The sequence below is a fragment of the Thamnophis sirtalis genome, unplaced genomic scaffold (assembly GCF_051295495.1).
Source record: "Thamnophis sirtalis isolate CommonGarterSnake01/CBP01778 unplaced genomic scaffold, rThaSir2_p1.2 scaffold_11, whole genome shotgun sequence".
In the NCBI taxonomy this organism is placed as follows: Eukaryota; Metazoa; Chordata; class Lepidosauria; order Squamata; family Natricidae; genus Thamnophis; species Thamnophis sirtalis.
Window position 1 is genome coordinate 68,578,450 of NW_028261391.1, and position 144,179 is coordinate 68,722,628.

Here is a 144,179-nt window from a genome sequence, read left to right on the forward strand (position 1 = left end):
TTTAAATGATACACTTGACTTTAAACTGGACTGGTCATCTTAGCCCAATATCAAGACCCAATGCCAGGCTGAAAGAGTGCAGATAATCCATTTTTTTTCTATGCGCTGCACCACTGTTTAAACAACGTTTCCCAAACATAGAAGTTTGGAAACTGGCAGATAGTTTTCTAGGACTCTAGGTCAAGACATGGCTTCTTCAGAAGGAGATACATCTCTGCCTTCTTCATGGCTGCTGCTCTCAACTAGGGAGACATGAAAAATCTAGGTAATCGTTACTGCCCACACTCTTTGCAACTGTCAATGTTACAATGGTCCAAACTGCATGTGGCAAAAGACAATCTGGATAGATCCTATCTAGGATTCCCTCACACCAAGTTTTACTTCTCCCTCTCACTCTCTAGGCTGACCTCCCTCTCCCCTTGGAAGGCTCCAGTTGAGATTTCCTTCCAGCATCCTTGAAATCTAGTGAGAACCTCTTTAGCTCCTTCTGTGATCTCTTTACTGTTCCCCTTATTTACTTATACATTCTCTTTCCTCTGTTCTGCCTTCAGTTAATTACAAACTCTAATTTATAGCACCGCTTTATTCCTTTGCTTCTTATGGTAAACTCCTACCAGTTTGCACCAGTTTTGCTAATTTCCCCAACTTTACTGCAAACCCCTGGGTTGCAATAACAAAGGAAGTTGTGTTTTAAGAAGCTTACTTAGTGAAGAATTAATGTACAAAATTACTTCCTATATCTCGACACTGTATTTTAATACCTTGCTCAGCATACCCTTTTATTCTTTTTTTACCTGCAGCTACATCTTCCTAGTAATTCTGTTCTCGTTGACATTTCATGTTAGGCTTATTTCTGTTTAATCCATTGCCAAACCAGTTCAAAAGTTCTTAACGTGCAACACATAGTTATGGATGCTGGTGCTGGCTAATTAGTACTTTATTTACCTCCTACTGTGTTGTAGCAAGGCCATGCTGTTTAGGAACATCGAGAGTTGAAATCCAACACATCTGGAGGCACCAGATTGAAAAAGGCTGAGTGAATGTTTGAGAAATAATTGGCAATCTTTTTTACGTATTTCAACGAGACAGAAAGAAAACGCAGTGAGTTATCTGAAATCTGGAAGAATCTTGGAGGTCCATGCACTCCTAGGTATTATTTTTTTTCCCCTAGGTATTTTATTAAAATTTATAGGCCGCCCTTTTCCCTGAGGGGACTCAGGGCGGCTTACAACCATTAGGGAGGGGGTACAATACACAATAAACGATATAAAAACAAGATAAGTAGTAAAAACACAACATGCATTCTGCATTCAACACTCGGGTGGGGCAAATTAAAGACTTATCCCCAGGCCTGTTGGGAGAGCCAGGTCTTGAGGGCTGCGCGGAAGGCCTGGACGGTGGTGAGGGTGCGTATCTCGACGGGGAGATCGTTCCACAGGGTCGGAGCTGCAACAGAAAAGGCTCTCCTCCGTGTAGTCGCCAGTCGACATTGACTGGCGGATGGAATTCGGAGGAGGCCCAGTCTGTGCGATCTAATCGGTCGGAGGGAGGTGATCGGCAGAAGGCGGTCTCTCAAGTACAACACTCGGTGTTTTGCAGAAGTTTCCTAAACTGTTTAATGTACCTAACACATATTTTGAGGGGCTCCTCATGTAGCCAATATTTTCTTATCCCACAGACACAAGACTTAACTTGCATTCTCCTTGAAAGCCCCCATTCAGTTTAGGATAGTGGAACAATGTGTCTTTGATTATAACGCAAAGTTCATTCAAACCAATCATAAAATTCCTAGGATAATTTTATGATCGTCCGTGGGCTCATTCACATCAGTTTTCATTCCAAATCTTTACTGTAATGTTAATAAGAGAACCTGCTTTTCTCTGAGTTTTCATTATGCGTTAAATACTAGCACATTATGTCTTGGGCATTGCAGATTGGGTTTCTGATGTAGCTCACGAGTCTACTGAATGATTTCGTGAGAGGGTACGATAGGCAGCACTCTCCAATCTGTGCATCGTTGTAATGACTGCATATATTAATGGCATAAGGGTATCACCTAATTCAGTGTTCAATATAGTCCAATAATAATTCAGCTTGAATCCAACTCATCCAAAGGCTAACTATGTGCAGGATGTGGCTTTGACTTTAGCTTCTCTAGCAGATGTTCATCCCATATGTAGAGTTGGAAACTAAACAGGTCAGTGCCAAAATGTAAGACCCCTTCCCAGAACACTGCTGTCATCCTGCTTTTTGTGCTTAAAGGGTCCATTCTGCTATTGAGCCGAGGTGGCGCAGTGGTTAAATGCAGCACTGCAGGCTACTTCAGCTGACTGCAGTTCTGCAGTTCAGCGGTTCAAATCTCACCGTCTCAGGGTCGACTCAGCCTTCCATCCTTCCGAGGTGGGTAAAATGAGGACCCGGATTGTTGTTGGGGGCTGACTCTGTAAACCGCTTAGAGAGGGCTGAAAGCCCTATGAAGCGGTATATAAGTCTAACTGCTATTGCTATTGCTATTGAGAAAGTAGCTGATCTTGCTGATAATACTATTTGCTTGGGAGTGGGCCCTCATTCTTAATTACAGGACAGGGTCAGCTTGACCAAACCAGCTGAGTGGGGAAGTGCCTAGCTGAACTGCCTAGTGGGCGTGCTGAGATGCCACTCACACAGCCTGGTCCCCCTCCCCTGCTCCATTTGTATTTGTATTTGTATTTAGTTTATTTGTATGCCGCCCTTCTCCAGGAGGGACTCAGGGCGGCGAACAACTCAGGGGGGAAAGGGGACATAAACAACAGTACACATAATTAAAATACACAAGAGTTATACAGCCATACAAGTCGAGAGGGGAGGGGAACTCATCAACCCCAGGCGTGCCGGCACAGCCAGGTTTTGACGGCTTTCCGGAAGGCCTGGAGAGAGGTGAGGGTCTGGATCTCCGCGGGGAGTTCGTTCCAGAGGGCCGGAGCTGCCACAGAGAAGGCCCTCCCCCGGGTAGTAGCCAGGTGGCATTGGCTGGTGGACAGAACCCGGAGGAGGCCTAATCTGTGTGATCTAACGGGTCTATGGGAGGTAATTGGCAGCAGGCGGTCTCTCAAGCTCCATCCCGGCCGCCAAGCCACAAGGCATTGTGCAGCAGGCGGGGACTGCTGCCTTAGACAGCTACTTATGGATGGAATGCGCACTATTGGGCGATATGGAAATTTGGTTTGCTTTCATTTCAGGCAGCTTCCCGGGCTCCATAGAAGGCTGCTGAATATATTAAAACTATTCAGTGAATAAAATACTATCCACATAATGCGCCTAATGCTTAATACACTGCTTGTCTTGAGATTGCAACTGGGAACCCCAGATTTATTTTATACGTGGGTCATCTTTAAATATTTGCCTTTTTATAAAGGGCATGTCAGCAGAGAGAGGATAGGATCAAGCTGAAGAAAGCTAGCTCTGTAGGATGATTGTTAAACAGGCTTCATTTGCTCCGACTAAATCAGATGATCTCTTATGCATCTGTTTCCCCTTGTTTCCACCGCCCGCGCGACACTTGCTTTACACTAGCATTAACTGTCAAAATATTATTTAGCTGGCGGATACCTTCCAGAACAACTTTTTATTAATAAGAGATCAAAACTTGTTGTGATAATTGAATGTCTCTATAATCCCTCTATCACTGAATGGAAGATGCCGCTGTTTGGGCCACAGTGAAAAACTCACCTGGGTTTTTCCTCTGCCCCTAAGACCCTCTCCTCTCCCCTACATTATAATAAGATTTGATTTTCAGTACCACAGAGGAAGAGGAAATTTGCAATGGGTGCATACAATCACAGTAAGGCAATCGCATCTCTCTCTATTGCTGTCTTCTTTTAACCCCTGCAGGAATCACGTTAAATAAATATGCAGCATGCTGCATTGTCACAATAAGCTGGTGTACAATTATGAGGCCAAACCCCCCAAGGAAATCAACTTGAGACTTATTAATATCCAGACCTTACAGAAGACAACTGTCAGACAATTGGTCAACACAGGAGATAGTCTCTGTTAGAGACTGACTAACCCATTACGATCTTTATGGAGTGTCCTTTTGGGGGTCTAGATCTTCAAATATGAATTGGAAGACCCTTTCCTTTTATTAGTTGCTAAGCTCTTTATACTTTTACCATATTGCAGCTACGTTAGAAGTCTGGGCTTTATTGTCTTATGTTATTGAAAATCCAGATTCCCTCAGCCTTCTCCCTCAGGTCAAGATTTGTCTGCGAATACATTCTTCATTTCTCCATGTACGAAAGGCTGTCTGGAGAGAGGCTGAAAAAGATTATGACTGTAATATACTTAAATCCAATTTATTTGCCTGACTAGAAACTTCCACACTTCACAATTGCTTCCTACAGAAGATTTTGTACTTAATTCTTTCTTGGCAGTAAAGAGCAAGCTCGATTCAGCTCATCTGACAGGTATATACACAGCACACACATCATGGAAGGCGCTGAAAGAGACAGGCTGAAAACAATGAATTTGCACATTTGCCATTATGTGTTCACACTTTATTTTAATTTAGACATGATTAATTTGCTTCATAGAACCAGCTCTTTAAAGCTCCTGTGAAAAGCCAGCATGATAGAGAGAGGAATGTGGCTTTAAAAAAAAATAAAACAAAAAACAACAACAATTAGATGACCAGCAAGGAAAGGAATTTTGGAGAGAGGTAACAATTGTTTGCATTTCACCTCAATCCAACCTCTTTTTACTCTATTTTCTAATGCAATACTCAAGTTATTGCTGAATTTTCACTATGCCTCAAAGGAGTGCATCTATATCATCAGCATTACAGTGGAGAAATAGGGGGAAAGAATATTTTGAAAAGGATTAACCTGTCAAGAGCACTAGAACTCAAACTGGGCCTGTAGATCTTTCTGGAAGCAGTGGTCGGAACTTTACTTAATCTGGGTCTGCAGAGTTACTTGGATGTAAGCCACAAATCCCAGTGAAATCTGTATCCTACTGGATGGAAATTCCTCTTCTGAATATGAACAGCTGAGAACCACTCGACCTAATAGTTTTTTTTTGGTTCTTGTGATGCCTACTAAGTTCTTTGTTTAGTTCCAACCTACATTCTTGTACTATTCTTCTACTTTGTTTAGCAATAGCAGTTAGACTTATATACCGCTTCATAGGGCTTTCATCCCTCTCTAAGTGGTTTACAGAGTGAGCATATCACCCCCACAGTCTGGGTCCTCATTTTACCCACCTCGGAAGGATGGAAGGCTGAGTCAACCTTGAGCCGGTGAGATTTGAACCGCCGAACTGCAGATAGCAGTCAGCTGAAATGGCCTGCAGTACTGCACCCTAACCACTGCGCCACCTCGGCTCTTGTTTTCCTCTGCCAGAGCCTGTGGCCCTGATTTAGATGCATAAGTGTTACAGGTCAAGTGTTAGCAGAGGCCTTGTATCGAAGGGAATTTTCTGCAAGCTGTATTCTATTGTATTTGAACTTTGAATTAACTTTAGCTATCCTTATTTTGCAGAAATAAATTTTATGAAAACTATAGTATGGCATAGTGGTTAAGGTGTTTGAGTCAGATCTAAGAGACAAAGATTCAACGTTACCTACCGCTATGAGAAGCTGTATCTGTCACTCAACCCAACCTATAGCTGCCTTATCACTTTGCCTAACCCGCAGAGGGAATGGCTGGAAAAGACTGTTTATTTAGCACACGGTATATCATACATGGATTAGCGACCCTTTGGAACGACCTCCCCGTGGAGATTCGTACCCTCACCACCCTCCAGACCTTCCGCACAGCCCTCAAGATCTGGCTATCCCGCCAGGCCTGGGGTTAAAGATTGGGATCCGTCCCCACCCGAATGATGAATGAATGTTGCTTCTATTTTTAAGTATGTATTGTCTGTATATGTTATTACGTGTATCCCCTCCCTATAGGTTGTAAGCCGCCCTGAGTCCCCTCAGGGAAAAGGGCGGCCTATAAATAAAAGCAATCTAATCTAATCTAATCTAATCTAATTAGCAACATATACTAACAGTTCTTTTTCAGATTGGTAAAACACAATAAAATATAAATGTTAAAAAGATCATTGTTCAAATACCAAAGTCTAGGCCATCTAACCATTGAAGCAGGAAAAGGTAGTATTACATGTTTACTTCAGCTTCTGGGGGAAAAAAAGAGATATAAATCTAATAAATAAATAATAAATAACTTTCCTTACTTAGGAATAATATATCTGGATTGCAAACTCTTTGTTCCTGTCTCATGTATTGTATGTTACCTCTCTACTTCCAGGTTATATTAGTTTCCATACCTTTGTGGTTTGTTAGAAAATAAATTAGTACCAAGAGATGTAGAAAAATTAGATGACCATTTAATGGCAGATGACAGTCATCCAGACTTTTGCAACCAGATCTGACAGCTCTGTTTATTTAAAACTACATTGCAGCTAGTATTTCCTACCACAAGAAAAGAATTTAAACTCTCCAATTGTGTTTGTTTAAAAAAATATCTTTATACACAAGACTCCGCAATATTAATTGACCTAAATTCTTGAAGTAAAGTTTACTTGGAGGATCTGAGGTCTGAAGAATCGTACACTGATTCATTTCCCATTTGCCATGTTGGTTAAAAATAATATTATACTTACCTGAACTGCTTCAGATAGCTTTCTTTCAAGCTGCTGGTTCCAGAGCTAATAGAGATGACCAGGTGAAATCAGTGTCATCATGTCTTGTCTTAGCTGAGGTGGTGCAGTGGTTAGGGTGCAGTACTGCAGGCCACTTCAGCTGACTGCTATCTGCAGTTTGGCGGTTCAAATCTCACCGGCTCAGGGTTGACTCAGCCTTCCATCCTTCCGAGGTGGGTAAAATGAGGACCCGGATTGTTGTTGGGGGCAATATGCTGACTCTGTAAACCGCGTAGAGAGGGCTGAAAGCCCTATGAAGCGGTATATAAGTCTAACTGCTATTGCTATTGCTATTTTTGTTATAGTGGTGTAGATCCTTGTTTTGCAATCAATACAGAAGAACCATAATTCAGTGTGGTGTACATCTAATTTGCATGCGAAATGTTCTCGCATCACCCAGATAGAACTAGGAAAGATTCCAATCTCTGACTCCATGAAGCTCTGTTACTTAATTTAAACAAGATGAGCAAGATTACTCAATATAAGTAAGTTTTTTAAACACTTAAAAAAAAACACCTCACCTCTTCTCGTGCAATTTGCAGCAAAAGGGTTTATGACTGCTTTTTTTCACTTTCACAATGTAAGACAGGGAAAAAAAGCCCTGTTTAATTAAAAAAAAAAGATTTTCATTAATTTTTTTTTATACTATTAGCAACCTATGGTATTCATAAAGCCCCCTCTTGTGGTGACTGCATTATGTGACTCATGTAAAAACTAATGTTGGATGCTTAAAAGTTGCACTATTACTTTCCCTCCCCAAAGTCCTTTAACAAATATTTCCAATCTTCTTTGTATAAGTAATCTTATAAATCTTCTCAAGGGATTCTCAAGATCCTCCAAATCTTCTTAACGGGGCTGAAAATATCAGCTGATTTACAATATTCTATTAGGCCAAAAGAAACTTACTCCTGGATATATTCAGTAATAAATACCTAAGCCACAATACCAATTCGAAACGAGGAATGTTTAAATAATGCTGAAATATTCAAAATGACTGAAATCAGCATGGCTTTGAAAAGTGACCTATTTATCTTATCCCAGAAGAGAAAGAGTTGTGGCTCCTCCACCTTTTTGAACTATAAGGATCAGTGCGTTTCAAAAGGAGATTATTGCCTCGAGTCCACGCTTGGCGTAAACGGGATCCAGAGAATGATCAAAGTACCGAGATGGGGATTATAGCAACTCCTTGTGTTTAGCCAACGTTTCAGAATTTATGGACATCGGCCACATTTGCTAGGACTGTTGGAAATTGGGCCAAGACATTAGGCAGGAACTAGTTGCTTCCCTTTGGTTTAAAGATACTGGATGCGTTATTACATGAATGAGATTTCAAGCTTTCACAATGCTATTCCAAACAATCTGGAAAAAAATTGCTTGGAGTAAAAAGAGTGGATAAATGGGGTTTTAAGCACACAAACACCTCTGATATGAATGCGTGGATTATGTGCACAGCATAAAATGATTGAATTGGACCCCAACTCTAAGCTACAAATTAATAAATGATTAAGAAGCCTTAAGCAGCGCCAAACTATACATGTCAGTGATAACTGTGAATGATTTCAGTGAGTTCTACTCTTACACAAGCAAATCGCAAATTCTTCAATGACACATATGCCAATATTGAATCTATTTCTTCAATAGACGGTAATTGAAAATTCTTTTACATATCAAAGGATGAGTCCCTATATGGTAGCATACAATGCAAGAGAGAGGGAAACGGTCTGTTAGGATGGCTGCTTTTAAGCTCAGTAGAAACTTGAAAGCAAATCACACATATTTTAAGAAACATTTCTCAGACAAGTCATTGTTTCATTGCATTTCTATCCCACTGCAGTGAAAACAACTGTTGGTGAATGTGTGCATTTGTGTAGGCAGGCAGAGAGAGAAAAAGGACGTGCCATCAATATAAGTCAACTCTTAGTCTTTCAACAAGTGAATAGATAGATAGATAGATAGGTAGGTAGGTAGGTAGGTAGGTAGGTAGGTAGGTAGGTAGGTAGGTAGGTAGGTAGATAGATAGATAGATAGATAGATAGATAGATAGATAGATAGATAGATAGATAGATAGATAGATTAGATAGATAGATAGATAGATAGATAGATAGATAGATAGATAGATAGATAATCTAAATGAATATTAATTTACATATTGTTAACTCAAGTCAAAAACTTTTGCCATTTGTCTTCAAAATTAAAATAACAATAGAATAAAACTATTGTTAGAAATTTATTACACTGTTCTGATGTACAGTTCTTACAAAAATAATCTAAAAGGCATAGATTAGAATATCAATCAATACAGTAGACTCCTAGTATGCATTGCTCATCATTTGTAAAAACAAGACGGAATACTGTATAATGTAATGAATAGCCCTGGGTTTAAGAACTGCCAGTACCAACACTTCTCAAATCTGTTACTTCAACTGATGAGCTCTAAGGGGAACATTCCTGGAAGGAGAAGCATTGATTTGGTTATACAAAAAATGGAAATGTTGAACTGCTTTCTGTTTTTGCAATGCACAATGGCAATGAAATGGTTAGCATTTAATAGGAACCACAATAATATTGGTTGACTAGATAGGGCAGTGTTTCTCAACCTTGGCTACTTGAAGATGTCTGGACTTCAACTCCCGGAATTCCCCAGCCAGCGAATGCTGGCTGGGGAATTCCGGGAGTTGAAGTCCAGACATCTTCAAGTTGCCAAGGTTGAGAAACACTGAGATAGGGAGATGGCATTCTCTTTTTTATATATACATTGGTATTACTGCGACTAATTTACCTGCATGATCATGACTACTGGAATTAATTGTATATAGCACATTTGCATAAGTTTTATTTGGGGGACTGTAATAGTAGGTAATGATTCTTTCTGAGTATAAGTTATCAAGTGCAGAGATGCCTAATTAACCAAGAGGGTGCAAGCTGTAACATGTTGCTGTACATTATGAATTGTAGGATCCAAGCAATCTGTATGTACAGCTTGAAGGATAGGCCCCTGGGTGGTCTCTCCCTATCTGCTGATCCCATACCACTTCTTGGTATTCTCAGGGGTTCCATGAAATGAAGCAGTAAAGAGAACCCTGGAATAGAACTGGTGGAAAACAAGAAGTGACTGGACCAAAGTAGGAGCCCATTTTCAAGTCTGCTTTTGGCATATAGGAAGCAAAATATAATTACCTCTCTACCATTGCATTTGCAGAATGTTGACTAGCTACACTGCTTAAAATGTTGCACATTTTTGGGAGAAATAGCAATAGCAATAGCAGTTAGACTTATATACCGCTTCATAGGGCTTTCAGCCCTCTCTAAGCGGTTTACAGAGTCAGCATATTGCCCCCAACAACAATCCGGGTCCTCATTTCCCCCACCTCGGAAGGATGGAAGGCTGAGTCAACCTTGAGCCGGTGAGATTAGAACCGCCGAACTGCAGATAACAGTCAGCTGAAGTGGCCTGCAGTACTGCACCCTAACCACTGCATCAGGAAGGCTAATTGGTGTAAACGATTATTATATGGCTAAGCATTTAGTGGATAAAATCTGTCCCAAATGGAACCATTCAAGATCTAACAAAAATGGAGACTTATTGCTATTACTCCTTTTTGGGAAAAGTTTACTGAGAAAGTGGTAATACTGTAGTTACAGAGATCTCTGGAGACATGCATATAGGATGGGAATCACATATGCACAACTTGTATAAATTGGCTCTTTATAGGATTATGGTGCCCTGGAAACAACAAACTTGCTGTGTTGGATTGCCCTGGGCCTGGGCTCATAGCTCCTACTTAGGAACAGGATGAATTGGGACCAAGAGGGCTAGTGCACACTTTGGGATGCACTAATTCCTAGAACAGGATTGTCATTCATATCTTTCCTGCTAGATGGTACTGTTCATCTCTTCTCTCATTGCGCCGTCTAGAAACTTCAATTGGTGCAGAAGGTAGTTTATTTCTCTGGACTGTGTATTGTCTTGTCCAAGTCCCTCCTTAAAAATGTGTTCCATTCCTCCTATTACAGTACTTCCCCAAGATTGGTTTCTAAAGTCCTTTACAGGTAAAAACATGATCTTTCTACTGTCCCTTTGAGGATTAATAGCAATAGCAGTTAAACTTATATACCGCTTCATAGGGCTTCCAGCCCTCTCTAAGCGGTTTACAGAGTCGGCATATCGCCCCCAACAACAATCTGGGTCCTCATTTTACCCACCTCGGAAGGATGGAAGGCTGAGTCAACCTTGAGCCGGTGAGATTTGAACCGCTGAACTGCAGATAACAGTCAGCTGTAGTGGCCTTCAGTACTGCACCCTAACCACTGCGCCACCTCGGCTCGATTAATTGTTGTAAAGCAATGCTTTACAATTTTATAACTTTTAGCTTTATATTGTTAATTTTTTTTTCCAGTTATGCGATCTGCTTTTAATATTTAAACTCTGTAAATTGCCTGGAGTCCTGCTGGTTTCCGGAAGTCAGATAAACTTCATAAATAAATAAGGTGTCTATGAAGACTAAGTGTCTCTTTCTCCTCTCTTTCATATCCAGAAAGGAAGAAAAGAAAGCATTGTCCTTAGGAAAGGGACAGAAAATGCTTTAGTTTGTCCATTTGAACGTGTTGCCATGGGTTCATCCAAGCCATCTGGATTTTATTTTTATTTCTGGTTTTGTAAATTGATTTTATTGTACTACTATACTAGCTTAATTTGTTTAGATTTTCCCTCTTTTTCTTCCATCTTTCTTCAAGATTTGCTTTCAGATATTCCATGCATACTGCTTCTTTAACTGGAGACAATAGGGTGGCCTACAGTTCTGACCTTTTCTCAATGAAGTTCTGTCAAGCATACTTATCCACATACTACACTACACTACACTATACAACATAACATAATATAATGTAACATATAGCAATAGCAGTTAGACTTATATACCACTTCATAGGGCTTTCAGCCCTCTCTAAGCGGTTTATAGAGTCAGCATATCGCCCCCAACAACAATCCAGGTGCTCATTTTACCCACCTCGGAAGGATGGACGGCTGAGTCAACCCTGAGCCGGTGAGATTTGAACAGCCGAATTGCAGAACTGCAGTCAGCTGAAGTAGCCTGCAGTGCTGCATTTAACCACTGTGCCACCTCAGGAAAAATATATCATATTTTTCGGTGTATAAGACGTACTTCTCCCCCCACCCCCAAAGTGGGTAGAAATGTCTGTGTGTCTTATACAGCGAATGTTGCCGAAGACCCACCCACCCGCCGGCCCCCAACCTTTGGCCTCTGCCTTCCAGCGATTTGCCTCCTTGCAGCAAACAGTAAACAACCTGGTCAGCTTTAGCACAGCCTGATTTAGCACAAGCAGCTGATTGGCGATTGGATCTGCTTCCCGCCTATCAGCTGTTCCAGGCTGTGGGGATTGCCACCATACAACACCGGTGCCACCTATTGCCGCCTCCATGCGCCCAATTTCAGCCCCCATGCATCCCATTTTTGGCCTGTTGCATGCAGCAGGGATCCCCGCCGCCTATCCCCGCCGCCAAAAATGTGACACATGGACCAAAAATGAGGTGTGCGGAAGCAGTGATAGGCGGCAGAAGCAATGACGGTGATGGTGGTGATGGGTGGTGGCGATCCATGCAGTCTGGAATTGATAGGCGGTATTCTGGGAGGCAGATCCAACCTCCAATCAGCTGCTCATGCTAAATCAGGATGTGCTAAAGTTGGCAGTCTGTTTCCTTCTTGTTTTCCTCCCCAAAAGCTAGGTGTGTCTTGTAGCCCGGAGTGTCTTATAGTCCGAAAAATAAGGTATATACATTTTATATATAAAATGTTCCCTCACTTTATCCCCTTTATTTCCTTTCTTTCTCATTTTTTCACGTTCATATACAATATATAAACACTAAGATAGGCCTAGAACTGACAGGTTTCTGGTTTCTAGCCTGGGGCCTTAACCATTACCCCAAAATGGCTCCAAAACTATTCTTACAAACTTATTTTTAAGTGGACTTTATTTTTGAACTAGCTCTTCCATTAATATTTTATATGAATTCCTATCACCTTCGTCGATGTTGCTGAAGGGTATGGCTAAAAATTGGAGCAACTTTTGAAGTTATAGTGGCATTTCTATTATTTCAACAAAGTCCATGTTTCATATGTGTGGCATTTTATATGTTAAACCTACTAAACTGTTAAACCTCTGGTTGGGTTAATCAACCCATTTCTTTTGCACTCCTGTAAAAACATTGCAGGGAAAATATATGTAGAGGAAACACGACTACTGTAATTTTTAATATTTTTCATCAATTGCTGATGTCTGGTCAAGGGAAATATTACAAAATGGATTGGGCCACATCCAGGCACTAATCATACCTCACACAGAATACCATCAGAAGACGTCTACTTTATTAATTATAGCGGGGGAGTTTTGCAAGGGAAATTATGCACATTTCTGTAGCTTCCTGTATCCTGTTTGAACTGTTCTGGTTGGCTGATATGGGACCATGCTTGAACTTCATGCTGTTTGCACAATGTGCTAAATTTCCCATGGCATTATGTAGTATTAAGCTTTCTTCCCTCGGAAATACACTCATCTTTCCGTATATGATGTATAATCTTAACTTATTTGTGAAAGTATTAAGGGATCGTGCTTAAACTGGTACACTGGAACTTTTGGTATATTTTCAAACTATTTAGCTTAATTTTATTGATTTTTTTAAACAAATACTTCACTATGATTCTGTTATTTTAAGTCTGTTTCCTTGATTGGGTAAAACCTCATACAAAGGTTTGTATTTTGATCTGACTTCACAGGAGAAATTCAGTTTGGGAGGACACCACCTTGAGGTAAAACGAAAATCCAAAAGGATGACACTCTTAAATCACTGTTTACATCCTAATTCCTATCTAAGAAACACATGGGGACAAAAATGACCTGGGTTTTTTTTGAAGTAGAGTCATTGGCACCCAAGCATCTTCATAAGGTATTTGTATCAGTGAGTGATTAAAGCAGCACGATTCCAAGAGAACGTTGAAAAAAAATCAATTCCGCCATCGTTGCTTTTTCAGATAGGTCCCTGTTGTGACGCAGCAGAGGCTTGCTGTGAGTTGAGTCGGGATGCAGGAATAACAATGCAGCTGTTGCTCATTAGTGTCGTCTTCTGGAGATAAAAGGACTGATGGTGCCACGCCCTGGTTGCAGAAGTCAACGTTCGTTCGTGGTTCGTCGTTCATCGGTCATGGTTTGTTTGTGAGAGGCACTTGGATAAGTGATTTGCTTTCTGTAACCCTGATTCTAAGAAACACTTGGATAAGTGATTTGCTTTCTTTCTGTAAACCTAGTTTTGCTGTAATAGCTCTTTGTTTTTGCATTCTGCTGCGTAACCTTTTTGCCAGAGACTTTATTTATGTTTATTTTGGGCTCGCAGCCAGCGTGAGCCAGGACTGATAAAGTTATTTCCTTTTAAGTCTGTCTGACTGTCGTCTGTGAACGAGCGAAGAAGGGGGGGTCAGAACAGGTCAGGAAGATATTTTCCAGCTCTTGGTATGTCAGAACTCCTTGAAAATCCTGACTCTTCATAGTCACATCCAGGGCTACGATATGCCTGCTTCCGCAGCTCTTATTATTAGAAGGGAGTCAGATTGATTATGTGGCTGCCTCTGTGACCTATAGCCACAGGGGTGGATCTGAAATTTGCTATTGGATTAATGTTAAGGATAAGCACAATCCAACCAAAGTTAAAGTGCTCTCAACATAGCTCCAATAGTTGTCTTTTATATAGCTTGTTTCGATGGTGGGGGTGGGAAGATGCTGCCCAAACAGCCTACTGCCAATAGCATTTTAAGAATATATTTAACTGAATAATGTAATGCAATGTTTTGTGAGATGCCCTGCCTCCCAGTGGAATTCTGTGTACAATTTAAAGCACTGCTGATTACCAATGAAGACTTGCATTGCACAAGTCTAGTTTATTTGCACACCTGCCCAACTGGGTAGCCTTAAAAGTCCTGGCTTGTACCCCAGACAGTGAGAGTAGGCTGTTAATGGAACTTAATATGTATATATTAAGAGCCGAGGTGCGCAGTGGGTAGAGTGCAGTACTGCAGGCTACTTCAGCTGACTGTTATCTGCAGTTCAGCTGTTCAAATCTCACCGGCTCAAAGGTTGACTCAGCCTTCCATCCTTCTGAGGTGGGTGAAATGAGGACCCAGATTGTTGTTGGGGGCGATATGCTGACTCTGTAAACCGCTTAGAGAGGGCTGAAAGCCCTATGAAGCAGTATATAAATCTAACTGCTATTGCTATTGCTATATTTTTGATTGGGAGATGCCTTTTAGAGTCTTGAGTACTTTTTGGTACTTTTATGATGCTCTTTTTCTATACCTATAAATTTTTGTATTGTGAGTTTCCTAAAGATATTAAGGTAAACACGTGTGGCTATATACCTTCAACAAACAAACACCAGATAAATCAATAAATGTCCATTATTTTGGATTATCCCCAATGTTTTCCCCACATACTTTTTATAATTCTCTAGTTTTAAAGATATGGGAGTTCATCTACATTATTTTCAGGAAATTCATTTTTAAAACTATATTAATTTTTCTTTTAAAAAAAGCCTAAATAGAATATATTGGAATGCTAATAGAAGCATAAAATGTTATAACCCACTGATTTGATCATGTGACCATGGAGATATTGCAAGTGTGAAACATGGTCATAAGTCACTTTTTTCAGTATCGTTGTAATTTTGAATGGATGGTTGTAAATCGAGGACTACTTGTATATTCTGGCAGATTCTAGGCTACTCTTAATCTCTGTACCCTCCCCTTTAGTCTGGCACTGCACAGTTTCTTAATTTGGACTTCTGTCTAAAAGTACTACTTCCTTCCTGGGTAGTGGATCTGGGTACTTGAGAGACCGCCTACTGCCAATTACCTCCACTCGACCAATTAGATCCCATAGATTAGGCCTCCTCCGAGTTCCATCTGCCAGTCAATATCGACTGGCAACCACGCGGAGGAGAGCCTTCTCGGTGGCAGCTCCGACCCTCTGGAACGAACTCCCCGTGGAGATTCGTACCCTCACCACCCTCCAGACCTTCCGCACAGCCCTCAAAACCTGGCTATCCCGTCAGGCCTGGGGTTAAAGACCGTAACCCACCCGAATTGTATGAATGTTGTGCTTTTAATGATGTACTGTCTTATGTGTTAATCTGTTTGTTTTCCCCTCCTTCCGAATTGTAAGGCACCCTGAGTCCCCCCAGGGAAAAGGGCGGCATATAAATAAACTAAACTAAACTAAACTAAAGCTCTGTGCTGCAAATCCCCTTGGGCTGTTTCTTCAGGTGTACATTCTATCACACCTGTCCAATACAGTATAAGCCACGATGACATCTTGCCATCATAATAGCAATAGCAGTTAGACTTATATACCGCTTCATAGGGCTTTCAGCCCTCTCTAAGCGGTTTACAGAGTCAGCATATCGCCCCCCACAGTCTGGGTCCTCATTTCACCCACCTCGGAAGGATGGAAGGCTGAGTCAACCTTGAGCCTGGTAGGATTTGAACAGCCGAACTGCAGATAACAGTCAGCTGAAGTGGCCTGCAGTACTGCACCCTAACCACTGCGCCACCTCGGCTCTTATAAGATCATCATCCAATGGATGAGAATTATGTAATTTATGCCAGCTGTTCTGTGTCATCAGAACAGAAACAAAACATAGTTCAACATTGGCATTATTTATGGAACAATGTCACAAATGCGTGGCATCATATATGATCTTCAACTCCCTGCTGTAGATGGTCATGGCTCAGAGTAAAGAACCAGAACTTAGCTACTTACTATGTAGCGCAGAACCATTCTGAGTAGCATTTACCAGTGGATCCCAAACTATATTTGTAGTTGTATTTTCAAGCTATTTTAATATCAGTCCTCGCAATATACATGCGGCTATACATCATGGCTTGGAATATAATGACATTGCTAAAGGAATCAAATCACACTCCCTGCGCAAGAAAATCACTTGTGAGATTTTGGTTCTTTGGCTCTGTGAAATGCGGAATGCAAATTCTGTAGTCCCATTCTTAATCCCTACTTTGCTATCTTATCCTTGGAGCCCGATGCGCAGAAGGAGAGTTTGCCAAGCACATTTTCTTAGTAAATCTAATATGACTTTTTTTTTAATTTATGGTGACACCGATCATCCCTTCATACTTTTAAAGTTCTTATTCTATTTTAGCTGAAGAAGGCAGAATTGAAACTGCATAGCAAAGGCAGTATAAGCTTAATCAAATTGCATTATTATCTTTCTCCAGGAAATTCTTTTTACTAGACGTGTACATAATGTTTTATGACATACACCTGGTCCTTCCTCTTACGGCACAGGGAAATATCTCACTGATACCTATTCTCATGCTGTTTATCCCTCACAGTTACTTTGTGTTTACATCTGAGTGGAGGTGCCTCCAGCTTCATAAATCTGTATGCAGGAGTAGGGGCTCTCTTGCAGCCATTCATTTTAATTATGTGTGACATAAAAGGACCACCTACTGATGAGACAATACAGCTGTAAGATTTTCAAGGTTGCTACGGGGAATACTTCATAACTGAAGTATGTTCTCCCTAAGGAGTTATACTACCATTTGATTTAATTTTTAATTTTTACATTTTAATCAAAAATAGATCAAATGGTAGTGGTACCCCCTGGGAAGCATACTTCAGATATGAAGCTGTTCATGTTTCCTTTAAATATGTAAAGCTGCCATTTATGTATAACTCATGAATGATATCCTGTGTTGCAAGCAAATATCCATGCAGTAGTTGCTCTACCACTCCAGTAACAATGGTAGAAGTGCATACATGTATAGCCAGATTCAAAAAGGAAAGTAACATTACTAAAACATCCCAAGACATAATTCTATTCGGTATGAAATTAGCCCTAATTAAATACTGTATGCTTAGAGAAAGCTTGGAGTCATATTTCTAGTCTTTGTATAATACAGAAATCACATAACATTTTCCTCTAAACGAGAAAGAATGTTATATTTTTATTAATAAGTACCTAAATGCCTCTACATGCCTATAAGTGTTAAGTGCCTATAAATAAGGGGATTATAGGAGACTAGTCCAAATTCTTTTAATATTGCTTTGGATAGAAGGAAGGAATGAGGTAGTGAAGGACAGAAGAAAGGGAAGGAGGGGAAGGAAAGGAAGAATGTTGGCATCACAAATATGTTATAGAACCAGATAATCCTCTGACCTTTGAAATAAGTTGAACCCATGTATGAAAGGGAAGTATAAGTTAATGATAAATGAAAGATGCTGTATTTATCAGAAACTCATGTTAGAAGGAGTGAATTAGTGTCATCTAGATTGCTATGGGCACTTCACATAATAAACTGATAATAACAACTGGATAATATATAAATATGGTACTCATAATTCATAGGTTGGAATAATACGAAATTATTTTGTTACAAAATGCCACTTATGTTTGTGGAGTCATGCTAAAGTAAAGATGCTTGCTTGGAATGATGAAGTGAAAGGTATAATGGAAGAGAAAATGCATGACAGTTGTGACACAAACTTAAGTTGAGGAAAATGCATTGTGCAGTTGGTATATAGAGAAAATGAACAGTTGTAAAGAATTTGTTCAAGGAGAGCAAGAAATAGTTAAGTTTGAATAGGGCGCAGAAAATTCAGAGTGATCCAATGGAAATAAAAATAGAGTAGATTTGGAGTAGATAAAAAAAGTGAAGAAATCTTAAGACAAAGTTAAGTGGCAGTAAGGATAATAATGGAGAAATGAGAGGTGAAAAGTTAATATAAATAAATGCTGCAAATGTTAGTCATCAAAGAAAAATGTGGTGAGGCAGCAACTTCTGATGATATCACTGCAGGGCTGTTATCCTCGTTCCAACCCAAGACTTAGAGATGGAACAGAAATTGTTCTATTATTGAAACCTTTGCCCAGGTTCTTATCAGTCTACAGATGGGATGGAGTAATACTGGTATTTTGATTATATATGATGCCAGCTTCCTCATTTGACTTATTACTTTGGTAACTGACAATTTCAGGCTACTCTACATTTATCTGAGATATCCAACCTTACTTATTGGGACCAAGCAATGTTTCCTAAATCAAAGGTAATGGGCCAAAGAAGGCAGTGTGGTTATCATATTTTTTGGACTTGTAAGATGCACCTTAGGTTTTGGGGACGAAAATAAGAAAAAAAATATTCTGACTCTGCCTACCAGCATCCATGGTATTCATATGGCTAGCGTCCTGTCAGTGTGTGAGAGAGTTGAGGGCTGTTTGCAAACAAACAGTATTTGCTGAGTGAGCAACAAGGAAGGAGACGGAAGGACCTTGGGCGTAGTTTGTTCTGTACTAAACCTGCATGCTGTGCTGATATCTGAAACTAAAACTGAAAGTGAAACTTCTCTCCTCTGCTGAACTACCATATTGGAAAACCTGCTTTTGGTATTGTATATTTATTTAATGTGTTATACTATATATAAAGAGAAGTTATTGAATCCTGCTGGATCAGTTACTTGTGTATGCTTTCTGTATGCGATTGCTGCTGCAAACTCTTAACACATCCTTGCAGCAAATAGCGAACAGCCAGGTCAGCTTCAACATATTATTGCAGCCTGATTCAGCATGAGCCACTGATTGGTGGTGGATCAGCCTCCCGGAATACCCCCAATCAGCTGCCGGGATTGCCACAGACCATTGCCTCCTCCGTGCCTCGCGGTTTTGGCTACATTCAGTGTATAAGACGCACCCAAACTTTCAACCCACTTTTGTGGGGAAAGTGCGTCTTATACTCTGGAAATTATGGTGTTTATTTCACTCAAAAATAAATCCTGCTCTAGGTCAGTTAAATAGGCTCCCAGGTAAGTACATATAGGATCAGAGCCTTAAATTCTCCATGTTATAGTAGAATAGAATAGTTTGGTATCTATAATGGAAAAGTTAATTATGGAAAATTATGATAGGGGGTGAGTTATTTATATATGGAAAAGTACCAGGTGGCAGCTCTGAACAGAATTGGGACTGTACAGGCTCCTCCCCGGGCTCTCTATCAGGCTAATAATTTTTCAAGCCCTTTTCCTTGAATGTGATTCTGGTTCTTCTGCCTGACCTGGAAGAATAAACCAGTGAAATGGCTTCCCTGCAGAAGGTGTGCGCACTTCATCACTGGAGGCTTTTAAAAAGAGATTGGACGACCATTTATCTGAAATGGTATCTTCTGCTTGAGCAGGGAGTTGGACTAGAAGATCTCCAATGTCACTTCCAACTCTGTTGTTTTGTTATTTTGTTTTGCTATTATTATATAATCCGCTGTTGTGGCCCGACAGGAGCGGTTGGAGCTGTCACCAGACTCCGACAGTGAGGGGCCCTATGAGTCGGCCCTGGAGGATGTGGAGGACCCTGGACAGGGTTCCGACTCCAAGCAGGGCTCAGAGAGACTGGTTGGCCACCAGGTGACGCCTGAGCCTTGGATCAGTGGGGAGGAGACAAGAGAGAGCGATCCAGAAACCACCTGTGAGTTGTTCCAGGATGCATGCCATCAAAGGGCTACTTGGCGTCAAGTAATTATGCTCAGCTGATGGTCATTAAGCTCCTCTCCCAGACTATAAAAGAGACTGCTTGTGCCACGCCCTTCTTGCAGAAGTCAACATTTGGGACTAAAGAGAAACGAACTTGGCAGGCTGGATTGCTGCCAGAGTTTGTTTGCATTGCTGCCAAGGTTTCTCGGACTTGCTGCCAAAGTCCTTATCTGTTTGTTTATTTGACTTTTAGCCACCGAGAGTCTGGACTTGCTAATTAAAGGACATTCCATTTTACGCTTGTCTCGGCTTTCGTTACTGAACAGAGGAGGGGGTCAGAACAATCTGCTATAGTACAATACTTGAGATATTTGCTACCACATCTCCCGCATTCTACTGTGCTTATTTAAGTAATAGAGTCCTTGTTGATGTTTATCTATAAAAAGTAATCAGGCCTCATTTGAAACTAAAGTGAAAGTTACATCTGCCTGATTCATTTTTGTTGGGTATCTAATGTAGAATGTGTGATACTGTATGTTATAAAGTGCAACTATTTAATATTTGGGTATGATAAATAGGAGCTAAGGCACACCTGGTCACAAATGTGAGGTAGGGATACTACTTCAAAAGAGGAAAAAGACCACCAAGTTTGACCAAGCAAATTCAGACTATAGTAATGTAATGAATACTAAAAAGACAAAGTCTTAAATTCTGGGGGAAAAGAGCTTTGAGGTCAAACCACGAACTCCAGGGAGTCTTCTATAGGTCAATTGCTAAAGAAATAGGTTGTGGAATGCAGATTGAGAAAGTCTAGCAAGAAATTAAGAAAGGAAAACAAACTTGGAGAAGTCTTGAGAATCAAGCGGCCTGTAATGAAACTTGAGCTTTGAGTTTTGAACAGACCTCTTTGCAAGTAAGTTAGATTCAGAAATCTGCCTTTTTTAAAAACATTTCCCTGAAATGTTTGTTTTCTTTTTGAATAAATGCAAGTTGATGAATATATAATATCTATGTCTCTATTTTTCACATAGATGAATGAGTATATGCCAGGGGAGGAATGTTTACTCATTTTGGGGGGATCTTTCGTCCTACTGAGCCTTCCTGAGTGAATCCTCTCACGGTTTATATTTCACCAGAGTTCAAGAAGAAGCAGTTGGGGAATATGCAGACATCCTTGTTACACTTTAAAAGCTCCCATCCTTAATTTGGCATATGCTTTTGTGGATTACAACCCACAATGGATGCATGAAATGTTATCTCCCTATTAATGTGTGTACAGTCATCTCAAATGGGTGGGGAATGAAGGATGGAACAAGTAACATGACATCATAGTTCACCGACAAATGCGCGCTCGACAAGAGCGTGCCGACGAAACCGCGGGGAGAAAACCGTGAGTTCGAAATCACGCCGACGAATGAGCGCAGAAGCGCGCCGACAACAGCGCACCGACAGAAGCGTGCTCTAAACCTAACCCTAAACCAAACCCTTACCCTTACCTTAACCCTAATAGCGATTCTGTCGGCACTCTTTTGTCGGCGCGCCTTTGTGGGCACGCTGTCGACGTCGCGTTTTTATCACCGCGGTTTTGTCGGCGCATGACATAACATTGAACATAGTTTCCTTTACTTGTGCCTGACATCATGGCACCAGTACAAAAGGCCAGGGTTTACATCAAGAGGTTTCACCTTACGTCACTGCAATCTGTAGCAGATACTCACGCAGGAGGAGAAAGTGTCAAACTGGATTGCAAAATATACTATCTATGAGAATTACATCAGATCATAAATACATGAAAACATTTAAGGAACTGCGGTCTTTGTTCAAAATAAAACTAATGGATAACAGAAACATTTCGATATTAGTAATTTAAGCAACATGTGTAGTAGAACAGGAAGCCATCATCATGGGACAAACGTATGATAGCTTATATTTGAAATTTCATGTAAGAATTTTCCTATTAAGTCACTCTGTTTAATGATGAGCACTTTTCAAATGTGAAGAACGCCTAGTTCCCAATGAGACAACAAACTGGTCTATTCTATTTTATTTATTTCTGAGAAAATAAATGGAGAGCATGAAATACAATTTTCATGGGCAGGCTTGCAAGGTAAATTTTAGAAAGGTAAAATCAATTTTTATTACACATTAACAGATCTTTTAAAAACATAATTGTCAGCCTTAACAGCAAATATGCTATTTAATACTCCAGATTTTTTAAAAAAATATAATTTACCAAATACAAAGTTTTAAAGTTATGCAACAAAATGTAAATTGCTCTGTCAATTTCTTTGTTTTACATTCAGGAAAGTAGCATTCTTAGATTTTCGTCTACAAAAATATTACAATGTATCTATTTTTTAAATCTATTATAAAATGAAAAAGTGGTTATCATTTCTCAAAACAATTCCATAGTTATGATATTTTTGTCCAATTTGATACTTAGTTTGAGGGCAAAAAAACCCAAATGTTTATTCAATGTAAGGTTTAAAAGGTCTGATGTTCAATATAAAATTGTATTTCCCCACTGAATGCTTGCCAATATAAATATTCTAGGATCTCTTAGTTTAATAAAGTCTGAGTCCTTGAGTTACAAATGTAATGGAACCTGCCAATTAAATTCGTAACCCGAGGATTCGTTGGAGTGAATCACATAAAACGAACTTGATCACTCTGCTTTCGCAGGGAGTGCACACGACGTATCTCAGGGCAGGGAAGGCCATGGGGGGGGGGGGTTAGCTGTTTCAGACCACCAAAGGTCTCCCCTGACCCACTGAGATACCTCATCTTCCCTCCCCTGGGCCCCCACAATTGGTCCCCCTCCATCGGTGGTGGGTTTCAAAAAAATGTTGGAACCTCTTCTGTAGGTGTGGCCTGCTTTCCGGGTCCCCTGGTGGAACCTCTTCTAACCGGTTCGGTAGATTTGACGGACCGGTTCTACCGAACTGGTGCGAACTGGTAGGAACCCACCTCTGCCCTCCATCCTACCATGCCAGGTCACTCACCTTGTGAAGATCTAGCAAACTATCTCTTTAGCCTATCTACTGCAGTTTCTTTGCTCTCTTGCAGTCTCAGTGCGAAAATAATTTGCAAGCCAACGGGAAGCTTGAAGCAATGCAATTTTGCTGCCCCAAAGTCTCATCGGCTTGTAAACAGTCTTCGTCTGAATCTGGTGCAGGCCTTGGTTTGCCTAGAACAGAAGACTAAGATACTGTAGCAATAGCAATAGCATTCTTTGGTGCCTTCAAGCTGTTGATTTGGAAACGGCTTTGTTGATAGCATTCTGAAGGAATAAATGAAATATCTCAGTCTCTGGATTGCAAAGGCATAACTCTTTTGTGGTAGAACAGAAGTGAATTGTACTCCGTCTCCTTAATTATATTCTCAGTATTTTATTCATAACTATATTACAATCATGAGCAAAAAGTATTTGATTGAACTGCAAAGTCAGAAGGAACAATAAACCATAGGTAATTTAATTCACCAGGTTTCTGTTGCTAAATATTTCAGCTAAAATACATAGAATCATATGGCAGAACTTTTGTTTAAATTCAGATATTATATTACAGTGCTAGCATTATTTATACATTTTTGTTAATTTGCTTAGCATAAAATATATTATTTTAAAAAGGTCCTAATGCAGTGTTTCTCAACCTTGGTGACTTTAAGTCCTGTGGACTTCAACTCCCAGAATTCCCCAGCCAGCTGGGGGATTCTGGGAGTTGAAGTCCACAGGACTTAAAGTTGCCAAAGTTGAGAAACACTGTCCTAATGTTTTCATATAAAGTGCTTCCGTAAACTTTGTTATTAGATAGGATTCATTCAGCCAAGAAGAATCTCTCCCAATTTATGGCTCTCCAGATGAGTTAATTCTAAAGTTCCCCACTCTCCCTTTCATAGAATTTGTGAGATTGTATTAGAAGGTAGTTTTACTAAATGGTGGAAATGCATGAAATATTGCTAACCAGCAAAATTGAATTCCTTTGATATTATTTTAAGATTGGGAGAACAGATCTTTGTTTGAAACAGATGTTTACTGCTGACCATTTCTGTCAATGTGTGTTTAGAAATAACAGACATTTTGAGTGTTAAATGCAAGATGTACCAGTGAAAATAATGCAATTAAGAACTTTAGTAGTAAACAATGTGTATCAGAGGTGGGTTCCTACCAGTTCGCACCTATTCGGTAGAACCGGTTCGTCAAATCTACCCAACCGGTTAGAAGAGGTTCCACCAGTGGACCCGGAAAGCAGGTCACACCTACAGAAGAGCTTCCAAAATTTTTTGAAACCCATCACTGATATGTATGCATTAGAAGTGGAGAAGGTTTTTTTCCCTAAACAATAGATAATATAGAATATTAAAATACAAAACAAACTGGGATTCTACTGAAAATACTTTTTTTAAAACTTTACTTATTTACTTCTTTTTTACACCTATAAGAATTTTTAAGAGAAGTAGAGAACATATTAACAGCTCAAGCTTATCATACATAAGTTTGATAAGCTTGAGCTTATCATGTGTACCAATGTCCTTTGATCTTCTATAAACCCATCATGTGACCCAAGTGTCCCTGTAATGGAAAAACAAATTGTATTAATTGAAAGCAAGGTTTGTTATTCAGATAAAGTTTTCTAGCACAATAAAGATGCAGAAGAAATGTACTGCAGTAAGATTTGAAGTTTTGTCAAAGTTGGAAGGTATAAATACTATGCTAAAAAAAACATGTTGCTGACAGCCAGATATTAACTAAAACTGGACATGTTCATTGAAATAAAGGCTGAACTTACATCCAGCATGAATTGCTGAATCAACCAACCTGGTTGGATTAATTTATCACATTGATACAGAAAGTTTACAGCCTGCAACGAATGGTTGGTTCCATATAATTCACTATTAAAACCAAAGAGGCCATATTAAACCTTAGCACAATGTGGGAACTCCAATGCAATTTCCAAAAATAGTATGTTTTCCAGTGGAAGAGAGGGAAGGGTTACGCATGGGGTATTCTCAAAGCCTGATTGGTCCAAAGACTGAGAGAAACTTCTTAAATACTCCTTCCTTCCCATTATCTCCCAGTTTCCTCTCAGTCTTCTGGCCCAAGCACTGTTGAGTAATTGCTAGGTAGGAATTCCTTTTATTCAATTGGATAGGGTAATTCAATCAATTTGAGACTCTAAATTTCTGCTGCGGCCCAAGGGACAGTCTTTTCTGCCTCGCGTGGTCGGGGGGGAGCCCCGTGGGGCATTGCCCTCCCTCTCCGCGGGCCTGGAGCTCTTCTTCATATCCCCGGGCCAGCGGGGGTGACGAGCTTCGAAGCGCAGCTTCGGGAGCTTATAAATTTAAGAGCTTTGACTTGCCGGCGCTTGCAGGAAGCGCACGAAGAGTCCGCGGAGCCGCCGCCTTAAAATCGGACAGCTGCCGACCGCTGCGCTGCCCCAGACATCAAGGGGATCACGAAGCTAATTGTAAAGCAGGCAAGCCGCGCCGAGGGGTTTCCAGAACCGCAGGAGTTCGTCCCAGACAAGAGGCGACCGGTCGCGGCGTTTGAAAGCCAGTCGCGGCCGCCATTAACCCCTGCCAGACGTTCGTAGTTCCATCGGCCATTTTTGAGTCGCCACGTGCAGAAGGCCTCTAACAGCCGTGTGATTGCTCGAAAGGCCACAGGCCGGAGACGCCAATTTGAGACCACAGACTGTCAAAGGCCCTGGCACCGGCGGGGCCTACAGAGGCCTTTTCTCTTTGGACATGTGATTGGGGCGAGATCAGAGTATTTACACAAAGAGATACCACTTCAGCTTCTCAATGTTTCATAAGTTTATGACTAATAAGCATTAGAAACACAATGCAGCCAACCCATCCTAAGATAAAAGACCTATAAACTTTTAATTAAAAAGCTGTGCCTTCTCTTTCAAGAAATCACAATTGATTCTATGAAGGAGAACCTACTTCAAATGTTATGTAGAAACAAAATAAAACATTTACTAATACTTAATTTTCCCATTTATCAAATTTGTTCATAAATAACTGTTTTCACTGGCTTTCATAGTATTGGAATATGAAAGGAGATTTCAACTCTGCTAGTGTAGCTTCATGAAAACAAGTTAAAAATCATACCCTTATTTACTTTGTTTTAATTGTTTATTTCCTTGTGTTTGCTGTGACCAATTGTATTCAGTCTTTTTTTAAAAAAAAATGCACAACTGGGAATTGGACTAAGCGCCTCACTAAAATATTTGGAAATTTGCACTAAGAATTTTGGCTTGGAGGAATATCATCTTCCGTGGGTTGAGAGCAACTTTGCTTAGAATTCTAGTTGAATTAAGTTATGTCTTAGATTGAATATATCAAAAAATAATATGCAATTCTCCTCTCTCCAGTGTTATGGAAATACTTCTAAAATCTCTTTGTAAATCTCAAATGTTTCTAAACGGGAATAGAGTAAATACATGCCTTAACTTGCATTGAGATTAATTTAGGTGACTGAATTCTGCTTTCTAGAGTGTATTTGAAAAACGAGCCTGCATTCTCTATATTTTCAACCTAATGCAGGAAACATATTAGTTTGCACTCTGCTAGCATACCAAGAAAAAGCTAAATCAATCGGCTGCCTTTATTTACATGCTTTATCCCTGAGAAATGTAATTGCTGTTTTTTTTATTAACCTTATGTTTTATGGTTCTAATATTTAAGAACAAGCCAATCTTATGTCACAGGAAGAGGGTTAATATACTTACAGATTCGCCAGCAATACATCTTGGACACGGCTGGGTGGTAGCTTTGGCTTCATTATCCGTAAATATCTGATTAATAAGCACATATATACAGAATTTTCAAAACAAAATAAAACCTCTTTGTTATAAAATAAACAGTGTACCTAATAGCATAGATCCCAGTTTATAAAACATACCATATAACTTTGTTTCTCCTTCATAATTTGAGGACTGAACAATTCAGTGAGATCACTCTCCTTCAAATTCCACTTCACAGCCCAGTAATCTGTAAAACAGTTGCTTAATGGATGGCAGGGATTGATTGCCTGTTGAACAGTCTCCAAATTTTTGCAAACCCGTTTCTGTGAAAAGAAAAATAAATTAAGTCTAAGGGCTTTTCCCATATGCTTGTTATACATGCATCTTGGCCAAAGATTCTTGAGAATTCACAATTATATCTCTATTGCAACCACAAGGTATTGAATGACCACGAGCAACTGATGGCCATTGTTCTTACTTGAGAAATGACGCATCTCACCATTATAAGAAGACTGCAAAATATTTCTGTATTGAGTTACAAAAAATAGACGTCATATTGATGACAGATCACATTAATTTTCAATTAAACTGATTTATTGCTCATATCTATGCACAGGAATCTAGTCAACTAGCAGCACTATTTTGAAGCTGGATAAGGGTTAAGAGTATTTAAGAAGGGTTGGACTTGACTGCTTGTGGGAATGTAGAACTTCTAAGCTAATTCCTCTTTTGATTCAGCCCCCTCCCCCAGGCTCTGCCAGTCCTTCTCTTACACATATTACCTAACAAGGAAGCAAGATTTTTCAATTACCTATGATTTTGAAGACGGGTAAGATTAAGAGTAAGATCATAAGATTAAAAGATGCTGTGAAAATGAGAGGTATAGATGGCCAAAATTTAGAAGTGTTTGCAGATAAACAGTTGCCAGAATTCCAACCCTTTTGGTAATATCCAACAACTTTTCCCTTTTCTTCTGTGTGAATATCTCCACCCTTCTTAACATTTGTTCTCCTCCTTCTTTCTCTATCCTCCCCTTCTGCATTCTGAGCCTATTAGAAGGGAAAGGAATGTATATATGTAAACTGGTGCAATTTTGAGTTTGGGAGTGATGCTTTGGTAGGGCTAAAAAATAAAACAAAACAAAAACATTTCCAGTGGTAAACACATGTCCTTGAACAATGAGATAAACATTATGGCTGAATTGGTGACTAGATATTGGATCTGACCACTGAAATGTCTCCTGAGAAAGGAGAGATTGAGATCACCCTTATGTATTTTGCACACTTGCTATTTGTAAATGGATGGCAGGAACTGACATTCCTGTGGTTGATTGTGTGTCAAAAAGCTGGGAGTTGAGGGATTTGATCAAGCTCAGAAGTATAATGTAGCCTCTAAGGATTTTACCTGGAATGGATCCTCATTTCTTAATAACCATTGGAAAATATTTTTTAATTGTTTTTTAAAATATTGAAATATTGGAACAGAAGGTTTTACAGTATTTACTGGCCGAATCTCGTTCAATTCATAGTGAAAGGATTTGTAATTTACGAATTCAAAGGCTTAGGGGAAAATATTTTTGGAGTAAACAGAAAAGGAGTGATTAGAATGTTGATCTTGGAAAGTTTTAAATTGCCTAAAGATCCAGACAGATGTGAAATAAGATTTAAAACTAATTATTTTACTACTTCCTTTAGGAATACTGTTTTTAAACTGTAAAAATAAAAACATAAGATGGGTCTTGATGTTTTGGACACTAGAGGGAACCAGAAAGAACTAAGGATTGTGCCTGAAGGAAAAACAGTTTACTTGTCAATAATACAACACAAGATTTTAACATTAGATGTATTTTAGGACATATGAGAATAATAGAAATAATTTTAAAAATATTTATTATAGATAAATGGATTGTAAATGTTGTAGAAGAGAAATCAGTTTTTTTCATGACTGAAAGTATTTTAAATGTGGATTTAAGAATGATATGATATGCAAGGAGATGATAAACTAAATATAAAATAAACATGGATAAGGCCTCCACAATTAAAAGGGACATAATAATAAACCACGAGGGATATCCGATAATGGATGTATAAAAGAGATCTGTTAAAAAGTAAAATTTCTGCAACAAGGACAAAAATGAAAAGAAATTAAATTCTAAGAAAAAGATCAGTTAAAATTTTCAAGGATTTCTTTTTGGAAAAGAAAGACAGAAAGAGGAAAAGAAAAGAAGAAGGAAGGAAAGAAGGAAGTTATTTGTGGGGAATAAAGACTAAAATTTCAGGGAATGACAGGAAGGAATATAAAGTTGGTTTATTTGATCAAGGGTAAAATAGATGGGTTGCCATCTCTTATAACCACTTTTGGCTGATCAGGATTGAACAAAAAGGTTTTAAGTGTCTGTTCTCAAATAAGAGATATTAGAATATTTTGTATTTTAAATCTATTTGATTAACAATCCAGTTATTTTTTATGATAAACTCTGATGGAGTTTGATTAATTATGATTAAATGATGAGGTTTTGGTGATTTCTTTGCAGGTAAGGGATGAGATATAGAAAAAAAAAGCAAGGATGATAAAGTTGATTTTTTATTAAGTTTAAAGTAATATTTTGTTATTTCTGGTAACCCTTAATGGACTTTTGCTGATTAAAACTGAATGTTGAGTTTCTAAAGTTGTTTATAAATAAGGAGATGAGATATAGAATGAAGAGATACTCTTTTGTTGTTAAAGAGAATGTGATAAGTTGTTTTAAAAACACTATATTTGTAACAAGTGGAAAGTTACTTCTTCATTTCTTCTCTTTTTTCTATTCTCTGTTATACTTTTTCTTTTTCTCTTGGCTTTTATCTATATAACTGTAATTGCTAATTAAATTAATATAAAAGAGTGATCAGTGTATGATTTGTTTTATAAACAGGCTTCCTTCATATATGCAGTTAATTTTAGTCAGTAGATATTAATTCAATACATGGACAGATTTCTAATCTTGCTTATTTTTAGACTGTAATTATCTCAGATATATTTGCCCACACATATATGCATATACACATATACAAATAATAAAACATACATCTATCTGAGTGATATTCAGAAAGATTTCATGTGTGGCTTCCAATCTAAGGCTGGATGGAGAAATTGGGATTTTCAGAATATTATTGTTTGATTGTTGTCACCTTTCTTTTGTTTATCGAAGGAATTATCTAAGATTCGGAGGTATTTTCCTTTTTGGATAACTATGTTGCAGGTAGCAGGTATTTAGAGAGGAATAGAAAGAGAAACATTACATTGTATAATGGATTTTGGTATCTAAATGATATATTCTAATTTCTGCAGGATTTTTTTTTATAATAGGATGGAGACAGAGGATGCAGTAGGAACACGTTGGCATGAATCACGAAATCCATGAAGTTCCATCCACAGTAACATCTGAAGCTATATAATACATAGTTTTGAGTAGAATGCAAGAGAAAAAAGTTCTCTCTCTTCCTCTCTACTTTCATCGAGTCTTCCTGTATCTTCTGAAAATGGCTTCAATGTTCCCGTCTCAGGTTGACTGGACAGTGGAACAGAAATACTTTACTTTCCAAAGGATATACCTTTATAGAATCAAGTTAAAAAAAATCTGAATATAAACAAAAATGAAATGAAATAGAATCCTGTTAGGTTAAAATAAAGTGGATGAGCACAAGAATATCCAAGGGGAAAAGGCTGAAGCATGACTACTGTTGGAAATGAATCAGCATACATCTAGAGGAAGTGAATCAGAAACAAAATATGTATTATAGTAAGAGTGTACAAAATGTAATAATAAAAATCTGAGGAGACCCTCTGAAGACAGGCTGCTTTCCATTGGGAAAACATCCATCTCCTTTGTTCCCGGAGAATTTGTCCTTTATTAAAAGCTATAGCAGGCAAGTACAAGCAGCATAACTAGCAAGATGCATGAAAGGATGGATAAAAGAGAAAACTGATTTACTGCTATGCATTAGAAGAAATTTTCTCTTATCAAAAATAAAACCAGGCTATAGCTTTGGGTCCAAAGCACTTACGATCAGAGACAGGAATTTAGCATACAGAGTAGCTGGTTATGAATGCTACACTAATGCAAGCAGAACCTGTAGAGGTTTCTATAGAGACTCCCAAATTATTCTGATATTTGAAGGCATCAGAAACATCTCGAGGAACTGAAAAAACAGACCTGTGTAGAATTCTGATTGTGGAGATGGCATTAATAACTCATAGCTGGCATGTCCGTGGCAAGGCCCAATGGGGTCAGAGAGCTATGGAGACCTTGACATTGAATTTCATAAAAATGATGCATAAACGTGGCAATCTCATTCTTCTGCAGTTGGAAAGCCCAAATATATTAGGAAGGATTATGCTGTCGAGCAAAGTTTACGTTAAAGTGATTATAATAGCATCTCATATGATTATTAATGGTATGTGTGTTTCGTGTGTGCGCACCCAGACACATACTGTACACATTCTGAACAGGAAATGAATTTGTGATGTACCCATGGTTCGCCCATGAGGCCAATGTTGAGAAAAGACACGGACACGAGCTTTCTCAGGATGAGGCGACCCAGATTGGGGTCTGGGAGCCCCTTTCATTGAGATAGGACAAAGGCAGGAGGAGCAATCAGCATGTGATTTAAGACAGCCTGTCAAACTACAATTGCTAATCTACTGCTCAGGGAAGTTCTGTCTATATATGATCAAATCCTGGGCGTTGTTGGGTAAGGCACATCTAGAGTGAACTATCAGGATGTTATGTCTTTTAGGAGTTTGTTTTTTCCTGTGTGGTTCAGCGTGGCTGCGCATGCCCTGTTATGCACTGGGCCATGGGTGACCCACACCTACACAAGGAGTTATATGACAACATGAATTTTTGCTTTATTTTATGTAATCAGTAGATGAGTAAAACTTCTAAATTACACGAGGATTCTTCATGAAGTTGCATGATATGTATACCATGGTCACAAGGAATAACAACTTATCATTTGGAGGCATATGCTTTAGGTAATATTAACTGCAGCTTTAAACAACAACAGAAAGGCCAATTTAATATTATTATCCCTGTTGCCTGTAATGTTCTGCTTACAGCCTCTCATGTTCTGTTCAATATGAGCAAAATTTAGGATAATTATTGTAGTTTTGCTGCTGAGCAAGGTCACATTTCCTTTGTGATTGTACTTGAACTTCTATCACCATCAGCTACACGCAGTGGTTCCCAAACTTGGCAACTTTTAAGACTTGTGGACTTCAATTCCCAGAATTCTCCAGCTAGCTCTTCTGGCTGGAGAACTCTGGGAGTTGAAGTCCACAAGTCTTAAAGTTGCCAAGTTTGGGAACCACTGAGCTACAGCAAGCAAACTCACTATTTTCAGACAATGAGTGCTATTATCCAACAATGACTGGTGTTTTCACCGTCCTCCTATAGGAGAGTGTGCAATTCTCCTTTTCAATGCAAAACCTGCTTTTTTTCCCATAATCAATGCATGGAAGTATGACAAGCATTTGCTGGCTGGGGAATTCTGGGAGTTGAAGTCCGGACGTCTTCAAGTTGCCAAGGTTGAGAAACACTGCACTAAAAGATGATCTGGTATTGATGCTCTTCTTAGTTAAATTTCAGCTCTGCAAGGGCACTGAAATTCAATAACAGCTAGCTTAGAATAATCTCAGTCACGTATCCTTTAAACTCCAGGAAATGTTCTGTGTTGCTGCATACAATGAAGCATATGCTGAAGTTCAATACTCAGTTATTGATAACTGCTGACATACTCTCTCTGTTTGTGTGTTATTTGTGGAAACCTTGGGAAAACAACCCCCTATTTTCTTCGACCTTAACCTGATATCTCTGGCAATACGGTTTGAATCAAGAGAAGGCTGGGCGAGGTAACTTATGCTTGTCGATTGGTACGGCTGCATGTTCATTTGGCTGGGAGCACTTCCTTAGCTAAGTATATTAGTGGGATAAGAATTAAAGGAGACGCCAATTACCATCTCTGATCTCAAAAGCTGCAGATAAGACCAATCACCCCTTAAGGGTGATATTAAAACTCACTCTACTGAATATAAAAGCATTAACGTAGATGGCCTTTAGACAGACAAGGGAAATGAGGATGGCATTAGCTTGTATTATTCTGATCAACTGCGCCAACAAATCCAATCCTCCGTAGAAATGCTATTAGTGTTCTCCCTCCTCCCCCCCCCAAAAAAAGGGGACAGGAGGGGAAAGGCTTTGTGTAAAGTCCCCGAAGGAAAAGAAGCAACTAATGTCATTAATGTGTTAACAGCCTCTGGTCACTTAACAGAGCGGTTTTAATAGGCTCTGGAGGGGAAACATGTCCAGCCCTTTTCAGCCAAAGGGTAGGTTAGAGCTGCGTGTGGGTTTTGAAGATAGTGGGTTAAGTTCCTGGGGGATTTGCCTGCCTTGTTATATATTTGCAAATGTACTTTTAATAACGCAAATGATGGCTAACTACAATTAAGTACCAAAGGTGGCGCTTTTAACAAGCACATGCCATTGCACTGATAGGTTTAATTACATTATAAAGCTCGCTGGAAAACACTTCAGGAGAAAGATATAGGGGGCACCACCGTTCTTCGCAACATTAGCATATAACAAGTCACTGGTGATTTCACATTCCTGTCATAACTTTGCATTTGAATTCTGAATTAAATTTCAAGTCTCTTAAAAATAGATTTTTCCCGTAACCCTCCCCCGCCCCTCCGTTACAAATCTCTTTACAAGAGCTTCCCCCCCCCCCTTCCTATAATAAATGTACTATGAAATCGCCAAAGATCCGGGCCCAGCACTGTTTAATTATTAACACTAGAGGGCTAAAAGAAAAGGTAATATCAAACAATTGAATTCTTCGAAATAGGAAGTCAAGTTTTATTTAAAAAAAAGAAAATGATGTTTTTTGGTAGATGTTTTGCTTTCAAAAAAAATAAAATAATAATCTCCATGATGGCCAACTGTGGTTGACTTTTAAGGGGTGGCATTTAGGAGAGTCCTCATTGTACTGTAGGTTTCTCCTTAGCTTAGTGCTGTACTGCAGGCCACTTCAGCTGACTGTTATCTGCAGTTCGGCGGTTCAAATCTCACCGGCTCAAGGTTGACTCAGCCTTCCATCCTTCTGAGGTGGGTGAAATGAGGACCCAGACTGTGGGGGCGATATGCTGGCTCTGTAAACCGCTTAGAGAGGGATGAAAGCCCTATGAAGCGGTATATAAGTCTAACTGCTATTGCTATTAGATAAACACATTGGCATAAGACAGAATGCAATGAATATTATTACCAACGAGTGTATTATTACTCCAACACCTCAGGGTTCTAAATACTTTTATAGATTGTGCTGCCTGTCTCCTCCTCCCGTAGGAGTGTGTAGGCATGGCCTTGGGAGATAGAAGGAAGATCCACCGACAAGGATACGGCCTGGTGAAAGGCGGTTCAGTCTGCAGGGAGGCAATAAACACGAGGAGCGTTTACGAAGGGTCTTTTGCCTAGTTTTCTTGGGAACTAAAAACAGGAGGGGAGAAATACTTTTCAGTCTTGTAGAATTGATGGCGGCTCTGTCAGGTACTCCAGGCAAGAATAACAGAGAGTAACAGAGTTGGAATGGACTTTGTAGGTCTTCTAGTCTGCTGAAGCAAAAAACCATCTACCACTTCAGACAAATGGCCGGCCAGTCTCTTTTAAAAGTCTCCATTTGTCCAGTGTTGGAGCACCCACAACTTCTGGAAGCAAGCTGTTCCACTGATTAATTATTCCAACTATCAGGGAATTTCTCCATAGTTTTAGACTGCTCCTCTCCTTGATTAGTTTCCATCCATTGATGAGCCGAGGTGGCGCAGTGGTTAGGGTGCAGTACTGCAGGCCACTTCAGCTGACTGTTATCTGCAGTTCAGCGGTTCTAATCTCACCGGTCAAGGTTGACTCAGCCTTCCATCCTTCCGAGGTGGGTATGATGAGGAACCCAGATTGTGGGGGCGATATGCTGACTCTGTAAACCGCTTAGAGAGGGCTGAAAGCCCTATGAAGCGGTATATAAGTCTAACTGCTATTGCTATTCTTATCCAGTCTTTAGGAATTTTGGAAAATAGTTTGACTCCCTCTTCTTTGTGCCAACCTCTGAGATATTGGAAGACTGCTATCATGTCTCCCCTAGTCCTTCTTTTCATCGGACTAGACATACCGAGTTCCTGTTCTTCATGTTTTATACTCCAGTCCCTGAATCATCTTTGCTGCTCTTCTCTGCACTCTTTCCAGAGTCTCCACATCCTTTTTATATTGCGGCAACTAAAACTGGATGCAGTATTCCAAGTGCGGCCTTACCCAGGCATTCTGAAGTTTTACTAACACTTCATGTGATCTTGATTCTATCCTTCTGTTAATGCAGCCTAGGACTGCGTTAGCACCGCTGGCTCATACTTAACTGATTGTCCACTAGGACTTCACGATCTTTTCACAGCTACTAGTATAGAGCAGAACCTTGCCAGACTGAAAGTAATTCTCCCTTTCTCTCTTTTTAGTATATAGAAATCCAGGAAGGGTCCTTCTGAAATGCTTCTCATGCGTCTCCCACCCCCCCATCTGTGTACAGGTACTCCTCAACTTACGACCACACTGAACCCACCTCGTTTGCTAAGTGAGTCATTTGTCAAGTGAATTTTTGCCCCATTTTCGGACCTTTCTTGCCACACTTATTAAATGAATCGTTGCCATTCTTAAGTTAGTAATACAGTTGTTAAGTGAATCCTCAATGACTCTGCTTGTCAGGAGGTCACAAAAGGGGATCACATGCTCCTGGAACACTGCGAGCATCATAAATACGAGACAGTTGCCAAGCATCAGAATATTGACCACATGACCATGGGGATGCTGCATTAAGTGTGAAAAATGGTCGCTTTTTTCAGTGCCATTGTAACTTTGGTCACTAAATGAACTGTTGTAATTTTAATTGTAATTTAATAAATTTGTATGCCGCCCAATCCCGTAGGACTCCGGGCAGCTTACAAATACAAGAATAAAATAAAAAACTAAAATATAGGGAAAAGAGAAAAACAGATTTAAAAACAACACACCATGCACTCAAACCTAGATGGAGCTGGACCTCATTTATGGGGTCAACAGCCCCAGGCCTGCCGGAACAGCCAGGTTTTAGTGGCTTTTCGTAAGGCCGAGAGAGTGGGAAGGGTCCGGATCTCTGCGGGTAGCAATAGCAATAGCAGTTAGACTTATATACCACTTCATAGGGCTTTCAGCCCTCTCTAAGCGGTTTACAGAGTCAGCATATCGCCCCCACAGTCTGGGTCCTCATTTTACCCACCTCGGAAGGATGGAAGGCTGAGTCAACCCTGAGCCGGTGAGATTAGAACCGCTGAACTGCAGATAGCAGTCAGCTGAAGTGGCCTGCAGTACTGCACCCTAACCACTGCGCCACCTCAGCTCTCAGGGTAGATCGTTCCACAGGGCTGGAGCAGCTACAGAGAAGGCCCTCCCCCGGGGGGTCGCCAGCCAGCATTGCCTGGTCAACGGTACCCGGAGGAGGCCCAGGCTATAAGATCTTATCGGCCGTTGGGAGGTATGTGGCAGGAGGCGGTCTCGCAGATATCCGGGTCCTAGGCCATGTAGGGCTTTAAAGGTAATAACCAGCACCTTGAAGCATGTCTGGAGACCGATGGGGAGCCAGTGCAGCTCGCGGAGGATAGGTGTAACATGGGTGTATCTAGGTACACCCGATATCGCTCGCGCGGCTGCATTCTGGACCAACTGTAGTCTCCGAACACTCTTCAGGGGCAGCCCCATGTAGAGCGCTGTAAGTTGAGAACTACTTATACTGACCTGCCTCTTATCAGAATATTGGCTAACTTGTGGGTCCTCCTGTTTCCCCAAGGTTATTCCCACATACCATTATATTTCTCCACTATGCTCTTCGCAGGATAAGAGAGGAAGGTGATTTTATAGTTTAATGTTTCAAATTGCAAACAAAAATCTTAAGATGCCAGCTACCTGGATATTTTTTCCAGCCCCAGGCAATATTTTTAAGTGCACACAATCTATCCTTCCTCTCCCCCATCCTTTTAGCTTCCTACCTGATTCTAGTACTTCTGAACCAGCAAAGAGTTATGCCAGTAGCATCTGTGGTGTAAATTTATAACTGAGTGATGGTTTCTGACATTTATGTATATACAAGCTGCTACATCTTTCTCCATTCTCCCTGACAGCTCATGAAATTTCCTTGTCAGAGCCTGCTATTTCCTTGCAAGAGTGGCACAGCCTGATGGATGGGAGGACCCTCCAGGAAAGGAAGGTGATATAGAATCGTTTGAAGATTTTGAAGAAGCACTAAAACTATCTGTCAGAGATACTTTAGATTTACAAATACTGGAAACTGGTCCGTGAGGCTGAAGTTTATGGCCCAGACCCTGAGTTTTAAAATAATTGCTTTGGAATTCACAAAGGTCAGAAGAAAAAGCTTGGAGCAGGACTTAGAATACACTCTTACCGATCTTTGATTTGCAAACAGCTATTATTAGCTTTCATGATAAAAGTCTAAGAAATGTCTTTTTCAATTTGCAATTTTAGCTCTCTTCACTCCCTCCTCCCCCCTCCCCCTCTCTCTTTAGGAAAAATATGGAATATCGGGAGAATTTTCCCCATGTAGTATAGTCCAGATATCGTGGGTTACAATGCCCAATGTTCTTTATCAGTTGGCTTGGGATTCTAGGAGCTGCACTCCAACGAATCTAGAAAGTATGAAGATCAAGGAGAGAAAGCAGTACTATATTAAGAGTTTTAATTAAAGTCCGCATTTGTCTTACTGGTTGTGAAACCAGTGTGTGGGGTAATTCTGGCTCCCCTGGCTAGCGATCGCCACGATTTTGTCAGCCCGGACCTGGCAGCCTCACTCAAAATGCAAAACAAAATTAGTTTCAGGAACTAGTTTCACTAACTGAAATCTCATGTATCTCTCTTTGTGTGTTGCACACCCTTCAGTACAGAGGTGTGTTCCTACCAGTTCGCACCAGTTCGGTAGAACCGGTTCGTCAAATCTACCGAACCGGTTAGAAGAGGTTCCACCAGTGGACCCGGAAAGCAGGCCACACCTACAGAAGAGGTTCCAAAAGTTTTTGAAACCCACCACTGACACACACACACACACAGACAGACTCACACAGAGAAAGAAAGAGAAAGAAGGGAAGAAAGAAAGAAAGAAAAAAAGAAAGAAAGAAAAAGTGAGAGAGAGATGAAAGAAAAAAAGGAAAATGGGACAGAGAGACAAAAGGAAGGAGAGAGAGAGAGAGAGAGAGAGAGAGAGAGAGAGAGAGAATATATGGCTGGCAAGCCACTCCCACAAAGGAGGCCACACCCACAGAGTAGGTTCAAAAAATTTTTTGAATCCCACCACTGAGCACTAGCTACACCCAGGAAATTTGAGTAGCCCAAAATGATTTGCTTTCTTTTCAATCAACAAGAAACCCAAAGCTGTTCTGATCCCCTTCCAGCAAAATAATATATTGTTACTTCCTGGTTTGCATGAGGCTATCAAAGTTCTCCATCTAAGCTCATCCTCTATAGTGTCCGAGGCTCAAAATGGGGATCAGAAGACCTCTGAGGAAATTCATTGCCACATTCTGGTACATTTGGGGCAGGGGTGGGCTCCTACCAGTTCACACCAGTTCGGTAGAACCGATTCGTCAAATCTACCGGAAAGCAGGCCACACCTACAGAAGAAGTTCCAAAATTTTTTGAAACCCACCACTGACAGACACACACACACACACACACACACACACACACACACACACACACACAGAGAGAGAGAGAGAGAGAGAGACTCACACAGAGAGAAAGAGAAACAAAGGAAGAAAGAAATAAAGAAAAAAAGAAAGAAAAAGTGAGAGAGATGAAAAAAAAGGAAAAAGGGACAGAGAGACAAAAGGATGGAGAGATAGATAGATAGATAGATAGATAGATAGATAGATAGATAGATAGATAGATAGATAGAGAACACATGGCCGGCAAGCCACTCCCACAAAGGAGGCCACACCCACAGAGTAGGTTTGAAAAGTTTTTGAAATCCACCACTGATTTGGGGGTGCACATCTGGGCACACCCCTTCTCTCCTGTGAATCTAAAGGAAAATCTCAGGAACAAGGGAGACAATAAACCAACTACAACACTTTTTGGGGCACTGTGGCCTCCAAAGTCTTCTCAACTTCCCTTCTTCTCCTTAACCTCTTCAGAGGTCTCAATCGAAGGACAAGATCATGTTTAAAATAGAGTTTATAGTTTGTTTATAGTTTTATTAGAATTTGTAGGCCGCCCTTTTCCCTGAGGGGACTCAGGGCGGCTCACATAAAACTGGGAAGGGGGGAATACAAACATCAAGATAGAAACATATAATAAAATGGTAGGCAACATACATTCATCATTCGGGAGGGGTAACTATCCTTATCCCCAGGCCTGACGGGCGAGCCAGTTCTTCAAGGCTATGCGGAAGGCTTGGACGGTGGAGAGGGTACGAATCTCCATGGGGAGCTCGTTCCAAAGGGCCGGGGCTACTGCTGAGAAGGCCCTCCTCCTTGTGGTTGCCAGCCGACACTGGCTGGCCGATGGTATACGGAGGAGGCCTACTCTATGGGATCTTATTGGTCGCAGGGATGTAATTGGCAGAAGGCGGTCTCTCAAGTATCCAGATCCACTGCCATGTAGGGCTTTATGGGTGATTAATAGCACCTTGAAGCGCATCCGGAGATCGACAGGCAGCCAGCGCAGCTCGCGGAGGATAGGTGTTATGCGGGTGAATCGAGGTGCACCCGCAATCACTCGCGCGGCTGCGTTCTGCACTAGCTGTAGTCGCCGGATGCTCTTCAAGGGCAGCCCCATGTAGAGCACATTGCAGTATTCCAGCCTAGAGATCACAAGGGCCCGAGTGACTGTTGTGAGAGCCTCCCGATTCAGGTAGGGTCGCAACTGGCGCACCAGGCGAACCTGGGCGAATGCCCCCCTGGTCACAGCCGTTAGGTGGTGGTCAAATGACAGCTGTGGATCCAGGAGGACTCCCAAGTTGCGAACCCCTGAAAAGAACCATGTTAAAATTACCCCAAGGAACATCGACTCGGCCTACAGGAGCCAGTTATGAAACAACGGAGAAATTGGGGAGGGGGGGGGGGGAGAAAGGGCTGAAATATTCCAGCTGGTCAGATCTGCAAGCCAGAGACGCTGTTTCTTTGGATTAAGACCAACTCAAGATAAGACGTGATGGTAAAAGCATTTTGGATAAAAAATATGGTGGATTATGCAAAATGTTCTTTAAAAATGTTCTTAAAAAAAGGATAAAGTTTAGTTATTTTTGTTAGGTATAATTAATTACTGATTGTACAGTTATAGAGACTAACTTGATTTTGCATTCAATAAAGGCAGCGAGACTCTTGGTGGCGCAATACTGGAAGAAGGAAGATTTGCCTACTATTCAAGAATGGACATTGAAAGTAACAAACCTAGCCGAGATGGCTAAAATATCAGCATATCTCAAGGATCACTCAAATGAGAAATATAAACTGGAGAAGATGGATTGACTATACTCAAAATAAATACGGGGCTAAGAAATTCCAGATAGTTTATGACTGAAGAAGCAAGGAATGATATAATCTGTTTAAAGTTAGCCTAGCAAAGAGGAGTTAAAGCTCAAATGAAAGATGATATTAACTTTCTTTAAGTTTATTGTAGAACATCTTTGTTAAAGATTTATACCCTGTATTTGTTCTGAGAAGCGGGGGGGGGGAGTTGGGGGGGGTTCGGGTGGGGAGGGCAGGGGAGGGAGGTAAACATTTGTAAAAGTTTTTTTTCAATTAAAAAAAGAGAGAGGACGTGATGCATTGCCACTTTAAAAAGAAGGGCATGATAAAGAGGAGGAGGAGGAGGAAGAGAAGTTGACTTGCAAAGAACTTCTTGCCCCCTCCTGAAGTCCCACCGCAGCTGCGGTGAAGGTCTGGGTTAAGGGGGAAGCGGACGCCCCCTCCTCCCCCGTGGGTGTTATTTCCTTCTTCCCATCATCTTCCTCTCCCCCCCCCCCCGCAGTTCTTTCCTCTCCGTCTCCCGGGGGAAGCGGCGGCCCTTTGGGCAAACTCGGAAGGGCGAAACCCTTCAACGTGCTGGCTTTCAGCACCACCGGCTCTCCAGCGGCTTGCAAAAGAGCCGAGGCAGCGGGGGCAAAGCGGCTGGAAGGACGGGGCGTAGCGGCATGCTCAGCGCCACTGCCCACCCGATCTTTTCCGGCAGGCCGCCGGCCCTCCTGGCAGCCACGCTGCCTTGCGCGGTCCTACAACGCGGAGCGGCTCGGACTTACGCGCTCGGGCTGAAGGGCGCGGAGGTCCTCCGGCCGGCCTCGCCGCCGCCGCTCCGCCGGCAAGTTCATTGGAGGCCCCGGCAGGCAGTCCGGCTCTGTCCGCGCTGGAGCTCGCTGGGCCGGTACTCGCCCCCCCCCCCGGCACTCCGCCCTCTCTTCTCCGCAGCCAATCCTCTGAGTTGAGCCGCGGAAGGCAAAGGCTCCGTTGCCCGCGCTGCCTTTGCTCACCCGGCGGGTAGACCGGGAGCTCCCGGGCAGAAGGGGATCCCTTGGGCCAGCTTGCCTTGGTCAGTTCGCTGCGGCCAACCCGCGATGGCCAATTCATCACAAGGCCACTCGCCACACGACAAGTCAACCATTCAGTCTAATTATTTTTTTAATAGAATTTGTTATTTTATTTTCCATTTTCATAGCATATAATCACATGTATACTATTACATAGTCAATATCATGTTGTATTAAGTAATTACATCAATTCATCTTACCATCAACTACCAAAGGGGAAAAAAAACAGTTATTGGCTCTTCTGCTCTCCATACACCATACTCCATACACCAAGAGCCAAGGTGGCGCAGTGGTTAAATGCAGCACTGCAGGCTACTGCTAGATCAGCAGGTCAGCGGTTCAAATCTCACCGGCTCAAGATTGACTCAGCCTTCCATCCTTCCGAGGTGGGTAAAATGAGGACCCAGATTGTTGGGGGCAATATGCTGACTCTCTGTAAACCGCTTAGAGAGGCCTGAAAGGCCTATGAAGCGGTATATAAGTCTACTGCTATTGCTATTGCTATTTGTCCAACACTTTCTTCCCCCTCTCTGCTCCCCCTTTCTACATCCTTTCTTCCCTCCATCCTTTCCTACTCTACTTCCCCTTCCTTTCTCCTTCTCCTCTCTCCCCTTACCACTCCTTCTTATACACCTCACCTTCCCCCTTCACCCTCTCTCCTGTCCCTCTCTTCCTATCTTTCTTCTCTCCTCTGCTTCCCACTCTTCCTCTCATTCACTTGGTGTGTTTCAGCTTCTCAGCAAACTCCCTTTTGTGTTGATGGTATTTATAATTCCATTTCAATATACATAAAAAAGAAAAAATAGCAGTATACATGTACAATCATAATACCTTTAAATAAACTCCATAGCATATAATCACATGTATACTATTACATAGTCAATATCATGTTGTATTATTAAGTAATTACATCAATTCATCTTGCCATCAACTACCAAAGGGGGGAAAAAAACACACCAGTTATTGGCTCTTCTGCTCTCCATACACCATATTTATACCTTATCCGACACTTTCTTCCCCCTCTCTGCTCCCCCTTTCTACATCCTTTCTTCCCTCCATCATCCTTTTCTACTCTACTTCCCCTTCCTTTCTCCTTCTCCTCTCTCCCCTTACCACTCCTCCTTATACTCCTCCTCTTCCCCCCTCACCCTCTCTCCTGTTCCTCTCTTCCTTTCTTCTCTCCTCTGCTTCCCACTCTTCTACATCCTGTCTTCCCTCCATCATTTTCTACTCTACTTCCCCTTCCTTTCTCCTTCTCCTCTCTCCCCTTACCACTCCTCCTTGTACACCCCATCTTCCCCCTCCCCCTCTCTCCTGTCCCTCTCTTCCTATCTTTCTTCCCTCCTCTGCTTCCCACTCTTCCTCTCATTCACTTGGTGTATTTCAGCTTCTGAGCAAACTCCCTTTTGTGTTGATGGTATTTATAATTCCATTTCAATATACATAAAAGAGAAAAAAATAGCCGTATACATGTACACTCGTAATAATCATTCAATTTAATTATTGAAAACAATTAAAACATTTTGTCGTTCAGGTACCATTTTGTGCCTCTTTTCTTGAATGATCCCATCCCACCACTTCTCCCATAGAGAGATGTAACTTTTGTCTCACACCCAGTTGTTCTGGGGTAAGTTGGCTGGTGTGAGTTGGCCACTGCAAATTGGCTGCGGTGAATTGACCTAGACTCAACTTGGCGTTTCAAGGACTGAAGAGCCACGCTCTGGGTATCTCTGGAGCTGTCGCCAATTATTAAGGAAAATTCTGGTTCATGCATCCCGCTAAAGCGTGATTTGTGTAACTGGCTTTTTGAATGGGCTCCCCTTGGCTGGCTTCACATCACAGCAATAGCAATAGCAGTTAGACTTATATACCGCTTCATAGGGCTTTCAGCCCTCTCTAAGCGGTTTACAGAGTCAGCATATTGCCCCCAACAACAATCCGGGTCCTCATTTTACCCACCTCGGAAGGATGGAGGGCTGAGTCAACCTTGAGCCGGTGAGATTAGAACCGCCGAACTGCAGAACTGCAGTCAGCTGAAGTGGCCTGCAGTGCTGCATTTAACCACTGCGCCACCTGGGCTCCTAATGATAGCAGCTAACTATCATTTTGATACTTCATTGTCAATTTGCACTAGTTGACTAAAGTAAATGCCTATAGTTAGCAGGAGACTAGGAAGATGTGTCTCAAAAACTTACATTGGCTTTGCTTTTCTCAATAAAAATTTCTTGTCTCTGTGAACGAGTTTGTTTTATAAAGAAAAGAAAAGCTTTGTGTGGATAGAGGAGACCCAAATGACCTTATATGATTCATGCAAAATGAATTTATTTGATAATAAAACTGCGAGGCTTGGTTCAATTTCTAGATTTTTTCTTTCTTTCTACAATTCTTATCTGCTCTTCTGGATCATCTAGTCTATTAGTCTCTTCTCAAAATGGCCCGCCAACTGCGTAAGAAAGTCTATTAGTTATATTTCCTAAAGGAAGGCAAGAATGCCCCAAAGGGAAGACTATAGATAAATTATATTAGGAAATTCATTAATGTCTTTCACTTGCTGTTCTCAGGATGTAGTTTTAAGAAATTGTCCCTCCAGGTAAGCAACACTCACCCAGCCATTACTTTTGGCAACTGTTAATGTATACAAGCAAGATGAGAAATAAATTTTAGTTAAGATGCTCTATGGTTGTCCTTATTTTATATTGAAATTATTATTATTTGTAAAACATTATTGTAATAAAGTGCTTTATTTTTATTTATTAATTAGACTTATATACCGCTTCATAGGACTTTCAGCCCTCTCTAAGCGGTTTTCAGATTTTTTTTTTAGCAAATTGAGTCAGCAAATCGCCCCCACAGTCTGGGTCCTCATTTCACCCACCTCGGAAGGATGGAAGGCTGAGTCAACCTTGAGCTGGTGAGATTTGAACCGCTGAACTGCAGATAGCAGTCAGCTGAAGTGGCCTGCAGTCCTGCACCCTAACCACTGCGCCACCTCGGCTCTTACCTAGAAGTGCATTCTAAATTACCCCGTTTTCCCAAAAATAAGACTTTCTCGGATAATTTCTCGGTGCTTTTGAGTGCATGCGCTAAAATAAGCCCTCCTCTGAAAATAAGCCCTCCCCAAAAATATTGCAACACAGCAGCAGCCATGAGGTGACCATGCTCTCCGCCTCCTGCACCTCAAAAATAATAAGACCACCCCGAAAATAAGACCAAGTGCTTATTTCGGGGGTCAAAAGAAAATAAGACCCTGTCTTATTTTTGGGGAAACACGGTAGTTCTCTCATTCTTCTACAGCATAACCGTATTCTGCATTAAATATTGTATTATCTGCAGAATAGGTTGTCATGGAGATTTTTATGTAGTATATTTAAAAACACACATTTGATGAATGAACACACTATAAGAAGGATTAGAGAAACCTGTCTTTTAATAATGTAATGATATTGTTCTTTTATTGTCAATTACCTTTGATTATGTGTAGCATCAGTAAATCAAAGGGTATGACATAGTCACTCAATGACAGATATTTTGATTTGATTATTAAGCTCTGGACTCCAGATGCATTGTTTTTCAGACTGGCATTTATTTCAAGACTTAGCCTTAGGGCTTATTCCAATACTGCCTGCTTAATTTTGTTGTGTTACTCCAATAAAATGTTTGGGTTGGGGGGGGGGGAATATTCTTCTGCACAAAGTGTTTTGATTTAGCTCAAAATAATAAGTTTTTTTTCCTCATTTTGATAATTAAAACTTCAATGTGCTTAATTCTTACACTGCAAAATTGAGATTCACTGATCATAATGTAGCAATCAGAAGCAGAAAAACACATCCCACATGTGAAAGTTCTAATTTACGGATTTATTGCTAAATCCTACTCACAAGAATCTTCTCAAACGAACGGTCTGCAATCTGGAGAAAATTAGATAAAGCTCAACCGGCATTCAAGGGTGGGAGTGGTTTGAAATTCATTATTTTGTGGCTACCTAGTGATTCTAAACTAATGTCTCATTTAACTCCTCCTCCCATTCCTGCCATTTTCTCTCCTATACATTGAGATTGATGTACTAATTTAGATTGATGATGGGGTACTTCCGTATGAAGCCAGTGAGTCGGCCCATATTAATGAAGCCCCGTTCTTTGCCAATATAGACTATTGCATAGCACATCCATAAAAAAAGTGGGGGAATCTGACTTTTTTAGAATTATAAAATAAATAGAGCTGGAAAGAACATTTGGGCCATGAACTCCAACTACATTATAAAAATAAAACTGAGTCTGCTGGAGAAAAAAACCCTGCATTTAACAATGTATTTTCTCATGAATGAAGGCAAATGCACGTGTCCCAGGAAAATCAGAAGACTAAATTTCTGGTGATGTTGACCTACCTAAATTGGATCCTGCAATGTATTTTCTATTTCAAATCTGAACTATGGATTCAGCTAGCACTGAGATTTCTTACTATAGTACAGTCTTTATTGTCCTTGACCAAAATAAATACAACAAAATTGGTTTTAGCCTCCTCACTGGTGCAATCCATAGATAACAAATACAAACAACATAAATAGTATAAGGAATAATCCCAATGCAAGTAATTTAGTTGAAAAGAAAAAAGAAGAAAAAAAGATATGCTGACAATCCAAAGAGTTCTACATATTTTCAAAATGCATTTGTTTTTTTCCCAAATACACTGGGACATTTGGCCATATTTCTATTACACTATTTCACTAACACCCTCCTCGCCGCTTCAATAGCTTATAATACGTGAAAGCTTTAAAAGAGAATTCCTCATCTTTAGAGACTGTTAATGCCATCTACAGACAAAGAACTATCTTTACAACGCTGATTTGCAGCAAGAGTCATTTCTATGTTAAGAGCTTAATTATCTCTGTGAGTTTAAAAGCAAAACATGAAATGGTTAGATTGCCTCTTTCTTTAGTAAGATTAAAAAGGATTTAGGAGTAGTAGGTATGAGCATTTTGGCTATTTGCTATCTAAATAAGCTTATTTCTGAAGTTTAATAGAGTTCCGCCTTTTGTTCTTGGTAGCTTCTTGGTATCTAACATATGTATTTGTATGTCCAGAAAAGAATCATGACATGCACAAAATGGAATGGAAAATGGTCCTTCTGGCCTTGTCAACTTTCCGCAATCTTATTTGACTCTTATATGTTAAAATAAAGTATGGAAATCTCTGTACTAGAGAAGCACATGCGTTTACCAAGTAAAATTCATCACATTTGCAGACAAAGTAGAAATTGCTTATGACAAGTTTCAAGCACGTGGATTTATTTCTAAAGAATATAAAACTAAGGAGAAATCAAATATTTCCTTAATGGACCCCAGGGGATATTTTATGGAGTGCCCTCTGTGGAGAAACTCACCTGGCACTTATCGTACCGTTCTCTTGGTCCCTGTGTGATTTCGGAAACATTTAAAAATAATTTCCAAGGGGGTCCCAAAGGTGCTTTTTCAAGAGGCAACTAGACTATCGGTTTTTATTTGAAGACATTTCACTTCTCATCCAAGAAGTTCTTCAAAGAACATCTTCAAAGAAAAACCAGAAAGTCCAGTTGCCTCTTGATGAAGAACCCTTGGGAGAACTATGACCTGAATAACTGAGAATATCCATAGACAATTTCCAAGGGTGTTTTTTATGTGCTGTAACGTTATTGACACCTGTGACTACACTAGTTGCTGTTTTACTTTGACTTTTAAGTTACTTTTCAAGAAAATAGTGCATGGTACTATACTGTATGGAGTAGAAATATAGTGTTCGACCATTCATTTAGCAAACATTTGAAATTACAATGGCATTGAAAAAAGTGATTTATGACCAGTCCTCGCACTTACCCATGGTCACATGATCAAAGTTTGGATGCTTGGTAACTGGCAGATGTTTACAATGGTTGTAGCGTCTTGACGTGACTTTTTCCAGCTAGGTTATGACAAGCAAAGTCAATCGGGGAAGCAGGATTCACTTAAGAACTCAATTTCAATTTATTAATCCAGTCTATATGATTTGATGCAGCACAGTGATTTGCTTGATAACTATGGCAAAAAGATTGTAAAATCAGGTTCAGTGCACTGAACTGTTTGCTTAGCAACAGAAATTCTGCTTCAAATTGTGGTCATAAGTTAGGACTATTTTTATATAACGAACAAATCAAGCAAGCAAGCAAAAACATAATTCTGCTTGATCTAAACATGAATTTTGTAAGAGGAGGTGTTTGGGCATTCAAAACCCCTGTTTTTATCAACAAATGAAAAAGTGGCATTCTGATGTTAAATATAAGTATGCCATTAGCGTCTTTTAAATTTCCACTCAAATAAGGGAAATAATGACTGCAAATATTACGTGGCTTTGCCCAGTGTTATATATTCATCACAATGCAGTTTTCCTTGTAAAAATACGATGCAAACCAAGGAGCGAGGAAGTAGGTTAAACTATAACAACTTAGGTAAATAAAACATGATATTTAGAATTCTTTCATACTATTAACAGTTCACTGCCTTTCAAGACACAATCTCAAAAACAGATACAGCATGAGCAAGTTTGGGGTAAAATATGAGATAATTTTTTTCTACCCAATTATCCTCCCTGGTGTTTGGGAAAATCCCACACACATTCCTTCAATTTACAAAAGGTTTTATGTATGTATGTATGTATGTATGTATGTATGTATGCATGCATGCATGCATACGTACACACACACACACAGATATACCTAATGCAATCAATATAAAATGGTATTTATGCTCCCAACAGTACTACAATTTCCCAGATCTAGAAGGGTGATATGTTAATAGAAAAAGGTGAGCAGTTTTAAGATATTTGTTATATATATTTAGTTATGTGTTTATGTGTTTTATTATATAGCCATGGAGGAGTAAAATTAATGTAAAGAATTTAATCTCACATCTGCTGTGTTGTTTTAATTTTAATTCTATTAAGTGTTTTTGTCTGGACTTCAAACATTTCCTAAGATTTTAAAAAAAGTTGAGTGCTTTGTCCACTGTGATGACTTTCATTTTGTATGAGCGAAGTGGTTTTAAGAGTCCAAAGAGCTTAAAAGAAGTAAATCCTATTTTCCACCTTCAGATAAAAATTGTGGTTTCAGAGGGAATAGTGAATTCTGTTTAGCAGTTAATTTTTAATGGGTGAATTTCTCCTGTGAATACAGCAAAAATAAAAACTGAGGTTGTCAGAGATATCTTTCATCCAGCTTCATTCTCCCCCATTCTGGGTTTCCATAATATGGAATCTCTATAAATAATTTGCGGTCCTTACACGTCTTGAGCTATTACAGATGAAATAAATTCGGATGATGCACTCGACTGTAAGGCTAAGAACGGTTAAAAGTGACTCATCCTAGGGGCTCCACTTCCCATCCTCTTTTGATTACAGAAGGCTGCGTGTGATCGGGACCATGTGGTCTGCAAAGTATTGCATGCTTCTTAACGTGGATTCTGTTATCAAATTTCTTTAACTTTAAGTGCACCTGCACATCTGGAAACGCTGCTTTGTGTACCGCTGCCCCATCCGTTTCCTTGGGACTTGTATTGGCTGAGTAGTTGGAGGATTATACTGTCTGGGAGACCTGCCAGATTAATTTGGCCAGCTGCCTGTTGTTCAATCTGGAGCCACCGAAGCCCTCGGTTTCTCTGGGACTTTGCTGCCAGATATTCCATATGGGATGCCCAGAAATATAGCCTAACATTAGGGAGATTTAGTTCTCCCATATCTCCATGGGCCCATACATTTTTAATGACAATTCTTGTTTTTTTTTGCCTACCAAATGAACCTTGAAAAGGTCTTGTGGAGCTTATTAAAGTATGAGGTTTTAAATTCTCAAAACAGTTGTAGTTGATACAAGAGACTAAGGGTGGCATTTATTTTAGGAAGCTGTATTCTTTCCATAATTGGTGCAGAGACATTCATCTACCTATCCAGATGATCAACGCTTGATGGCATCAGGTTTGTGTGCTTGGTGGTCAAATGGCCTCATTAGCATCTTAAAAGGACATGTAGCCTAAAAGCTTAAATGGTCTGATCAGGGATGTTGCATACTGAAGCATGAAAGCACGGCTGCGAGGCACCAAAGTTCCATCTTTGTTGCTTTAATATAAATCCTGTCGTTTTTCAGGGCAGTCAGCAGTGTGTTGCAGAATCACCCATACAACCAGTGATCAGTTATAAATTCAGTAGTCAGATCTCATCATTTCCAGAACACAGCAGCTCCCTTTCCTCCTCCAGTTAGACTGGCATCTCATCCCAAGTTGCTTTGCATAAAATGATGGGGTGGGAATGATCAGTTGGAATTTGTGTTGGAATCTCTGGTTTCCTGTTGCTAACAGCTGCTCCCTCTTGTTTTTTAATGCAGCAATTTCATTCCAGTATTTATTTTTTTTGCATGCAAAGCATGTTTGAATATTAAACATTACTGGCCACAATTTTGGGGTTTTTGTTTGTCTGGCTTGCTGAATGAAGTCAGCTAATGTGATTTTGTAAGCCATGATTTGTAGCTTAGGATGTGTGAGCCAGTTGTGGCTTATTTAGGAAGCCATAACTTAAGTGCAACGTGAGAATCAAATGCAACGTAAGGTTTTAAAAAGTGGTTTATTTACACAAGAGTAGACCAATTATGCACGCAGCATTTTTTAAAAATACATTTGGTGATTTCGCTTAAATTGGTCTTTTGTTAAGCTTCCATTGATTTAATAAAAAACTAAATCAATGGAGGCTTGCTTAGCAAAAAAACTTAAGCATATTACTTTTTTAGTCATAAAAAGTAACATACATAGAAACAACACATTAATTAATTTCATTGCTATGTTGAAATGGTTGATCCCCTGGATTAATTACTATTCCAGAGTTAATGGTTTCTAATTTAAATTTTGTGGCCAGCATAAAAGTGAAAGTGCATATGTAAAATTGTGCATGTATAATTGTAATCTGTTTACCAGATAGTAATGGGCTGGCTCCAGACTTAAAGCATTCTTAAACTGGAGTCTTTGAAATTAATAGAGTTTATATTACTCCTGACGTACCTGAGTGCTATGATCTTAAATAATCATTGATATGTTTTTGTTATTGCTGTGAACTACCCAAAGTTTTGGTAAAAATGGGTGGCCATGTAAGTTTGTTAAATAAATAATTGTAAGTTCCATTGCTTTCAACAAACCAATCCAAAGTATGCTTAAATATATTCTACATTTATACAGGCAGAATCAGAACATTTTACACAATAACAACAGTCAATAGCCAATGTTTGGCAACTGATAAATTAATTGTATGGTCTTCTTGCAAAGGCTTTAATTGAAGGAAAGGAAATATACTGTATTTCTCTGAACAAATGTGTCCCTTGTAGTTTTCATGGGACTATGCTGCTTTACTATTGCCTGGCTACTAGGAAGAAAATTCCTCTGTATTCCATGGGTAGATAATTGCATACGTAGTGGTTTTTACATTATACTTTTTAGTTTAAGTTATTTCTTAATAAACCTAGAATTAAACTATATTTTACAGCAAATATAGTAGAAAAATATAGTGACTTTTAAGTCTTGTGGAGGAAAGTCAAGATTCTTAGGTATAATCCAGAAAATATTAATTCCTTGAGAAAAACATGGAAAGTTGAACTATTTGAAATCTGATTAATAGTAAAATCAAACTTATATGCTGCTTGACCCTCAGGGTCTCTGGGGGCTTTACAATAGCAAAGATTGAATGTTTAATTCCTAACAATGACTAGGACTACAAAAACAGAACAGAATAACAGCGTGTGGAAGGGATCTTGGAGGTCTTCTAGTACCACAAGCAGGCGAACCGTCCTATACCAGACAAGTGGATGTCCAGTCTCTTTAAAATCTTGCAGTGATGGAACGTAGGAAATGCTTGTGCATAACAATTATAATTAGTATTCTGGAATATATTTATATGTGCATTTTCTTAAGGAGCTTAAGATTATATACGAGGGGATGTCGCCACTTAGTTTCTTAACCTGAATACTTGTTCCACGTCACTCAGGGAACAGAGATCACCACACACTCAGGGAAATGACCGACCGACCTAAACTACCCAACCTACCTACCTACCTATCCAACCTACCTACCCAACCTACCTAACTTACCTACCCAACCTACCTACCTACTACCCAACCTACCTACCCACCCAACATACCCACCCAACATACCTACTTACCCAACCTACCTACCCAACCTACCTACCTACCTACCCAACCTACCTACCTATCCAACCTACCTACCCAACATACCTACTTACCCAACCTACCTACCCAACCTACCTACCCAACATACCTACCTACCCAACCTATCTGCCTACCCAACCTACCTACCTACCTACCCAACCTACCTACCCAACATACCTACTTACCCAACATACCTACCCAACCTATCTGCCTACCCAACCTACCTACCCAACCTACCTACCCAACCTACCTACCCAACCTACCTAACTTACCTACCTACCTATCCAATCTACCTACCCAACCTACCTAACCTACCTGCCTACCCAACCTACCCACCCAACATACCTACTTACCCAACCTACCTACCCAACCTACCTACCTACCTACCCAACCTACCTACCTATCCAACCTACCTACCCAACATACCTACTTACCCAACCTACCTACCCAACCTACCTACCCAACATACCTACCTACCCAACCTATCTGCCTACCCAACCTACCTACCTACCTACCCAACCTACCTACCCAACATACCTACTTACCCAACATACCTACCCAACCTATCTGCCTACCCAACCTACCTACCCAACCTACCTACCCAACCTACCTACCCAACCTACCTAACTTACCTACCTACCTATCCAATCTACCTACCCAACCTACCTAACCTACCTGCCTACCCAACCTACCCAACCTACCTACCTACCTATCCAAATTACCTACCCAACCTACCTACCTACCCACCCAACATACTTACTTAGCCAACCTACCTACCCAACCTAACCTACCAGCCCAACCTACCTACCCAACTTACCTACCTATCCAACCTACCTACCCAACCTACCTAACTTACCTACCTACCCAACTTACCTACCCAACCTACCCAACCTACCTACCTACCTACCCACCCAACATACTTACTTACCCAACCTACCTACCCAACCTAACCTACCAGCCCAACCTACCTACCCAACGTGCCTGCCTACCCAACTTACATACCTACCCAACCTACCTACCTACCTAGCTTATGTCCCTGTCTATTTGTCTGTCCGTCTATCGTCTATGCCCCTCCCTCCCTCCCTGTCCATCCATCACCGAGACCTCGAAGCGTCCTTTCAAGCGGCTCAAAGCCCTCACCGCTCTTGGCTCCATTCGCCGCGCGGAGTTCGAATCCGCCCCTGGCAACGCCTCCCTCACGGAGAAACCGCCGCTCGTGCCTCGCGCCGCCGACGAGAGACGGCGCGCGCGACTCCCGGCCCGCATGCGCGGGATTTCGACTTCCATTCGGCTTGCAGGGGGGCGGGTCGGCAGCTTCGGAGGGTCGGCGCATGCGTGACAGAGGAACGTCACGGAGAGGGATAGGCTGGGAGCTAAGACACGCCCCCTCCCTCGCCCCTCCCCTTCTGAGATCGGCACCGGCGATGGCGGCGGCGGCGGCTGAGGGAGCGGCGGAGGCCCTGCTGGAAGCCATCTCCTCGGCCCACTTCCAGGATCTGCTGCAGCGGCCGGACAGGTGGGTTTACCCAGCCGCCGCTCCGCCGTTGGGGGTTGGCGGGAAGGGAAAGGAAGCCGCTGCCGAGTACCGGCTGCCGCTTGGCTGGTTCTCCCTGCGCTCCGCTGGCGATTCAAACGCGGAATTCTCTCCGATTTCAGCTTTCATTGTGGGGTTCCTCTTTCCTTACCCCCAGCCAGCCTTTGATTAAAGCTGGCTAAGGAGTCGTCGTTGTCGTCATCATCATCTATAGATCAGTGCTCTCCAACCTTGGCCACTTTAAGACCTGTGGACTTCAACTCCCAGAGTTCCTCAGCCAGCAAAGCTGGCTGAGGAACTCTGGGAGTTGAAGTCCACAAGTCTTAAAGTGGCCAAGGTTGGAGACCCCTGATCTATAGCACTGTCTATGGCAGAGGACTTCAAAGTTGGCACCTTTAAGACTTGTGGACTTCAACTCCCAGAATTCTCCAGTCAGCTGGAGCTCTGCTGGCTGAGGAATTCTGGGAGTTGAAGTCCACAAGTCTTAAAGTTGCTACTGTTGGAGACCACTAATGTATAGCACTGTCTATGGCAGAGGACTTCAAAGTTGGCACCTTTAACACTTCTCGGAGTTGACATCCACAAGTCTTAAAGTTGCCAAGGTTGGAGACCACTGATCTATAGCACTCTCTGTGGCAGAGGACTTCAAAGTTGGCACCTTTAAGACTTCTCGGAGTTGAAGTCCACAAGTCTTAAAGTTGCCAAGGTTGGAGACCACTGATCTATAGCACTCTCTGTGACAGAGGACTTCAAAGTTGGCACCTTTAAGACTTCTCGGAGTTGAAGTTCACAAGTCTTAAAGTTGCCAAGGTTGGAGACCACTGATCTATAGCACTCTCTGTGGCAGAGGACTTTAAAGTTGGCACCTTTAAGACTTCTCGGAGTTGAAGTTCACAAGTCTTAAAGTTGCCAAGGTTGGAGACCACTGATCTATAGCACTGTCTGTGGCAGAGGACTTTAAAGTTGGCACCTTTAAGACTTCTCGGAGTTGAAGTTCACAAGTCTTAAAGTTGCCAAGGTTGGAGACCACTGATCTATAGCACTGTCTATGGCAGAGGAAATCAAAGTTGGCACCTTTAAGACTTGTGGACTTCAACTCCCAGAATTCTCCAGTCAGCTGGAGCTTTGCTGGCTGAGGAATTCTGGGAGTTGAAGTCCACAAGTCTTAAAGTTGCCACGGTTGGAGACCACTAATGTATAGCACTGTCTATGGCAGAGGACTTCAAAGTTGGCACCTTTAACACTTCTCGGAGTTGACATCCACAAGTCTTAAAGTTGCCAAGGTTGGAGACCACTGATCTATAGCACTCTCTGTGGCAGAGGACTTCAAAGTTGGCACCTTTAAGACTTCTCGGAGTTGAAGTTCACAAGTCTTAAAGTTGCCAAGGTTGGAGACCACTGATCTATAGCACTCTCTGTGGCAGAGGACTTCAAAGTTGGCACCTTTAAGACTTCTCGGAGTTGAAGTTCACAAGTCTTAAAGTTGCCAAGGTTGGAGACCACTGATCTATAGCACTCTCTGTGGCAGAGGACTTTAAAGTTGGCACCTTTAAGACTTCTCGGAGTTGAAGTTCACAAGTCTTAAAGTTGCCAAGGTTGGAGACCACTGATCTATAGCACTGTCTGTGGCAGAGGACTTTAAAGTTGGCACCTTTAAGACTTCTCGGAGTTGAAGTTCACAAGTCTTAAAGTTGCCAAGGTTGGAGACCACTGATCTATAGCACTGTCTGTGGCAGAGGACTTCAAAGTTGGTATCTTTAAGACTTGTGGACTTCAACTCCCAGAATTCTCCAGCCACTTGGAGCTTTGCTGGCTGAGGAACTCTGGGAGTTGAAGTCCACAAGTCTTAAAGTGGCCAAGGTTGGATACCACTGATCTATAGGACTGTCTATGGCAGAGGACTTCAAAGTTGGTATCTTTAAGACTTGTGGACTTCAACTCCCAGAATTCTCCAGCCACTTGGAGCTTTGCTGGCTGAGGAACTCTGGGAGTTGAAGTCCACAAGTCTTAAAGTGGCCAAGGTTGGATACCACTGATCTATAGGACTGTCTATGGCAGAGGACTTCAAAGTTGGTATCTTTAAGACTTGTGGACTTCAACTCCCAGAATTCTCCAGCCACTTGGAGCTTTGCTGGCTGAGGAACTCTGGGAGTTGAAGTCCACAAGTCTTAAAGTTGCCAAGGTTGGAGACCACTGATCTATAGCACTGTCTATGGCAGAGGAAATCAAAGTTGGCACCTTTAAGACTTGTGGACTTCAACTCCCAGAAGCTGGAGTTCCTCAGCCAGCTGGAGGTTTGCTGGCTGAGGAACTCTGGGAGTTGAAGTCCACAAGTCTTAAAGTGGCCACGGTTGGAGACCACTGATCTATAGCACTGTCTATGGCAGAGGACTTCAAAGTTGGCACCCTTAAGACCTGTGGACTTCAGCTCCCCGAATTCTCCAGCCAGCTGGAGCTTTGCTGGCTGGAGAACTCTGGGAGTTGAAGACCACAAGTCTTAAAGTTGCCAACTTTGAAGTCCTCTGGTCTATGGAGATTCTTGTGTCTATGCCCCAAAGGTGCTTTTTCAACTAAACTTTCTTGTTTTTCTTTGAAGAGGTTTAGCTTCTCATCCAAGAAGCTCCTTCAGCGTTGAAGAAGCTTCTTGGATGAGAAGCCAAACCTGTTTAAAGAAAAAACAAGGAAGTCCACTTGCCTCTTGAAAAAGCACCTTTGGGACAACTATCACCTGCATGTCTGAGAATCTCCATAGACTTCTGTCTATTATAGCACTGTTAGTTAAACTAGTAATTATTAAATCATTAGTGTGATATAGTTCGTTGATCCACAGTGTGAAAGTCCATGAATGACCTGATGTTGCTAAAGAGTTTGGGGACCCCTGGTCTAGGGTATTTTCAGGCTGTCAGGTTGAATTGGAAAACCTTTCCTAAGAGCAAGACAGTAAGTTTAATTTATTTACAGAAGAAGTCATCTGAAGAAGTAGTACCCTTTATGTCTTCTGACATAAAGGGTACTACTGAACTTGTCTTGATGCATGGATGCCAATGGATACACACACCTTTACACCCTTACGCGGTCTTATCCGTTTGACCTCATACCAGAAGATTTCCCATGCTTTTCTCATCTCCCTGCCAATGGTCATGGTTTTGTCAAACTTAATTGCAGATTGTCTCCTCAGTCTGCAGGTCTCATTTTAATCCCATTCAGCATCTTTTTTTGTAAACACTTATGACATAAAGGAAAATGTTTCTATATAGCAGTCATTTCACTATATGGCCGCCATTTATCTGCCCATCACGTCAATCAGCCATAAGACCTGGCACTCTTTAAATACCATTCATCTCCCACTCTCTCTGTTCATGTTACAATGAATGGGTTCCTTGGAGGGAAGATGGTGTTCAACAGAGCAGCATCTCAGAATGATGAGACAGAAGTAAAAGGATTTATAAGTACTCTGGGTGGGCATGTGAACAATGTAGGTCAATCCATCTGGGAATATTGAATCTGAATGGAAAAGAGATTTGTGACAAATATACTCATACGTCAAATCCTACAGATTTCAGTAAAATCATGTCTGGATTACATCTATTAAAAATACAGTGTCTCGACAGGTTTCCTCCTCTCTGTTCTTGAACTGAAGAACCTTTCTGATAAAACTCTAGTTCTTCAGTTTGCCAGGTAGGTTGAAATTAAAGCAAGAGATGCAGGTGCGCTAAGGAAGTGTACCTGCATCTTCCAAAGGAGAAGATTATTCAGTAATTAAATGTAGCATCTCATCCTTAAATCCTTTTTGATGCTGTTTGCCATTAATAAATAGGTGAATCCTATGTTAGGGATGCAGGTTCACCGACAAATGCGCGCTCGACAAAAGCGCACCGACAAAACCGCGGGGAGAAAAGCGCGAGTTTGAAATCGCTCCGAAGAATGAGCACAGAAGCGCGCCGACAGAAGTGCGCTCTAAACCTAACCCTAAAGGTAACCCTGAACCTAAACCTAACCCTGAACCTAACCCTAAACCTAACCCTAAACCTAACCCTAAACCTAACCCTTACCTTCACCGAAATGGCGCATCTGTCGGCGCTCTTTTGTGGGCGCGCATTTGTGGGCGCGCTATTGATGTCACGGTTTTATCGCCACTCTGTTGTCGGGCGCGCTTTTGTCGGGTCACGAGGGATGCATACAGGTTGTCCTTGACTTATGAGAGAAATGGGACTGGAATTTCTGTTCTTAAGCAAAACAATGAGTTGTGCCTGATTTTATGACCTTTTTTTTGCCATGGTTGTTAAGCAAATCAGTGAAATTAAGTGAATTACATGGTCATTAAGCAAACCCAGCTTCAGCCATTGATTTTGCTAGTCAGAAGCCGGCTGGGAACATTGTGAATGGCAATCACATGACGTGGGATCCCTGCAGACATAATAAAATACATGGCACTTGCCAAACACCTGGATTTTGATCACCTGACTGGGGAGGCTGTAATTGTTGTAAGTTTGAGTATCAGTTGTGAGTCACTTTTTTCAATGCCATTGTAACTTTGAAAAGTCACAAAGCAAATATTTTTAAGTCAAGGACTGTAGCTCCCTAGTTTCTTACATGTATTCTTCAATTTTTTTCATTGAAAATCAAATAATTTAGCCAGAAATTTGGTTTGCTACTGCAGTTTCATCTTGTTTCATATTATTTTGACAACTGAATTGAACTAGAGAGGGAATGCACGAACTGTGTGTACTATTTCTGTAGAAGTAGTTTTTGTGCTGAGCAAGGTAGTATTAAAATAAAACTCTGATCTTGCTGAATGTAGAGCTTGGTCCCAAGGAGTCTTGCAGCCTATGAATATGTATGAGTACAGAGGTGAGAGAAGGGCATTATCTCCTTCACATTTTAGAAAACGAGAATGAGAGCCCAAAACTGTGTTTATGTGGGAAAGGAGGAGTTTTGCCGGTGACTCAGCAGGACAAAGCTTTAGTCCAAGCTGCATTAATTGTTTTTTCATACATACTGCAGTGCAGTTTTAGGAAATAGGTCCAAATCCACTTTAGATAGAATTGTTCTAGGTGAAAGTATAAATAATATAGTGCATTGAAAGGAAATAAAAATATGTGGGAAAGATTTAAGAATTCTTTCTTCTATAAGAATTCGAACGCAATTCAAGGTGCTGGTCATTACCTTTAAAGCCCTACATGGCTTAGGACCAGGAGATCTGCGAGACCGCCTACTGCCACATACCTCCCAGCGGCCGGTGAGATCCCACAGGGTGGGCCTCCTTCAGATGCCGTCAGCCAGACAATGTCGGCTGGCGGCTCCCCGGAGGAGGGCCTTCTCTGTGGCTGCTCCGACTCTTTGGAATGAACTACCCCCAGAGATCCGGACCTTGCCCATTCTCATGGCCTTCCGAAAAGCTGGCTGTTCCAGCAGGCCTGGGGCTGTTGACCTCATTGTTGAGGTCCAGCCCCCATCAGATTGAGTGCATGTGTGATGTTTTAAATTGCTTTCTTTTATTTTTTATTAATTACTCTTCGCTTTGTAAGCCGCCCGGAGTCCTCCGGGATTGGGTGGCCTATAAATCCAATAAATAAATAAATAAATAAATAATAAATAAATAAATAATAAAATACCTTGCTGAAGTATCTTTCCAAAGCTGGAATGTGTGCATATCCCAAATGTAAAGTAAAAAAAAAAGTAAAAAAAAAATATTGTGAAAAATATATGAAGAAATAACTTTCCCAGTATCCCAATAAGAATAAACAATATTAGTAATTTGTTCTCTTAAAATGTAAAAAAAATGATCTTTCTTCCATATCTCATCTCATATCTACAAACAAATCCACAAAACTTTTGTCATTACCGTTCTGATGTCAGCAAAAGTTTATTCAGTGTTAGCAGACATAACAATGTATATTTTAACCTTGATTTTTAAAAAAATCCTATATTCCCTCTTTTTACTTCTAGCAACCTGGATTTTTTTTTTTGCTCCTTCACATAATGTTCTAGAATTTGATTCTTTTTCATTCTTTTCTTTGTCCCTTCTCACAAAATTCTTCATGTCGGTCTGCAAAGCTGAAAATGTTCGTGAACACTGTCCTATAGTAAAAGTTGTTCCTCTTCCATAATATCTTTTAAACATGGCTTATCAATAGTAGCAGCCACTTTAAAAGTTAACTTCTGGGTCCATTGTTTAAAAATACCCTTTAGTGTGTCCAATATTAAAATATTTTGCTCCATTTTTATATTAGTAAGTCAAAATTAACTCTGTCTTTTTTTTAAATTTCTTTCAATATTTAGTTCTAGTTCCTTTTAGTTACTTCTATATGCCAATCTATCCTTTTTTTAATCCCTTAGTCTGTTTATATTTTCCCAGCAATAAAGTTCTAGTCATTATTTTGCTATTTATACCAAACATTTTATAAAAAAACCTTTAAACTTGTATTTAAAATGTCTTCTGCTAAGATTGAAGTCCAAAAGTTCCTTTTAGTGGAAAAGTAGTGAAAGTGATTTGAAAAAGAAGCATGTGAATCCAATGTTTGAAGGCACTGGCTATGGTTTGAGCACGATTCAACTCAATTCAATTCAATTTATTAGATTTATAGGCCGCCCAATCCTGGAGGACTCCGGGCGGCTTACAAAGAACGAGAAAAGAAAAACAAAATAAAATAAAAAACAATTTAAAAATTGTTTCCTTTTCATAGCTTTCTATGCAGAATGTTTTTAACTACAACTGAGCAAGTAGGGATTGTGGACCAAGAATTACCTGAGAAAGGTACTTTCAACGTTTGTAGCCCTCGTGGTTATGCAGAGAATGGTTGGACTGGAAGTCTTTGATATTCAGTTTCCCCGCTGAGCAGCAGCTGTCAGCACCTATTCCTTGGCAGCAGTAAACAGGATGTGAAGGGAAGAGCAATGAATGTGTGCTGAATTTGGATCAGCCTTGAGTAGAATCAGTAGGTCTGCTGCAGGGAATATAGGGACTGGTAAATATATCATGTCAAAATCTTGGTCCATTGCTACTGTCTATTTTGACTGACAAGTGGTTCTCTTTAGGCAAAAAACGTGGGTTTTTTTCCCCCCAGTGCCAAATTCTTACACTGTGCCTCTGGTTGTTTTTTACATTGCTCTGGTCTGCAAAAATATCTGACTCCTATGTGTTTCTTTTTTCTTTTTGCAGGTCTTTGATGGTGGTTCATTTTTGGGCCCCGTGGGCCCCTCAGTGCGTTCAGATGAATAACGTCATGACTGAGCTAGCAAAAGAGCATCCGCAGGTTATGTTCGTGAAAGTAAGTCAACGTATGTGTGATTGCCGACTTTGAACCAAAAAGGTGGAGTTATTCCAAATTTAACTTTAAAAATGTGAATTGGGGCAAGTGATTTTTGTTCAACACCCCCCAATTATTTTCCATTTCCATTGGTGGCGTATCAAATGCTTTCTTTAGTAAAAGTGAATATTTTCTATACTCTTGCTTTTAAACCAGGACAAACTGTTAAAATATGGATATAAAAGTGGGGGTAATAGCAATAGCAATAGCAGTTAGACTTATATACCGCTTCATAGGGCTTTCAGCCCTCTCTAAGCGGTTTACAGAGTCAGAGTCAGCATATCGCCCCCACAATCCGGGTCCTCATTTTACCCACCTCGGAAGGATGGAAGGCTGAGTCAACCCTGAGCCGGTGAGATTTGAACAGCCGAACTGCAGAACTAGCAGTCAGCTGAAGTAGCCTGCAGTACTGCACTCTAACCACTGCGCTATCTCGGCTCTTGACCATAACAATGCTTGACCATCCAGAAAATGATGTAGGACAGACTTCACTCTGTACTAAACTTCAGGATTTTGGATTGTGTCAACAGTGGCAGTAAAATGGCTGGGTTCTAAACGTTGTTGCCATGTTTTATTTTTAATAAATCCTACATAGAGGCTTTTGAGATTGATAGCATACAATAAGACCTTGATTTAACAAACTAATTGGGGGAAGGATCACCTTAGAGATGAATGTCAAATAAAAGGCAAATCGAGTATTACATGTATATAAGATGTGCAGAATATTTTTAAATGTACATAATGTGAACTGGTTTGCTTAGGATAAAATCTATTGTCTGAAATGCAGCTTTTATCTGTTACATCCAAAATTGGATAAATCGAGGTCTGTAAAAGAATTTATTCTAGTAAGAGTGTATTAATTATTTGATTTGTTATATGCTGCTGATTCAGCAGATCTCTCTCACTTTTCAATGCAGTTTCAGGTGACCAAAACGCCTGCCTCTTTAAATTATTTATATTAACATACCGTATCATATACTGTTATCCTGGGTATATTTACAATTTCTAGTAAGATGTTTCAAATAATCAAGGAAAAATAAGTCTATAATACGTACATCTCTGTGTTATAATAGGTATACTTCATGGGAATTCGTATAGAAAAATGCAAAATTGGTAAAAATTTTGAAGTGACAAGAAAATCATTCATCATCATGTAACTGAAATATAGTAACACAGTTTTTTAAAAAAAAACATTGGTATTTTTTAAAAAAACTGTTTTTTTTTTAAAAAAACATTGGTTTTTTTAAAGAAAAACCTATCTAAATTAATTTCCCTTAATACTTTATGAAAGTATGTTTAATAACCTGGTTTGTTTGGTATATCAGATTGCAAAACCATATATTAATTGTTAAATGCATTTAACATTTGAATTTGTTTAAAATTTAATTCAAAATAAATAAGGCTTTTCTGCATTTGTTTTATAAAAAAAAAAGTTGAAGTCCAAAACTGAAGAAATTACCAACATTATAAAAAAATTAAATGTTTCCGCTTTATTTCTTGCTGCACTGCTAAGGGAAGGATTAAGGCTTAGAATACACATTTTGCTACATGAAGTTTAGTCTAAACCAGTCTCAGTTGATGGATATTAAAAGTACCGTTATTACCAACAGTTTTTATTACTTCTGAATCTTTTGATATGCAAACTTTCCTCCTAGAGGAATAGAATGTAAAATGTAAGTATCCCTCCTGAAATTTGAAATAAAATGAGAAAAATAAGGAAGCTTAAAATTCAATCTATAATGCATTCTGTTATTCATAGGAAATATGTGGTAATATAGTGTTACAGATTGTCCTTGTTAATGACCCAATTGTGACTGGCGGTTCTACTGCTAATTTATCCTATAGATCCCCATATAAGGCATTTTCCTACTTTGACACCATCTTGACATGCAGACTTCAGCTCCCAGATATCTTGGCTAGGACTGTGATAGCCAGATAGGAGCTGAAGTCCTCAGATTCGGAGGAGAGCAAGTTTGAAAGAAGCCTAAACTGTTATGTATCTAGTTCCCAACCTTTTTTGGCCATGCCTCACCTAAGCATCTTTAAAATCCTGATGCGCTCCCTGTGACATATAATGCTTACTTTATTCAAAAAGCTAACTGTACTCACGCGGAGGAAGCCTAAAAGGACATTAACTTGGTTTAAACAGTGAAATTGCCCCCCTGGGGGGCGTGGGCTCACATTGGAGACCACTGACCTAAAGTTATATATTAATTAATTTTTCCATAATTAATAGTTTTTAAAATATTTTAAGCATAACTTTTGATTTCTCACATGAATATTTATGGTTGTTACAGTGAATGAAAGCTAGCAGCATTTCTTCTATTTATTAACATGTACCTTCACCCCAATGTTTGTGTCTTAAATATATAGTTTTAGACTGTTTTATTATTCAAGTAATTCATTCAGTTGTGCAGTTTTGACCTATATACTATGTTTATATTATGCAAAGAAATGTTTATTTGCCATTTCCAGATAAATATTTGAATTCTTTCAAATTGTTCAATTTCAAAACATCTGGATGTTAATAGGAATGTTTCTACGGTCAAATAATCATATTTTGAACTGTTTATATTTTAATCCTAAAAGTCACCAACTCTTACTCTCCCATTATAATACATTTATATTACACTTAAAAGACACAATATGATTACTAAAGCATTATGCTTTATTATAATTATATATTATAATTAAAGCATAAATTTCTGTTACACTTGCTCATTTTCCATTTCCAAATTGTTCGGGCCATTAATAGTTTCCAAGTATGCCAAATTAGATCAGGAGTTCTGTAGTTGTACACATGGAAGCCTCATTTCCAAATCGCATTCTTGCAGTTTGAATATTGGATTGTCAATTTCTCTTGTCAACTTAGTGGTGCGCTAATACCTAGCGGTCTTTCACGAGTTAAAAGCTAAAACGTACCAGGCATCAATAGTTTATTGAAGGAATACTCCTCTTTTTTTTTTTTTTGCTCCATAATTTGCAGAAGGCTGGGAATGTCAGTCATGATGTACTGCCTCTTGAAATTAGTCAATACAGCAAACAGCAAGAATCGCTGTGGGCTGAAAATAACCACTGTAATCATGACATAACTGAGGTCAGTGATTTATGGATTTCAATATAGTAGTAGCTGCATATGATTGAAAATTTACTAGGTCACTAGTGCACCACGGATTTTATTCACAGCCTCTAGGCATCTTTTGAAATGTGCAACAAAATAAAAACCTCTGAACCTGTTTTGACAGGGCAGGCTCAGTGGATGACAAGGCTGCCCTGTGAGTTTCATTTAAATGCAAATGTGTCACAAAACTTTTGCGCTGAAATCCTTTTTAAACATTTAACATGGCTAAAAAGAACAGTGTAGACAAGATCAGCGAGTGCAATCTAAACTATAAATAAGCTTTTGGAAACGAAATCATATTTTCCTTCTTTTTTTAAAAAAAAGCTGGAAGCTGAAGCCGTGCCGGAAGTATCGGAAAAACATGAAATTTCTTCTGTCCCGACGTTCTTGTTTTTTAAGGTAAACTTATTTTATCTTTCTTGAATTAATGCTTTGGAAGAGAATACATTATTTCTAGATAAATGTTTATTATATTCAATGTATATAAAAAGGTTAGGAATTTCATAGTTAAGCTATGTAGAATTCCTGTTTTTTTAAAATATGTCCTCAGAAGCTATTTACAAGAAACTACATTTCAGTTATTAACCGTATTAAAATTAATTTGATACCTAAGCTGATAGTGTTGACTTAGTTATTAGATATTTTAGAAGCTCTGTTTTAATCATTTTGATTCTCATGCCCACTGATGGGTTTACTAACTTACTGTGCTCTGTTTCATTACTTCTCGTGAAATGAATTTTACCCCAGCTGCTATATTTTGAATTTTTCTTGTGGCTTTGAATATGGCGATATGATTTTCCTCTCTATCGTATGGCGATAGTTTTTAGAATTGTGTTGTTGTAGCCTTTGAAAATTGATCAAAGTGGCTACTGTCTGTTGACAGAATTCCCAGAAAATTGATCGATTGGATGGCGCTCATGCACCAGAGCTGACGAAAAAAGTCCAGCGACATGCATCTAGTTTGACGCTTTCATCTGCTTCGGCTGGTAATGAAAAAGAGGACCTTAATTCGCGGCTGAAGAAACTGGTCAATGCCGCACCCTGCATGTTGTTTATGAAGGGAACACCTCAGGAAGCTCGCTGTGGTAAGAATTATTTTAAATGTTTGTGTGGTGCAACAATTTATTATCTACTTCAGCTGACTGCAGTTCTGCAGTTCGGCTGTTCAAATCTCACCGGCTCAAGGTTGACTCAGCCTTCCATCCTTCCGAGGTGGGTGAAATGAGGACCCGGATTGTTGTTGGGGGCGATATGCTGACTCTGTAAACCGCTTAGAGAGGGCTGAAAGCCCTATGAAGCGGTATATAAGTCTAACTGCTATTGCTATTGCTATTCCTTTCAAGGTTCTCTTGAAACGCTTCAACTGCAGCTATACAATGTCTAGGTTCTGGTTTCTGGCTTCAGGAGATTTACAAGTTGTTGTTAGGTTAGGAATACTTGTATAGGTAGTCCTCAACTTATGACCACAGTTGAGCCCAATATTTATCTTGCTAAGAGAGAAATTTGTTAAGTGAGTTTTGCCCCATATTATAACTTTTCTTGCCACATTTGTTAAGTGAATCACTGCAACATGGTTATTAAGTGAATCTGGCTTCCTCATTGACTTTGCTTGTCAGAAGGTCGCAAAAGGGGAATCACATGACCCTGGGACATTGCAACTGTCATAAATGTGAGTCAGCTGTTGAGCATCCGAATGTGAATCACATGACCATGGGGGTGCTGGCAGTGGTCATAAGTGTGAGAATGGCCATGTCGCTTTTTAAAGTGCCATTGTAACTTTGAATGGTCCCTGTTGTGACTCAGCAGACGTCTCCTGTGAGTCTTTTCAGGATGCAAGATTAACTCTGCAGCTGGGGCTCGTTAGGGGCATATTCTGGGGATAAAAGGACGGATGGTGCCATGCCTGGTTGCAGGAGTCAACGTTCCTTCGTTCATTCATGCATTCAGTGATCATCAGTCGTGGTTTATTTGAGATACACTTGGAGAAGTGATTTGCTTTCTGTAATCCTGATTCAAGGAGGCACTTGGAGAAGTCCATTGCTTTGTAAGAGTTTTTTGTTTTGTATTCTGTTATCTGGTCAGAGATGTTATTTATGTTTATTTTTGGGTTCGCAGCCAGTCTGAGCCGAGGACTGATAAAGAGAGTTCCTTTTAAGTTTGTTGGCCTGTCGTCTGTTAACGAGCGGAGAAGGGGGGACAGAACAGGTCACTAAGCGAACTGTTGTAAGTCAAGGATTACCCGTAGATCACTTTGGATAGAGAGGGGAATAGGGAAAGAGATAATAGAGGTTAAGTCCTATATGAAGTGCCAGTATATGGAGAAGAGGTGTGCACAAATCCTTGCTTACAGAGATACTACTCTTGTTGACTGAAACAGAGTATAATTATTCCATTCTCTCTCAAACCACACAAAAGAAACCTTAAAACTTAAAAGTATGATAATATTTTAAGTGTGGAAGGTGAGCAAAGGGTTGGGAGTGATTTCTTTTGCATTTATAACATGGATTGATGAGCTATCCAGTGGGTTTCTGGGGAGAAGAAAGTTTCTTCCAATTCAAGGTAATAATAATGCCTGTATCCTTTAGGTCAGCACTGTAACTCTTGTTCTGTCTTTGGAAGGAGCTTGGGAGAGTGGGAACACCTGAATATGTGAGAATCATTCAGCTATATGTCAGGCCTGCAGCGGTTCCTTTAAGAATCTTTGGCCTGCCACACTCTTATTAAGGGGGGGATTAGCAAGGGGTAGAATGTGTTGTTTTCAAAAAAGAAATTCATTCCTAGAAGCTCAAGGTCATCTTTTGTCTCCCAAACCTTTGCACCTGATCGGAAGCAGTTGGGCATAGGTGCTAGCATGGAAGGAGATTGGGCCATGTGATGGACTGTGGGTGTGGGGACAAGATCATGAACTTTTAACTGGGTGGGATTCTGATGTAACTTCCAGAGTCGGAATCCCATAGCACGATGCCAACATGCCTGCTTTATTAAATTGGAACTTTAAGCATAGTTTTGGCTTCGACTCTGATTTAATTTTACATGGTATTTGGAACACTTACACTATATTTATTCTAAGAGTATATAAAAGATTCCAAGTTTGTTCATGAACCTCTATATAGCGCCTGTATCATTTTTGAGCAACATCTGTTAGTAACAAAAAAAAATGGATCTCTTGTAATAATATATAATGGATTCATCTTTAAGGACATTGTTTGACGAATGAACCAAATTTTGCCCCTACTTATTATCCTTACTCTCCTCTTTACACATCATTATTCAACATTTTCTTCATTATCTTTTGTCAAAAAAAAAATTCTGTCTCTTAATTAATTTGCTGTGTATTGGTTTGCTGTAAGCCCTGTAACTATATAAACAATTTCTTTCACAGTAGTGCAGCTAATCCTTGACTTACAACCATCCATTTAACAACTGTTCAAAGTTGCAATGGCCCTGAAGACAAAAATTACGTTCTTTGCACTTAAAACCATCACAGCATCCCCACTATCACATAATCCAAATTCAGGTGCTTGGCAATCAGCGTGTTTTTACAATGGTTGCAGGGCCCCCCGGGGTCTCATTTTTGCCATCCGCAACCTTTCCAGCTGGTTTCTGACATGCAAGGTCGACGGGGGAAAGCTGGATTCATTGAATATCATATAATTTGCTTAGCAACTGCAGCTGATTCACTTAGTAACGGTTGGCAAGAAAGGTCAAATTGGATGTGATTCACTTAATGCCCTTGCTTAGCAACGGAAGTTCTTACTTACATTCACTGGGTTCAGTTATTGAGTTTAGCGTAATACTTATTGTTACAGCTATGCATGCCTACTCATTCCAGCACAGCAATATAACTGGAATATAAATGAATGTGTGGAAGGGATGGGGGTTAGCTGTACTGTGCTATTCCTTAGCTGCTGTTGTATCTGTCTACACCATGCCCATTGACAACAACAGATTATCTGCATTTTGGCTCTTACTTCGTCAGGAAAATTACAAAAATAGTTACAAATGTACCATATTTTTCAGAGTATAAGACACCCCCCCCAAGTGGGTGGAAATGTCTGTGTGTCTTATAGAGCAAATATTGTGGCAGGGAGAGGGCGGTTGGTGCAGCACCAATCAGATGTTCTAGAATGGGCCGTGGCACACGGGCTGCGCCAATCAGGTGGCGGCAAACAGGCCATGCCAAATGGGCTGCGGCGACCAATGGGGGGGGGGAATGGGTAATAGCAATAGCAGTTAGACTTATATACCGCTTCATAGGGCTTTCAGCCCTCTCTAAGCGGTTTACAGAGTCAGCATATTGCCCCCCAACAACAATCCGGGTCCTCATTTTACCCACCTCTGAAGGATGGAAGGCTGAGTCAACCTTGAGCCGGTGAGATTTGAACCGCTGAACTGCAGAACTGAAGTCAGCTGAAGTAGCCTGCAGTGCTGCATTTAACCACTGCGCCACCTCGGCTCCTTCCGGATGGATACTGGGAGGCAAAGGCAGATTTTTTTGTTGTTGTTGTTTTCCTCCCCAAATGCTAGGTGTATCTTATAGTCCAGAGCATCCTATAGTCCGAAAAATACAGTATATTATAAAATTCTCTAGATTGCCTTATAAATACTGTATAACTGTTTTCAGAACAGGATATCAACTAAACAAAGTTACCGGTTCTAAAGTTCCTAACAGATTGTGCGTAGACTGATTGCCCTAAGAAAGACAATGGTTTCCCATTTAATAATTGGAACCAACAATCCTTATTATGGCTGGCATTTCATCACTGCCCATGTGAAATCTATTTACAACAATGTTATATTTCCTCTGTGCCCCAGCTCCCTGCTTATAGGTGTTTCTGCTTGCTGATATCATTAGTATTACACTTTCCATCTCTTTTAGTGTACGTTCTCATTATGCAGCCTTGGTCCACATGTTCTTAAATGTAACACTTCAGACCTGCTTTCATTAGCTTTTGCATTGCTCAGATTGCATTGTTTTTTTTTTAAAAAAAAAGTCAAATATTTTGTTGTGGGAATAAAGTATGATGTTGGCACTTTATCCTTAAGCATAATAACATTTTCAGCCTGCTACTTTAACCCTTAAAAATGACGTCCCATCAATCAATCTTTTTTGTCTGTTTATAAGTTGCCTACAGCTAAAATAAAGTGTTCGTGTTCTTTTCTTTAGAAGCCTCTTACTGTAGAAATGAATTAATGTATTGGTAGCAAAATAACCATCAGCAATCACCCCGTAGCTGTTTACTAATGAACTCCCAGATGAATGGGGAAAGAAGGGAGATCAGGATCCTTGTTTCACTTCAGGCAGTACAAGAACTTAATGCTTCAGTTCTACCGAGAAGAGCAACTTATACATCATATAAATAAATACTGTTTGCTCTTGGCTCAAAATGCAGATTATGAAGACCTCAAGCTACAGAACAAAACAAAAGTAATGGGAAAATTTGCCAGATAGAAATCTTGAATAGGTTCCTTAGAACATGCACTTATTTTAAAACTGTCATAATATATCTGGTGTCTTGGAACATTTTGTGAATTGGGCAATATTTTTTAGATACCATGCAAAGCTGTGAATATATAGCAACACATGTAGATGTATAAGGAAAGGTTTCTATTTTGTAAGGAGAAAATTTGAATGTAGTAGATGAGATTATATACACATGTACATATATAGTATATATTTTGTTTCATTACTCTTGTTTAAATGGAGTTAACAGTAAAATAACATGTTTGATACTAAAATATAAATATGAAATATCATATTAAGGAGATGGATAAGTGATACTATTTCATTGGGCCCTTCTCCTATGTTCTCCACTTCTTGACTGCTGCTCCGTTTATACCTTGAATTATTAAAATGTTTGTTAACTAACATTAAGCAAAAATTCTCCGATTGAGTCAGCCAGAACTTTTCATTAATGTACATACATTTTCAACAGTGGCCACAGTTGGGGAGGAAGAAAAACATGTTATCAGGGGTTGATAAAGATTCTGGAATAAAATTATGAGTGTTATATATACATACAACTCAAATGAGAAGGAGGAAGGACTTCCTGGAGAAGAGCCTCATGCTGGGAAAGGTTAAGGGCAAAAGAAGAAGGGGACGACAGAGAATGTGGTGGCTGGATGGAGTCACTGAAGTTGTAGGCATGAGCTTAAATGGGCTCTGGGGGATGGTAGAGGACAGGAAGGCCTGGAGGAATGTTGTCCGTGGGGTCGCAATGGGTCAGACATGACTTTGCAACTAACAGCAAAACATATTTTGTGTAGGAACCACATAGAATATAGAATAACAAGGCTGCTAGGGACCTTGGAGGTGTTCTCGTCTAACTCTGCTCAAATAAAAGATTCAATTCTGGACAGATAATCTCTTCTTGAAAACATCTTCAACTTCTGGAGCAAGCTATGCCACTGATTAATTGTTCTCACTGTAGGAAATTTCTCATTAGTTCTAGGTTGGATTTCTCTTCAATGAACTTCCACACGTTACTTCTTGTCCTCCCTTCAGTTGCTTCGGAGAATAGGCTGGTCCTCTCTCTTCTGCGACAGCCTCTCAAGTACTGGAAGACTGCTATCATGTCACCCCCTAGTCCAGTGGTAGTCAACCTGGTCCCCTACTGCCCACTTGTGGGCGTTCCAGCTTTCATGGTGGGCGGTAGGGGTTTGGTCTGATACTGAAGCACTTTCCTTTTTTTAATTTAATTGACTTCCCTACTTTATAAATCACCATTACTATGGGACCGGCGAGCGGTTACAAAATTTTACTACTAACAGAGATACAAAAGTGGGTGGTAGGTATAAAAAGGTTGACTACCCCTGCCATAGTCCTTCTCTTTGTAAATCTAAACATATCCCTTTATTTTACCATAATTTAATTTTGTGGGAGACTTCTGTTATTTGAAGGTTGATACAGCTTCATTAAAAATTGTGGTTTTTCCCCTCTTTTTGTTTCTTGTCTCTCCCCACCCCTCTTCCAGGTTTCAGCAGACAAATCATAGAAATTCTTAACAAACATAATGTCGTGTTTAGCAGCTTCGATATCTTTTCTGATGAGGAAGTGCGCCAAGGTCTAAAAACATACTCCAATTGGCCTACATATCCACAGTTATATGTAAACGGAGAGCTTATAGGCGGACTGGACATTGTTAAGGTTAGAAAGTAAAATCACCTGTTTTCTTTCTTTCTTCTTCTTTTTAAAAATCTAATTAAAATATTTTACAACTACAACATTTTTTATTATAGGAGCTTGAGGCTTCAGGCGAATTGGATACAGTCTGCCCTAAGGCACACAAATTAGAAGATAGGTATGGTGCATTTTCTGTCTATCATAAAGAAGGAAATGGGTATATTCCATGACTGAATTTAATTGCTGCCCACTTTTTAGTTTTGCTAGTTTCCTTTTTCGTGCTACAAAAGAAAACCTGTACAACAATGTGTGTAATATGTGCATCTTCTTTTTTTCCCCCTTTTAGTGTTTTTCAGCTTGATTTCTTTTTTTAAAATACCTACTTAAGCATAAGAATACCCATTGCCGTTCTATAAAATGACGATTGCCAAACCAGATTAGTCCCAACTAGCTTGGTCAGCCACCAAGGATGGAAAACTTTTTGTCTGCATTCCTTGGAAAACCCATAGGTTCTTATTTTCTATACTAATGGCTTAAGGAGAATTTATCTTCAGTTCTTTCAAGTACAAACACTATAATTTTCTAAAATGCATTGTTCTTCCAGTTCCTCAAGAGAACATTACTTACATTAAAAAAAATAGTTATGCAAAATATTTCTAGATCAAAACAGTTTTATCCCAGAATGTTCCATTCTGAGATTTTGAAGGGCCTTTGGCCCTATTTGGAATGACATGTTCCGGTTTTCTTTAGAAGTCGGAAAAGGGGATTTTGAAGTGGGAACATTTCCAGTAAGTTTGCAGTCATTATAATACTTCTTGTAAGACTGAAACTGATAACTCTGGTATAGGAATGTTCATCTCATCTATGGAGGTTAGCAATAGCAGTTAGACTTATATGCTGCTTCATAGGGCTTTCAGCCCTCTCTAAGCGGTTTACAGAGTCAGCATATCACCCCCACAGTCTGGATCCTCATTTCACCCACCTCGGAAGGATGGAAGGCTGAGTCAACCTTGAGCCGGTGAGATTAGAACCGCTGAACTGCAGATAACAAGTCAGCTGAAGTGGCCTGCAGTACTGCACCCTAACCACTGCGCCACCTCGGCTCTCTCTCTTCCCATTGTCTTTATCCTGTTGACCCAGTGTCCCCAACCCCCGGGCCGCGGCCTGTTCAGAATCAGGCCACAGAAGCGGTGGGTGAGTGCAGACATGCTTGTGCAGCTCCATTTGCGTGTGGAGCAGACGGGTGAGTGTGTGTACACACATTCCTCTGTGCAAACAGCGGGTGCATGTATCTGCTGCTTGCGCAATTGGAGGTACACATGTGCGCTGGCCATCGTTTGCACGGAACCATCCCCTCTGGTCCCCCCCCCCCCAGGTCTGCAGAAAGGTTGGAGACCGCTGATGTTGATTACACATATTCATAGGCATAGATTTGCTGAGATTTTACTGTTATTTCATTATTCTTGTATATTAGCAATTCTCATTGTTAAAATGCCATCACAGAGCCTGTTAATTAAAACAGCTTTACTGCAGGATACTAACAAGGCAGAGTTCAGAAGAAAAAAACATGTTGCATTATTTATGAAATATATTTGAATAATTGTGATTATATTAGAAACTGAAGGAAGTTGACAAAAGTGGTTTAGCAATTAGCAATTAGATTTCATTCTGGTTTCAAGACACTAAGTCATCACTGCTGTTCTTTGGATTATTTTGAAGTAATTCCTACTATGTTCAGTAGAGATTAAGTGTTGTGATTCTGGCTGGACTTCTAAGAAAAAAAGGTAATGCTTGAGAATCCATTGCTAGCCACTTTTTAGAAATTTGTATCCTTGTTATTGATGTAGTTGCTTTATGGGATTAGCCACTTCTGTTGTTATATTAAACTTTGTTTGCCATTTTTGGAAATAAATGTTACATTTTCTTTCGGTTAAACTTATAAATTCATGAAAATAGTTGGAAGTCGCTACTTCTGTGTATGTTACATTGATCTTATTTGCAAAAATATACTAAATATTAGTCTATTGCATCTCTAATATAAATCAGTAGATGTAAACAGCCAATTTTAGAGATTCTTTAAATGTATACATGGAAATGCATTGTTAGAAAATAATTTTAAAATCCATATCGTCTTGTGAGACAAAAATAAGTAAACATAAAATTGTTGAAAGAACAGTGATACGTTTCAGGGAAATTCTGTTTTTGATCTATATTCTCTTACATGTTAATGCCAAGATTTTATCAATCTTTTCCTTCTTTAGGCTCAAAGATTTGATAAACAAGGCCCCTGTGATGCTGTTCATGAAAGGGAATAAACAGGTAAGATTTGTAAGAATGCCTTTGTTTGATAAACATTGCAGCTTATGACAATAATGCATTAGCTGTTCCCAACCTTATGATTTCTATATACAACAGAACTACAATGTCAGAATTCCCACCCACCATGGTTTATATAAGAATTCTAAGAACTACAATCCCAGATTATGAGGAAATGTCATCTGGAAAATGTGGTTGAAAGGTTGGAGCATACATATTCTTGGAACTAAAAAAGTGTAACTCCATGTGTTTTTTTTTGGCTAGAAAACTAACTAAATACAAATTCGTCATGAGAAAGGATTTCCTGAAGTATAGTTTTTGAAAAATTTGTTTGTAACATTTGAGGCCAACACTACTTTATTGTTCCTGTTTAGTGACCATCTACAGTTGTGACACTGATAAAAACATAACTTTGCGACTTTAAATCTTTGCATTTAGAACAGTGTTTCTCAACCTTGGCGACTTTAAGTCCTGTGGACTTCAACTCCCAGAATGCCCCAGCCAGCACAGCTGTGCTGGCTGGGGCATTCTGGGAGTTGAAGTCCACAGGACTTAAAGTCGCCAAGGTTGAGAAACACTGATTTAGAACCTTTGCGTGTAGGTCTTTAACGGAAAACTGAAGACATGATAATTAAAGTTGTAGTTTCACTTTCCAACCAATTTAATGATTTAGTTGCCAGTTCCAATTGTGGTTACTAAAGGAGGACTTACCTGCAACCATGCTTTCATGTATAGTTAGGTAGATAGACATGTATAAAGGTCACAGTGGACTATACTGCATATCTGATAAACTGGTATAAATATCGTTCTGAGGCGAAGACGGGAAAAATTGTTCACATTAATTTTTAGAATGTCTTATTTTTGGTTCCTTATCTGTGAGTTGTTCCAACCTGTTGCCTTCTAAATATTTTGGCAATTAAAATAATGCTTGATTAGTAATTTTGAGGAGTTCAGGTTGGAGAATGTAAACATCCAAAGACTATCCTAATTTTTTTAAAAATTGGTTTGCCACAGCTTTAAAATTAATACATACATACATACATACATACATACATACATACATACATACATACATACATAAATCTAGTAGAAAATAATGATTTGTTCTTTTATTCTTATTTTAGATGGCAAAGTGTGGATTCAGCAAGCAGATTATAGAAATTCTAAATAATACTGGGTATGTAACTAATGTATTATCTTAAATTTTGTTAAAATAAGACAGCTTATTATTTTCTTGAATTATACATGTTATAAACTAAAAGCTTTATAAAGATTAAAAACATCTTTAGTATGTTAATTCTTAGCCTTTTAATCTTTATGGTACTTTCACCTTTTCAATAACCATGAATTCTCTGATTGAATCTCTCGTCCCTTCTACATTTTTGTGTTCTTCCTCTATATACTGGAATGCTCTTTGCATCTGGTTGCCTACTGTTATCGTACTTAATAATTAAATTGAAGAAAGACATTTTACCAGATTTAGCAACTAATCCTAACCCTAACCCCTCATTTCCATTCATCAGTTCTGTTGGTTCTCCCAGTGGCAAACTGCTGAACAATCCGTAAGACATGGACTCTAATGGACTCATCTCAGTAGTCGGTTTAGGACTGCAGTGTTAACCTTGTTAACTACATAATCAGAATTACATCTCATGCTCAAGATCTTTCGTTCAGGTTGCCACCTCTCAGAGTTCAGTTTAAATCCCCTTGATCAAGTTCAGTATGCTTTGATTATAAGCCATCGAGGCACAGTGGTTAGAATGCAATACTGCAGGCTAACTCACGGCTCACTCCAGGAGTTCGATCCTGACTGGCTCTCTCAGCCTTTTATCCTTCTGAGGTCGGTAAAATGAGGACCCAGATTGTTGGGGGCAATATGCTGACTCTGTAAACTGCTTAGAGCTGTAAAGCACTACGAAAGCAGTATATAAGTCTTATTGCCTTTGCTACATTCCTAACCACTCTTTCTTGGTAAGTGTCAGGATTCTTTTTAAAAATTGTCTTCAGTCGGACTGACTGACTCAAAAGAGCCACAAAAGCAGTGAACTCTGGACAGGTAATTCTTCCCCCCCCCACCCCCCAAAAATCCCACCATAAGGGTTCAAGGGTGTTTTAATTTGAAAAATAAAAACAAGGTATACATTATGAAACTTATTAGTTTATATGTGTTGTATATAAGCCTCTGTCCTATATTACTATCCTATCCTATCCTTACTATCCTAAATTACTTTATAAATTATGATGACAATAGTACTATCTACTTCATGGTAGTACTATTATATAGCAATGTTTTCTTCTTTAAAAATATTGTTCTGGCTCAATGTCTCTCTCTGGAATTTCTTCTGAATTTTTTCTTCGGTTTCTGACAGATAGAGTACTTGCAAATTTCCATGTTGTGCGTCTATACTTGTATTTTTCCTTACTTTGCCTCTCTACCATTTTTCCCCTGGACTATTCACTTAGTTTGAGGGGAAAACACCTGTATTATTCTGTTTGCTAGTGTGTGTGTATGTTCCAGCATAACTCTGGAACGCCTCAAGCAATTTCATCCAAAACTTGGTACACAGATGACTTACTCTCTGGAAACAAACACTGTGGGGGTAAGACACCCCTAACACTCCTCGGAGTGTGTGTTCTGTTAAGATACAGCCTTTTGTGCCTTAAAATGGCTTCTACTGTACTGCTGTAAAAATGACTTCTACTGTATAGAACAGTGGAGTTGCCATGATAACAGCTTCACAGTGGGCTCCCTCTGGTATGTGGGAAAACCCAACATTAGAAATTACATTTGGTCCAGACATTTCCCCCCTATAAATAAATACCCGGGCAATGCCAGGTTATCAACTAGTAGGGGAATAAAATAGGGAAAAAGGCAACACGGATACTGACAATTTTCCTAAGCGGTTACTCTTTGAGAGTAGGCTACTTTTCAAAACTGTTAACTATTTATTTCAAGCTGAAATAATAAGTCACAATGTCTTTTTATTTAGTGTGGATTACGAGACTTTTGACATACTGGAGAATGAAGAGGTACGTTGTTCAAATGCAACTCTCTTATTTCTGAGCTTAGAAATCTATAACGTGAGAGACATTAATCAAGTCTACATTTCTTAGGTAAGGCAAGGATTAAAGAAATACTCAAACTGGCCAACCTACCCACAGCTGTATGTGAAAGGCGAACTCGTTGGAGGCCTAGATATTGTTAAGGTGAGAAAAGAATTGTTGAGAAGTTTGTAACCATTTCATTAAAAAAAAAATATAGATCTCTGCGTTATCCATTTTGATACTTGATGTTCAGATTTATGATTTTTGCTGTTGCTTATTCTTCAATTGTTGTTTTAATGTCCTAAAAATTTAGGTCCAGGATTAAAGTTAAATAAATGGAAATAGCTTTATTACATTTTATCAGGGCCATATTAGTGAAATTGAGAGTTTATTTATTTGATTGAGAGTTTATTTATATGCCACCCTTTTCCCTGGGGGGACTCAGGGCGGCTTACAACTCGAAGGGGGGGGGGAAACAAACATTTAACACGTAAAACAGTACATAATTAAAAAGCACAACATTCATACCATTCGGGTGGGTTACAGTCTTTAGCCCCAGGCCTGACGGGATAGCCAGATTTTAAGGGCTGTGCGGAAGGTCTGGAGGGTGGTGAGGGTACGAATCTCCACAGGGAGATCGTTCCATAGGGTTGGAGCTGCCACCGAGAAGGCTCTCCTCCGCGTAGTCGCCAGTCGGCATTGACCGGCAGATGGGACTCGGAGGAGGCCTAATCTATGGGATCTAATTGGTCGTGTGGAGGTGATTGGCAGTAGGCGGGTCTCTCAAGTACCCAGATCCACTACCATGAAGGGCTTTATGGGTGACAAGTAGCACCTTGAAGCATGTCCGGAGATCGACAGGTAGCCAGTGCAGCTCGCGGAGGATAGGTGTTATGTGGGTGAAGCGAGGTGCACCCACAATCGAAATGAGGAGTCCTTGGTGCTCTCGGAGTTTGCTTGTTTTCTTGCAGGAATTTTGTTACCTCAACTAGGAAACATCTTAGGGAATGAAACATCTGCAAGAAAACGAACAAGCTCAGGGAACACCAAGGAGCCCTCAATCATTAATTTGCACAAGTTTGTTTCTGGTGCTTTTGGCATTTGAAATATAATGTCTTAAAGTTTTTTTTTTTATAACCTCTCATCAGGCTGATATATTGTTGTAAAAACACACCTTAAATCGTCATTGAATGGTTATACTACTGCTATTACTACTAATAATAATGAAAAGTTGTTTCTTGACATCCATCAGTTATTTGTTCTAAGAGCTATCTCTTCTTACTCCCATGGGTGCACTTAAAGATATTATTTGGTTTTTAGCTTTAGTCTTCAACATTGTTTTTTTTCCGGAAACAATATGTTTTGCAAAAAAAAAGTGTCATATTTCTGAAAAAAGAAGGTAAGATTTTATTGTATACTTTTAAACAGTGGCCCTGAAGGAAAAAAAAATAGATCTATATTTCTTGCTCCATCTTCTTTATAATTGTCTGTGTGCACACAATGTACAAGCGTTGACTTCAAAACCTAAACACTCCGGGGTCTATTCTTGTCTTCAGTGTTTTATAGTCAATATTAAAGTCATTGTATCTCCCGGGAAGGAAGAATCAATAAGTCTCATTAGTTTTGTTTTAAAATGGCTTTATATTATTTAGCTCAGTGTTTCCCAACCTTGGCAACTTGAAGATGTCCGGACTTCAACTCCCAGAATTCCCCAGCCAGCGAATGCTGGCTGGGGAATTCTGGGAGTTGAAGTCCGGACATCTTCAAGTTGCCAAGGTTGGGAAACACTGATTTAGCTCCTGTAATTATTTTTAAACAAACGTTCAGCGGTATACTGCATTTCAAAGATTATACCCTGTATGGTTTTAAAGAATATAAGACATTTTCACTTTTGTTACATGTAGGTTCTATTAAATTTCCTTACATGAGGCCCTAGGAATTGAGATGAATCAAACGATACAGTTCACATTTTAATCATTTTGAAAATCTACTGGGAAGTGTTTTTTCATTGACAGTAACATTTTTCTACATAGTTCTATTTATCAATGTTCAATAAAAAATTCCATTTCTGCAGGCAGGATCCTCTGATTTCTTTTTGGGTTAATTTAAAAAGAAAAACCATATCCAATAATTGAATTTATTAAAACTATAATTAGAGCTTTAAAATTTCCAAAAACAGTTGTTCTACATTATTTCCTTTCTATTTTCCGGCGTGGAACATTTAACAGGCTTGTTCAGTTTCATTAGCATAGAAATTTCTCAGGATGTTGCAAACTAATTGTAGGCTTTGGCCTATAATTTTTGTTAAGTATGTAATTTTTTTTATGAAGTCATTGTCTTTTTTTGAAGCCAGTGTCTTTTGCTCTGAATTGATCTTGCAAATAGCCAAATATATAATGAAATATGATTAACAATACCATATAATACCATATATATATATAAGATTTTTTTTACAACCCCTGGTAAGCCCCAATTATGGGAGGAAGATCACTACTTCCATCATCTGTCAATCGGCTCGTCACAAGAGTCCATCACGACAGAAACCCAATATTTTTACTGTTGCCTTTGTTATATTTGTGTTTTTTTTATATTTGTGCTGATAAATAAATAAAGGGAGACTAGTATAGATCTATTTCAGGCTGTTTAGCTCTCATCAGCTAGCCATACCCTTACTGGGATTTGAAGCTAGCTGATGAGAGCTAAATAGCTTGAAATAGATCTATACTAGTCTCCCTTTATTTATTTATCAGCACAAATATAAAACACACAGACACACACACACACACACAGACACACACACAGACACACACACACACACACACATATATATATTCATGCTTATAACATTTACCTTTTCCTATTTGTGTGATGCTGTCCCTGCTCATGTTTCTAAGGAAACATGAACAGGAAGAAAAGAAGTGTAAATATCAAAGAAGTAAGGGACGAGGACAAAATATAAATGGAATGAATCACACTGTTTAAATTTTAAGAATGATGGGAGGCTGAGCATAATGCAAAAGAGTTTTCAATTTTTTTTTGGACTTTTACAAGACTTATTTGAATTTCAATCCAAGCTGCGCATGAAGTGTTTTCTGTGAGGAAAACGGGGACTAAGATTTATTTGAATTGCGGTTTGGGATGAATGGAGTGTGGGGCAGAAAGGAAGGTGGAGCGGGATATTGATGAAGGGATCTTGGGATTGAACGAACCGGTATGAATTTTGGGCATATATTTTACGAATTTACATGTTTGAAGTATAATATAAAAAGCTCAGGATTTTAAAGTGAAGAGCGAGATCCTAATCTTATGCAATTTGGGCTTGGGAGGAATGGAGACGTGAAACGAAGGATAGGAAGATGAGTAGTGAAAGTATGAAGATAAATTGATTTTTGTATAAACTAATATTTGAATACAAGGTTAAGAAAGGCTATCTGGAGATTCTACAGGAAGATGGGAGTAAATATCAAAGAAGTAAGGGACGAGGACAAAATATAAATGGAATGAATCACACTGTTTAAATTTTAAGAATGATGGGAGGCTGAGCATAATGCAAAAGAGTTTTCAATTTTTTTTTATTTACTTTTTTTGTTTTTGTTTTCTTTTTCGGAGTGTTCTTTTTATTTTATTTTCATTATTATTGTTAATAAGATATTTTGAAGGTGATTGGTACTGAACTGTGCCGGGTGTGTGACCTGGGAAGTCGGAGGGGGTTAGGGAGGGGGGTTCATTGGGGGTGGGTGGGTGGGTGGAGATATAGCTTCAATATAAAACAAGAAGAATACACTTGTATACTGTTGTTCCTTATCTTTTCTTTTTATTTTTCTCTTTTTTTTTCTTATTGCTTTTTTCTTTCCTTTTTTTTTTCTGGGTGTAAGGAATAGAGAAATGCACCATAGTGAGAAGTAGAGGAAAAGAAGAGGGAGAAGTAAGGAGGGAGGAAGAGGGGAATGTAAGGAGGATGAGAGGGGAAGGAGGGTGAGAAAGGCGAGAAAGGAAGATAGGAGGGGAAAGGGAAGTAGGAGGGGTGATCGTTGGAGGGAGAAAGGAAAGTTGGAGGGGGAGAAGAAGGGGTGTATGAAAGCGATAGGTTGGGTTTATGAGTTGTGTTTAGGTTGGGGTTTTTTTTTTTCTTACTATTATATTATTGCAAATATCCAGTATATAAGTGAAGGTACAAAATTGAAAATGAAAATGAATAAAACATTTAATTACAAAAAAAAAAAAAGAAGTGTAGAATGTATTCCAGACATAAAGAAAATTCAAGGTTCATTTGAGGGCTTATAGTAAGTAGTGAGAATACTTTCTAATGCTTAAGTCCCAGAGAACTTTTGCTGTTAGGAATTATAATACTGGGTTTAGATCCTGAATGTCCAGCCTTTTGACTTGCCTAGGCTGGATTGAGTGAAGAAGAATTGTCTTGGGCTGCATATGAAACATATAATAAAGATAATGTATATAAATCATACAATAACATATATGATCATATGGGGCTGCATTCTAAGTGTCAAGGGCTGTATGAAACCCATGGAGATGGGTTGGAGACATCTGGTTTAGATGACGAAATCTTACTTGGTCTAAGATAAAATTCATATCTGAGGCTAGAAAGACCCCCTCCATGAAGCTGTGCCAGCTAAGGTTTTATAGTTGCAATAAAGCAAGTTCATGTTACAGATTTCTAGAACACATTGGTAGAAACCCAGTCAATGAATAAAACAGCTAGAGGCACTGGACTTCATGCATCAAACTTGCCTTTTGGTAGAGCTTTTGCAATCATATCAGTCCCTGAATGTTTTCTCCCTTTCTTTTTCCAGGAACTGAATGAATCTGGTGAGTTATCAGCTACCCTGAAAGGAGAAAATTGATGCAAATGGAAATACATTGATCAAGACAACGGAAACGCAAACATCATTAGTGACATTTGCACTGGGAACAGGTTACGACAGAAAAAACCAACAAACCAGAACACTGGTTTCTGACTTCCTTTTCATATCAGACCATCCTAGAGAAGTATGTAAAATGTAGACCTTCATGCAAACTGTAAACTTGTGAACATCTTCAGAATGAATTAAAAGTGAAGTGCAAGCATTTTTGAGTACTTTAATGTTTCATTCCATTCACACAGGCATCTAACTGAAATAGCCCTTGTTTAACTGGCAGTTCTGCTCACCATCTTATAGCCATTGAACTTTCTAATGTTGTGGTCAGGTTCAAGAATGAGGACTCCATCCTATCAGAATTAAGCTACATTTTAAGTAATATGGCTAAAAGAGGCATAGCATAACACGTTTAGGGGATTTCCCTTACCTTACGATCTACCCTTAGAGATCCGGACCCTCCCCACTCTCGCGGCCTTCAAAAAGTCTATTAAGACCTGGCTTTTCCGGCAGGCCTGGGGCTGTTGACCTCTTGAATGAGGCCCAGCCCCATTACGGTTGAGTGTGTGTTGTGTTTTAATAGCAGTAGACTTATATACCGCTTCATAGGCCTTTCAGGCCTCTCTAAGCGGTTTACAGAGAGTCAGCATATTGCCCCCAACAATCTGGGTCCTCATTTTACCCACCTCGGAAGGATGGAAGGCTGAGTCAACCCTGAGCCGGTGAGATTTGAACCACTGACCTGCTGATCTAGCAGTAGCCTGCAGTGTTGCATTTAACCACTGCGCCACCTTGGCTCTAAATTTAACTTGCTTGTTGTCTTCTACTTTTTAAACTTTTACTACTTCTGAAATTGTCTTTTTTTGTAAGCCGCCCGGAGTCCTTCAGGATTGGGCGGCATATAAATTTTATTAAACTAAACTAAACTATTAAACTATTCATTGATTGGAGATTTAATCTGAATTATATATATCTCTTACTAAATTTGTAGTCATTCTTCCAAGCCTTTTGGCCGCAATTTTTATAATTTAGATTAAAATGCACGAAAACCATCTTCTCCATGCCACTGAAACAACTTTGAATAAAGTAGCAATAGAAAATAGAATCGACTCTTAATAGCAAATTATGTGCTGAGCGTTAAGAGGAATATCAGCATGATTTAATGTAATGCTAAATTCTAGATAAATTCTAAATTACTGAGCCACACGAAAGGATTAAAAAAACAAGTCCATGTACTCAAAGGCAGCAGTGACAGGGCAGCAAGAAACAACAGTTTCTGCAGCGTAATATTTTGTCAGCATATTCCATATGCTGACCTTCAAGATAATGGTCAAAACACCGCTAAACTGCAGAAGAAGCCTAGAATTTATTAATTTGTTATATTTATATAACCACCCATTTCACAATCAAGTTGCTGTGGAAGCGAGGAAATGCCGATTATCCCATCCCTCTCTCCCTCCCCCATTCCTCCCTCCATCATATATATTGGTTGCAAAAGAAAATGGGGAGCCAGGGAAGTATACAGTAGAAGTACTTGGCTCGGACTGCACTTCTTGTATTCATATGGGAGATTTGCAGAACATACAACTTAGCATTTTCCAACACTACGTACTGCCTGCTAGCTATATTATAGACATTGGATCTGAATTAGGTCCCCACAAACATTTGGGTCAAAGGGAACTGTGGCATTATTATCCTCTATGGCCTAGGATAGGATAGGCAAACTACTTATAGCAATAGCAATAGCAGTTAGACTTATATATACCGCTTCATAGGGCTTTCAGCCCTCTCTAAGCAGTTTACAGAGTCAGCATATTGCCCCCAACAATCCGGGTCCTCATTTCACCCACCTCGGAAGGATGGAAGGCTGAGTCAACCTTGAGCCTGGTGGGATTAGAACCGCTGAACTGCAGATAACAGTCAGCTGAAGTGGCCTGCAGTACTGCACCCTAACCACTGCGCCACCTCGGCTCTAAGCAGATAATCTTATAGGAGATTATCCTGAAAGCATCCTGGGCCCAACCCCCGTAAGGCTTTACTGCAGTAACTATAATATATGTGTTAAACTGTTGAATTGATTCTCATCTCTGAACCTGCGAGATGCCACTTTCTGTACCTATTTCAGTTTTCTGAGTGAAGGTCAGCCCTGGTAAGAGTGCGTTATCGTCATCCAATCCTGAAATAATATAGACCACTGTCAGGTCCTCCAGATGGAACTTCATGGCTTGTGAACAGCAAATGCAACAGTGTCTCAAGAACTTTAAAGCTGTAAATATCATTGTATTGAGATAATGTAATGTACGAAGACTTCTAACAATACAATAAAAGGAAAAACAAAATTGCGTTTTGCTCTGACTCAACGTGTTCTGTCTCATCTAGTCACTGTTTCCAGACAACGGGTAAGGATCTCTCCTGCACCTCTTTTCTTGGTTCTGTGAGGGAGAAATACGTCTCTATATATTGATGACAACTCTCCCAAAGCCCACAGATAACTTCACCCAGTGGTTTCCTGTAGATGTTAACATGAGGAGAGACCAACCCTGAGGCATCTCATGTTGGAGTGATCATGAGTTCAAATGCTTCTTCATCTTTAAATTGGAACCAGTAACTCAGGAAAGAGTGGAACCATTATACCAGAGTTGTTCCAACTCCCAGCCGTAGGCAATCCAGAAGGCGATCAGTATTAAATACTATTGAGAAAGCTAATAAGCCAAGAAAGTTCTGCTCCCTCTATCCATGCCTTGATTAATGTAATCTGTTGTGGCCCGGCAGGAGCCGTTGGAGCTGCCGCCAGACTCCGACAGCGAGGGGTCTTATGAGTCAGCCCTGGAGGAGGTGGAGGACCCTGGACAGGGTGCCGGCTCCGAGCAGGGCGAGGAGAGACTGGTTGGCCACTAGGTGGTGTCGGAGCCTTGGATCAGAGGGAGTGTTCAGGAAAACACTTGTGAGTTGTTTCAGGATGCACGCCGTCGAAGAGCTACTCGGCGGAAGGAAGAACTGCGTAATTGTAGGAGATGATTGCGTTTAGCTGATGCTGATTAAGATCCTCTCCTGATTATAAAAGAGACTGTTTGTGCCACGCCCTGTTTGCAGGAGTCAACGTTCACGATTAAAGAGAAATCAACTTGGCAAGTTGGATTGCTGCCAGAGTTCGTTTGCGTTTGCTGCCTAGGTTCGTAGGACTTGCTGCCAGAGGTCTTATCTCTTTGTTTATTTTGGGCTTGCAGCCAACGAGAGTCTGGACTGAGTAAAAATATTCTTATTTACGTTTTCTTGTGGCTTTCGTTCCTGGACTGAGAAGCGGGGTGGTCAGAACAGTAATCCATGAGCAGGGATGTCAAACTCAGATGCGTCTCACACTGGCCATGTGCACCCCTGGTTTAGCGAAGGGTGAAAAGTCATAATATGTCATGTGATGACAATATGGGGTCACAAGTTTGGCACCCGTCCAGAAGAGCAATTAATGCGATTTCACTCCCAAGAGCTTGGTCTTCAATCTGATTGGGGAAAAAAATCCAGGTGATCCTCTTTATCCAGAATCCTTGATAGCTGCAGTTTCATCACATCCTCTCCAATCCTGCTAAAAAAAGGTGAAAGATCTAAAGATGTTGGGTTTTAAGATGGCATCTTCTGTCAGGTGTGCAATGACGTTTAAGGTTGACGGTACTTTTCCTTTTAGTAATGAATGAGCTGAATCTAACCCTTCCCCTCATTGGCTGCCCAAAATAATCAAGGGAATCTAGGATCCAGCTCACGGGTGGATAACTCATGCAAAAAATCCATTCCACTTCTGAGATCAAAGAATCCCAGGTCATCTCACAAGTAATCCCCATTTACTTCATTTTGCCCTGTTCATGTAATACTTCCAAATATGAGCCATTTTATCCCCAATATATCTAGCAAATCACTGGTACATCCCTAATATGCGGATTAAGTAAAACAGCTGTCAGGCCTACATTTATATTCCTTTTAGAATTTTGGCCTGCCACAATTTCTCTAATTTCATTATGCTGTTTCTTTAAGTATAGTCAATGGGAGGGGGGAATAGAAGGAGTAGGATTTTGGAATGTATTGTTTTTCATTCTTTACTAGAAGCAAGGTCATCCTTTGTCTCCACACCAGTACACCTGACCGGAAGAAGCTGGGCATGGACGCCAGCGTGGAAGGAGAAGATTGGACCATGTGATGGACTGTGGGTGTGGGGACAAGATCATGAACTATTAACTGGGTGGGATTCTGATGTAACTTCCAGAGTTGGAATTCCCCACAACTATGTGCCAACATGCCTGCTTTATTAAATTGGAACTTTAATCATAGTTTTGCCTTCGACTCTGATTTAATTCTACATGGTATTTGAAACGCTGACAACAGCATTGCTGGAAGATATTCTGTCAGTGCAATAGGGCAGAGCAATACTTGTTTCTGTGCTTATCAGAGTCTCAGCTCCAACCTCAGCTCACAGGGCTAAATACGGTCTTTGTCTTATACTGGTTGTCCAACTATTTTTCTGCTATCTATCTGTTCTTATTCATTGGTAAACTTCAAAGCCTCACCAGGCTTTGATGGCGTGATGAGGCTCTAAGAGGACAATCCATTTTAATGCTTTTCTGGATACCTTCTGAAAGCCAAAAACTAGTGGCACATCTGCCAGCCATTAAGAAAATTGCCAAGTATTTATATCTGGAACACTGAGCAAATCCATGTAGTATATGCAGCAGAGGTGGGTTCCTACGAGTTCGCACCTATTCGGTAGAACCGGTTCGTCAAATCTACCGAACCGGTTAGAAGAGGTTCCACCAGTGGACCCGGAAAGCAGGCCACACCTACAGAAGAGGTCCCAAAAGTTTTTGAAACCCACCACTGGTCCTTGGATATGATTATTCTACACACTCATGCTCATATTTATAAAACTCATAAGTGCCTCTGTGAAAGGTAAGGATGACTACTGCGTTTGTGGTGCAATCAGAACATTCCGTGTGTTGAAGTTGTTTTAACGCAAACCAAAGATGCCTTTTGAAAAACAAGTTTACACCCTATTCTTATGCATGCCAATGCTGTGTGTGAGGTAATTTAAGGTGGTTCTGACAAGTGTCGTCGGCATCTTCATATCTGGTCACATGGGCGGCAAGCCACTCCCATCCGGTCACATGGGCGGCAAGCCACTCCCATCCGGTCACATGGGCGGAAAGCCACTCCCACAAAGGAGGCCACACCCACAGAGTAGGTTCGAACAATTTTTGAAACCCACCACTGATATACAGGTAGTTCTTGACTTGTGACCACAATTGAGCTTAACATTTCTGTTGTTAAGAGGAACATTTGTTAAGTGAGTTTTGCCCCATTCTACAGCCTTTCTTGCCACAGTTGTTAATCGAATCACTGCAGTTGATAAATTAGTAACCCGGTTGTTAAGTGAATCTGGCTTCCCCATTGACTTTGCTTGTCAGAAGGTCGCAAAATGGGATCACATGACCTTGGAGGCAAAGCATCGGTCATAAATATGAACCGTTTGCCAAGCAACTGAATTTTGACCACATGATCATGGGATGCTGCAAAAACCATCTGTGAAATCGTATCTGTCGTAAGTCACTTTTTTCAGTGCTGATGTAACTTTGAATGGCCACTAGCAACTGTTGTAAGTCAAGGATTATGTGTAGTATCACATAATCTCATCCAACCCTTCACTCTTAGGACCCAAAGATAAGTAGACCAACATACACTAATTACCATATCAGACTGATGGAAAGTGATCTGAAACTGGAAGATTTCTCATCTGTCATGGTCTGCCTCTGATCTCTCTTTCGGCACCCAGGTATCAAAGCCTCCTAAGATAATCAGGAAAAATCCAGATAATAACGTCCTGATAAATAAAATCCAGATAATAACATCCTGATGTTATCTAGGACCTCAGCAAAAGATGCTATTTGGCAAATGGCAAATTCACCAGCAGAATCCATAGCTTGCCCCTTCAACAGAAGTTCAGTTGAAGACATGTTTGGTTATCTGAGTAGTAGGGTCCCTGATCATATCAAGTGGTTTATTACCACTTCCTTCCTGTCAGTTGCTCAGTTACACCGAGCCGAGGTGGCACAGTGGTTAGAGTGCAGTACTGCAGGCCACTTCAGCTGACTGCTATCTGCAGTTCAGCGGTTCTAATCTCACCGGCTCAGGGTTGACTCAGCCTTCCATCCTTCCGAGGTGGGTAAAATGAGGACCCGGATTGTTGTTGGGGGCGATATGCTGACTCTGTAAACCACTTAGAGAGGGCTGAAAGCCCTATGAAGCGGTATATAAGTCTAACTGCTATGCTAGTTGCTCAAGCTACTTTCATTTTTGGTTGGACTTAGGATAAAATCCTGTAACGCATTGAATCATCCTGGTCCTTAACATGTGCTGAAATAACTTTTGGGGGGAGTTAAACTTCTACTTAAGACACTTATAATTTTGAGTGAATTTAGCTAAATTTGTAACTTGGCCAAGAGCATTTGTCAGCATGTATTTCTCTACCCTTTGAACTAGAAATTCATTTTCATATTTTAGACTAGTCTGCTCATTACTTTCATGAGAGTGGAACATGTCTAATATTCTGTATTTTTCCAGTTTATATGGAATTTGTGTTTATTTATTTATGTTCCCAATTTTCAACAGTATTTTGGTTGCTGTGTTCCATGCACTAAATGCATTATGTATCTTCTCTCTGCAAGAAAATTCCCATATTAAAGGGAAGCAAATATTAACTCATTCCCCCCCCCCCCCAAAAAGGTAACAATAATATCTCTTGAAATTCTTTTTAGGAGCTGATGACATGCACTCCATGGGATTTTTAAACTTTGACCTTCTTTGTGGCAGAAATCTTTAGCCTTAGGAAATGTGGCTTATTTTAAAAGCAAAGCTAATGTTTCATTCTTCCTTGTACTGTCAAATCAGACTTTTTCTTGTTGTTGTTACTTGCGTAGTTGTGTCTGACTCATCGTGACCCCATGTATGACGTTCCTCCAGGCCTTCCTGTTATCTACCATCCTCTGGAGTCCATTTAAACTCATGCCTACTGTTTCGGTGACTCCAAACAGCCACCTCATTCTCTGTCATCCCCTTCTTCTTTTGTCCTCAATCTTTCCCAGCATTAGGCTCTTCTCCAGGGAGTCCTTCCTTCTCATTAGGGGGCCAAAATATTTAAGTTTCAGGATCTGGCCTTCTAAAGAGCAGTCAGGATTGATCTCCTCTAGGACTGATTGATTTGATTGCCTTGCAGTCCAAGGGACTCAATGCAGGAGTCTTCTCCAGCACCATAGTTCAAAGGCCTCCATTCTTTGGCACTCAGCCTTCCTTATGGTCCAACTTTCACAGCCATCCATTGCAAATGGAAAAAAAAAACATAGCCTTGACTATATGCCCTTTTGTTGGCTTTAATCTTAAACTCCAATTTAATACGGTTATATTGTGATAAGACTCCTGCATTTCATAAAAATTAATCTATATTCTTTATGTACCCCACCCATTCCACTATAGTTTGATGTTTGAAACGCTATGGCCAGCTAGTTCCTCTACTAACATTTTTTGAAATCTATTTTTACTTAGTCTCCCTGTTTAATTGAAGAGCAAAGCTGGCCGATTCCTTAACAAGAAGTGTCACCAGTGCCTGGTTAATCATATGTTTTGTTGAATCATTTCATCTAATTTAATTTTACTTAGATTGTAAAATAGCTACGTCGAGTTTAATAATGATAGAATGTGTTTTTATCAGGAGATGGTGAAAGTTCATTTTTTTAAAAAACCGGTAGGAAATAGGGCAGAACTGAATTTAGATTAAATGACAAGGAAACTCCAGTTCTGTAAATTAAAGCTGCTGTCTTGATAGCTACTTGGTTTCTTTGAACTCCTCTGAACTTTAATTAAATTTTAATATGTGGAAAAATGGGAGGGTGAAATCCTCTCTGAGCTCTCTGTTATGCCTTGCAGGGAATTATTTCCCTAAATAGTAAATAAATGCAAACATCTTGAATAAAGGGAAATCTGAACAGTCTCACCTGTTTTGCATCATCAGTTCTTATCATCCTCCAAAGTATAAAATGCTACTAATATAAAAATGATTGTTTTCTTGCATTGCAAAACAATTATGAGGATGGTGGAAGATATGGATTGTTTTGACCATAACTGAAGGGACATGCCACTTCACTTATGGTCAAAATAATCCATATCTTCTATATCTGAATTGAAAGATTCAAATTGCTACAATTAACACCTCTCTTCTATGGTAATTTTTGGGAATCCCACAAGTCTTGTATTTTTGCTTCAGGCAGAGATCTCATTTATTACATTTTAGCAGATAAATTATACTCTCTCACCTCAACCTACTTTTAAAGATTATAATTGTGTGGGACACTGGATGAGGGACAGGAGTGAAATTCAGCAGATTCCGACAGGTTCTGGAGAACCGGTAGCAGAAATTTTGAGTAGTTTGGAGAACTGGCAAATACCACCTCTGGCTGGCCCCAGAGTGGGGAGGGAATGGGGATTTTGCAGTATCCTTTCCCCTGCCCCGCCCACCAAGCCACGCCCACAGAACCTGTAGTAAAAACAATTGCATTTCACCACTGACGGGGGGAGTTGTACAAACGTCAACTGGGAAAGTGGGATGTCAAGTCCCTTCCCCCATTTTTTTATATGATGTATTTGTGAAAACAAAGGAACATAATAAACCAAGAGCCGAGGTGGCGCAGTGGTTAGGGTGCAGCACTGCAGGCCACTTCAGCTGACTGTTATCTGCAGTTCGGCTGTTCAAATCTCACCGGCTCAAGGTTGACTCAGCCTTCCATCCTTCCGAGGTGGGTGAAATGAGGACCCAGATTGTGGGGGCGATATGCTGACTCTGTAAACCGCTTAGAGAGGACTGAAAGCCCTATGAAGCGGTATATAAGTCTAACTGCTATTGCTATAAACAATTACATAAAAAGTAGATACATAGTAATTAAGAATAAGACACCCGTAAAAATGGTAGGAAGCTTTTACAACGCCTTTGTTGAGCTTCACACAAGGATGGATTTCAGTTGCTGATTAAGGTAATTTTTGCTTTTAAATTGTTGGAAGAAATGTCCCTTCTGGGTTCAGTTCCAAGTGGGGAGAAAGACATTGGAAACATGGAGGTGGCGCAGTGGTTAAGGTGCAGTACTGCAGGCCACTTCAGCTGACTGTTATCTGCAGTTCAGCGGTTCAAATCTCACCGGCTCAAGGTTGACTCAGCCTTCCATCCTTCCGAGGTGGGTGAAATGAGGACCTGGATTGTTGTTGGGGGCGATATGCTAACTCTGTAAACCACTTAGAGAGGGTGAAAGCCCTATGAAGCGGTATATAAGTCTAACTGCTATGCTAGTTGCTCAAGCTACTTTCATTTTTGGTTGGACTTAGGATAAAATCCTGTAACGCATTGAATCATCCTGGTCCTTAACATGTGCTGAAATAACTTTTTGGGGGAGTTAAACTTCTACTTAAGACACTTATAATTTTGAGTGAATTTAGCTAAATTTGTAACTTGGCCAAGAGCATTTGTCAGCATGTATTTCTCTACCCTTTGAACTAGAAATTCATTTTCATATTTTAGACTAGTATGCTCATTACTTTCATGAGAATGGAACATGTCTAACTGCTATTGCTATTGCTAGCTGTTTGGAAAGATGGGTTAATGGTGGACAGAACCGCATGGCTTGACGTCCTGGGCAAAATGAGTACATGGGTGAGAGAGGGAGAGAGAGAGAGAGAGATGTATACCCTCTGTTGGACCCCGAACTTGAGCTTGTATTCTGATTGGTTGTCAGACTCCCATGGGGCCATACAGCAGGGGTAACTTTGTGGATTGTCTTGAGTCCCAAGCTTAATTGAATTTTGCTGGGTGATGTAATCTTCTCAGGTGTCATCTGGTGATCTGGGTAGAGGGCTAAATCTACCTTGTTGGATCTTGGGTGAGGGTATTTGCTTATGAATAGACCTAGCCATCTCTTTATTTCTTAAATAAATAAATAAATGCCAACATCTGCTGTGGAGGGTGGGGGCTCTTTTTTTTCCTCACCCAGGGAGGTATAATATTCTGCCTTATTTATATTTCCTAGAATATTTTATTCTTCTAGGAGAGGGGTAGGTGCTAACTTTAATTATTGTTTTATAGGGTTTTGTATTGGTTCTAAATTTGTTTTTATTGAATTGCTTTTAACTGTTGCTAACATCTAGAGTCACTTGGGTGAGGTGGGCAGCAGTTAAAATTGAATAAATAAAAAACAAAGGGTTTACTATGTTCACAATATTTAATATTTATTATTTCATTCATTACTTTAAATGTCTGTAAGGTCATTCTGTTGTCTTACAAATAAATATAAATGTCTATAAAGCTGTAAGCATATTAATAGTGATATATTTAGCACTGTCCCGAACACACACACACACTCATAACGATTTTAAAAGGAACAATTTTGGGAAATTCATAATTTTAAATTCCCTCCTCCATTCCCAATTGGTGATTTACATTATCACATTTTTAAACAATTAGGTTAGAATGCTGACAAACGAACGAAAATATCAGGAAAAATTGAGCCTGGACTTTTTAAATTGGAAGACAATTGAGTTTAGGTTTTATCCTCACCTACAGTGCCTTAGTATTATTTCTCCATTATTATAAACAACTAGATTGTTTCTAGTTAATACTATTTCTATTATTTCTACTTTTTAAATTCTGTATAGTGGCCTGCATGTTTTTGGTACAAACCAGAAACCTATTTTAGCCGTTTGCAACAGAAATATGCATCTGGTGTCTCTACAGAAGTTACAGAACTACAAATCCCAAAAGCCTTTGCAGCATTAAATGGAATGAGTTGCAATTCCAGGAACATCTAGCAGCATCTCTCTGAATGACAAATATTTTTTTTTAAAGTACTGCTTAGTCAGTAAGACACCATGCTCTTTTGCCACAAGAGGGTGCAGCACACCGTCGTTACAAAAACAGAATGAAAATAGCTATATGGCTGCCTTAATAATTTTTACCACGGGATGTCAGGCTAAGACAATTCATGCATAAAGCATATTTTGTGTGCGGAAGGCGGAGGAATTTTTTTTTGCTTTAAGGCTTCAGATCTTCACTTGCTCTGACAGTCGTGGCGCATCACGAAGAAGAAAAAAAAGAAACGCAGAGCTAGATGCTTGCTGGGATTGACTGCACATTAGTTCTTTGCTCCAGGATAGAAACCTTTCTCGATCCAGGTTTTCCAATCGCATTGGAGGATTTCTTACCTCTCCCCAAACTTCCTCTTGTAAAGTTCTACTTTGCACTACTTTTCCCCCTCTGATTTTTCTTTGATTGCATGATTACATTTATAATATCAAAGCTGAACCATTATAAAATGATTGTCAGTAGCCATCTTAACATAACATAAACATAAAGGTATGAATGAATCGCCAACATTAATAAGTAGCCTGGTGAAGCTGTTGGGATCTCTGTGGCATTTTCCCTTCAATGCTTTTTCCTTCATCCTTTCTCGAAAAAACAAACAAACAGCATGAATCCTGGTACAAAATGTGGTGTGATAACCACATGTTGAGTAGACCAGGGGTTGGTTGCTCCTAGCATTACTGCTGGTTTGGTGCATCCAAAAATAGGTCTGTCCATGCGCAAAACATTTTTAAAAAAAGATTTGTGCAATTACAATTGTTCTGCGCATGTGCAGAACCGAAAAACAAGATGGCGGGCCCACTGATTTGGGGGTGTGGCAGGCCTGGGTCGCTGCCAGTTCCAGCGACCCAGGCCGCCGAACCACTACTGGAGCCGAGGTGGCGCAGTGGGTAGAGTGCAGTACTGCAGGCCACTTCAGCTGACTGCTATCTGCAGTTCAGCGGTTCAAATCTCACCGGCTCAGGGTTGACTCAGCCTTCCATCCTTCCGAGGTGGGTGAAATGAGGACCCGGATTGTTGTTGGGGACGATATGCTGACTCTGTAAACCACTTAGAGAGGGCTGAAAGCCCTATGAAGCAGTATATAAGTCTAACTGCTATTGCTATTGCTATTGCTATTGCAGTGAAGATTAAATAGTGCTGCATAAGTACTTTGTGGAAATACACTGAAAAATGTGCTTGCGGGCAAGGAGCTTCAAAAGATCTCAGCCATCCTAAAGAAAGTTATGGGAAAGGGCCATAATCCTCACTTGGTGAAAAAAAACACACACACACACACAAACATATATCCCCTCACTCCCACCCTTAAGCTGTTCCAAAAGGATACCATGACCAATGGTATTGAAAGAAGTTAACCATAATTCAGTTCATGTGTAGTTTCTGAGATCAAAATAGCTTAAATTGTAGGCATAAGGTTATATCAGATAGCTTCATAATTACTGTTGTAGCAAAGACATTTAATAGTCTCATTCTGTGCAGAATGAGAAATATCCAGGGGTGGGTTTCAAAAATTTCAGCAATGGCTTCTCTGCTGGGTGGGTGTGGCCATGATAGGCGTGGCCTAGTTGATCTCCTGCACCACAGTGGCGGTGGCGGGGGGGAAGCCGATGACACATTTTCACCTTTCCCAGGCCCGTAGGCTTTCCTTGAGCATCTGGAAGAGCGAAAACTGCCTCCCCCGCATTCTAGAGGCCCTCCAGAGGCTGGAAATAGACCCACTTCTGGAACTTCGAGAACTTCTAGGAGGTCCATTTTCCCCCCTCCCTGAGCCTCCACATGCGCCCTGCCCTTACCTCACATCCAAAACGGGCTGCATGGAGACTCCTGGGAGGGGAGGAGTGCGGTGGGATGGGCATGGCCAGCCAGAGTTGGGATTTGGAAGTTCTCTAAACCAGCCATAACTTTAGCTATGGGTTCTCCCAGACCCGAGCGAACCCATAGCAGCCCAGCCCTGGCTATATCACAGATCTTCAAGTTGTAGGTTAGATAGTTGAGTTGAATGGAAGAGTCTAGCAGATGCGGTCTGAAGCATACGTCAAGGAATTTGTGAGGTTTGAGTAACCTTAAGACTGCTTAAGCAGGGATGATGCTTACACTATCTCTCATTTGTAAAACAAGAATAAGAATGAGCTTGACATGAGAACTGTTTACGGATATCCTCTTCTTCCTTGTTGTTGATGTTGTTTTTGGAGAATTGAATTTCTCACCACGGGTGGAAAAACACAATTTGTGCAGCCCTCAAACAGCAACTGGTAAAATTAAGGATGTACAAATGAAATATGTGAAAGCCAGTTTGGCGTAGTGGTTGAGGCATCAGGCTAGAAACTGGGAGTGTTTATTTCTGCTTAGGCAGAAAGCCTATTGGGTGATTTTGGGCCGGCCAAACTCTCTCAGCCCTAGAAAAGCAGGCAATGGCAAACCACTTCCAAAAAAAAAATGTTTAGGGACTATTCAGGAGTCAAATACTGGCTGAAAGGCATAAAATAAATAAAGAAAAATATTATATCAAATATTCTTTCTTCATGAAAAGACAACTCGTAGCACCAAGCAGTATCGCTTTCTTCTATCTTAGTTTCACAAGATTTAGCAGTATTTCCTGGGAGCAACATGGAAGTGTACTAAATTATAGCTGTCAGAACAGATCCTGCAAGAAATGGTTAGCTAAAAACATTTTGAAAATTAATCCATTCTCATTCATTATTAAAAGCTAAAAGGTCAGTACTAAGTTAACTGTACTAAGTACTAAACTGTATAAACATCTCTAAGAATTTATAATATGCTAAAGAAAGAGAGATTAATGCCCCAGAAAAGATATTATCTGGATAACATCTGCCTTCATGATAGATCCATTTATTTATTGGGTTTGTCAACTTGATAGTAATCTTTCCTATGTACTTTCCCTTTAAAAAATAAATTCTTTTATGAGCTGTGGTGATGCAGTGGTTAGAATGCAGTACTGCAGGCTACTTCTGTGCCTGCTGCCTGCCTGCAATTTGACAGTTCAAATCCCACCAGGCTCAAGGTTGACTCATCCTTCTGAGGTCAGTTAAATGAGGACCCAGATTGTTGGGGCAAGATAATGACTCTGTAAGCAGCTTAGAAAGGGCTGTAAAACACTGTGAAGCAGTATTTAAGTCCAAGTGCTATTGCTTTTAGCATAATAATTCTATTCTTTAGAAATGCAAGCAGCATAATGCTGCAAGGAAGAGAAAAAATGGGCAAAACTTGGGATGCAATGGAAGAATAACTGGTATTAAATGGAAAAGGCCACCACTTAATAATTACACACTTATGGAAGATGGTTGAAAGATGTTCCAGAATCAGTTCCTGACCTCTCTAATTAGTATTCTTTTCCGGAGAACCTAGGAGTTCCTACCGATTGATCTGTGGGGTTGACTGCCTCATGTTAGCTATGATGCTGGTACCATAAATCCACTTTGTCAATCAGCATGACTATTAATGAGGGAAGCTTGAAGATAGTCTCCTGAAAGCGACTCCTTTTATGTTGCAAATTATTAGGCATGCATAAGATGCAAAAGGTATTCACTGCACAGTGTTGTTTAAAACAGATCGTTACTAATTTTAATAATTTATACCAATGCTCGCTCATTAATAATTTGGTGGGGAGCTTCAAGAACTGACTACACAAAATTCCTTTCGTACTGAGAACTTTTTGTTTTCTTGAAATGGATATTTTTTTTAGCTTGGAGAATATGAATGATCCATGTTTCCCTCTTTAGAAGCTACTGTGAGGCTGCAGCAAAGTGGACAGCCACGGTTTCTTAATTTTTACAGGTTTTGAAGCCCTTTCAAGTCATTCCTGCCAAGGGGCCTATCCTGAGGAGTTGGTGATGAGCCATTTACAAACTATCATCTGTTGGGAGTTAAAACCCACCCCTTTCCTAGAAAAATGAAATATTCTAGGATATACTGAAATATTTCCCCTAAAAGAGATGTAGAAACTAGAGAAACATGTTTTTAGGCAGGAAACAAACTCACTTTAATAGCCCCCCCACCTTTGTCAATGGGCCATTAAGGTCTGAGCCAGCTCATCTGCAACATAAAAGGCATAATAGGACCCATTCTAGCAAAGGAAACTCACCACCTGACACCTGGGAAGAACCAATGCTCAACCAAAGTTGGACTCAAAACGCAGCCTACAGAGTTAACTCTGCATGGCTCCATGGGAGTCTGACAACCAATCAGAATATAAGCTCAAGTTCAAGGCCCAACAGAAGGCATAAAACCAGGGACTTTCAGCACCTCTGCTTTTTTCTTCTTCTTCATCCAACATCTTGAAGCACATGATTTCCCCTTTTCCGTTCAGGACTTCAAAGCATGTGGTCCTGTCCACCATTAAAGCCGTCTTTCCAATCAGCCTCCATGTTTTCAGTGTCTTTTCCCCCCACTCTTTGAACTGAACCCAGAAGGACATTTCTTCCAGCACATCCCAGTGGATGAAAGGCCTCAAAACACTGTTTGTTTATGTTTTATGTTTATTTTTATTTATATGCTGCCCTTTTCCCCCCCGAAGGGGACTCATGGCGGCTCACAACTCAAACCAAGGGAGGGGGATACAAACAAAAATTAAAAACCACACAAAACAATACATAATTTAAAACACACAACAGTCATACCATTCGAGACGGGGGCAACAGCTCTTTAGCCCCAGGCCTGTCGGAACAGCCAGGTTTTAAGGGCTTTGCGGAAGGCCTGGAGGGTGGTGAGGGTTCGAATCTCCACGGTTGCAGTTGGAAATGTTGCTAGGCAGGATTTTCAATCCTTTCCAAATCACTGCATTTATTTCCATCCCCAATAATCATAATTCTTTAACTATTTTGCATGCAGAGTTCTCAACGAAGAGTCTCGATTCTTCCTTGCGAGCCAGGCCATGCTTTCCTTTATATGTATATATATATATTTCTTTTACGAGTCCAAGTTTGCTGACTCCTCTCTTTTGTGAATGCTGATGTGCTCTTGTTTGCCCACATATGCATCAGCACTCACATTCAATATGAGAGGCAATGATTTGTGCCCTATTCGGCATTAGTGGTTTGCTTCCAACCAGCATATTATAATTTTTGAGTTTCCATTCTTTTGTACGAAGTGAAAACAACAATAACAAAAAAGTCATTTATCTAAAGGGATTGATTAGATTTGGCAACTCAAATGACGTTGTGCCAAGTGTTCTGTTGGTCCTAATTTAAGATTAACTGGTGGCAATAAACTGTGTTAATGGGTTGGGTATGGTTATCCATTTCTAATATATTATCACCATTTAACTGCTTTTGATGCAAGCATTACTATTCATAGGGAGGTATTGCCTCTCAGCTGTCATATGACATTGGATGGCAAAAATGCCCAGTTGCCTTTCTGACATTAAAAATGGATGGCATTTATAGCAATTATTCTAAAGTTGCTCACTCAGCTTACAATGAATTCAGAATAAATATGAGCAAGGCTCGGTGGAGTTTTATATCCTTTAGTCTCAGTTGTCATAGTGAATACACACACACGCACATTTGGGAAAGGATAGCTGGCATTAGGAATTACTGGCCATATCTTGCCACAAATAAATAAATAACAGAGAAGGAAGACCATAAAGAGCCGGTGTGTAGGCACAGTATAATTGAAAAAAAAATTAAGATGGGGGATGTGATTAAAAAAAACAAAACAGGGGAGCTTTGATAACATGATTGTGGTCAACATCTTAATTTTTGTTACTAGCCCTGATTGAGAGCAACCTTATACCTAAATGATTTTTTTTATTTTAAAGTATCCAACTATATATTAATAGTGATAATTTGTGCAGTACGACCCTTTGCTCTTCATAAAACCAACATGTAGGATGCTATAACTCTTACTTCATGCCGAAGGATTTTGGGGGAATGGGAGAATGTATTGGTTTCAGTTTCTTATGCTTTTTCACTTTTCCATGAATTAATTCAGTTATTTCATCGTTGTTACCATTTGAGATGTGCTTTAGGAACATGTAATCAATTCTGAGTAACTTTAAGTGTGCATATGCATTTTTGTTCTCTGATGTGCATTTTTGCAGTAATATGTTTCTATTTTCTCCATCTTTTTGCCTCTGTTTTTAAAATATGAACTGGAGATTTTTTTTAAATAATTTGAACTGGATTAGAAACTTTAGAAAAATCTAACTAACAAATTGTAGAATTATGTCTGGTTTGTGGATTGATTCTATTCATAAATCCAAAATCAGAAAAGGCTACATTTGGACGTGAAGTAAATGAATTTCTCTTCTCTCCTTATCTTGTATTTGTAGTTCCAATATTGCTTAAGGAGAGAGCAGGATGGAAAGATTGTGCTAAATAATTAATGCTGTCTAATTTTAGGCTGCCAACATTCTTTCCATGACTGTCAGCCCTCTAGCACAGTGTTTCTCAAACTTGGCAACTTTTAAGACGTGTGGACTTCAACTCATAATGACTGGGGAATCTTGGGGATTGAAGCAACACACATTTTACAATTGCCAAGGTTGAGAAACACTGATCTGGATCTTTGTAGTAAATTAAAGGAATCTTTTTTTAGAAAAAAAAAAAAAATGACAGGGGTGGGAATGGGCAGGGAACCCACTGCTATCATCCTAATCTGCCCTGACATAAGTAGTTGTAGTAGAAAAGAGTTGTTACTCTATGATGCCTCTAGCTACTGTGTGAGTACGTAGAAACAGCTCACCGTGAAAGATAGAGTTAAGTTGGGCTCATTTGTCATTGCTGTCTTTCAGGGTGTTTTTCAACTTTTGAATCTAGCCTTGGCTTTTCGTATGTGTATCTCACATCCATGATTAATCCTGCCGACATTTGGTCGGTTTCCAAGGCTAGAAGCTATTGAAACATCTGCATGTTTTGAAGGGGCTTTGAGTGGTGAGCTTCTGCTCTTTTTAGCAATAGCAATAGCAGTTAGACTTATATACCGCTTCATAGGGCTTTCAGCCCTCTCTAAGCGGTTTACAGAGTCAGCCTATCGCCCCCACAGTCTGGGTCCTCATTTCACCCACCTCGGAAGGATGGAAGGCTGAGTCAACCTTGAGCCGGTGAGATTAGAACCGCTGAACTGCAGATAACAGGCAGCTGAAGTGGCCTGCGGTACTGCACTCTACCCACTGCGCCACCTCGGCATCCTTTTTTCTTCTTCTTTCTGTAGTTTGGTTGTTTCTAGAAGCTCACGAGTGAAATGGTGAAGGGTTCAGCCATTTCGCAAATTCGCTGATAAAAAGGTGAAGGGAAGGGAGTGCTCCTTCTCCCCCCCCCCATCTCCGCAGGTGACATCTAAGAAGCTGGAGTTCAAGAAGGGATTGAAATCTAGATAGCAAGTTTGTTTATTTGTATTTATGTAGGACTTAAGTTCTTAAGGCAGCTTCATTTTTATCCAGCTTGTGCCCGGGGAATATAGCAACTTGAGGTTATGATGTAGAAAAAAGCCTACAGGTTTTTAAATCAAATGTCCTGGTGAAAATGACATTCTCTTCAGAGGCTCAATTTTCTTTCTATAAAGAAAAAGAAAATTAAAAAGCAGAATGAGGATGAAAAAATGACAGTGGTGTTCAGATGACTGGCAAAGACTTTAACCAAAGGCCATTGCATGGCAGAGCCTGAACTCCAGGCTGTTGGCACGTAGAATTAAGTATATGGATGGAATGAGGGCATGGCTCACTTATATGTGTCATGAGAACATCTTACAATGGTTTTTGGTCACTGCAGTGTTTCACCTTAAAAACTCCCCTGAGTAAAGTAGGCCTAAAACCGCAAAAGCAGAAAAGAAAAAAAATAGACTTTCTCTCTTTATTTCAAGTAAAGGGATATTTTTTAATAGTTTCTGAACTTAATTAATTACTATTATTTACTAATAATTGTTGCTGGAAATGGCACGGTGGCCTAGAGGTGAAAGACACTCGCCTCCCACTCGGAAGGTTGAGAGTTCAATCCCAGGCAGTGGCAGATGTAGATAAATAGCAATAGCAATAGCAATTAGACTTATATACCACTTCATAGGGCTTTCAGCCCTCTCTAAGCGGTTTACAGAGTCAGCATATCACCCCCAACAACAATCCGGGTCCTCATTTTACCCACCTCGGAAGGATGGAAGGCTGAGTCAACCTTGAGCCGTGAGATTTGAACCACTGAATTGCAGATAGCAGTCAGCTGAAGTAGCCTGCAGTGCTGCATTTAACCACTGTGCCACCTTGGCTCTTGGATAAACTATCTACTGCGAATTCCTTATAGGCATCTGGTGAGTAAATGCTCAACTCCATTCAGCCATGATTTCACCCCAAATAAAGAGATTAAAAGGTCAGAAAAAATATATTAATAATAGTTATCATCCTTCCTGCATACTTTCCCCTTTTTGAAACTTAAAATGTCACCTTTGCATTTAAGGAATCCTTCATAGTTTTTTAAAAAAAATCTCTTATATAAAATATAGAAAAATGAAAAAAATAATACTAATATTTCATAAATGCATTTCCAGCTTGCCCGCTCTATTAGGTTTTCCTAATACAGTATTTTGAAGCATAGGGGGAATGCTTCAGTGAATGTTTAAGTTGACATTACCTCAATATGCTGATCGGAATCTGTCAGAAACGGTAATAATATTCTAACCAGCTGATGCAGCAATCAGTCAAGGATTGTTAACAAGGCCAATGGGCTAATCTCTCGGGCTGTTTAAGCATTCAGAAAACTCTCTAGTATAAAGTGCTGAAGCAATGAATCCCTTTCAGGCTTACGCTTTAATTTCTGTGGGAGGTGGAGGGGACAATCCGATCATTTACCATTCCAAAAGGATCCCACAGAAGGAATTCTTTCAAAGCTGGAGAGAATTCTAAGGACTGATCTTTTATCTTTCTATACGCATCATTATTTTCAATAGGCTAATGAAAGGATATAATATCTGACGTAGAGCCAGCTTTTGAACATGAATATTTCCAAACCATCTGCTTAATTAATTTTTTTAAAAATTAAGGCACATATATTTCCAGATATGATCTTGATCATGAATTTAGGTTTAGATTTTCATTGGTTAGTCTGTTTTATACCATCAGAAATGACAGAAGTAGCATCGGGGTGGGTTCTAGCTTCTGTTACTGCTGGTTTACACAGGGACTTGCTTTGGGAGTGCATGTTTTGGGTGCATACATGCTTGATGCACTTGAAGTGCACATGTGCAGTAGTAAAAATGCTTCTGTGCATGCGCAGAAGCAAAAAACAAGATGGCGGCACCTACACCAGTTCGAGGACGGTGGCAGGCCGAGTTACGCTCTACTTGGCCGAACCAGTCCGAATTGGTACAAACCCATCTCTGAGTAGTATCCCCCAAAACAGGAATAGAGAGTTGATTCCCATCTCTTCTTTAAATCCTTCTCTCTTTCCACTTTCCCCAATACAACAACGTTACCTTGATATTAATGGAAGGTTTTCGGCAAGTTGATTGGAGACAAAGGAGGTTTTCATTGTTGAGGAAAAGATTAAGCCTTCCTCTATCTAAGCCCATCAATTACCTCCCACAGACCCATTAGATCTCACAGGGTCGGCCTCCTCCGGGTTCCGTCTACCAGCCAATGTCATCTGGCTACTACCCAGGGGAGGGCCTTCTCTGTGGCAGCTCCAGCCCTCTGGAATGAACTCCCCGCAGGGATTCGGACCCTCACCTCTCTCCAAGCCTTCCGAAAAGCCGTCAAAACCTGGCTTTGCCGGCAAGCCTGGGGGTGATGAGTTCCCTTCCCCTCTCGACATTTATGGTTGTGCGACTGTTGCCTACTTTTATTATTTGTATTTTGTCTTTTATGTTCCCCCTTTTTTCCCCCTTGAATTGTTCGCCGCCCTGAGTCCTCCCGGAGAAGGGCGGCATACAAATAATAAAATATGAAATACGAAATACGAAATTTATTGGATTTATATCCCACATTTTCTCCAGGAGCAGAAGGCAACACACAATAAGCACATGAGGACATATAATACTCTATCCTCTAATTTTTCTCCACTTGTAGAAAGGAAGGAAGAGGACCTTGACAGAAATATACAAGAATTGTTACCGAGGGTCAGGCCAGTTTTTTAGGGTCTAAATGCCATCTATAAAAACATCTTATAAAAGTTTTCTCTCAAATTTTGGGCTTGCGTAAATTTTACATTTCTTACCCAGATCTTTTCCCGTGTATCCAACATTAGTGTCCCTTCACTATTGATCACAGGCTGAAAAGGGATTGGGTGGCCTATAAATTTAATAAATAGAAATAGAAATAGAAGTTGCCTCTTGAAAAAGCACCTTTGGGACAACCGTGACCTGGATGACCAAGAATTTCCAGAGATCTATTAAAAATGTCTTTTTTTGATTTAACGCTGATAGAAGAAAGTATATATTTAAAATATCACCTATTAAGTAGCTTACCAGAAAAAGAAAAAGATTAAGTTGTTTAGACGTGGCAACATCTAAGATAGAGTGAGGGAGCACTTTTCTTTTTAACATTTTGTTCGGTGGAGCCAACCAGATTACTGTTAACTTCAGAGGAACGACAAGAAGCGCATTCCTGAATCACAGCCTGTCTTTCATTCTACGTCTGTCCTTGAACTTACTTCAGCTCTGCCGAAGGTTTATGGCTTTATTTTGTTCTAGTGATAGAGCTTAATGGAAGGGAGAGCGATGAAACTATACCTGAATTTGCAAGAGTGAATTGCCCAGACAAGAGAGGGATGCCCCAGACAAAAACTGTCTGAATATCTAGCGTGAACTTGGCACCGCAGAGATTTCAACTTAGTAAATGGGGTCTTTTTCAAAGCCTCTGGCGGCAACTCCTTTCTCTACACTTTTGCAAAGAGGTTACTCCTGCCATATCTAGGTTATGCTAAAATAACTAAAACCTGGCGGTGGCACAGCGTCTTTGAAAACGATGACACTAATGCTATGCCACAGTATATTTTCAAAAGCTTTTAAATGAAGGGAATGAAGACAGTCACTAAAGCGATTTTTTTAGATTTTTTTTTTTATTTAGATTTTATTTAGCATTTATAGGCCGCCCTTTTCCCTGAGGGGACTCAGGGCGGCTTACAATAGTAAGGGAAGGGGAGTGAAAGACAAAATACAGAAAAAAAAATGTGAGATAACTAAAAGGTACTAAAACACAACATTCACTCAGCATTCGGGAGGGGCAAGAAATTTTATCCCCAGGCCTGACGGGCTAGCCAGATCTTGAGGGCTGTGCGGAAGGCCTGGACTGTGGTCAGGGTACGAATCTCCACGGGGAGATTGTTCCATAGCGTCGGAGCAGCAACTGAGAAGGCTCTCCTCCGGGCTCCGGGTGGTCGCCAGTCGGCACTGACTGGCGGATGGAATACGGAGGAGGCCCGCTCTATGCGATCTGATGGGACGCAGGGAGATTATTGGCAGGAGGCGGTCTCTCAGATAGTCAGATCCACTACCATGGAGCGCTTTATGGGTGGTAAGTAAGACCTTGAATTGCACCCGGAGATCTACAGGCAGCCAGCGCAGCTCGCGGAGGATAGGTGTTATGTGGGCGAACCGAGGTGCGCCCACAATCACTCGCGCGGCCGCGTTCTGTACTAGCTGAAGTCTCCGGGTGCTCTTCAAGGGCAGCCCCATGTAGAGCACATTTTAATAAATCTCCAGTCAGGATCTCCAAATCCAGAATTCTCTTTATTTTATACTTTTGCTTCTTTCCCTCAACATGGAAACCTAAGACCTAGAACAGTGTTTCTCAACCTTGGCAACTTGAAGATGTCCGGACTTCAACTCCCAGAATTCCCCAGCCAGCATTCGCGAATGACAATTTCTGACAATTAAACATGTCTACAAGTAAAAAAAATGGAATGAATTTCAATCAAGCTACCTTCCGGCCATCTATCATAGAAGTATGAGATATAACTTTCTCCCTTCCCTTATGGGGAAATAAACCAATGTCATTCTCATAATTATTTAGTATTAAACACGATAAATGCTATTTAAAAAAAAAGAAGAAAAATAGAAAATATAAAAGTCCTGAAAATTTACAATTTGAAAAATTTACAAAAGCGAATGCAGTGTCCTAGCAAGATGATAAGAAATTGCTGGTCTGATACAAATGAATGTTCAGTCCATGAGATGATGCAATTTAATATATAAATCATCAGAAAAATATAAATAAAATTAATATCTTCCTGCTCAATCTGAAAAAATGGGTAAAGTTTGAAATGCATAGAATGCATAGTTTGCATGGAGGAATAGTTAGACTTGACACAATTGACTAAAAAAAAACTTTCTGTGTAAATTCTGACTAGAATATATATGTCTTTCTGCTATAAGAGCTTTTCTCCTTAAGTAAAGACCCCTTGCTTCTTATTTATTTATTTATTTATTTATTTATTTATTAGACTTATATACCGCTTCAAAGGGCTTTCAGCCCTCTCTAAGCGGTTTACAGAGTCAGCATATCGCCCCCACAGTCTGGGTCCTCATTTCACCCACCTCGGAAGGATGGAAGGCTGAGTCAACCTTGAGCTGGTGAGATTTGAACCGCTGAACTGCAGATAACAGTCAGCTGAAGTGGCCTGCAGTACTGCACTCTACCCACTGCGCCACCTCGGCTCTTTTATCTGGAATTCTCTTTTTGCTGGTAAGGTGGCAGGCTGAACCAAGGTAGGCCTCAAGCCTGAACCAAACTAGGGTTTCATGATATTAAGCTTTAACTGTTCATATAGAAATTGCAAGATTTCCTTTTAGGACATAGTCCGGTTAGACACGGGTTAGAAGGAAGTCTGTACATGAAATATGCTGAGGCAAAACATCTATTTTAGCCTATTTGCTGGCTTGGCTGTAAATCTGTTTGGTAGACACATATTGTTAGTTCCTCAAAATACATGCTATGTCCGTCCATTGGCTGACCTATGTATTATGATATCCTGTAGTCATACTTCCTGTAACTCAAGGGCAAATCTTGAGGGGTGTTTCCAAAACTAACAGATGGCTTTAGCTGAAAGCGATGAACTATATAAGGAATTTCCTGACTTTCACTCATTGTTCAGGCCATTCTTTCTGAACCTGCGCAATAAACATTTCCTTCTCTGAAGAGCTGGCTTGCGTGTCCCGTCTTTTCTACAACACTGGAAATTAAAACTTTAAACTGATGTTTAAGGGGAAAAATGTTATATCTTTTTTTTCAGCTTTGGTCCAGCAACTGGGTCGATAGCACTGGGGAAGAGAACTTCAGTTCTCTTCTCCAGTGCTATTCCCAAATATAGGATTGCTACAAGGTTTTTTTTCCTATGCTACAGGGAGAGGAACTTCAATATCTATCAGTGTTTGTGACAGTGAATCTGTCGCTCACGAAGATGTGGATTTTATGTTTGAGAAGTAGTCCAAAATCTTGTGTGAAATAGAGAATTTTTTCTTTTTCTTTTTCAAAGGCAGCAATTATTTAGAACAATCTAAATGGAATCAAACTAAGAACTGGTCACATTTCAAAGGAAAGTACCAGGGAAAGATGATTGTTGAAATTTTATTTTATTTATTTATTTGTATTCTTGCCTTTATCATTTGTATAAATAACTCCAGGTGGCAAACATATCTAACATGACATTCTCTTCCAATTTTTCATACAATAACACCCCATGAAGTGAGAATGACTTCTTTAAGTTTACCATGGTTGGTTTTCATGGTTAAAGCAGAACTAGAATTCACGGCCTCTTGCTTTTTAGCCTGATGCTTTAAGGACTTAACCAAAACCGACTCTTTCGTTTGAAATCCTAAAAGAGAGTGTAGGAAAGTTGTCTTTTCATGCTAGCTCAAAGGAAATATAGGAATGTGCCGCATAACATAAGAGCCGAGGTGGCGCAGTGGTTAGGGTGCAGTACTGCAGGCCACTTCAGCTGACTGTTATCTGCAGTTCAGCGGTTCTAGTCTCAGTGGCTCAAGGTTGACTCAGCCTTCCATCCTTCTGAGGTGGGTGAAATGAGGACCCAGACTGTGGGGGTGATATGCTGACTCTGTAAACCGCTTAGAGAGGGCTGAAAGCCCTATGAAGCGGTATATAAGTCTAACTGCTACTGCTATTGCTATCATCTATCATCTATCTATCTATCTATCTATCTATCTATCTATCTATCTATCTATCATCCATCCATCCATCCATCCATCCATCCATCCATCCATCAGCCTTGACTCAGCCTTCCATCCTTCCAAGGTGGGTAAAATGAGGACCTGGATTGTTGTTGGGGGCAATATGCTGACTCTGTAAACCGCTTAGAGAGGGCTGAAAGCCCTATGAAGCGGTATATAAGTCTAACTGCTATTGCTATTGCTATAACCCATTTGTCAGCGTCATAGGTATTACGTATCATTTTGCCTTATTACAACACTAACAATATTTGTTACCATTCAAAAGGTTTCCTAATTTTCAGGATTTTGAATGCATTTTTCTCTGTAATTAATAGATGGGGGAGGGGAGGGTTGTCACCTCCCAAAAAAGATTGTTTCTTTGATATCTCTTTCCAAATTGTGCTCTCAATATTTGTTTTGTTAATGTATGAAATGAGGAAAGAAAGCTTGAATCCATTACTGCCTGCTTATGTTACAGTGGAGTCTGCTCCAAGATTGGTACCAGAGGTGGTATTCTACAGGGCGGCCCTGCCCTCTACGGCATCCCATTTAGGCCTTTTTTTTCACCAAAAGCACATGCGCAGAAGGCTGTGCGCATGCACAGAGGTGGCACGTGCGAGCAAACCATGCACTCATGCTCACATTTGCAAACTGGTAGGGAAGGTAAGTGAATACCACCTCATATTGGTACTGGTTGAAATCTTGAGGGATTTCTTTCATATCCATCTGAGATTAGGTGACCTTATTCCTTTGCTATGGCTGCTTATTAAATTAAACTCTGGCTTCCAGAAACTGCCCAGGGGACCCTACAAGGAATATTATCAAAATACTTTGAAGAGGTTGAATCGATTATCTATCCGTCTCTCTGCTATATTTTATTTATCTTTAATTTCAGCCTTTCAAAGAGCAACATAGTTTTGCATACTGTTGTTTAGAATAATACTGCTTTTGGAACCAGCGGATAGAAGAGGAGAAAAAAAACCCCCATCCAGATGGATTTTGTGCATTATTAAACAATAATGGATGTATACAGTTGAATATCAACAGTCACATATTGGCTGTAAGCTTCCAAACAACTACACAATCAGAGCCTTGTGGTGTCTTAAAGGTGAGAAACTAATGAGAGCATATGCTTGAGTGGTTTAGATTTTGTGGCACAGAAATTCTCTCCCCACACCCCCATCCTGCTTTCAAGGTTATAATCACATGCCCTGCAGCTCTGTGTTTCTTTATTTATTTCCTTAATGGCAACATTTTTTTATACAGCTTCCATAAATAAAAATCATCTAGGCAGTTCGCAAATAAACGTTAAAACCAGGAGGGTTTATTCACACTTGGCAGGTGTGAGGATGTTGGAGAGTTTCATGCAAAATAATCACAAGCATTATTTTTTATCGTCCATTTTACTTCTTTTCCTTGATAAAATCTAAGTCCCTGGGGATCCAACCCCTCTCTCTTTAACTTTTCATCCTGTGTCATTTCCCCAATCAAAAAAAAAAAGTATTTTTCATATTTGCTTTGCATGGGACAAGTAGGAAATTCGACCAGAAAATTGGTACAGTCTCTTCCCCACCTTCTCTTTTCTGACAGCTGGTATATACCCTTCCTTTCATTAACATCTCTTGAATAATATATAGTTTATTCCTTGGTAGAAAGGAGAGCAGAAGAGAGAGAGAGACAGATTTACTACGATAGTTTTCAGTCCATGGTCTCTGTCTCCAAATTGTCTAGGAGTGGTGAGGAGAAGGATAACTAAAAAAATCAATCCTTTCTTTCCACATTAGCAATTTAGGTCGGAATGGCGATTCTTTGTTCACTAATTATTTATGGAGATGTCAAGGAGCCAGCCCACTGCGTTCTCATGTGTTCAATCTCTCTTCACCCGTCCATTAGTTTAGACCTCAGCTGTAGCAATTATTTTTCCCTCCCGATTGCAAAGGAACATAAGGCAATAGCAGTAGACTTATATACCGCTTCATAGGCCTTTCAGGCCTCTCTAAGTGGTTTACAGAGAGTCAGCATATTGCCCCCAACAATCTGGGTCCTCATTTTACCCACCTCGGAAGGATGGACGGCTGAATCAACCCTGAGCCGGTGAGATTTGAACCGCTGACCTGCTGATCTAGCAGTAGCCTGCAGTGCTGCTTTTAACCACTGCGCCACCTTGGCTCTAAGGCAGCTCTAGCCTGCTCAATGTACCGAACTACTAGCCCTCCAGAACTAGAACTATGACTTGAATGGAAAGCTTTCTGTCTGCAAATTCAACAGATTTTGTCCCTTTCTGTTCTATGTTCTTATATAGGTGACGTATATGAGCTGCAGTGGCGCAGTGGTTAGAATACAGTGCTGCAGGCTACTTCTGCTGATCACCGGCTGCCAGCAATTTGGCAGTTTGAATCCCACCAGGTTCAAGGTTGACCCATCCTTCCATCCTTCCAAGGTTGGTAATATGAGGGCCCAGATTATTGGCAGTTCAAATCCCACCAGGTTCAGGGTTGACCCATCCTTCTATCCTTCCAAGGTCAGTAAAATGAGGGCCCAGATTATTGACAGTTTGAATCCCACCAGGTTCAAGGTTGACCCATCCTTCCATCCTTCCAAGGTTGGTAATATGAGGGCCCAGATTATTGGCAGTTCAAATCCCACCAGGTTCAGGGTTGACCCATCCTTCCAAGGTCAGTAAAATGAGGGCCCAGATTATTGGCAGTTTGAATCCCACCAGGTTCAAGGTTGACCCATCCTTCCAAGGTTGGTAATATGAGTACCCAGATTATTGGCAGTTTGAATCCCACCAGGTTCAAGGTTGACCCATCCTTCCAAGGTTGGTAATATGAGTACCCAGATTATTGGCAGTTTGAATCCCACCAGGTTCAAGGTTGACGCATCCTTCCATCCTTTCAAGGTTGGTAATATGAGTACCCAGATTATTGGCAGTTTGAATCCCACCAGGTTCAAGGTTGACCCATCCTTCCAAGGTTGGTAATATGAGTACCCAGATTATTGGCAGTTTGAATCCCACCAGGTTCAAGGTTGACCCATCCTTCCATCCTTCCAAGGTTGGTAATATGAGTACCCAGATTATTGGCAGTTTGAATCCCACCAGGTTCAAGGTTGACCCATCCTTCCATCCTTCCAAGGTCAGTAAAATGAGGACCCAGATTGTTGGGGGCAATACGCTGACTCTGTAAACTGCTTAGAGCGGGCTGTAAAACACTGTGAAGCAGTATATAAATCTCAGTGCTATTGCTGTTGCCTAATTATGTTATTGGTAATACATCCCTCCCCTCCTTTGGAAAAAGTATCCTTTCAAACGTTGTTCCATGTCACTTATTTGTTAAACCAGGGGTGTCAAACTTGAATCGTCACGTTGTCATCATGTGACCTATCACAACCTTTTCCTCCTTCATTAAACAGGCATGGGTGTGGCCAGTGCATGACCCATCCAGCCCTTGGTCAGCCAGTTTGACACCTCTGTGTTAAACTGAGAATTTGCTTTTTGCTGAAGGCCATGGGGAACATTAATTATTATCTCTTTCTTCCTTTCCCCCATCTCTGCATTTTTAGACAGCAAAAGTATCTCAATGCACTCAAGTGATTGCAGGAAACTAGTGCTTCAGAAGCTCTATAGCAGATAAGCAACCGGTTGTGTCTTGAAATAGCATATTTGGGAATCTGCATTTTTTTCTTAGAATACTTAGCAATGGTTGTGTTGTCAAGAGTAAATTTTCAGAGTGAGATATCTGCATGTATCTAATGCAGGAAGTGAAATGTATCAGCTAACCCTGCATATTCTTAATAGGTGATAAATTTGTCAGAATTATGTTTACTTCCCCATCCCCAGAAGCTTGGAGTAGCATAAACTTTTCCGCTCCAAAACAATAACCCTAACACTGTCCAGTCTGAAGTCATACAATGAGTTTCCATGGCAAAGAATGGACTTGAATTTGGGTAGGTATTCCCCATCTTATAGAATAGATATTCCCTATCTTAATTCAAAGCTAAAATATACCTTTCTGGCTCTTCAACTAGAATATTAGTTATATTAGCCACTAAGCCACAGACTCTCCTCCTCTATTTATCAGCACAAATGCAACACAAAATGTAACAAGGCAACATAAAAATGGCTTTCTGCCTGGATGGCTCCCAGAGTGAGTCGATAGACAGAAAAGGGAAGCAGTATGCCCTCTCCCATATTTGGGCATTCCAGAGGTTGTGACACAATACATACCTATTTCCCTGGCTTAGCTGATAAAGGAGGAGAGCCTGTGGCTTAGTGGCTAATATAACTGCTTAATATGTAATACAGCCCAGGTTTGATTCCCAGTAAGGGTATGGCTGGCTGATGAAAGCTAAATAGCTTGAAATAGATCTATACTAGTCTCCCTTTATTTATTTATCAGCAGAAATGCAACACTACACACACACACACACACATTTTGATATACACATGCATTTTTATATGTGTACTTGTATATGTATCTATGCATATACATATATTCCTTGGACCGCAAGGCAATCAAACAAGTCAGTCCTAGAGGAGATCAACCCTGACTGCTCTTTAGAAGGGCATTTTGTAGAGAAGCTATTCCGGTTTATATATTTGAAGTTTTCCACTTCTGTAGACTATACTTTATTTTAGTATGTTGCGAAAATAAAGGAGCAGGATTGTTTTTGTTGTACCTATAGAGCAGTGTTTCTCAACCTTGGCAACTTGAAGATGTCCGGACTTCAACTCCCAGAATTCCCCAGCCAGCATTCGCTGGCTGGGGTATTCTGGGAGTTGAAGTCCGGACATCTTCAAGTTGCCAAGGTTGAGAAACACTGCTATAGAGTATGTATTGGCTGGGTTTCCCAGAAACAATACGAAGAACCAAAACAAACACTTCCAGAAATGTGAAGTCAATGGTGCTTAATTGGTCTGAAAGCATGAACCACTGGCTTAAAGCAAATATGGATTTTACTCAATTCAGAGCTTTCTCTTGTCAATCAGAGTTTATTAAGACTTCCAGGTACGTGCGAGACTATTGTTATTTCATTACTGTATAGACCTCATCAGCACATGATGAGAGAATGGCTATTTCTGGCTCTCTGGGGAAAGGTAGGAGACAAAACATTTTGAACATATCCATCTTTGCTTTTCCTTCCAGTTTCTGCATTGCGTAGAGTTTTATTAGTCCCTTGGTGGCACAGGTGACGCATGTGTTCTGCAGATAGTAAGAATCTAAAGAGGAATCGTTTTAGGATCCAATGTAGCCTTTGATCTGGTGCAAAGGGGTTCTACATTGGACTGGGACAAAGGTCAGAAGAAATGAAATTGAATTAAATTAAATTGCACTTAAATTCATTAAGTACAGTTAATGTGATTTGCTTTCGTGAAGGTAATAATTTCCTGCTTAGACCACATTAAAAAATTTTAATTTGGTAAAGTGCTTCGGAGGGGTCGAGGGGAGAGTTTGCAAGTTGCGAAGCCTGATTATGTAAACCATTGGTGCTTCATTTATTAAAATTGTTTCTACTTCCCATGGTTTTATTAATTTAGCGAAATGTGGCTTTGTATTACAGAAAGTCTTTTGTCCAAAAATACATGTTTACGCTACACACAAGCAATAGTTCTTAGTTGGAAAAGACTTCTTGTTCCATGCTGGAGAAAAACATATTTAAATCTGAAGCTGAATAATTAATGCTCCAAGGATGAATGATCTCATGTGTGTGTGTGTGTGTGTGTGTGTGTGTGTGTGTGTGTGTGTGTATGTATGTATGTATGTATGTATGTATGTATGTATGTATAAATGTGTGTGTATGTATGTGTTATGTATGTATCTGTTATGTAACAAAAAGGCAACAGTAAAAATATTGGGTTTCTGCCTGGATGGTCTCTTGTGACGAGCCGAAGGACAGAGAATGGAAGTAGTGATCTTCCTCCCATATTTGGGCATACCGGGGGTTGTAAAAAATAATAATAATTAATAGATACCTTTCACCCTGGCTTCGCTGATAACGGATAAGAGCTGTGGCCTAATGGCTAAGATGTCTGCCTAGTATGTAATATAGCCCAGGTTCAAATCCCAGTAAGGGTATGGCTAGCTGATGAGAGCTAAATAGCTTGAAATAGATCTATACTAGTCTCCCTTTATTTATTTATCAGCACAAATACAACATTATATATATATATATATATATATATATATATATATATATATATATATATATATATATATATATATATATATATATATATATATATATATATATATATATATATATGCAATATATATATTGCATCTTGAGTGCAATACTTGGGAAATTAAAAGGCTCACAGAGATGATAGAGAATGCTAAGTGTCAGTTATTTAATTCTCAGCCTCTTTAATGGTGTATTTTATGCTGATGCCATCATTCCACTTGTATGTATCTCAAGGCTGCACCATACGGCCTTTAAGAGTTCTATTGACCTATGCATCCATTCAGAGTCGAACAGTATTCAAAAGAAGAGTAATTAACCTAGAGAAGCTGAGTTCATAGCCAAGGTTGTTATTGATTTGCACTGGCCATTTCTTTTCCTTTTTGGCATTTTATATGTTCCAACCTTGACCTAGCGTATTTAAGCCAACAGACTCAAAAGTAGAGATGCATCCTATTTTGACCCAGAAAATTTCTATGGATTTGGATTTGGAAGCTTCAGACATTAATGTCAGTAATAGAAAATTATTATATGCTGCACCATCACACGTCTATCGCTGCATACATGATTATTAGACTTAGGTGATGGGCATAAGTGCCTTTTGATAGTGGCCACATGTTACTCATGCCCTAGTCATCTCAAGGCTGGATTACTGCAACGCGCTCTACATGGGGCTACCCTTGAAAAGCGTTCGGAGACTGCAACTAGTCCAGAATGCAGCCACGCGAGCGATATTGGGTGTACCAAGATACACCCATTTTACACCTATCCTCCGCAAGCTGCACTGGCTACCCATGGGCCTCCAGATGCAATTCAAGGTGTTGGTTATTACCTTTAAAGCCCTACATGGCTTAGGACCGGCATACCTGCGAGACCGCCTACTGCCACATTCCTCCCAACCGCTGGTAAGATCCCATAGGGTGGGCCTCCTTCAGATGCCGTCAGCCAGACAATGTCGGCTGGCAGCTCCCCGGAGGAGAGCCTTCTCAGTGGCTGCCCCGACCCTTTGGAACGAACTACCCCCAGAAATCCGAACCTCACCCACTCTCACAAGTCAAGGATTGTGAATATTTCTAATCAAATTTTACAGAGATATTTATAATGAGGAAGAATAGTTATAGCTCCGTGATTTACCTCATTATATTGTAGCAACCCTACGCTGCGGCTTTCTCCCAGTCTTAAACTGAAATGATCTTCAACACCTAATTCCTATTTACAACTTTACAGAAGAAAGCAATTGTTAGCAAAATAACAACCCGAACTATCACAAGAGGAGCTGTGTAAGAAAGTCTCTGCATTCAGATGAGCACAAACATTAGCAAACTGTAACAGCAGAAAGACAAAACGGACAGCAAATAGATAGAAAAGAATCTAAAATGCTCGGGGACTATAGGACTCAAACAGCATCTGTATTTCACCAACCACAATTCAAATGTAAGAAGCAATATTGTAAAAATACTAAAACTTTACTGACAATAAACTCCTCATTAGTCTTTAATTATACTTAACAAATCCCAGTTCCATGTTTGTCACAGGCTGTTATTTTGTTTAATGCCGTATCATTTGCTATTCAGCAGTTGCTAAACACAAAAACGTCCTGAGAGCTTGAAACGTCATAACATGAGCTCTCTGAAAAACCCAAGAAGTTCATCTCTCATAGGGTTACCTGCATTTCAATCAATTGAAAACATTTCTCAGTGCTTTCAGATGAAACAAGAATAATGTGGACATTTTTGGTTCAAAGGGGACAGATTTTACCCTCCCAATTTTGTTTGGAGTTTCAGCTGCCTATTTTCCAAGCTGAGGTGATGATATTCCCCTCCAACACACACACACACACACACACACACACGAGAGAGAGAGAGAGAGAGAGAGAGAGAGAGAGAGAGAGGGAGGGAGGGAGGGAGGGAGACAGAGAGAGAGAGAGAGGGAGGGAGGGAGGGAGGGAGGGAGAGAGAGGGAGGGAGGGAGGGAGACAGAGAGAGAGAGAGAGAGAGGGAGGGAGACAGAGAGAGAGAGAGGGAGGGAGGGAGACAGAGAGAGGGAGGGAGGGAGGGAGGGAGGGAGAGAGGGAGGGAGGGAGGGAGAGAGAGAGAGAGAGAGAGGGAGGGAGGGAGACAGAGAGAGAGAGAGGGAGGGAGGGAGACAGAGAGAGAGAGAGAGGGAGGGAGGGAGGGAGAGAGAGGGAGGGAGACAGAGAGAGAGAGAGAGAGGGAGGGAGGGAGGGAGACAGAGAGAGAGAGAGGGAGGGAGGGAGGGAGGGAGGGAGAGAGAGAGAGGGGGAGGGAGGGAGGGAGGGAGAGAGGGAGGGAGGGAGGGAGGGAGGGAGAGAGGGAGGGAGGGAGGGAGGGAGAGAGAGAGAGGGAGGGAGGGAGACAGAGAGAGAGAGAGAGAGAGAGAGATTACAGAACCATCAAGAAAAATAATTACTATACAAAGAAGAAAAAAAATCTATGATACTGGGATTAAAATAGGCTAAACATGACAATAAATAGATAAATTAATCAATGAATACATACATATTCCAATAAAGAAGAGTTCCATATTATAACCAGAAATAACAATATATGACTAGCTCAATCCTAAGCATATAATTGATTTCAAATATTAATATCATCTTCTCATTTTTAGAACACAAACACTTTCAAAAATTAATAGCAATGGCATATTATGGAATGGCCTTTTGTAAACTAAGGAGAGTTAAATTTCTTTCCAGTTATATAAAATTATGCCGTTTCCTCACCCCAGGCTCAAAGGAACCAAAGTTCATCCTAATTGTCAAATAGAATATTTAGGACTATAGTTGAACCTCACATTACGATTCTCAATTATAATATTTCTTCTGGAATAATTCTGAATTTAACAAATTATACCGAATAGAGAATGAACATTGTAATGCTGATTAAGCAAAATCTTTCAAATTTCTTACAGGGCATGAAATGCTATTAAGGGATTATTATTTTTAAGTCAGATCCATGCAAATTTATTAGCTTTCTGCTGCCTTGAAGAAGCAGCATTTATTTGTGGGCAAATGGAAAAGTTGGTGTGTTGATTTGCAATAAATCAAGTCAGCTTCTTAGAAGAATCAGAAACGTTAAGCTTGAAAAGTCAGCAGTTCAGTGATTCAAATCCCTAGCACTGCATAACGGAGGGAGCTCCTGTTACTTGTCCCAGCTTCTGCCAACCTAGCAGTTCTAAAGCATGTAAAAAATGCTAATAGAAAAATAGGGACCACTTTTGGTGGGAAGGTAACAATGTTCCATGCGCCTTCGGTGTTTAGTCATGCTTATCAGACAGTGCTGGCTCTTCGAGCTGCCTCCGGAGCTTCGTATGATCCCCGACCTCCGGTCCTTCCGACACGCCCTTGCTGGCTTTTCCAGCAAGCCAGCCTGGCCTGAACAAAACAAAACAAATTATTGATTACTGTTAATTTTAATTTGAATTCTTTTTCAAAAGATGTCATTGTCAATTTTAATTGGGTTTGGATATTCTATTTAATTTTTTTTAAACTTTTGTATTATGTGTTTCTTTTAATGTTGTACGCCGCCCTGAGTCCTTGGGAGAAGGGCGGCATATAAATCTAGTAAACCTAAACCTAAAGAGAGCCAGTTAAATGCGACACTCTATGAAACAGGATCTCTCCAAACAGGATAAAATTGCATTGGGGACTGCTGTTTCGTTCATGGAAGGAAAGTTAGCTTAATTTGTAGAGATGGGAATCTGTACTCCCGTAGAGATCATATTAACTCATACCAGTTAATCCAGGTTGGCCACTGGCCAGGAATGATGGGAACTCTTACCTAGTAGAACCATAGTGTCCTAAATACATTGTTCAGCAACTCATGCAATCCCCACAACCAGCACTTCACCTCACAATGACCCTCACCTGATATGACCTCCCCAACACAAGAACCCTCAGAAGACCCTCACCTGACATGACCCACACCTGACCCCTTGTCAGCCACTGTTTTGCTGCTTGCGTTTCGGCTGCCATTGGTTTGGGTGAGGGAAATATTCTGTACAGGAGGACTGTTAATTGGGAGTTCATTTGCACATGTGGAAAGGAGGGGAGGTTCCCGCCAAGGCCAACTGTCCGGCATACCAACCTGATGATGATATTTGAAGATGTCTCCAACCTGACAGCTGTGAAGATATATGATTGGACTGTGGACTGGGGTTACCAAGGGGAGGGGAATGAATCATGTATTGATATCTAAATGCTTTCGCGCTCTTTTGCTCAGATCCAGCTTTGCTTCGCTTCTCATCGTTTATAATCAGTAAAAGTACACTTAATTCTGCAAAATGGAGTGGAGTGGTTTCTTTCTTGGTTAATAAGTGAAGCAGCCTTGACACCCCTCACCTGACCTCTCACAAGAACCTCACATGGTGTGACCTAGACCTGCCCCATCCCAAGTTCTTCATCTGACGTGACCCTCACCTCATCCATTACCAAGACCTTCAGCTGATATCACCCATCACATCTGATCCCCCAAGACCCTCACTTTACACAATCCATCACAAGACCCATCACAAAAATCTCACCTGACCTCCACTTCACAAGACCTACTGATCACCCTTATAAGCAGAAGGACACTGGTACGGACATCCCCTAAATTGAAGATTTTACCTAGCCTGATAAACCTTTGGAAACTAATCCAGAGAACGAACCTCCACCCTCATTGTTCCCCAGTTCTTCCCTTTCATCGGAAGACATAGTCTTCGGTGTGGCAGTAGAGAAACCAGCTGCTCATTCCTGGTGTCCAAATCTAAATTTAGTTCTAACCCAATATATTTTATGGAAACAAGCTCCAGGTGGCTGGCCTATAGTTGCCCGAAGCAAATAAATAAATAAGTTTAGTATCTTCTCTTTTTTTGCCACTAGAATATTGTTTCAACTCCAGTGCTCTCACAAATAAAACATTTTTGCTGTCGACTCTGCTGAGTACCAGTGAATGAAACAAAGATAAATCAAGTAGCTGGCTATAAAACGAGTGAAAAACAATTTTAAAGCATCACATTGTCCTTTGATATCTCCAATAAAGGGTTCATTTCCTTTCTGAAACATGCCAATCTCAAAACAGTTTTGGCTGGTGCGATGTAGATGGCAATATTAAGTTTTTAGCTGCACTAAAAATGCAAGGGAAATTGGTATGACTTGTATTCGCGTTTGTCTAGGAATAAACAATGGTGTGTAGGATGGGGAGGAACCAATGATTCCAGCTAGTTAAAAATGGGCAAATAAAATATGTTGTTCTTTAGAAAGGGATGAATTAAGTAAGAGTTAACACTATGCCATGATAGATATAGAGAAAGTCTATGTCTATGAGCCACTGTGGCGCAGTGGTTAGAGTGCAGTACTGCAGGCTACTTCTGCTGATCACCAGCTGCCCGCAGTTGGCAGATCGAATCTCACCAGGATCAAGGTTGACTCAGCCTTCCATCCTTCTGAGGTCAGTTAAAATAAGGACCCAGATTGTTGGGGGAAATATTCTGGCTCTGCAAAACCTCTTAGAGAGGGCTGTAAAAGCATTGTGACGTGCTATATAAGTCTAAGTGCTATTGCTATGTGATCACCAGGAGTTGAAAACAACTTGATGACACATAATCGATCAATTGTGATATATACAAAACATGATAAAATCAGCCCCAAATTTATCCATCTCTAAAGAAAAGTTAAGGAACTATCCTATGATAGTTGAGATGGTATGCTAGGGCAATATGATTTCACGATAGTTGGAGGTTTTATCCTTGGAGTACTGAATTCCATGCCTGTCTTGTGCACAGAGAAAATTTCTGAGATAGTTGCCTCTCGCGTTGTCAAGTCTTAAAACATTGTCTTCTTTTCATAGTTTCCCCATTTTTTTCAATACTTATCGAGGAGAACATACCATAAACTGTGAGATAATTTATTTCTATTTCAAACATAGGATCATAAATCTGGAAGAGCTAATTGAATTCATCAAGTCCAATATCTTGTTTGCTTGTTTGTTTATTATGTTACGTGAGTATCAAAGAAATTACTCTGGCCGGAGTAACTAGATTAAAAGTAAATAAAAACAAACACATGTACAGAAATTAAAACGCATAGCAGCTGAGAACAATCACAAGTAGCCATTAGCATGTCAGGAATACATACCCAGAACCTCAGGCTGAAGCACAGAACCAGATCTTTGAGGCTTTATGAAAGTTCAGTAGAGTTGGGTCCTGTCTGATCTCAGAAGGAATAATATACTAGAGGGAAGGCAATAGAATAGAATAGAATTCTTTATTGGCCAAGCGTGATTGGACACCCAAGAAATTTGTCTTTAATGCATATGCTTTCAGTGTACATAAAAAGACAAGATACCTAGCTAACATAGCAGGAAAGGCTCTCTTTCTGGGCCCCATTAGCTGAAATTTTGTAGCTGATGGGACCCAGAGCAGATCCCTCCTGCCAGATCAGCTAGGATGGGAAGCAGTGGTGGGTTTCAAATTTTTTTGGAACCTACTCTGTGGGTGTGGCCTCCTTTGTGGGAGTGGCTTGCTGGCCATGTGACCTTGTGGGAGTGGCTTTCCAGCCATGTGTTTTTTTCTCTTTCTTTCTTTCTTTCTTTCTTTCTTTCTTTCTTTCTTTCTTTCTTTCTTTCTTTCTTTCTTTCTTTCTTCCTTCCTTCCTTCCTTTCTCTCTCTCTCTTTCCTTCCTTTTGTCTCTCTGTCCCTTTTTAATTTTTTCTTTCATTTTTTTCTCTCACTCTTTTTCTTTCTTTTTTCTTTTTTCTTTATTTATTTCTTCCTCTCTTTCTCTTTCTCTCTCTCTCTCTCTCTGTCAGTCTGTCTGTCTCTGTATGTGTGGGGGAGCAGTGGTGGGTTTCATAAAATTTTGGAACCTCTTCTGTAGGTGTGGCCTGCTTTCCGGGTCCACTGGTGGAACTTCTTCTAACCGGTTCGGTAGATTTGACAAACCGGTTCTATCGAATAGGTGCGAACTGGTAGGAACCCATTTCTGATGGGAAGAAGCAACTGGTGAGAGGTAATTCCATATGAAAGGCTTTAAAAATAAGTACATGCACCTTAGTGGGAATTCACAAGAAAGAATTCCTGGTAAATGTCTCTCTTACTAAAACAAATCTTGCACACCTACTGCCTAGATAATAGGGTCAACAATAAATTACTTAATCCTGGACTTTCAGATGGCAATGCATTTACAGGTAGGACTGCTCTTGCAGATAAAACAAGCCTCATAAATAATCTATTTATCAACTGCTAACTCTTAATAAACTTTCCAAAGATTATTCTCAAAGGTTAAATAGAAACCTGAAAAATTTATGAAGTTGGCTGCACTTTCATCACAGATAGGATATAACTAACCCAGTCTTATATTCACCTATCAAACCACAGAGATTGGAATGGTTGATCGGAGCCTTTGCACCAGCACAAATATCAAGTGCTGGTTTATGTCCTGAAGTGAAAGCATTTCAAGGCAATTTGCATAACAATTGCATTAAATCCCACATCTTCTTGCATGTTATCAGAACATGATCCACTGGATAATGGGCAGGGTGGAAACTTAAATGCTACCTTGTAAAAAACAGGATCTGGGGCCCCGTGAATGAAAATATTCATTATCTTCCCCTTCCCTTCCTTGCCAAAGTAATCAACACAAACTGCAGAGTTGAGCAAAAGACTAGCTAAAGGATTTTGAGCTAACGCAAGCAAATGCTTTAGCCATGTGCTGTAAGTATAAGAATGAGATGGGATAAAACATAGTAAATGTGGGAATGTTGGTGAAAATAGTGGATAACAACTCATCATATAGCACAAGCACTTCCCAGTTAAACTGGCTAGAATAGCATTTAAAGTAACAAAAATGAGTTAGAAAATTAGTATAACTTTATTATTATATTTAGTATCAGTCATGTGTGTCTGTATGTGTGTTCCATAATTTCCCGAAGATAATAAAAATAAATTACATTTCATCCTTCACGGTGACTTTTTGTTTTTGACAAAATCAAAAGCACATCTGTAAGAAAACCACTGTTCTAAATGCATTCTCTCTCCAGCAGAAAGGATGATTCATATCAGAGGTGGGTTCCTACCAGTTTGCACCTATTCGGTAGAACCGGTTCGTCAAATCTACCGAACCGGTGAGAAGAGGTTCCACCAGTGGACCCGGAAAGCAGGCCACACCTACAGAAGAGGTTCCAAAATTGTTTGAAACCCACCACTGGTCCTTGGATATGATTATTCTACACTCTCATGCTCATATTTATAAAACTCAGTGCCTCTGTGAAAGGTAAGGATGACTACTGCGTTTGTGGTGCAATCAGAACGTTGTGTGTGTTGAAGTTGTTTTAACGCAAACCAAAGATGCCTTTTGAAAAACAACTTTACATCCTATTCTTATGCATGCCAGTGCTGTGTGTGAGGTCATTTAAGGTGGTTCTGACAAGTGTCGTCGGCATCTTCATATTTCGGTCTTCTGAAAGTCTACTAAGGCCTGGCTATTCCGGCAGGCCTGGTGCTGTTGACTTCATGAATGAGGTCCAGCCCCCATTAAGATTGAGTGTATGATGTGTTTTTTAACCTGCTTTTTCTCTCTATTTTAAATTTTTGTATTCTTTTAGTGTTGTTTTTATGTAAGCCGCCCAGAGTCCTTCGGGATTGGGCGGCATATAAATTCATTAAACTTTAAACTTTAACTTTAATCCCCAGGAATTAAGACTAACTTGAAGGTGGAAACTCTCTCCCCCACAAAACAACCCTTTTCATTCTCCATACCTTCCAAAAATATGGGAAGCTTTAGCTCTTTTTCTGTGTTGGGAAGAAAAGCCTCTAGTGGGATTTGGGGAGAAGGAAATAAATCAAAAGTCAGAAGCTATTTTGGCCATGATTATAAAAGAAAAACAAGAAGTCAAGAACTAAAGGAAGATTCCTCACAACTTCTGTCAAGAAATCTTATCTGTTCAAGACAATAGCTCCTTTCCTGTCAATCATAGGGTTTAAAGAAGAAGGGGATGGTTTGTCAGTTAATAGCTCTATATTAAACACCCCCTGACAGGATTTGAGCCAAATACTTGTTACCCCAGACAGTTTAATAGAGTGTTGTGGAGCAAATGTCACCTGTGACAAAATATTGTTGGAAGAGCAAAATTGAAGGCAATCTCAATTTGTTTGATTTAGATATGTTGCACAATACGGTGGGGAGTTCCTTGAATAGACTATACATCACCTCTCCAGGATAACAGTTTTTGGAACAAATGAAATTCATAGTAAAGATATCTTGTAGCAGGTAGCATAAAACAAAAACAAAATATAAAGGTTTGCTGTAGAATTATCTTGATCTTTGAAGTCAGTACTTCTAAGATAATAATGCAGCTTTGTGTGCAGGTCAACCATCAGAATTCAAAGAAATGTGCAATTACCATATTTTTCAGAGTATAAGACGCACCAAGATTTTGAAGAGGCAAATTAAAAAAAAAGTTTTTGCACTCTACAAACCTCCCCCAAATGACCTGTTTTTTTTGAAAAAGGGTCTGTTTTTAATCAAAAAAAGGCATGCATAGCCTTTAGGAGGCTTATAGAGTACTCTTGGGGGTGGGGGTGGGCAAAATTGAGCAAAACCACCCCTTTTTCACTCATTTCTGCCCTTCCCAGCCCCCAGGAGTACTGTATAAGCCTCCAAAAGGCTATGCATGGCCATTTTGGTGAAGGGGACAGGGTTTTGGGAGGCAAAAAATGCTGTATTCAGTATATAAGACACACCCAGATTTTCAGCCTCTTTTTTGAGGGAAAAAGGTGCGTCTTATACTCAGAAAAATACAGTATATGTATATACTGTTATCTGCAGTTCAGCAGTTCAAATCTCACCGGCTCAAGGTTGACTCAGCCTTCCATCCTTCCGAGGTGGGTGAAATGAGGACCCAGACTGTGGGGGCGATATGCTGACTCTGTAAACCGCTTAGAGAGGGCTGAGAGCTCTATGAAGCGGTATATAAGTCTAATAAACAAACAAACAAACAAACAAACAAACAAATACTGAAGAGATAATTAGGAGTGCACTTCTTGGACAAATTCCACCCTCCTTTAAATTGCCATGAATGAAATCAGCTTTCCTTGTGATTTATATTAGATTATGTTAGGGATTTTAAAGAAAACAATGGTCACAATCTTGGTTAACATATTTTTCCTTAACTTATAGCTGTTTGATTGGAGGCCCATTAATAGAGATTACTTAAAATAGAAATGTTCAGAATGTAAACATATAGCTTTTAATGAGCTGGGGCTGTCCAAGTCCATCCTTTTAACCTGCTTTGCATTTAATTTAACAGCAGACAGATATTTTATATAAGCAAAAGTGGGTTCTGGCCCCCACTTTAGCATATAGAGAACATATAATTTATTGCTACTTTAATATTGATAATAATAAATATAATAGGGGTTGCCTTGTACATATTAATACTTTGAGCAAACATTGATGTTACTTTCAGCTGCAATGCCCAGGATTTACTCTGATGCACTTTAAGTGTTTGTGTATCTTTTAAAGACGCTACATAAATGAAAAGTCAGTCCTTCCTATTAATTATTTACCCCTGCCATGCTCAATTGCTTCTGCGTGGCACTTTTTGCTTTGCCTGCAAAAATCACTTTGCACTGATAGCCGACACAGAGGAATAATTTTGGAGCCCATAGCAAACATGACCTTTTGTGTTTGGAATACTACGAGCACCGATTGCCCAGGAGAAAAATGGACTCCCTCTTCCTTTGCTATTCACAAGGTTCTCATTAGAGCTTCAGATCATAACATTAGTTAAATGCCAGGGGTGCCTCCCCTACTTATCAATACACTACTTCACTACAATCTTTACAATAGATTCCAGAATGGTAGGGAAAAAATTCTGCGTGGCTTGTACAATGCTTTCATTGCCAACACCCTGCATTTCAATGCGAGTATCTGCCTTTGGAATGCCGACCAACGAAATTGTTCAAAGGATCAGACTGTAGCGGGCAAAGCAAGGAAGCCGCATGGATTTCACAACAGTATCTTGAATGCTTGGGGTTAAAACAGAATCTTGAAACTGTAGGAATAAAGTCAGGTGGGATGATTAAGTGAGAATCTATTTGAAATGCTTCCTCCCACAACACTCATACTTGGGCTGTGTTCTTCTTGCCTAAACTTTATTTCTGCTTCGCTTCCTTTCCACAATTCTCTCAAGATCCTTCAAAAGGGATCTCAACCCTGCTTTTTTGAGGTTTTTGTTTTTTAGTATCTTGAGTTGTTGGTCTGTCCCTGCAGTACACTTGACAAGATTTCAGAAGTGGTTTCCTTTGCCTCTTTTTGTTAGGACTGAGAGAGAGAGAGAGGGTCTGGCCCATAATCACCCAAACTAGCTTTGTGCTTAAAGCAGGACTAGAACTCACAGCCTCCTGGTGTCTTGCCTGCTGCCTTAACCACTCTACCAAAACAGTGTCTTAGTTATGATATGTTCAGTCAGAAACTTAACATTTCAGTCAAGCATTTTAGACCAGCATTGGAAGTTCGTTCTCTCTCTCTCTCTCTCTCTCTCTCTCTCTCTCTCTCTCTCTCTCTCTCTCTCTCTCTCTCTCCCTCCCTCCCTCCCTCCCTCCCTCCCTCCCTCCCTCCCTCCCTCCCTCGTGAATATATATATATAAAGGTTCCCTTGCACATATGTGCTAGTCGTTCCCGATAAGGCAGTGCTCATCTCTGTTTCAAAGCCAAAGAGCCAGTGCTGTTGGAAGATGTTTCCACGATCATGTGGCCGGCATGACTAAATGCTGAATGTATGTATGTAAATGTATGTATGTATGTATGTATGTATGTATGTATGTATGTATGTATTGTGTCACAACCCCTGGTATGCCCAAATAGGGAGGAAGCTTACTGCTTTCCTTTCTCTGTCTATCGGCTCACAAGAGACCATCCAGACAGAAACCCAATATTTTTACTGTTGCCTTTGTTATATCTGTGTTGTATTTGTGCTGATAAATAAATAAATGGAGACTATTATAGATCTATTTCAAGCTATTTAGCTCTCATCAGCTAGCCATACCCTTATTGGGATTCGAACCTGGGCTGTATTACATATTAGGCAGTTGTATTAACCACAAAGCCACAAGGTTCCTCCTCCTTTATCAGCTGAGCCAGGGAAATAGGTATGTATTAGTGTCACAATCCCTGGTATGCCCAAATATGGGAGGAAACTCACTGCTTCCATTCTCTGTCCATCGGCTCGTCACAAGAGACCATCCAGACAGAAACCCAATATTTTTACTGTTGCCTTTGTTATATTTGTGTTGTATTTGTGCTGATAAATAAATAAAGGGAGACTAGTATAGATCTATTTCAAGCTATTTAGCTCTCATGAGCTAGCCATACCCTTACCGGGATTAGAACCTGTGCTGTATTACATATTAGACAGTTGTGTTAACCACTAAACCACAAGGTTCTCCTCCTTTATCAGCTGAGCCAGGGAAACAAGGGAGGAAGTTCATTAGAAAGAACCGTAAAAGAAGCTCAGGAATGAAGAATACATATAAATGCGTTCAGTTTCTTAACTTGTTAGCAACAGTTCTTTGCCTTTTTCTAGTTGCTTGATTTGGCAATAAAGTGACTCATTTCAAGCCCAAGAAAAAGGCCAGGCGTTAAGGGAAAAATATTTAACACAATCCTATCATGAAGCATAACTGATTGATCCAAAACAAGGCAGAGAAGTAAGTCTGGGTGTATCAATTTTTCTTATCATGTCCAAGCCTCCAATTATTTTGACAGAAGGCAGTAGGGTGTGTTGGACCATTAACAACTCGGAATATGGATTATTGCTTGGTGTAGAAAGAGAGTACACTTTTAGTTCTGTGTCTTACAAGATGAATATGCCTTGAGCAATGCGTTGGATTAAGTAAATTCCCAAATGTCTCCCAATTATAAAATTCTACGAGTCAGCAGATCTCGTTTCTATGAATCAGTTGCTTATGAACAGATGTGAACAATGCCTACAGACCTGTGCTGTGTTTTTTTTTATTAATGCATTATGAATATAATCTTTTGTGCTTAGTCCACACAATTTTCTTCCCGAGGTAGTTTCATCATCGATTCCTTCGTCTTTATCTTTCGCTACTTTGTTGTTAGATGTTTACCAGTTTTCTCATCTGGGTTTAGAAAATAGAAAAAAAAATGATTGGGTTCATAACGTATTTCTCTACAAATGTTCAAAGTACAAATATACGAGCCTGGCTGAAGATTCAGTTTTTAATATTTCAGTATCATCACATCCACTTCCTTCTACCTAATTTTATGAGGGAACTACATTATAGATCATTTTCACCAGATCTTATTGTTTTAATTACAATTACCTGGCTGTGGTCAGGTTCAGCTTGAAGCTGACAATGGATTCTGTAGCGGGATTAAAAAAAAGTAAGTGGCCACCATACTTTATACTTTGAAAGAATTAAAGTCCTTCGTCTTTTTTACCTACGATCTCCATCTTTCTGTTTTTGACTCCCCCGAAATACTTGGGGAATCTAAAGTGCAGCTTTTGTTGTGGTTAAAGGTTGTTGTCTTAGGCTACCCATGCCAATTCTTCTTATAAGAGAAGAGAATTCTTCTCTTAAGGAGCCGAGGTGGCGCAGTGGTTAAATGCAGCACTGCAGGCTACTTCAGCTGACTGCAGTTCTGCAGTTCGGCTGTTCAAATCTCTCCGGCTCAAGGTTGACTCAGCCTTCCATCCTTCCGAGGTGGGTAAAATGAGGACCCGGATTGTTGTTGGGGGCGATATGCTGACTCTGTAAACCGCTTAGAGAGGGCTGAAAGCCCTATGAAGCGCTATATAAGTCTAACTGCTATTGCTATTGCTATCTATCATCTATCTATCTATCTATCTATCTATCTATCTATCTATCTATCTATCTATCTATCTATCTATCTATCTATCTATCTATCATCTATCTATATCTATCTATCTATCTATCTATCTATCTATCTATCTATCTATCTATCTATCTATCTATCGGATTGTTGGGGGCGATATGCTGACTCTGTAAACCGCTTAGAGAGGGCTGAAAGCCCTATGAAGCACTATATAAGTCTAACTGCTATTGCTATTGCTATAATTGCACAATTTCCAAAGTTGACCAAGATATTTTGGCATAAGGCATTGAATATTCCCAATAGCCACTCTATTGAAATGGCAAAATACATCGACAAGGGGAAAACTGACAATATAGGGAAATAATGAGAACAACCCAACCTCTTTCTGCCCAATGATAGGGCCAGTTCTGCAGGTAGGGATAATAATGTGAGAATAAAAGAGAACTTGACAACTAGACAGATTATTTGGGTATTAAAAGGTTCTTGACCATGTGGAATGGGAAAAAGGAATGATTACCTTTAAGATTAGTTGTTCTGTTTGCTTCACCTAACTAAAACAAATGAAACAGGATATTGGTACCAAGACCCCCTGTGGGGAGGTGAATGAGTAATGAATGTCATGTCTCTGTTTTGGGAGATTGTGTACGAGGCCTACATAGCAGTTAGACTTAACAATAGCAGTTAGACTTATATCCCGCTTCCTAGGGCTTTCAGCCCTCTCTAAGCGGTTTACAGAGTCAGCATATCGCCCCCACAGTCTGGGTCCTCATTTCACCCACCTCGGAAGGATGGAAGGCTGAGTCAACCTTTGAGCCGGTGAGATTAGAACCGCTGAACTGTAGATAACAGTCAGCTGAAGTGGCCTGCAGTACTGCACCCTAACCACTGCGCCACCTCGGCTCTTCTAACACAGGACAGGGGTCTACATGACACAGGAAGGCCAGGTATTTGGGGATGATTGATAAGTTGGCTAAGAGTATAAAAGACTGTAAACAACTGCCCTTCGGGGTTCAGATTTTGCTTGACCAATCTCTCCTGAACCTTTGCGCAAATAAACCTCTCCCTCTGACAAAGAGCTGGTCTGGTCTCATTTCCTGCTACAAGAAGGAAACAGTATTCTGGCCACCTGAAGACCAAAGTAGAAACACAGCAGTGTTTAAGTCTACTGGATAAAAGAAACATTTTTAACATTTATTGTATGGATTTTTTTTTGTTAACTGTAACTTTTTTTATTACAGTGCCCATTTCTATAGGCCCCAGGACAGCTTACAAAGCAAGAAAGCAGGCGAACAAACAGAAATATGTGTAATAAAACAGGATCATTCGACCTGACAGGCCACACACTATTAGGCAGCAAAGCTTCAGCAGAATGAGCTGTGCTCTCCATTTGAGCACGGAAAAATAATATCCGAACATCTTTCTGTTTACACAGACAACTCTGTTTGTGTGTGTTCTTGTATGTTTGTGAAATGTTACGCAAATGGCAGTTCAAACCATGAAACTGAAGCCCCTCACCCATTTTATGTGCAACAGCATAAAAACACAAAAACAATGCGCCTTAAATTTTATGGTTGTGGCTTCTATCTTGGTTTTGTTAAAAACCTCCCAGTGGTCATCACTTGTTGTTGTTAGTTGCAAAATCATGTCTGACCCATCATGACCCCATGGACAACGTTCCTTCAGGCTTTCCTGTCCTCTACCATCCTCTGGAGACCATTTAAGCTCCTGCCAACTGCTTCAGTGACTCCATCCAGCCACCTCATTCTCTGTCTTCCCTTTCTTCTTTTGCCCTCAGTCTTTCCCAGCATGAGGCTCTTCTCCAGGGAGTCCTTCCTTCTCATTAGGTGGCCAAAGTATTTGAGTTTCATCTTCAGGATCTGGCCTTCTAAAGAGCAGTCAGGATTGATCTCTTCTAGGACTGACTGGTTACAGTCCAAGGGACTCGCAGAAGCCTTCTCCAGCACCATAGTTCAAAGGCCTCAATTCTTTGGCGCTCATGACTAGTTTTTAGTATTTGATTTCCTTTTCTAGAATCTGCAGTCTTACTTACAATTTCCTTTAAAACAAAGAATTAAACATTCCTCTTCTCAAATGTGTACCTAAAAGAGAAAATTAGAGTAATTGGTCCTCTCCCCCACTTTTTCTTTGGTAAACAGCCACATGGGATTAAAATGTTTATTTCCAAAGCAAATTTGCATTGTTTTATATCTCTCAAAGCCTGCAGCCTTTTTCTGGGAAGGAGAGCCATCAAGCTATGTCTACTAAAGCATCTGCATTTACAGATATAAGCATTTTTCCATCCTAGTCTTACATTGCAATCGCTTTTATTCAGAGTATAATTTATAACAGCTTTACAATAAGAAACATTCTGTGGTGTTGAGCAATTAATTTTCCATTACTTAAGAAACTTTAGGGTAAAAATGCTATGACAAAGCTAAACAAAATAGTATTTTTATTTTCTACACCAGTATTTCCTAACTTTGGCAACTTTAATATGTATGGACTTCAATTCCCAGAGTTCTCCAATTAACTTGGAATAGAAGAATGGAAAGAAAAAATTGAGACTACAACTAGTCCAGAACGCAGCCGCGCGAGCGATAGTGGGTATACCAAGATACACCCACGTTACACCTATCCTCCGCGAGCTGCACTGGCTTCCTATTGGTCTCCGAACGCGATTCAAGGTGCTGGTGGTCATTACCTTTAAAGCCCTACATGGCTTAGGACCTCGATACCTGCGAGACCGTCTTCTGCCACATACCTCCCAACGGCTGATAAGATCGCACAGGGCGGGCCTCCTTCAGGTGCCGTCAGCCAGGCAATGTCGGCTGGCGGCTCCCCGGAGGAGGGCCTTCTCTGTGGCCGCTCCGACCCTATGGAACGAACTTCCCCCTGAGATCCGGACCCTTTCCACTCTCATGGCCTTCCAAATGGCTATTAAAACCTGGCTATTCCAGCAGGCCTGGGGGCTGACCTCAGCCCCGACCAGAGTGGGTGTATGATATGGTTTTAATCTATTCTCACTGTTCCTTTTAATCCTTTATATTTTCTTAAGATTTGTTTTCTGTAAGCCGCCCGGAGTCCTTCGGGATTGGGCGGCCTATAAATCTATTAAATACGAAAATACGAATACGAATTGCAGACTTTCCATCATTGTCAGATTGTTTGAGTTAGAAGAACACTGTTATTTGTTTGCTATGAACTTGGACGTCTTTGTTTATCATGTTAGTTATATATATATATTCTATCCCAATTTTGCATATGTAACATTCAGCACGTTGACAAAGGAAACAGAGCTAAATTGTTGGAAAGAAATTCAACCCTTAAAGCCATCAGATGCACAGTTTCTAATTAATGCAGACACTGATTTGCAGTGCCAATCCTACTGATTGGGAATCAGACTGCTTCTAAATATGCTTTGCTCTGCTCTTTCTACTCCCTATAATCAGAAGCCAAATTGTTCTTTACAAAATGAGCCATCGAGAAATTAGGTTATTGTTTTGGTGAATTGTTGATTATTTCAGGGAAGCTGAACTAGGGGAATAGATTATGATCTCATGTTGGTGGATCATTTGGTAGTTTTTGTAGGAAGTAAGACATTACAAAGATTATGCTCATCATCATCACCATTATCAACTGGAAGCGTTATCATTCACATTCGTCTCAAATCAAATTTCAAAGTGGCTCAACTTAAAACACTTTGGCTTCAGATTGTGAATGTCTAATTCAAACAGAATCACAATGGATCCACACAATGGTTTCACCTACAAATAATTCATCAAAGTGCTGTTAGGATACAGGTATCCTTGTTCAGTGATTGCCTTTAGTGACTGTTACAATGATGATGAAAAATAATGTTGTGAGGAATCTTCTCATTCACAATCTTCACAGAAATGGACATAATTAGTGGTGGGATTCATTTTTTTTTACTACTGGTTCTGTGATCATGACTTGGTAGGCATGGCATGGCTTGGTGGGCGTGGCAGGGGAAGGATACCATCCCCACTCCTGGGAGAAGAATACTCCAAAATCTCCATTCCCATCCCACTCCAGGGGAAGGATACTGCAAAATCCCCATTCCCTCCCCATTCCAGGGGAAGGATACTGCAAAATCCTCATTCCCACCCCACTCCAGGGGAAGGATACTGCAAAATCCCCATTCCCTCCCCACTCCAGGGGAAGGATACTGCAAAATCCTCATTCCCACCCCACTCCAGGGGAAGGATACATTCCCACCCCACTCCAGGGGAAGGATACTGCAAAATCTCCATTCCCTCCCCACTCCAGGGGAAGGATACTGCAAAATCTCCATTCCCTCCCCACTCCAGGGGAAGGATACTGCAAAATCTCCATTCCCACCCCACCCTAGGGGAAGGATACATTCCCACCCCACTCCAGGGGAAGGATATTGCAAAATTCCCATTTTCTCCCCGCTCCTGGAGGAAGGATACTGCAAAATTTTCATTCCCTCCCATCCCGCTAACCTGCTTTTTAGCTCTATTCTCCTGTGCCACAAAAGAAGACACAGCTAATCAGGGAGGGAGTAAATAGATAGGGGCAGGGCCAGTCAGAGATGGTACTTCAAGCTATTCAAAATTTCTGCTACCGGTTTGCTACTGGTCAGATCCCGCTGAATACCACCTCTGGGCATAATCCATCCAAATAGAAGTAGAATAACTGTCGCAAAAGAGAGCAAAGATAGTACCAATAGTAATAGGCAACTTGGGTACAATCCCAAACTATCTGGAGCACCATCGGCATTGACAAAATGACCATCAGTCAATTACATAAGACAACTTTACTTGGAAGAGCTTAATCCTGCGATATTATATTTAACACTATTAAACAGCAAAATCTGCCTATCCCAGATCCTTGGGAATGCCTTCATAGGTGAACAGAGATGCCAAATAAAGCCTAAACATCTACTTGACTGTGCAATCAACCATAATAATAAACATAAAATATTCTTTTACTTTAGAGCTTTCTATAGCCTGCCTTTCATTACTTTCGTGTTTTAAAGAATCCTCTTAGTTTCTGTTTATTCATATTTTGAGTCAATGAACTCCTGCAAATGGAATCACACTGTGCTAAATAATACAGTTTAGTACATTTTCTAAAGGGCCATTTTTGGGGAAAAAAAGATTTCTTTGAGAGCAATGGGTGGGATCTCAATATGAGCTGGCACTCAACCAATGACACAATGTGTATAAACTTCCAATAGTCATTTCAAGTGTTGTCGTTGTTTTTTAGTTGAAGCAGGAATGTTTGACAACAGTGCTTAGAGCTATTATTAAAGTTAATCAAGAACTTGACAGTGTATCAAGCCTCAAGCCATTAAGTTTTGGGTCTGGTAACTTGGCACTGTGCAAATTCTAGCCCTAAGTTAAAACTTGAAAACAAGGCCACAGCTTGTATCAGAGGAAACCAGAACAGATGACTTCTGAATGAATGTTATGGCATATTATTAAGGATCTAGCATTATTTCTGGCCTGCCCACCTCCGAAGTTAGGTAAAATTTCAACATTGAGAAATCCCAGGCAATAAAACTGAAAAAATGACTAAATTTAGGAAATAGCAAATCAGTTGCATGCTATCATAATACAATACGCTAAATCTTATTGCTAAGACTGATTATAAACATTCTTTAATCTTCTACTGCCATCATATTTAACATGGTATTGCAAAAATCCCTATCCATACTATAAGGTGTCCCCCCCCCCGCCCTTGAAAAAAAAGTGTTCTTAAAAGGACTTCTCTTTTGAGGTCAAATTTACAGGATTTGGTTACTTCTACATCAATAATGTCTTTCAACATTTTGAACCCAGTGCCTCACTGAAATCTGGTCAATACACTGACCAGAATTTATCTTGATTTTAACAGGGCTTGATTCTTTATCTCTACTCTATTACTGACTTTAGGTATTTTATTTATTAAATTTGTATGTCACCCATCTCTCTACTACAGTGGTGGGTTTCAAAAATTGTTCGAACCTACTCTGTGGGTGTGGCCTCCTTTGTGGGAGTGGCTTGCCGCCCATGTGACCGGATGGGAGTGGCTTGCCACCCATGTGACCGGATATGAAGATGGCGATGACACTTGTCAGAACCACCTTAAATTACCTCACACACAGCACTGGCCTGCATAAGAATAGGATGTAAACTTGTTTTTTAAAAGGCATCTTCGGTTTGCGTTAAAACAACTTCAACACCCGCAATGTTCTGATTGCACCACAAACGCAGTAGTCATCCTTACCTTTCACAGAGGCACTGAGTTTTATAAATATGAGCCTGATAGTGTAGAATAATCATATCCAAGGACCAGTGGTGGGTTTCAAAATTTTTTGGAACCTCTTCTGTAGGTGTGGCCTGCTTTCCGGGTCCACTGGTGGAACCTCTTCTAACCGGTTCGGAAGATTTGACGAACCGGTTCTACCGAATAGGTGCGAACTGGTAGGAACCCACCTTTGCTCTACTAAGTGACTCCACAGTCCATACCAAATATGAACTACAGAATTCCAGAAAAAACTTACCAAGAGCTTGAGCTCTTTACCATTCTCTAAAGATGGTTTGGAATTTGGCAACCAGTTGTGGTGTATCCACTATTGTAAATCCCTCTGTAAAAAGTTGGCATTTTATAGTTTTGCAGTAATAAACATTTAAAGTCTAAATAATTCTTCTTCTTCTTCTTCTTCTTCTTCTTCTTCTTCTTCTTCTTCTTCTTCTTCTTCTTCTTCTTCTTCTTCCTCCTCCTCCTCCTCCTCCTCCTCCTCCTCCTCCTCCTCCTCCTCCTCCTTCAGCTGTATGATTTTCATAGATTTTGGTCTACAACTCCAGAGGTTGATAATGAAGTTCTGAAGTTAAAAAAAGAAATTTGTGTTCACAAAACAAGTCAGTTACTGACTTCAGTTAAACCAATGGTCACGTCACTTAAGACTTGGGTCAGGCAGAAAAAGACTCCTATTTTCTTTTTAAAACAACTCATTTGATTTCATGTAAAAGAGAAATTAAGGGACATGGTGGCTCAGTGGCTAAGACATTGAGCTTGTTGATCAGGAGGTTGGCAGTTCAGTGGTTTGAATCCCTAGCGCCGCGTAACGGAGTGAGCTCCCATTATTTGTCCCAGCTTCTGCCAACCTAGCAGTTTGAAAGTATGTAAAAATGCAAGTATTAAAATAGGGACCACTTTGGTGGGGAGGTAACAACACTCTGTGCATCTTCGGTGTTTAGTCATGCTGGTCACATGACCACGGAGAAGTCTTCAGACAGCACTGGCTCCTCGGCTTTGAAACAGAGATGAGCTGGAAACGACTAGCACGTATGTACGTATTTACCTTTATCTAAAACAGAAATTGATTTCAATTTTTATGTTTTTATGTTGAAAGAATTTCAATGAAACTTTCATGGCCACAATGTGGGGTTATTTTGTTTTTATTAACCGTGACATGGCCTAATACTGAATGTCTATGAATCTCTTGTTCATATAACAATCTTCTCCTGTCCTGCAGTATTGCTGATTTTCTTCACTGTCATTAACCCTCAAGGAATGACACCACAGGGAAAGCCTCGTTGAGCTTTTTCAGATTGGGATGTGTAAACACCAGGAAGGTTCAAAATGATGACTTTTTTTTGCAATCAAAAAATCCAACTGCTAGAGCATCTAACTCAGAGATCGGTTCCTATCAGTTCACACTAGTTTGGTAGAACCGGTTCGTGAAATCTACCGAACTGGTTAGAAGAGGTTCCACCAGAAAGCAGGCCACACCTACAGAAGAGGTTGCAAAATTTTTTGAAACCCACCACTGACACACACACAGAGACAGACAGACAGACAGACAGACTCACAGAGAGAGAAAGAGAAAGAAAGGTAGAAAGAAATAAAGAAAAAATGAAAAAAGAAAGAAAAAGTGAGAGAGAGATGAAAGGAAAAAGGAAAAAGGGACAGAGAGACAAAAGGAAGGAAAGAGAGAGAGAGAAAGAGAGAGAGAGAGAGAGAAAGAAAGAAGAAAGAAAGAAAGAAAGAAAGAAAGAAAGAAAGAAAGAAAGAAAGAAAACACATGGCCGGCATGCCACTCCTACCAGGTCACATGGCCGGCAAGCCACTCCCACAAAGGAGGCCACACCCACAGAGTAAGTTCGAAATTTTTTTGAAACCCACCACTGACCTAACTGTAGGTCCTTTTGCCACCTTCATCAATTCAATTAGAAACTTAAAAAAAGAAGAAAGAGTTTTCAAACACATAGAACATGACACAGAAAATCCAAAGTTTCTTTCACAAAGGAAGACAACTTTCAAGCTATTGGAACAAAATTACTTTAGAACTTCAATTAAGTCAGCACAGGATGTTTGGAGACAAATGAATAGTAGACTAGAATATGTACTTTTTTCATAGAAAGATATAGAGATATTTATCAACCTTTCGCTTTGGCTGCCTCCATCAACCCATGTTCCTAATCAAGCCAAGGATTTTCAGCCTGATTACCAGCCCTATCAGGTAACCTGGTAGAAGACGTGGTCGAAAGAAGAATGCATCCGTTCTCCTTAATGGATGGCTGGACTTTCTTAAGTGCTGCAAAACTTTTGTCCAATCTGATTCATCGTTGAAAAGTGTATCTCCTGCTAAGTTTTTAATCAAATTGCAAAGCTTATGGATAAACGGAGAGAGATGTTCCATTCAGGGCTCTCCAGGGTATTCAGAAGATTTCCTATCTTAATTATAATGAGTGCTTGGAGAAAATTTCTACACCTGAGCAAACAAGGAAATAATTGCTGCCTCCGAAAATGGGAAGGAATTCTTGTGAAAACTAAACCTTTCATTAGCCTAATCTGATACTGTATTCCCTTCAATCTCATTTTATTTTCTATTAATTTAGGGCGAGAAGCACCTTAGTGGATGGCAAACTGAATGCAGAGGACGGATGTCTAACTGCGTGTGAAAAGTTTTTGCAAAGCTGTCAAATTGTTCATGGAAGGATTTAAATAGGTTATCATCCTCTATTATGTAATACTTCACAGACGGCCGATATAAAGATTTTTATGGTCAATCTCGACAGAAGAGAAAACGTTGTTTTGAAGTCTTGATTTTGGACAATATACACAAACACAATTTGAAATCAAGGAAAGAGAAGGATTAAAAACATTGCCTTTTAGTTTAGTTTAGTTTAGTTTTAGTTTTCCCTTTATTTGTATGCCGCCCTTTTCCCTGGGGGGACTCAGGGCGGCTCACAGTTCAAAAGGGGGGGGGGAAGGACAAACAATTTCTAACATACAGACAATACATCATTATTAAAAACACAACAGTCACACAATTCGAGTGGGGTTAGAATCTTAACCCCAGGCCAGCCGGGACAGCCAGATCTTTAAGGCGGTGCGGAAGGTCTGGAGGGAGGTGAGGGTCCGAATCTCCACGGGGAGTTCGTTCCAGAGGGTCGGAGCAGCCACCGAGAAGGCTCTCCTCCAGGTAGTTGACAGTCTACTCTGGCTGGCTGATGGAATTCGGAGGAGGCCTAATCTGTGCGATCGTATCGGTCTAGTGGAGGTAATTGGCAGTAGGCGGTCTTTTCCAATCAGATGCTCCTCAGATGATTAGATTTTGGTTTTTGACATTCCCAGCTAGCTTGATTGAAGTCATCTAATAGAATTACTGGGGAAAAAGAGTCAAGCAGAAGAAAGTATTGGTACCTTCCTCAATAGTAGTAACTGTGAGTGGGACCTTGGAGTCCTAGTGGACAATCATTTAAATATGAGCCAGCAGTGTGCCAAAAAACTCAAAACAGTTCTAGGCTGCATAAACAGAGAATAGAATCAAGATCACGTGAAGGGTTAATACCACTTTATAATGCCTTGGTAAGGCCACCCTTGGAATACTGCATTCAGTTTTGGTCGCCATGGTGTAAAAAAGAATGTGGAGACTCTGGAAAGAGTGCAGAGAAGAGCAACAAGGAGGATTAGGGGACTGGAGACTAAAACATATGAAGAACAGGTGCTGGAACTGGGTATGTCTAGTTTAATAGAAAGAAGGACTAGGGGAGACATGATAGCAGTCTTCCAATATCTCAGGGGTTGCCACAAAGAAGAGGGAGTCAAACTATTCTCCAGGGCACCTGAGGGCAGGACAAGAAGCAATGGGTGGAAACTAATCAGTGAGAGAAGCAACTTAGAACTAAGGAGAAATTGCCTGACAGTTAGAACAATTAATCAGTGGAACAATTTGTCTCCAGAAGTTATGAATGCTCCAACCCTAGTTTTTAAGAAGAGATTAGGTAACCATTTGTCTGAAATGGTATAGGGTTTCCTGCCTAAGCAGAGGGTTGGACTAGATGACCTCCAAGGTCCCTTCCATCTCTGTTGTTGTATTTCTATTTCTAAAGGAACTCATGATCCAAAACTTGTATACAGACAGTCCTCAAATTACAACCATTCATTTAGTTACAAATTCATCCATTCATCAAAGTTACAATGGCACTGAAAAAGTCACTTATATCCATTTTGCACACTTATGAGCACTGCAGTATCCCCATGGTCATCTGATCAAAATCCAGACGCTTGGCAACTGGTTCATATTTATGACAGTTGCAGTGTTCTGTGGTCATGTGACCCCCTTTTGCAACCTTCTTACAACCGAATTCAATGGGGAAGTCAGATTTGCTTAAGAACTGTGCTACTAACTTAATAACTGCAATCAGGGCTGGATTTTCCTATAGGCTAACTAGGTTTCAGCCTAGGGCCTCAGGATCAAGAGGGGCCTACATTCAAATTGTTAGCAAAATTAAAATTACACTATTCTAAAAACAGTGAACACTAAAACACTGAACCGAAAATAAGGAGAAATTCTACGCATATGACTAATAAACAAACATGAAAATGTATTGGTTAAGATCGTTCCAGCGCCGCAGCAGTTGGGGAGCCCGCCCACGTTCCCGGCACCGGCGGTCGGGCGAGAGGCGCGGCCGCTCCCAGTAGCCGCCCCGTCGATGCGGAGCCCACCAGCGGCCAGGCAGGTGAGGGCGAGGGGGGGCGAGCCGGGCAGCTGAGCGCAGCAGGGGAGGCGGCTGGCCTCGCTGCCTTTGCTGCAGAGCAGAGCCGCCCTCCGTCGGGAGGCCAGCTATATATATTGATATATATTGATATATATCACAGTAATGATGTATTTTATTGTTTCTCATGTAATTTACAAACTTAAAAATGGGAGGTGAAAGGGCCTCATAAGTGGAATAGCCTAGGGCCTCTTTTCATCTAAATCCGGCCCTGACTGCAATGATTCACTTAACAACCATAGCAAGAAAACTTACCAACATAAATTTTGGGGTCAAGTTGAGGACTACATCTACTTCAGGATTTAGATCCCATCATATGTTTACCTAGAAAACCTTTTTTGCTACAAGAAAACAAACATGGATGCATGGACATGATTAACATGTCCATGTTAGTCAGTAATTTACTATTGTCTGGAGACTTGCAGGCTATGATGATTGTTAAGCTTTGACTTTGTTTTGAAAGTAAATCTAGTTATTTGCATCCAGACTAGAATCAATCAGAACTGTTTGAATATATTTAAATCAAAATGCCCCTTCAACAAAACGCGAAGTTATACCACAAAGTTTCCAGAGATCTCTGATCAGTAGATTGATGTATTGAGACTGACCACATACATTGCCATATTAGAGGCCATAGTTATTTTTATACAGAAGAATATTCTTCTTTTTCAATACCTCTTCCATGTCCTTATAAGTCTAAATAAAGCATTCAGCCATGAAAGTGCTACATATTTAATTAGGTTAATATTCTTTAGTAAATAAATGAATATGAAATAATTTAGCAAACAGTATTAAATGCTGGGGCTATAGTTTAGCTTCTTTTTTTTATTTCATTTTTTCATTTTCATTTCTTACAGTCACATATATACTGTGCATGATTGGGGCCATATAACATTAGGCAATAAACACAGCCATCCTTGTACTCCCCAAAATACAAAACCAACATAGCGCTTCAACCCTCCATACACCCTTTCTTACTCCTCCCTCCAACTTTCCTTTCTCCCCTCCAACATTCCCCTCTCCTACTTCCCCTCCCCCTCTATCACTCCTTTCTCCCCCTCCCTTCCATCTCACCCTCCTTCCGATCCTCTCTCCCACCCTCTCTACCCCTCCCTCTTCTTTCCCTCTGCTTCTCGCTTCGGTGTATTTCTACTATATAGTTTAGCTTTTTGAGCTCCAAACAGTTGATTCAACCGACAAAAGTTTAGAATTACAAAATTTCGTTCCATTTAGCATTCGCTCTCCCCCCACTTCCCTCCCCCTCCCCCCTCTCATATTGTGGATTATTTTGAAACTATCGGTATTTAACCTTGATTAACTGAGTGGGGAAACATTTGTTACAGAATTTCCGTTATCACATCTATACTAAAGTTAGAGTTTTTTTTACAATAGCTGATTGAAATAGAAAACAGCATGCATTAGGGATCTGATATCTTATTGGGCCAGGAAGTAGGAAAACAACAGCCTATGAAAGATAAAAATAACAAGCAGCAAATAAAACTAGCAGAAACCTGCTCTCACATCAGTCACACATGCAGCATGAGCAATATCGGAGGCTTATTATGTTTTCCTTAACAGGAATTGGCATTCTACCACAAGTTTCTTCTCATGGTTATTCCTACAATGTGAAACTTACATCCCTTGATAAATTCCTAGATAGGAATGTGTAACAAGCTGTCCTTTGCAATATACGTTGCATTTGCCGTGTTCTTGGAGTAAAAGTACTCTTAATTCTGAAAAAATGGAGTTGAGTGATTTCTTTCTTGGTTATTGAGGGAAGCAGCCCTGACAATGAGAAAGTCAAGATCTTGTGGGACTTCAGAATCCAGACTGACAGGCACGTGGCCCACAACACACCTGACATAGCAATAGTTGAAAAAAAAGCATGGTTCATTGACATTGCAATATCTGGAGATGCACAAATTGAAGAGAAACAGCAAGAAAAATCACAAAGTACCGGGACCTGCAAATTGAAGTTGCACGACTGTGGAAAAAGAAATTGAGTGTTGTCCTGATTGTAATTGGAGCCCTTGGAGCAACAGCCAAAGGGCTACCTCGCTATTTGGAAATTCTAAATTTATCAGACTTGAGCATTCTGATTCTACAAAAAACCGCCCTACTTGGAACAGCTTATATCCTCCGACGTTACCTTAACAGTTCCTAGGTCCTTGGTTAGGACTCGAGCTGTTGAGCTACCAACCAGCCCCAAAGGCTGTGAATCTCATCAAAGATTAACCAAATAATAACAAAAACAATAACAATAACAACAATAATAATTTATTAGAACTTGGTAAAGAGACTTGTTTATATTGTGAATTTAAATCTATCTTTTGAATATAGCAATAGTTAGTACCTCTTACACAGCATGAATTTTGGAAACAACAACAACAACAACAACAAAATCTTAATTTCCAAATGTCAGACTGACATACTGGCTGTGTCAGGGTTCCAAATCACATCCAAAATTAAATCAGAGTCCAAGGCAAAGAATTCCTCAAAGTTCCAATTTATTAAGAGCGCCATGTTGGCACATCTGGAAAAACCCAAATCTGAAAGCTTCCTGTTTTCCCCCACCCAGCTAAAAGTTCAAGATCTTGCCCCCATACCCACAAGTCCATCACATGGTACAATCTTTCACTACCAGGCTGGCAGTTCCACCCATCCAGTTCCAGTCAGGTGCAGAGGTACCAAGACAAAGGATGACCTTGGCAATCTAAAAGGAATTTTATTTTGGTTACATCACATCCTACCACTCCCATTTCCCCCACTATAGAAACAGCAGAGTAGATAGAAGTGTGGCAGGCCAAAGACCCCAAAAGGAATTTAAATTTCAGAGAGGTTAAACCTAATAGGGAATGACTAATCATAAATAATAAAAAATACATCAATTTTAACCAGTTCAGTAATGTAATCTGTTTGTGTTGAATGACAGAGAATATAATGCAAGCAATAAGTCATATTGGAAAAAACCATAATGGGATTTTAATGGAAACTGCATGGCGGTTTCAGGCAAAACATTTTTTAAAACAAAATATGTTTTACATATGTGAAAAGAAAAATATATATGCTGGTTTTCTCATAACAAATGAAAGAACATTTAAATAACTGTGAGAATTCTTTCCCAGAGGAACAGAATAATAAAATGCAATTAATAGCTGGAGTGATGTATTCCATTTTTCTGAATAAAAATAAGAAAGCATTTCTGCCAGCAGAAGGTTTTTAGATCGGTATTAGAGAAAATGGACTTGAGTTGTATACTGTGTGGAAAAATAGGCCTGTGAGCGTTAGGATGTAATTTAGTGTTGCTCGTGAGTCTTTAATTTGTGTCTTGGGCCAATATTTGTTAGTGACTGCAGCAAGCAAATTGTTGAAATGGCAACTGGGGAAGTAAATTGGCAACCTGTTGTGATACTGGGTATATTTCAGAGCAGGAGTTCACATGACAGCATTTTCCAACGGATGTTGTTTCATTATTTCCCACATCCTTGAAGTACAGCCTCCAAACGGAGATTTGAGAACCCTTCAAACATCTCATATTCAAACTCCAATTTCCCAGCTCGCTTTTATTCCTTAATATTCTTAGAATATCTGCAGAACTGATGGCATTGTCAGGAAGAATGTCACCCTAATGCATTCCAGACATTTATAAAAGTCTTATTGCTACAGATTTCAAAGGCAGCCTTGGTGAGTCATTGTACTGCCTGAAATCAAATAGTGTGTGTGAGTCTGTGTGTCTGTGTGTGTGATGCAATTGTATGCTATGCAACGATTATTAAAATTGCCATATTATAATGGCTTGGATTTCACAACCTGTGTCAGGTAAATAAAAAAAGAACAAAATACATTTGTTATGAGTGCAGGTACTCCTTGTTGTAGCAGCCTGCGGAGTTGGCAGCAGAGTTGGACAGTGAGGAGGTTGGAGGAACATGGGCCAGTTCTGGAGTCTGGGGAAGGCTTGGATGAGGGCTCTGCATCAGAGGCAGACAGGGGGTGAGGGCCATCAGGTAGTTAGCAATAGCAATAGCAATAGCAGTTCGACTTATATACTGCTTCATAGGGCTTTCCACCCTCTCTAAGCGGTTTACAGAGTCAGCATATCGCCCCCACAGTCTGGGTCCTCATTTCACCCACCTCGGAAGGATGGAAGGCTGAGTCAACCTTGAGCCGGTGAGATTAGAACTGCTGAACTGCAGATAACAGTCAGCTGAAGTGGCCTGCAGTACTGCACCCTAACCACTGTGCCACCTAGTTATGTGCTGCCTCCGGAGCCTGACATCAACAAGGCAGAGGAACAGGGGGATCCCGTTCCCAGTGCGTCCATGCGCAGAGCTGCCAGAAGGCAAGAACAGTTAAGACCAAAGGGGAGACTTGGGAGTAAGGCTTGGAGAGGATTGGCCCCTCCCATGGGACATAAAGGAGGAGCAAATGGATGCGAACCTTTGCAGGAAGCAATTTTGTTCGTTCTGGTCAGTTTCAACTCTGAAACTCCATTTGATGCTTTGCTTGCAAACCTAATTGGCCATTAGAGAAGAGCCGAGGTGGCGCAGTGGTTAGGGTGCAGTACTGCAGGCCACTTCAGCTGACTGCGATCTGCAGTTTAGCGGTTCTAATCTCACCGGCTCAAGGTTGACTCAGCCTTCCATCCTTCCAAGGTGGGTGAAATAGCAATATAGCAGTAGACTTATATACCGCTTCATAGGCCTTTCAGGCCTCTCTAAGCGGTTTACAGAGAGTCAGCATATTGCCCCCAACAATCTGGGTCCTCATTTTACCCACCTTGGAAGGATGGAAGGCTGAGTCAACCCTGAGCCGGTGAGATTTGAACCGCTGACCTGCTGATCTAGCAGTAGCCTGCAGTGCTGCATTTAACCACTGCGCCACCTTGGCTCTTCCAAATGAGGACCCAGACTGCGGGGGCAAGTGGCTGACTCAATTTGCTAAAAAAAAATTGTAAACCGCTTAGAGAGGGCTGAAAGCCCTATTAAGCGGTATAGAAGTCTAATAAATAAATAAAATAAATAAATAAATTAGGTCTTTGGCAGCGTTTCAAGAGAGATAAAGGCGGGTGCTTATCAGCTTTACCCTGAAAGACTGTGGCAGACTTCTGTAAAATGTTTTTTTATTTTTATTTTTTAACATACATATAATCCATTACATCTCAACAAACATTTTTTAAAATATTCAATATTATATCAATTCCTCTTACCATCAAGCCACATCAACTTTCCTTTCCTCTTCTGCTTTCCATACACCGTATTATAATCTGTTTCATCTTCAACCTTTCTCCTCTCCCTCTCTCCTCCTCCCTACCTCCATTCTTCCCTCTGCCATCTCTCTCTTCTCTACTTCCCCTTGCTCTCTCCCCTCTTCCCACACCTTCCCTCTCTCCTTCTCTTTTCCTCCCTTCTGCTTCCATCTCCCCTGTGGCAGACTTCTGTCAGACTCTTCACAGACTGTTCGTGACTCATTATGGGCTGTGAGTGAACATAATTCACAGCCACTTAAATAAAAAAGTGGGGTTTGGGACTAAGCGTGCGATTTTTACTGTCTCAAGAAGCCTAGGTCAGAACAGTCCTTGACTTACGACTTACGGCCACAACTGAGCCCAGAATTTATGTGAAACGTTTGTTAAGTAGCAATAGCAATAGCAGTTAGACTTATATACCGCTTCATAGGGCTTTCAGCCCTCTCTAAGCGGCTTACAGAGTCAGAATATTGCCCCCAACAACAATCCGGGTCCTCATTTTACCCACCTCGGAAGGATGGAAGGATGAGTCAACCTTGAGCCGGTGAGATTAGAACCGCTGAACTGCAGATAACAGTCAGCTGAAGTGGCCTGCAGTGCTGCATTTAACCATTGCGCCACCTCGGCCCTTGAGTGAGTTTGCCTCTTTCTTGCCACTGTTGTTAAGTGAATGACTGCAATTGTTAAGTTAGTAACATGGTTGTGAAGTGAATTTCCATGGACTGGAGGGGGTTTTGTGTGCTGCCTGCATCCCACGGATGGGCCTTCGCTAGTTTGCACGGACTCTGTTTCTGGAATGCCATGGACCAAAGGAGGTAAGGGACCCCTGGTCTAAGCTACCTAGCCCTGTTCCTCTATCCTAGTCTGCTGCTTTGCTTTACATGTATTCCAATGTTGAAATTAATCTTAATTGCTAGTTCATTTGTTTCCTGTATATAAGATGTGTATGAGTTCCATTTTGTCCTTTTCCTTGGCCTTAAAGTTTATCTAGTGAAGCCCAGAGGGAGCTCATTCGATCTCAACCATTATGAGACATCCCACCATAGAAGAACAATCTGAATGAGCAGTGTGGGTTTCAAAAATTGTTGGAACCTACTCTGTGGGTGTGGCCTCATTTGTGGGAGTGGTTGGACACCCATGTGACCAGATGGGAGTGGCTTGCCGCCCATGTGACCGGATATGAAATTATGAATTAGTACTTAGGTCGGCCCAAGTAGCTATTCAGAAACTCTGGCATTGAAGCATGCAAGTCTTAAAGCTGTCAAGTTACAAGATCCTTGCACCCCTAACCCTTTAGAAAAAAAAACTAGGGGTCTTCAAACCTGACAGCTTTAAGACTTGTGGACTTCAACTCCCAGAATTCCTCCTCCAGTCATGTTGGCTCAGAAACTCTGGCATTGAAGCATGCAAGTCTTAAAGCTGTCAAGTTACAAGATCCTTGCACCCCTAACCCTTTAGAAAAAAAAACTAGGGGTCTTCAAACCTGACAGCTTTAAGACTTGTGGACTTCAACTCCCAGAATTCCTCCTCCAGTCACGTTGGCTCAGGAACTCTGGCATTGAAGCATGCAAGTCTTAAAGCTGTCAAGTTACAAGATCCTTGCCAGTGGTGGGTTTCAAAAAATTTTGGAACCTCTTCTGTAGGTGTGGCCTGCTTTCCGGGTCCGCTGGTGGAACCTCTTCTA

General features: G+C 40.3%; 2 protein-coding genes across 2 annotated transcripts; one reads left to right on the forward strand and one right to left on the reverse strand.

Annotated features, from left to right (window-relative positions):
• Nucleotides 1-22,254: 22,254 nt before the first annotated feature.
• On the reverse strand, nucleotides 22,255-41,456 carry CUNH10orf143 (chromosome unknown C10orf143 homolog). The gene is made up of 4 exons (XM_087725985.1): nucleotides 41,327-41,456; nucleotides 27,128-27,292; nucleotides 26,955-27,020; nucleotides 22,255-24,790 (listed from the first exon to the last, which is right to left on the reverse strand). The coding sequence occupies exons 1-4, from the start codon at nucleotides 41,393-41,395 to the stop codon at nucleotides 24,761-24,763; spliced, it is 330 nt and encodes a 109-aa protein (XP_087582111.1). The 5' UTR covers nucleotides 41,396-41,456; the 3' UTR covers nucleotides 22,255-24,760.
• An 11,737-nt stretch (nucleotides 41,457-53,193) lies between these two features.
• GLRX3 (glutaredoxin 3) lies at nucleotides 53,194-81,348 on the forward strand. Its single transcript, XM_087725986.1, has 11 exons — nucleotides 53,194-53,330; nucleotides 60,511-60,619; nucleotides 64,104-64,178; nucleotides 64,663-64,864; nucleotides 70,754-70,926; nucleotides 71,019-71,080; nucleotides 73,164-73,221; nucleotides 74,343-74,395; nucleotides 76,209-76,248; nucleotides 76,333-76,425; nucleotides 81,075-81,348. The coding sequence occupies exons 1-11, from the start codon at nucleotides 53,239-53,241 to the stop codon at nucleotides 81,123-81,125; spliced, it is 1,008 nt and encodes a 335-aa protein (XP_087582112.1). The 5' UTR covers nucleotides 53,194-53,238; the 3' UTR covers nucleotides 81,126-81,348.
• The last annotated feature ends 62,831 nt before the right edge of the window (nucleotides 81,349-144,179 follow it).

What these genes read in the sequence shown, in the direction of transcription:
- CUNH10orf143 (XM_087725985.1), bottom strand. Translation starts at nt 41,395, where the DNA reads ATGAACTTGCCGGCGGAGCGGCGGCGGCGAGGCCGGCCGGAGGACCTC. An exon ending in AGGAGAAACAAAGTTATATG is followed by an intron (nt 27,021 to 27,127) that starts GTATGTTTTATA and finishes CTTATTAATCAG; the next exon opens with ATATTTACGGATAATGAAGC. An exon ending in GATGTATTGCTGGCGAATCT is followed by an intron (nt 24,791 to 26,954) that starts GTAAGTATATTA and finishes TTTCCATTACAG; the next exon opens with GGACACTTGGGTCACATGAT.
- GLRX3 (XM_087725986.1), top strand. Translation starts at nt 53,239, where the DNA reads ATGGCGGCGGCGGCGGCTGAGGGAGCGGCGGAGGCCCTGCTGGAAGCC. An exon ending in GCACACAAATTAGAAGATAG is followed by an intron (nt 71,081 to 73,163) that starts GTATGGTGCATT and finishes TTCCTTCTTTAG; the next exon opens with GCTCAAAGATTTGATAAACA. An exon ending in GAAATTCTAAATAATACTGG is followed by an intron (nt 74,396 to 76,208) that starts GTATGTAACTAA and finishes CTTTTTATTTAG; the next exon opens with TGTGGATTACGAGACTTTTG.